The sequence below is a fragment of the Myotis nattereri genome (assembly GCF_964212035.1).
Source record: "Myotis nattereri genome assembly, chromosome: 9".
In the NCBI taxonomy this organism is placed as follows: Eukaryota; Metazoa; Chordata; class Mammalia; order Chiroptera; family Vespertilionidae; genus Myotis; species Myotis nattereri.
In genome coordinates this window covers 18,443,474-18,567,448 of record NC_138084.1, presented here as the reverse complement: position 1 = coordinate 18,567,448, position 123,975 = coordinate 18,443,474, and the positions used below count along the sequence as shown (strand labels likewise).

Here is a 123,975-nt window from a genome sequence, read left to right as displayed (position 1 = left end):
ACAGCAAGGATGGACTGGCTCCCGGCACTAATTACTAAGATCGTTAGTAATACTGCGAATGTAATTCTCTATTTGCACAATTGTTTGATTTTCATAGAGCTGACAGTTGTCTTTACTTTTATCGTTGTGTCCACTTTCCCCAGAACTTTCACTGAACTATACAGGACCTTCTGTAGAGACAAACTGCTGGATGACCTATAATAGGCACACTTTTGCCCCGGAGGCTTCTATCTTACTCTTGGATTTTGCACGGTTGCTTTCTAGATCAGTTGCTGAGCTGTTATCTGGAGACAGTGATTGCTATCATTGGTTTAAAATGTTTATTCACTGAACTTATGTTGATCACTGGGCAATATATTAGAACTGGAGATTCAACAATAAACAAGACAAAAAAGTCCTCCATTAAACTTTAGGAGGGACGGAGTCAGATAGCAAACAGAATATCTCATCCATAATACTTTTAACAATAAAGATAAATTAAGAAAGGAATGTCTCAGGTATGGGTAAATGCCTTGGAAAGAGTAAGACAAGTCAATATGGAAGATGGTAACTGGCCACATCAGAAGCAAAGGTCATGCTAATGGGTCAGCTTCAATGGATGGGAAAGGACTCTTGGAGAAAGTGACATTTGAATTGCAGTCTAGATAAACAGCATAAGGCAATCATAACCAAAGTCTTTGGGAATTGTAACCAGGAGAATCAAAGTTTTAGGCATGAAGCCTGGCACGGTGGAATAACAAAAAGAAAGGCCATGAGCTTAATAAATGGGAGAAACAACCGGTGATGCGGATGCCAGAAAATCAAACATGGGAGGCATGGTAGAAACAATAAATTAAATCTAGTCTTTCATATATTTAACATATATTTGTTGATTATTGTCTATATGAAGCACTGTTGTTGTCACTGGCAGCTACCAGTGTCTCACATTCCATGTGTTTTTCTTCTGGAAACTAATCATTTGTATTTAGTATTATTTATTTAAGTATCCCATCAATCTGCAAACTTCTTTAGGGGACAGATATGTTATTCATATTTGTATTCTGGGGAGTAAACAGCATTGAACTTTGCACTGAGAACATTTTTAGTGTGAATTAGTTAAAGGACAACCAATGTAGTAAATAAGTTGGAGAACTTGAAATGATGAAGACAATGACCTGAATTCAGTTTCATGAGTTATGTCCCCAAAGTATTATAAATTTGTTTTTCATTATTGTCTTAAATATTGCCCTACTACTGAGCAGACAAATGGTCTAAACATCAATGAATTATAAAATACAGAATTAAAAAATCTTGAATTGAGAAAGTGTAGTACTACCAATTACTATTTCTCCCCATGAGAATGCTCTTCATTGGGATTTCATTTTTAATTGTTTCTTAAAACAGTTGGGGATTCTCCTGAGATAAATGCTGATGTCAATAAGTTGGGTATAAATCCTATAGCACTGGCAAGAATTTGACCTTTGTGGTCACTAAGAAGACACACACATTTTTACAGGTAGGAGAGGAAATGTGTTTACATATTAGTTTTCAATATCTAGCAATTTATGGACTTGCTTCACTAGATTGCATACTTTTTAGATATTGATGTGTTGAAATAGGCAATTTCACAGGAAATTTGCAAAGACAATGCATATTCTATGAGAAAAAATCTATAGGGTGGTTGCTCGACCCTGTCTTTCTCTATCTTACCATTGTTTTTGCATCATCCTGGTAGAATTTCATACTATGGATCTCCAACAGATGTTTCGATAAGATTAGTTTCAAACAACATTCTTTATCTGTTTTTCATTTTCCTAATTTCTGGGTATCTTCTGCCATCAATTTCCACAAGAAAAAGATAATTAGAAAATTTAGATCCATGAAGTTTATTAATAGTTTAAAATTTTTCTGACTTCTCAGAATTAAAGTATATGCTCATAAAGGCATTTTCTTGTGAGCGTTAAACATATGGAGAAGTTAGCTTCAGTATATGCAGCTTTGAGGTTTAGACTAGAAGATCTCTAAGTCCTTTATGGTTCTCTTACTTAAAAGGTTCTAGATTCTTTTCCAATGTCCTGTTTCTGTCTAAGATCTGTTTTTTGTTTTGTTTTGTTTTCACAAGCCATGCTTTTACTCCAGAGAAACTCCCCCCACCTCGAATTTTTTTTCAACCAATATACTTGAACTATGAATCAGTCTGATAATAATAAAAAAACTAAATTGGGTCAAAGATCTTACAACAATAAGCTGATGAAGAGTATTCTGATCCTTCTTTTGCCAGGTGCCACATGCAGCTACTTGACTCATCCAGGTTTCTAACTGCATATGAGTGTCTGCTGTGTTTCTTGATGCTTAGCTGCAGTCTGACAGATCTCCCATGAGCTATATCTTTATATTAGTTGTCTCTGCCATAGCCCCACAATTCTAGAATTAAAATGTGGTTAGTTATAATTTTTTCTACTAAAATATGATGTTTGCCTATAGCCAGTGAGATCTAAGCAAACTTGCAAAGATCTTAGACACAAGTCAGTACTATAATCTAGATAATGACTGGAAAAGTTGCTCATTGGGCATAGAGTTCAAAGAAGAGCTCTTGGTTTCCTTTTTACCAATTGAATCACAGTGCCTAGGCACTATCCTAGGTTCTTGGAGCAAATTTCCTCCTAGTTTTAAGTTAGGGCACTGATACCTTGGCTGCCTGTCTTTCTTCCTTTCTTCTCACTCTTCCATCTCTTACCTTTGTTAGAATGTCTGGTTTGTCCCTATCATCTATACCTAAAAAAGAAAGAAAGAAAAAAAAGAAGCCAGTTCTATTTCAAGATCCTATTTTATTCATATATATTTTTCGTGGTAGCTTACAGTGCAATCATTGGTGCAGAATAAGAAGCAATGAAGTTTGTTAACTTTGTATCCCCACCTGTTGCCTGTGGAAGTGGGGTTCTTGCATGGGAGGATGAGTGAACTCTATTTTGTGGAATTTAACCCCTGAGTTTCCACTGCCCCATTTCCCTCTGTTCCGCCATAGAAAAAGTTCAATCTTGTCTTCAGCAAGGCAAGAATTAAGGCCACTGCCCAGAGTCTCCACTCCATAATAAAGCACAGTGCAGTCCAGCATCCTGTGTGTGGACTCCGCATGGCCCTGGGCCAAGCAGCTACTTAAGACCACATGGCAGGCAAATGCAAGGGGCGACTGCAGGTCACAAAGCAAGGGGATGCAAGGGCAAGAACAAAACAAGAGAGAGAGAACACTTTGCCTTGGGGATCTTACCGTTCCAAGAATATGCGTGCTTGCAGTGGCTTCACCCTTCTAGCCAATTCATTGTTTTCCAGGCTAGACTGACTGGCAAGCACTTCCCTATGTGACCCCAACTTCACTGCGCATGCACCTATATCCCTCTTTGTTTGCTCCCTTCCCCCAGTGATCTGCAGGGAATGGATTGGTGGTTCCCTGGGAGCCTGAAGCTGTAGCTTCCTGGTGAAGCTGTCCGGATGACTATGCTGACACTGCTGGCTTCCCCTTTGCTCTGTTCCTATTATTAATATTAATAAATTAACTAATTATAATGATAAAAATTGAATTTAACATTTTTGGCAAAAGTTATTATCTTTCTCCAAGCAGTCCATTCAACTGAGAGGAAGTGATAAGCTTTCCTGAGGAAATAGCATGTTACAGAGGAAGAACACTAACCTGGGAACTATATCTTATTCCTCTCCTCCTGGTTCTTCCATTTCTGAGCTGCGAGCCAGAATTACTTGCTATAAGCATGCATACATAAATGGCTTACAAGGTTTTTATAAAGTGTCTTAAAGTGTTTTATGACTTATAGAATTTAATGTTAGTAAAATGGGTATAGTTATTGAAATACCTCATGATATTTAATAGCTATGAGGATAAGATTTGAAACCAAAAGGTCCAAGAAATCATCTGTGTTTCTTAAATGCAAAATGGTCTGATATAGTATCTATTCCACAGGACATTTAGAATAAAATAAAATAATAAATGGAGAGTACTTTAATATGGTGCATGGAGTATAAGAACCCAACAATTATTATTATTGTTGCTGCATTGTTACAACTTTAAGCAGCAAATTAATAAGATTTTTTAGTTTCACTTATATTCTAGGGCATGTGAAAAATGAAGTACTGTCACATCAATATTCTGATTCTGTTCAGAGAATATCACAAGTTTTACACAGTCTTTGACAAATTATCTGATAATGACATTTGCTAAAGTCAAAATTGCCCCACAGAATAGAATATTTACAAACAAACTTCAATTTATGCAATTGCTAGCTATAAAATTTTGTTTGTTAATTTGTACTAGGTGAGATAGATAATACATCAGTAAATCACCAAACTGGGAAATATGAGATGAAGGTCTGATGGGTTATCTCATCTCCCTACAATTCAGTTTCTCAGTATTCAGAATGATCTGTACCTGTGTTATCTTCAAAGTGATTGCTAACCTTCTATGTATCTATGTGTATATATGAAAGAATGCAGACAGGAACTCAAAGCATTTCTAAATTTATATTATAATATTTTCTTTGACAGATAACTTATTTAGATTTAAAAAATTTTTCAAAGTATTGAGATACTTAAATTTATAATTTTATCTTTAGGCTCCAACTTAACTGCACAGTGTGATTACAGATACAACCTGAATGAAAATCATTCTGCTGAAAACTTTTAGACTTGCTTTAGAGTATATCTGCTCATCTCTAATTATGGAAATGCTACTGAGATAACATAACTAAGGCCTTTTGGATCTTTTTACAATATTTAACCTGATAGCCCTAGCCGGCTTTGCTCAGTGGATAGAGCGTTGGCCTGCAGACCAAAGGGTCCCAGGTTTGATTCCTGTCAAGGGCACGGACCTCAGTTGCAGGCTTCTCCCCAGCCTGGGCCCTGAATGGGGCGCGTGCAGGAGGCCACTAATTGATGTGTTTCTCTCACATCGATATTTCTCTCTGTCTTCGCCTCTCTCTTCCACTCTCTCTAAAAATCAATGGAAAAATATCATTAGGCAAGGATTAAAAAAACAAAACAAACAATATTTAACTTGATACAATATTCAGTGGTTAAAAAATTCCTTTATATCTCTCATTAGATAAACTAATGCCTCTCCTATGAGACATAGAAATGTCCAGAAGAAACTACACTGAAGTGACAGAATTTATTCTCTTGGGCCTAACAAGTCATCCAGGGTTGCAAGTTGCTTTTTTTGTGCTGTTCCTCATGGTCTACATGGTCACTGTGATAGGAAATGTGGGCATGATTGTTTTAATCAAAATTGATTCTCGACTCCACACTCCCATGTACTTCTTCCTCTCAAGCCTGTCTGTTCTAGATCTGTGTTTCTCCACAAATGTCACCCCCAAAATGCTAGAAAATTTCTTATCAGAGAAGAAGACCATCTCATATGCAGGTTGCTTGGTGCAGTGCTATATCGTCATTGCTGTGGTCCTCACAGAGCACTGCATGTTGGCTGTCATGGCATATGACCGCTACATGGCTATCTGTAATCCACTGCTCTACAGTAGCAGGATGTCCAAGAGTGTCTGTGTCCGCCTGGTCATCGTCCCTTATGTCTATGGCTTCCTCCTTAGCGTGATGGAGACCTTGAGGACCTACAACCTCACTTTCTGTGGTGCTAATGAAATTAATCATTTCTACTGTGCTGATCCTCCTCTTATCAAACTGGCATGTTCTGACACCTACAGCAAAGAGCTATCGATGTACATAGTCGCTGGCTACAGCAACGTCCAGTCCCTCCTGATCATTCTCACATCCTACATGTTCATCCTTGTTGCCATCCTTAGAAGCCGTTCTGCAGAAGGAAGAAAAAAAGCTTTCTCCACATGTGGCTCCCACCTGACAGTGGTCACAATCTTCTATGGAACCCTCTTCTGCATGCATTTGAGACGTCCCACAGAGGAGTCGGTGGAACAGGGCAAAATGGTGGCTGTGTTTTACACCACAGTGATCCCCATGCTGAACCCCATGATCTATGGCCTCAGGAACAAGGATGTGAAAGAGGCATTGAGAAAAGCAATCTGGAGACAAAAATTGGGGAAATAAAAGTGCTCAACTGTCATTAAAAATATTTCTAGACATAGCTAGATATGATATTATTGGGTTAGACATCTCTTTTTTTAAATATATTTTATTGATTTTTTTACAGAGAAGAAGGGAGAGGGATAGAGAGTTGGAAACATCAATGAGAGAGAAACATTGATTAGCTGCCTCCTGCACACTCCCTACTGGGGATGTGCCCATAACCAAGGTACATGCCCTTGACCGGAATCGAACCTGGGACCCTTGAATTCCTCAGGCTGAAGCTCTATCCATTGAGCCAAACTGGTTAGGGCTAGACATCTCTTTTTAAGAGAGTTTTACACAATACATTTCTCACATTTTGTGTCAGGCAGCTGATGAGGTTAAAATTCCCTGAACAAGTGCTTGAAAATGGGAAGAATAAGAGGTAACATTTAGGCAATTCATACACATTCCTATATGGGCTAGTGTCATTTCTTACAGGAAAAAAAATAGTGGTTTAAACAAATCTAAATTTTCACTTTATTTTGTTTTTCTGTCAGGTAAAAAAAAAATCTGGAAGTAAGCAGTCTCCTATTTGTATGCCAGCTTTATTAGATTTGGTCTCTGAGTCCTTTACAGCTTGTTTTTTTGTTTTGTTTGTTTTTTGTTTTGTTTTGTTTTGTTTTAAAGATGGCTTGCATTCCTACAGTCACTTTATGATGCACAATGGCTGCTCTGCAGCCAGCCCACATGAGCAAATGATTCAAATGCTCTAAATGTTCTATACAACATGTTTTATCAGATCTTTGGGGCCAACTTAATCATATTCTCTAACCTCCCTGCAAGAGAGTTCAGGAAACTTTTATTCCAGGATACCATGTCAGGCTAAAACATAGGGTTCTACCATCGCCTCTTTGATGAATAGCAATCTACACCACCCCGCTTTTAAAAAATACCTCACTTTAAAATTTTACTCATTTAAGTAATGATTACCTAACCCACTTCCAATGACTCCCAATACTTGAATTGAGTAACACTTTATTTCACAGGTGATGGGAGGATCTTAGATACCTGAAAACATCTCCACCAATGTTCTTGAGTGAAATCCCTTTTAAAATATTTTGTCACATAAAACTTTTTTCTCAGAGTCTCAATATTACAACTAAATAAGCTTTTGTTTTCATTTTGCAAAATCATAAAAATGCCTTCATGGATGTGCTTTCTAAATGCATTTGGCTGTTGTAGAAATCAAGATTTTATAAAAGATTGTGTTTTCTTTATGTAGGCTAATGATACTAATTAATTCAATAAACTTTATTTATATGTGAGCATACTTAGTATCCTATGATATCCATGTAAGATCCTATTTGTGTCTTACCTTATAATGACTATTAGTAGGTGATAATACAATCTTGTTGGTGTTTTGGAACACATTTAGAGTGTGTGTCCATAAATATATTTAATCAAGTTATCTTTAGAAACTTTGGAGGAGATGTGAAGATATATTCACTCTTTTTCCCTCCTCAAGTCCATAAAGACTATGATATAATAAAACACATACACTAGTCATACAGTGAAAATGAAACTCCTTTTGGGTCAGAAATTGAAATTTTTGGTCTGCTCTGTTAATAGTTGTTGGGCAATAGAGTGAGGTAATTAACAGTATAACTGGAATCAAATTCTGGAATCAGGAATCTATTTTTCAATTCATTGAGTGTGACCTTGAGTAAGGTACCATTTTCTAAGATTTGTTTTGGGTTTTCGTGTTTTGTTTTGTTTTCTATAAAATGGCAATAATACAATTACCTAAGAAGATAATTATGAGAATTAGATTAAATTAAATTAGCAGTGTCTGGCATGTGTTAACTTTAATAAATGCTGTATTGTTGCTATGATTAAGTTTCTAGTTTGCCTTGCTTATAAACTGAGTAAGTAGAAGCATATATATTTTTCCTGCTTCCAGAAGCTACAATTTTAATTATAAGGAATAATATCATTCCCTCTTTCTCTGGAAAAGCCAAGTGGCATAGACTCTGAGTACAGAACATAAGATGACCTTATTCAAATTGAGTAACACCATCACCAGAGTTAGTGTGATGCAAACCCAAAACAAATATTGTTATTTGATCCTAGACACATCCAAAACAACTTGAGATGGAGGGGAAATAAAATTGTGCAAATCTGTTATTGAAAACACAAAACTCAACAGTCAACTCTTCCTCTAGAGATGTACTTCCTCCAGAGTCATTTCTAGGGGAAGCTTCTTAATTGTTTCTTTTTTTTTTTTTTTTTTTTTTTTTTTTTACTAAGGAAAAGATTTAAAGGAAATGTCTCTATGGACCTCCAGTTTCCCTTTTGCCTGGTATATATAAGTTGTTTTCCATCTCTTACACAGCATTCACTTTTCAACTCTGCATCCTAACTGGAGATATTTCTCTTCATTCTCAGGTTGGTATAAAAATGAATGTGCCTAGAACTGCCAGATGAAGGTTGTATATTGGATTTTTTAAATTAATTAACATCAATTATTTCATATATGTTATCTGTGTGTATAGGTGTGTTATTTGTATATGTGAAAGAGAGAGAAATGAGGGAGAGAGAATTTTTCTATAGAGATTTGATTATTACAAACTATTAATGGAAGCTATAATTTTCAGGAGTTTATTTAATAACAATTGTCCTTTGTATATTTATTGTGTGTTACTGTATAATATATCTTTCATGCTCATAAGTACGCAATGAAATGAATATTATTATTGCTGTTACATCATATTAAGGCATAGAGAAACTAAAAACAAACAAAAAATAAAACCTTCCCTATGTCATGGAGCTAGAATTCAACCAGACAATAGAAACATAATTTTTTAACTTTATACTTAATATTTTTCTCATTCTTGGTCCTTTGGGGGAAAATCTATATCTATTGGAAACTTAATTTAAAAAACAGAGTGTTACAATATAGAAAATTTGTGTATATATTTTTCCTTTAAATGGTGAAGAAAATACTGTCAGTGCTTCTAAGATCCCAAATTCTCTATTTCTTTCCAGACTTTGTACTCTGTAAGATAAGACCTAACTACTCCATTTTTCCCTGTCAGTTCATCATAGCTGTTACCCGGTGAACCACCACTCAGGCTTTCATGTATTTAGCTTTTGCAAAATACCAACACCCCCATCTTTTATACCTCCTTTGTGATGAAACATCTGTGGTACTATGCAATCAGATCTGACTTTCCAAATAAAAATTTCTCTCTTGCTAATCTTTAAAAAATGCAGAAAGGTGAGCAGCTCCTTATTTTACTTTTGAGTCTCCAAACATAACAGTGGATGACACCTAGTAGATTATAATTACATGTTAGATATGCCAAAGAGTCCGTATGCAGGGGATATGTATAATGTATGAATATGGATGAATGTGTATAGTGGTTCACCCTTTTCACTCGGTTTTGATGATGACTGTGGTTAGTTTGTCCCACTTCAGTTTAAGTTAAGTACAAATATGAGGTTAGATACAAAATATATTTTTATCTGACATTTAGGAATGAGTTATTTGTTTAAATGGCTTTCATTTCTAATCCTGGAGAATATACTTAAAATAAGAAAAGATGACATAAAAATTTATTTTTGACTTGTGGTTAAAAGAGAAGTATAACTCTTCATAAATATCTTAAAAATGTGAAACTATCAAATGAGCCAGGATTAGAAATGAAGGATGGAAATTTGGCTAACCACAATATTTAGTACTAGCATGTTTCAATCATAATATTTTATATAATTGTTATGTTAATGAACCTGAGAACTTATTATTCTTAGTGACCTGAAGAGATTCTGTTGCATAGCAACTGTTCATAAAAGATTTACTGAAAATAATGACAAAACGCAGTCATAGCTATGTAATAAAGAAAATATGAAACAGACATGAATAAAAGTATAAATTAATAAATAATCAATACCTGATTTTTAAATTTATTTCCTTTTTGTTGTCACAGAGATTTGTAATTAACATTCACCTAGAAGTGAGAAAATGCTTAATTTCACCGATGTGAAAGAGTTTATTCTTTTGGGACTAACTAGTCATCGGGAATGGCAAGTTCTCTTCTTTATCATTTTTCTTGTGGTCTATATTATCACGTTAGTGGGCAATATTGGCATGATCATGTTAATCAAGGTCAGTCCACAGCTCAATAGCCCCATGTACTTTTTTCTCAGTCATTTGTCATTCGTTGACGTGTGGTTTTCTTCCAATGTCACCCCTAAAATGTTGGAAAACCTGTTATCAGAGACAAAAACTATTTCTTACACTGGCTGCCTGGTACAGTGTTTCTTCTTCATTGCCCTTGTCCATGTAGAAATTTTTATCCTTGCTGTGATGGCCTTTGATAGATACATGGCAATTGGGAAACCTCTGCTCTATGGCAGCAGAATGTCAAGGGTTGTCTGTATTCGACTGATCTCTTTCCCTTACATATATGGTTTTCTGACTAGTCTGGCAGCAACATTATGGACTTATGGCTTGTACTTCTGTGGAAAAATTGAGATCAACCACTTCTACTGTGCAGACCCTCCTCTTATCAAAATGGCTTGTGCTGGGACCTTTGTCAAAGAATATACCATGATCATTCTTGCAGGCATTAACTTCACCTATTCCCTGACTGTGGTTATCATTTCCTACCTGTTCATTCTCATTGCCATCCTACGGATGCACTCAGCAGAAGGGAGGAGGAAGGCATTTTCCACCTGTGGGTCCCACTTGACCGTGGTCACCATATTTTATGGGACTCTTATTTTCATGTATCTCAGACGTCCCACAGAGGAGTCCGTGGAGCAGGGGAAAATGGTGGCTGTGTTTTACACCACAGTGATCCCCATGTTGAACCCCATGATCTACAGTTTGAGGAACAAGGATGTTAAAGAAGCCACGAGTAAAGTGATGAGCAGAATATGTGTAACTGAATAAAATAAAATTGAGTTAATCTTGTCTTCTATGTTTCATAATTATTTGTTTGTCAGCAGGTAATGGCTCAGGACAAAGCTAAAGACCTTTTTACAAAAGCTAAAGACTGTGCATTAAAAAGAAAAAAAACAGAGAAAGACTCAAATTCAGAGAAAAGTAGATTGACCCATTCCTGTTGATGTAAGTAGAGAAGATAACAAAATTTTGTTAATTATCTAATAAAAAGGTTATTTGAGCCAAAGTGCAGAAGTATACTAACTGAAATTTTTCTAATACTTAGCTAGAATAAACAGATTTCTTCTTATTTAAAATGCAGTAGATAAATTTTGGGAAATACCAATTTGCTTAGTTGGAGAGTAAATTGGGGCAGAAAAATATTTAATTTAATTTTCTAGAACGAAGTCATAAAATGGTCTTGCTAGAAGTTGTGATATTTTGTGATATTTCATGCCTTTTTAAAAAAGTGTGAGGCAGGTTTGTTCAGTGACAACTACTTTGAAAATAGCAATTCTATTGCATTTAATCCTTTTCAATTTTTGTTTTTTGTTTTTAAGAGACACAGCATGATTCCAATAACTACTATAATTTAAGCAAAAGTTGCCAGACACCAGACTGCACTTTCATGTGCCCCTGCCAACAGTCTTCAGTCTGAATAAAGTAGGTAGAATTAGTGGATGGATGTGCCATTTTGAAAGCACAATACTCCAGATTCTTCTTAACAAATTAAAGTGATATTCATGTGTAATATTTTGCACATCTGTGATGCTTTAGTACTTAAATATTTAAAAATAATTTTTGTATCTGTAAGAAATAAAATATTTAGGGTGGTTTCTTTTTTGTTAACAATACCGTGTCCTGCCATGATAATCTATACTAATAAAAGGGTAATATGCTAATTAGACCGGATAGACTGGACGTCTTCTGGATGTCATTCCAGACATCCTTTTTGACAAAGCCAGGGCCTGAGCGAAGCCGCTGGGGGACCCAGGTGCCTGCAGCCAGCCAGAGGGAGGAAAGCCTGGGTCCTGGGTGCCTGCAGCTGGCCAGAGGGAGGGAAGCCTGGGTTTTGGTTGCCTGCCAGTGGCCACAGGAGGGAAGCCTGGGTCCTGGGTGCCGGAGGAAAGCCAGTGCTGGCAGCTGGGAGAAGGAAGGCCTACTCTTGCGCGAATTTTTGCATTGGGCCTCTAGTCTAATCTAATAATAGACAAACATGGTAATTGACTGTACCTTCGCTATGCCTCCCATTGGCTAATCAGTGTGATATGCAAATTAGCTGCCAACAAAGATGGCAGCTAATTTGCATACTGCAGGCAGGGCGGGCCAGTACGAGACGCCATCTGGGCCCCCATGTGCCACCTAAGCCCCGCCCCCAGCTGGGACCCCTGTGTGCAGCTCTGGGTGGAGGGGTTTGGAGGAGTGAACAGCCACCTAAGCCCCACCCCCAGCCAGGACCCCCATGTGCAGCCCTGGGCGGGCGGGACCCCCATCTGCGGCCTTGGGCAGAGGGGCTTGGTGGCGCAATCAGCCCGAGGAAGCCCTATTCTTGCAGGAATCCTCCTGCAACGGGATTCTAGTATTAACATAATTTGGCATCTCTCTTATACCTCAAGTCACAAAGTACAAGCATGAGGCAAAGAATTTACAAATTGACTTCCTTAAAGGTTCTTTATCTTCAGATAAATAAGTAAATAAATAAATAAATAAATAAATAACTGGATGTTTTGATGTGGACAATATATAACTATAGAAATGTAAGTCACAGATTTAAGCTACACATTTAAGTAGCTATAAATTTATCTGCAAATATCCTATATAATAAAAGAGAAACATGGTAATTAGCCATAACTTTGCTACCCTTCCCATTGGCTAATCAGCAAGATATGCAAATTAACAGCCAACTAAGATGGCGGCTGGCAGCCAGGCTACTGACACGAACAGGAGGCTTGCTTACTCTAGTGATGGAGGAAGCCAAGTTCCCTGCCTGCCATTGCTGGGCTCTGATCTGAGCTGCAACTCTAAGAAACATTGTTACAAATATAGAAGCTAAACAAAACCCCAGAAACCTGCTTTCAGTCAGCCGGGATCTCAGAGCTGGAGTCGCAACAAAGTTTCAAATACAGAAGGTAAACAAAGCCAGAAACCTGCTTTCAGCAGCTGAGGTCTGAGCAAAAGCCAGCTCTCAGCTCCAGTGACAGCCATAGAAGGTAAATAAATCCAAGAATTAAAAAAAAAAGGAAAAAAGGAGTGGTTGGGAGCTTCAGTCACCCGCCAGCTTGAAAACAGTCCTCAGCCCCTCACCCAGACTGGCCAGGCACCCCAGTGGGGACCCCCACCCTGAAGGGGGGTGTGACCAGATGCAAACAGCCATCATCCCCTCACCCAGACTGGCCAGGCACCCCAGTGGGGACCCCCACCCTGATCCAGGACACCCTTCAGGGCAAACCAGCCAGCACCCACCCATGCACCAGGCCTCTATCCTACATAGTAAAAGGGTAATATACCTCCCAGCACCGGGATTAGCGGAGCAGCGAGGCCTCCTGGCCCCTGGAGCAGTGTGACAGGGGGCAGCGCCCAAACCCCCTGATTGCCCTGCGGCTCTGTGTGTGACAGGGGGTGGGGCCACAACCTCCCTATCCGCCCTGCTTTGTTCATGACAGGGGAAGGCTCTGCCCAATCCCCTGATCGGCCCTGCTCTGTGCCTGATAGGGGGGAGCTCCCCAAACCCCTGATCGGCCCTGCCCTGTGTGTGACAGGGTGCGGCGCCCCAACCCCCAATGGGCCCTGCTCTGTGTGTCACAGGGTGGAGCCCCAACCTCCCCATCGACCCTGCCTTGAGTGTGACAGGAGGCGGTGCCCCAACTCCCCAATTGGCCCTACCCTGAGCATTACAGGGGGAGCTCCCCAACCCCCTGATTGGCCCTGCTCTGTGAGTGACAGGGTGTAGCACCCCAAACCCCCAATCGGCTGGCTCTGTACGTGCTAGGGGTGACACCACAACCCCCTGATCCGCCCTGCTCTGTGCGTGACAGGAGGGTCAGCACCCCAACCCCCCAATCGGCCCTGCTCTGAGCCTGACCAGGGGCTGCACCTAGGGATTGGGCCTGCCCTCTGCCACCTGGAGCAGGCCTAACCCAGCAGGTCGTTAACTCCCGAGGGGTCCCAGACTGTGAGAGGGCACAGGTGGGGCTGAGGGACACCCCCCCACCACCAGTGCACAAATTTTTGTGCACCGGGCCTCTAGTGTAAATATAAAATGAGATCCATGCAATATGAGAACAAATGTTTTTCCTTGTCTGTTTTTGAATTTTCTTACCCCTAAGTGAAACCAAAAATGCATATGAATTCATTTTCAGATAAACACACACATATCATGGGCAACACATTAAAACTATTCACATATAAACAAATTGCTATTTTAGATTAAAATGTAGTATTACTGTGTCTCTAATAACAAAACTTAAACTCCCTAAAGAATTTAAGATGTAATTTACCTTACTTAATGTTACTTTGGAGTGAGATTAAAACCATTTATTGGAGAACTCTTGATAGAGCATGTTATATATTTCATAATATGATTTTGAAGCATTTTAATACTTTGTAATCTGTTAGCATGTGGTTATGTATGAGCTTTGTAACCTCTTTTTTTTTCAAAGGTGAAATGCTTTGTCAACTGATTTCTGGAGAGTTACTTTAGTTTTACATGAAGAATGATGAGGCCATGGTCAATGGTTAAATCATGTTCCTGGTCTGAGTTTCCAAATTTTAAATAAATTTGTGGGTGACCTTGGAAAATTCAACTTTTATTATTCCTCTAGTTAATTTTTAGGATGTAGTCTTTGATTTCCAAGGCCTATTCTGGTTCATAATTTCCATGAGTTGGCAGAACTTAAATTTGCCATTAGCTGAAAATTCAGGATTTTTCTGTAAAATACTTTTTGAAATAGATTTGTATTGTTACATGTATTTCTACATCTATTTACTTCATTATATCTAATCATCTCCTACACAAAGTGTATTTGTCTCTGCCACTCTTTTTCTTTCTATAACACACACACACACACACACCCACACACACACACGCACACACACACACACACACTTCCTTCTTTTCAAAACTACATTTTCATGAAAGAGTGTATATCGCATCATAATAGCCTGGTGCCCAAAAGTGCATCTGATGTATTTTATCCATAATAAATTAGAAAGAATTCAGGATTTCTGGGCACTTGGGCACTGAAGAATTCAGAATAAAACGTTGCCTGAGCACAATTATGTCGGTAACTGTACAGAGGGAAAACTGCATAAATCATTTCAAAATTTTTTTTAGTGTGTCATATGAGGCAGGCATTATGCCGAGAGCTATCCCTATGTCATCTGAGATCGTCAAGTCACTGTAATCTAGTAGTTACCCCATCCTACAGGTGAGTACTGAGGCTTTTGTTACTTTTCCCAGGTCACATGGTTACAGTGGCTAGAGCCAAGGTATGCTTCCTGACCTGTCTGACTTCAAAGTTGATGCTCTGACTCCCAGAATAGTTTAAACTCCATGAGTCAAATTGCTCTACTGAAATTGACGCTTCACCAAGGCCTTTACTTGTACCCAGTCTCCCTAAATGTTTCCAAGTGGCCTATAGTTTTGATGAATCTGACACCTATAAAAAACAAACAAACAAACAAACAAAGAAAAACAAGGTGCTGTGATCATATATCCTGACAGATGGAATTTATTAGACTTGTAACACAACAGAAAAGAAAGTGACTGACCGAAATTTTACATGATGCAAACCAAGAATGTTTTTCTGACAAGCATAATTGCTAAGTGTGGATAAAAGAGGGCAGAACACATGGGAACGTGAGACAGATTATATCATGATATCAAAATGTTTGATTTCTTAACTAAAAGAATTATTCTTCCAATTAACAGCTCTTAGCTTCTCCTACCCTTGAGATGTTTCTAGAATTGGAATCATTATTCCTTTCATAATTACCTGGGTAGTTCCTTGGGGAGATGCTCTCAATGTTCCAAATTCTATTATAAATAATGAAAAAGTATCATCTGCTATTCTCCTCTGCTGAAGGTAGGTCTGCAAATTGTATTTTATACAATACAGATGAATGCAGTAAAATATATTATCTTTATCCCTATTATTAAGAGAAGACTGAAACCTTATTTGTAGACTTACTTGTTATTGCTGTGTTTAATTTTGTAAAATTATACTACTGGCAAATATTTTTATTTCTATTCAGATTTTATTCATAACTTCATAAGAATGATCTTGTTACAATGGGGATTTACAATTTTTTATTGCTCATTTAAAAAAATAGGTTTTTAGAGAGAGAAAGGGTGAGGAAGTGTGAGATAGAAACATCAATGATGAGATAGAATCATTGATCAGCTGCCTCCCTGCACGCCCCCACTAGGGATCTAGCCCACAACCCAGGCAGGTGCCCTGACAAGGAGTTGAGCTGTGATCTCCTGGTTCATAGGTCGAACCTCAACCACTGAGCTACACCAGCTAGGTTATTCCTCACTTTTTCACCTATTCATTCTTCTCTACAAATTTCATTGATTTGCACATTGTTGTCTTAAAATATATGTAAGTGATGTTTGAGGATATTGTGTCCTTGAGGATGATTGCACCAGTAATTTTTCTTCATGAAAAATTCCTAAAAAGTTAATAAAAGATCATTTGTTTTTTTATTTGTAAATTGCACATCCTATACTCACAATTGTTTTTATAGATGAAGCACACTTGTGTAATAAGTTGACTCTATCTCAGAAATGACGCTCATCTGCTCCTAGGTTATGGGATCCCCTAACGATGGAAAGGTAGAGAGAAGAAGTGGTCTATCTTTGTAGCTCAGCCTGCTCTAGGGTCATACAAAGCTCTGTCCATCAAGGATAAGTTATTAAAAGGATAAATTTGTTCATGCTTAGAGGGTAATCAAACCAAATTTTAAATATGTAGAAATAGAATAATAAGTTATCAAAGAGGTGGCAATATAAGGTTATTAAGGGTACCATGCTGCAGTTAAATTAATTGGTTTGTACCCCAAGTCTGGTCAATGAGCAGACGTCTGACTCATGAAGACTTTCCTAGCCTGTCAGTGCACTAGTTTCCTCATTTGTAAAGTGACAATTCTAATGTTTCATAACCTTTGCATGCAAAGGGTTTCATAAGCATTCAATAAAAGTTGATTATTCTTATTAATATTCTAAAGTTGAGATGATTGTCACTAGAAAAATCTATCTTAGGGAGTTTTAATAATATTAGACTATAGTAATATATGAAGCTTATTTAGAGATTGGATGCTTTCTAAATAAATTATATATGTGAATATTTCTGAATATCTGATCTATGTAACATCCAGCCTAGGCATTTTAAAGGGTTCCAAGATGAATGAGGCAAATGCTGCTACCACAGAGCTAGTGATTATATGTAGAGGAAGAGAAATATACACATCACACAGGGACTGAAACAAAATTAGTAGCATTAGTTTATGATTTTAGATACTTTGATGCTTTTCATATATTTTATACTTAAAACAATATAGCAGTAGTGTTAACTCAAGTGAAAATCTGTTCATTAGAGAATTTGGGTTCATGGAGTGGGGTCAGGAGTCTTTATATAAGAAAATCCCTGACCTTAGCTCTATTTCCCAAACACGGTCTGCAGCGCTCGTCTGGGTGAGTATTTCCGTACTTAAAAGGAGCCAAAACAGATGAGCTGCACTATGGAGCTCTCTAGGAAAAGGAAACTTAGATCAGAACTAAAACTGCAGTGCCTATTCGGTTATGTGCCTAATTCATTTTAAAGATGATGTATTTAACTTATGTATTAAACATTTTAGGGGTAAGAAAATAGTTCATAGAAATTAATTAACTTCTCAAATGTGCCCTGCTACTAATTGGAGGTACTATGATCTATATACATAAAAGCCAAGTGATCAGAATGCTGGAATGACTGGAACGACCAGTTGCTTTGACACACACTGTGGCCCTGATCGCCCCTGCCACCCCAATCAGGGGCTGGGCCAGCCGGCCAACCTCTCGCATCCCCTGCCCCCCAGCTGGCCCGGCCCTGATTGGCCCCAATTGGGGTAGGTCAGCAGGACCACACCTATGCACAGATTTGTGCACCAGGCCTCTAGTATAATCATAAAGTTCATGCACTTTTTCATATATAAAGGAATGCTTCTAGTAACACTCTTTTTCAATATGCCAAGCTAATCTTGGCTTTTCAGAGCTTTTGAATTGGCACTCACTTCTTCCTTCATATTTTTACACAGCTGGCTATTTCTCACTGACTCAGAATTCACTTCCTCAGAGAGGTCATTTTGATCATGCTATCTGCACTCTGCCTCCTCTTATTTCTTATTTCTTAGTGTGCTGTACTTTTGTCACAGCAATTCCACTCCTTAATTGATCTCATTTGCATATTTATCTATTGCTAATTCATTTATTACTAATTCCTTTTCAACAACAATAAAGGATAATGCAAGCCAGAATCTTGAATATTTTGCTCACCCTCAGATTTTCAGAATTTAGATTATCTCTAGATGTAACAAACACATCTGACATGTAATTGGCTTTGGTGTTTATAAAATTAATTAATGTCAGCAATTACAAAGACCCATTTATAATTCAGTAATATACCCTTTAAACATTATTATTATTGAGACTTTAAATTCCCAAGTTTGTGCTAATCCTACAATTAGGTTCTTGAAAACTCACGGTAAGTTTTTAGTTCTTGGAAGAAGTCAACTGGAGAAGTGCAGTAAAACAGGAAAATATTGTTTGGGAACCTTTCCCTTGCAGTGATGCCAAGTTTGAATGTGAATCATAAGCATGGAATTGATAAGTTCTGAAACCAGAATCTGAAATGAGACATACTCGTTACTAAACGATGTTACCTGATCTTTACGTCTTGTTATTTATCTATTGACATAATTTTGATAGTGGGTGCTAGGTGATTAAACCACTTGCAGTTTACTCTTCTGAAATAATTGTTCAACTGACAGAGTTTATGCTGTTAAGTTTCTCTCACCTCACCCCTGCAAGTAGTAGCAGCCAGACAAGCATAATGTTGGCTAAACAAAATAACATACAACCAGAAATGTCATATGATGAAAGCATATATCATATGCTGGCATAACATAGGACATATATGTCAATAACTAGATTATAATACCAATATATTGAGAAATTGGTTGAAGTTTCTGAATACAATTTTATTTTCAAAAATCAATGTACATATGAAGCATATAGAACATTTTTTGGTAAATCAGTCCATGTGGGATTGGATTTAACCATTCTTTGACAGCTCTCAGTCTAACTTTAGTCACATTTATTCCCTATGATTTTAACATTAGTGTCATAATCTACAAATGTCTAATCTACATAGTGTCATAAAATACAAATGTCTAATTTTAATAATATGTATTAACAATGAATGTAATTTTCTCTCTTACAGATAAGAAACTGATAAATATTGATAGTAACCACTTATAAGACCTATTAAAGAAAACAATTATGCCCATATATTCTTGGACATTATGCAAAATCCTCATTGATTTTTAAAATTATTTTAATTGACTCAAAAGTTTAAGAATAAAACAAATCCATTCATTTAAAAAAATTTCTCCATAGGCCATACAGACTGGGTCTATGTAAAGACAATGCCAAATTTCACAGATGTGACAGAATTTATCCTTCTAGGGTTGACCAGTCACCAGGATCTTCAAGTTCTCTTGTTTGGGGTGTTCCTAGTAGTTTACATAATAACTCTATTAGGGAATATTGGTATGATCATATTGATCAGTGTCACCCCCCAGCTTCAGAGCCCTATGTACTTTTTCTTGAGTCATCTGTCTTTTGTGGATGTGTGGTTTTCATCCAATGTCACCCCCAAAATGCTGGAAAACTTATTATCAGAGACAAAAACCATTTCTTATGTGGGGTGTTTGGTGCAGTGTTACTTTTTCATTGCTCTTGTCCATGTGGAAGTCTATATCTTGGCAGTGATGGCCTTTGATCGCTACATGGCCATCTGCAACCCTTTGCTTTATGGCAGTAAAATGTCCAGGACTGTCTGTGTTCGGCTCATTTCTGTGCCTTATGTCTATGGATTCTCTGTTAGTCTAATATGCACACTATGGACATATGGCTTGTACTTCTGTGGAAACTTTAAAATCAACCACTTCTACTGTGCAGACCCTCCTCTCATCAAGATTGCCTGTGGCGGGGTCTACATCAAAGAATCCACAATGATCGTGATTGCTGGAATTAACTTTACCTACTCCCTCTCAGTGGTCCTCATCTCCTATACCCTCATTGTAGTAGCTGTGCTACGCATGCACTCTGCTGATGGGAGGAAGAAGGCCTTCTCCACATGTGGGTCCCACTTGACAGCTGTTACCATGTTTTATGGGACTCTCATATTCATGTATCTCAGGCGGCCCACTGAAGAGTCTGTGGAGCAGGGGAAGATGGTGGCTGTGTTTTATACCACTGTGATCCCCATGTTGAACCCCATGATCTACAGTTTGAGGAACAAGGATGTGAAAGAGGCAGTCAATAAAGCAATCATCAAGGCCAACTTGGGTCAGTGAAACTACCACAGATGTTTTTGTGGTGTATTGCTATCTATACATATAAAACCCTAATATGCAAATAGACCAAATGCTGGAAAAACCGAACTGAACAACCAGTCGCTATGACATGTGCTGACCACCAGGGGGTGCACATGGTACATGGCGGGAGTCAGCAGCAGTCAGCAGAGCGCGGAACATGGCGAGTTTCGGCCATGGTGGGATGGTGAAGCAGGTGATCCAGGTGCCAGACCAAGGCGGGGTGCCAGTCACTGTCATTGGGGCAAGCCCCTGGTAGTTATTAAAAATTCTTTGCTCCCAAGTGTGGCAGTCCTGCCCGGCACTTGCACCTGCTGCTGTCGCTGGCCCCGCTCACAACTGCTGCCAGCACCAGAGCCACCGCCCATACTTACTGTCAGCACCTGGCACCTGCCCCTATCTCTTGGCACCATTAGCGGGTATGGGCGGTGGCTGCTGGCCCTGATCACCCCTGAGGGCTTCTCCACCCCCCCCCCTGTTCCTGGGGGGTGATTGGGGCAGCAGCCTCTGCTCACACCCACTGACTGCGCCAGTCCCACTCGCACCTGCTGCTGGTTTTGCCCCAATTGCTCTGTGCCATCAGCGGGTGCGAGCAGGGCTAGCTACATCAGCAGGTGGGAACAGTGGCTGTGGAAGTGAGGCTGCTGGAAGACAGGGAACCGGGGGCCATAGCAGGAGGAGTGGGCAGGGGAGCAGGGGATGGACTGAGACCCGCCCTTGTGCCCACTGCAGCCTCACGGCCCACGATTCCTTTCAAGGTGCACAAATTCATGCACTGGACCCCTAGTCTATTATAAATGTACAGGCATAAAAGTCCTAGCTCAAAAGAGACGTTCTGATGACAACTCTTACATACAATAAGAGGTCCAATCTAATATGGTGATGCTTTATCCCATGAATGGACTCTAATGATGAAGCTTGCTTTATCCTGTATATGCAACCATATTATTGAATCTGAAACACTAGTGTCATTCACAGTGTATATAAAATTGTGCTAAGTGTAGTCACTGGAAGAACTCATGGATAAGTTTAGATAGATACATGTTAATTTGGAGGTACCCTTGTTGAAATCAAACATGACTTCTTAGGATATATTTTATATACACATACTCCTCTGCCTAGTTTCAAATGAATATATAATATTATAAGAAAAATAAGTAAGAATTCATCTTTTTTCTCTGACTACAAGATGTTGATGGAGCCTGGTTTACCAAAAAAAGTATTCTGTAGTGTTTATGTACATATGGATTCTAAAAATGAAATTTTATTTGAAATCTTCAACTAGTATCTCAATATAATCATAAGATTTGTCCTCAGTATGCATTGTTTTATAGTCAACATTATTTGTGTTTCAATAATCTGTTTAATTACTCTTACTCTTTGCTTTGGATTGTAGTATAAATTTATTGGTTTTAAAAGGGTTAATTATTTATGACCCTTTAAATAATTATTTAAAAGGGTTGTCCTAACTGGTTTGGCTCAGCGGATAGAGCGTTGGCCTGTGGACTCAAGGGTCCCAGGTTTGATTCTGGTCAAGGGCATGTACCTTGGTTGCAGGCACATCCCCAGTGGGGAGTGTGCAGGGGGCAGCTGATCGATGTTTCTCTCTCATCGATGTTTCTAACTCCCTATCCCTCTCCCCTCCTCTCTGTAAAAAATCAATAAAATATATTAAAAAAATAAAAGGGTTATTATTTATAAAGATTTTCCTACCCTCATCATAATAAAAAAATAAACCAGTATGAATTTTCTGGTACTTAAATCTGACCTTTGTCCTATTAAACCTTTGATTGATATGTTTCAAAATATCACTTATTCCAGTTCTTCCTACTAATATTAAATGTTTTGGTTCTGTATCAAGCTTTTAGTGCCTAGAGTGAATCAACCACATAAGAAGCACTGTTCAACTAAATTATATTGCTCTAGGCATGAATTCAAATTTAAGTAATACAGGTCAAAATGGTATCCTTTTTTGGGGCTGGTTAAAAGTCTTCAAAAGCTCACTGCTTAATTTATCTAGATTGGTGCATATACAGTCCGCTTTATCTACATTCCATTCTTGCTAAATGTAGAATACAAATTTGTCTACCTTTGATGACTGTTGCTAACTTACCAGTATAGAGGTAAATGGAAGTAAAGTAGAAGTGATTTCTGATTTGTGAGTTTATCCTGTTGTAAGTGGTAATCTAATTAAAAGGGGTACACAATTGAGTATGTGCAGGAGGACTCTGAGAAGCAGCACAAAATTGTAGTAATACTGCAAGTAAGATGGATTAATTCAGAAACAATATTGGTACTTAGACTAATATACTCATTAAACACGGGCCACTTCCATCCCTTTAGAATGGATCTGAGGAAAGGCAGATGATGAAGGGAGGGGAATTTTTCATTCATAACTGAGTAGGGGGAAAGAGTACTGTTTACTGATATTGGAAGCTATGTTAACACAGATTTTTTAAAAATGTTTTTAAACCACTCATATTTGCTTCTAAAGAGTTAGTATCAAGTCTGAAAAGTAAGGCTGCTCAAGGAACAACTACTTTCACAGAGACTGACCTTATAACCTGTCATTCCAAGACCATATTCCAAGGTCTAGTGGTTTTGACCTTGGCCACTCAAACAGGTTGCCACTGAAATGATTGGCCTAGACCCAAACATGAAAGCTACATACTGAAGATTTAATTGCCTTACCCTAGCCCCCAACTCATACTGTTGCCCGAGAAAGAAATGCAATCCTCCTTTATTGAGGGACTCACTGTATTTTTAGGGGATCACTAGTTATAGCACTTAGCCAGTATCCTAATTTTCCTTTCAAGTGTTCTTAAAATATGTTCCAAAAATATGATCCTTGTCATCTCACCTCTACTTCCTAGGGAAAGTTTTGCTTTGAGGATGGTTAAATCTCCTCAGATACTTGCCTATTTTCCTGGTATTGAATAAAGTAAATCCGGTCCTCTCTCTTAACCAGAAGGGGTTACAAACCCAACCCTCAGGTCATAGATTTGGGTTATAAATCTTTTGTCTCCCTGCTTGAGGAGTGCTGAACTTGTCATGGCCTCTGATTGTCCCAACTTCTGGGCCACTTCTCTCCACTAGCATGTTCAGATACTTACAAGCTTCTTTCTTGGCCTCAGGAATACTCAGCCAACTTGCCCCCCACCCCCCCTCACCCCCCGCCTGGCACATACACACACTGTTTGTAGGTATGGACTAAACGAGCTTCCATGTTAGCCAACACACATTTTTAGCTATTGTTACTATGGGTTGAATTGTGTCTTCCAAAAAGATGTGTTGAAGTCCTAAGCCCAATGAACTCAGAATGACATGATTTGGAAAGAGAGTCATTGCAGATACAATTAGTTAAGATGAAGTCATATTGGACCAGCAGCCCTTCCCCAGTCCTACTTCTCACTGGTCCTCATGATGTGGTGAACAGAGCACCTGGAAAGGTGACCTTGTCTTTGAGCATACCACTAGCATTTGTCTCCACTGTCCCAGCCTCCATATCCCTCTGAGCCCCCAGGTCCTGATCTGTTAAGTAGTAATAGTTTTGAAGTGTCAAAAAAGGCATGCAGTGCAGGATTAAGAATTATTAGAAACATTTTGATCAGGAACTATGAGAAGCGGTTTTATGTTATGCCTAACCTTGTAAACCCTCCCCAAAGGAGATAGACAATAGACTAGCCATCAAAGCTCCACAGAGATTCCTGCTTCTGGAAGCTCTTGGTTGGGCTCATCATCAAACGTATCCCACATTCTCTGATGCCTTGCAAACACAAAGCCTTACAAGTTCCCATGGGTAATAAAAACAAGTTGGAGAAAACAAAATCTGTTTATTTACATCCAACAGAAAGAAAATAAAATGGGAAAATTGTAACATGATGGAGAACAAGTGTTGATTTCCACCCCACAGCCAGGCCTGATGAGTTGTAGCTCCCTGAGACCTGGCTATTAATTGTGTAGCTTTTGGCTCATTATTAAAGAAAATGGATTTTTAACACATTTCCTAACTAAACTACTTTTAAGTCCAAGTGTTTTATACTCTTAATGATGATTTCCATTTTAAGAAGTTTTCAACTTCTGACTTAATTTCTTTTCTCAAAGAGGGGGTAATGCTCATTTGCCACAGTTCCTAGATGAAAGGGTGACTATGAGTGTGGATGAGATAACCGTGAGAAAAGGCTTTTGAATATCTGGACCTGCTATAACTGAGATACCTTGGACCCTGGACCCTGGGTAGTGACAGGTGCTGAATATGTCAGTACAATAAGTGTACTTTTAGTAGCTTTGTGACTTCACAGCAACCATTTGAATCCAGTATGGTACTCAGAGGAAGGCCACAAATTCCTTCATGATACACCAATCTATAAATCCTACTCACATTGTCAATCTCAGGTTGAGCCCTTACTGCTTGTGGTCAGAACATGGCTCGTCATTATGAGTTCTTGCCCACTCTCCACTTTACTGCATTAGCTTTGCACAATTCTCTTAGATTTTTAATGTTAACCTTTGGGATAACAAAACAAGCAAAAAGCAAAACAAAACAAAACAAAACAAAAAACCCCACAAACAAACACAGCAAAGATATTCTCCTTTCTTGAGTGCTTATTCTTGACAACTGATGGTGCACACTCCCCAAAGGAAATTAATTTAAGAGGGGAACATTAAAGGGAGAAAAAAAGAGGAGACATATGTAATGCTATTTGTAATACTTTAAGCAATAAAACAAAACTTAAAAAAAGAGCTTAAAATCATAATTGTAATTCAATATTTTCTCTCCAAAATTTATAACATTTGCATTCACTTAGAACACCTTATTACTGCTTTAATAATACTATTGCAGTTGAGTGAGACAGATGTAAAAATAATTTTAAAAAAATAGTTTAACATGATAGTATTTATATCTTCCCATAAATCTAACATCTAAACTTAACCATTAAATCTAATATAACAGAATGATTTAATTTATTATGAACTTCTGAGTAGCTCTTATACTATAATTTCTTTTGCCAGTATTTCCCAAAATATAATATTATGAGATAATTTTATATACACACAGACATTTGGTTATTTTAAATGTTTGAATATTTGTAATTTTTGTTACTTTTTCTTTATGGTGATTGGCACAAATCTTTCTCATTTGTAGTGATTATATACAGTTTGGTTTCCAGATTTATTTAAATAAAGTATGAGTTAACTTAAAAAATACATTAAGCAAAAAATAAATGTAATATTCCACTGTAGGAGAAATCATATTAAAGGCATGACAGTAACCAAAAATCAGAAAACAACATAAATTTATGACAAGTCACAACAATCACACACACGCGCGCACACACACACACACACATCTGCCTATCATATATATGCATAAATAGCTTATGTGGTTACAGTATATATTACACAATGTTATATCGGTACAGTGACTCTGAATATCAGGCACTACTTCCAATGGGTTTTAAATATACCTAACTACTTTAATTTTTAAAGTTCAATAATTTCTGCAATGTTTAAGACTATGAAGTGGTTCTAGCAAGACAAAATCCAGTAAGTCTGTTGTGAAAGTCTCTGTTGTTATAGCATTGGTTACTTTTAGTCATATAATACTGAAAACAGAATTGGAGGGAACTTGGGTATCCAAGTGCTTCCCACATTGTTTAATGAAATGTACCTCTAGGACAGAGCCAGCTTTGCATTCCTGCGCTTTATAAGCACCACTTACTCAGAACTCAATAATGTTAAAGCAACTTTTCATATTTTCCTATCACTAAGACTTGGTTTTGAAGAGCCTGATTGATAGAAGCCAGAGATGTCACCCAGTGTCACTGAGCTAGAAGTGGTAAAACTTAGGTTTGACCCCAAGACCATGAGATTCCAAGAGCAAACTTCCTATTTTACTGAGATGCCATAGCTCGAATGCAGAAAGATTTTGATTCCTGTTCATGCCTGGATTTGAATCATGAGCCTTTGGAGAGATGAAAGCAGGAATGGCAGAATAAAAAGGGGAATACTGTTTTTTAGGTATCTCACTCCCTCAGCCCTCGACACTTTCGCAGAGGTGACCTGTGAGAACACAGGGGCTAGATTATCTGGGCCCAAATTCTGTCTCTGCCATCATGTGCCATCACAGTACTTGGTCACATAACATCCAGTGTCTTGTTTCCACCATCCACAGTAACTGCCTCAAGTGCTTCTTTGAAAAGTAAATGAATTGAAGTGTGCAAAGATCTGGAATCATGACTGGACTATCATAAGTGCTAGCAAGCATTAACTACTGTCATTACTGCCTCCTTTTCTTGATTCCCTTTTCCCACTCTGTATCATTTACATTTGTATTTTACTTGCTTAGTTTGTTTGTTGCCTCTGTTATTATGTGGGTAGAGGTTTTAGTCTTTTTATAGCAGCTTTATCTGTTGACAATCCAGACACAAACTGGGGACTCAGCAAATCATTGTTGAGCAATAAATGAATCTTTCCAGCAGCTTTTGGCAATTTAACTCCAAACAGTACTACATGAGCTTGCATTTTTCTGCAGTAACTTTAATAAATATATATGTTTTACTTGGCTTAGCTCATTCTTTAAAATCGGTGTTTTCTTTTATATGCATATTTGAATAGTCATTAGTAAAATGTATATTATTAGTAAAATGTATATTTACCAATGATTAAAAATACACATAAATTTATGTATATATACATGCATGTAATATATATATATAATATATATATATACATATATATTATATATATATATACATATTATATATATATATATATATATATATATATATATATATATATATATACACACACATATAATTTACATGCATAAAAGAGAAAACCATTCTAAAATACAGAACTTGGCACTGTTGGGAGTCCAATTGACAAGATTCATTTATTGTTCAATAATGATTTGCTGAGTCCCCAGTTTGTGTCAGGAACCACAGATAAAGTGGCTAAAGAGAAACTTCTATTTAGTTATTTTTCCTTTTATTTTGCAGTTCTGACTCAATTTACATAAGGCTTTTTTTCTTTATTTAATTTTTGGTGTTTAATTCCTATGTCTACGAATGAAAAATGCTCTGCATATGCCTTCATTCGTATTCCTTTAAATACACACATATACACATTATTTTCTTGATACTTTTAAGTTATAAATTTGATTTATTCCTTCAAGCATTTATTTCATTTGTTTTTCATGGAATGAATTGCTTTGATATCTTTTAATATAATTTTGTATTGTGAAGAGGTTTTGTGTCCTATCCTATTTCTAGAAAATGAGCAAACCACAGTCAGAGGCATTTTATCATAGTTCAGTTCATAATCTGTATTCTGAAGGTTTTCAGAAACCAATACTTTGCCTAATTGATGCAAATCACAAACCTACACCTCCGTGCAAACTGCACACATGCCACCTTTTATTGTTAGGATGCATAACTGGTATTTGATATTTCTATCCTATTTGCATTTGAGTAGGACTTATACCTAGTTTATTCCTTAAAACTTCAATGTTCAGGGAAGAGTTAAACATGCATTAGAATTCTAGAAAGGCCTTAGGGTCATAGCATATGTAAAAACTAGCAGTTTGGCACTGTATTTGAAAAAAAAATTAATCAGTGTCTTTATTCCCAAATTATTTTGTACTAGGTAATATGTAGTATCTTGTCACAGAATTTAGAAGTTCCTGAATGCCAACTGCTTTCCTATACTATATAATATGAAAGCTAAAAGGTCATTGTTTCCTTTCCTAGCCAGGCTGCAAAAGTTGGCTATCTGGGAAAATTAAGAAAAGTGTCATTTCTAGTAGCCACCATTCTTTATCTGTTGATTTTAATTAAATCAAATGCTGATCATTAAGTATAGAGAAACTGAAGTCAGAGTTTGCTAAGTATTGATGATGAAACTGTCTCTCTGGGTCTTATTATAAAACTCGGTGTTGCAAACAAAATTCCCTACTGTAATTGCTAAAAGTGGGTTTACTTGTTAATCAGTTTCAAGGGGCCTTATTAAAATGATGTTTCTCAGTTTCTTCATTGGGACATATTAACTGAAACCAATTTCAACAGACATAAAGTTTCAACTTAAGACTAATGAATTTGCAGTTTAGTTTGAGTATATTGAGATAATTAACTGATTCCTCAGGGATGGCTGTTTCCTCTGCTTCAAAGCACCTTCCTTTGGGAGACAAGATAGTGTAGTGTGAAGAGAAGAAGTTTTGAAGCCAGATATAGGTATGTACTCTGGCTTTTCTACCATCTACCCATATCCTCCTTGGAAAGTTATAAACTCTGAGCCTCAACTAATAAATAAAAAATACTACTTATAGCCCTGGACAACTTTGAGTAAATCTATAATGGATGTTACAACATTTTTCAAACTGCAAATTGATGATACTGTAATGATTATGAGTAGAATGATAATGAAAACAATAATAATAACAGTTACTCAAACTTATTGGGTGATTGTTGTATGCCAAGCTAGGTACTAAAAAGGTCTATGTACATTAGATCATTATTCTATACAAAACACTATGGTGTAAAATAATTGTTCTCACCTTTTATATAAGAGAGGCTCAGAGAATTTAAATAATTTGCCTCAAGTCACACCTGATAAATGTGCTAGCTAGAATGGAGATTCAAGGAGAATATATATGTAAGAAATGATGTATAGGTATTTGAATACAAGAAATTATATTGAGATTGGAGGGTGGCAGCAGAGATTCAAAGAAAAGCAAGGAAAATGACAATATCTAAAATGTAAAATAGGTACAAAACCTGGAAAGGAATATAAAAAGTTTAAAGATGAATATTATTATTTGATCTACATAGTAGAAGGGATAGTAGTAATATTCATCAAGATAAAGCACACAGGATGAAAATCAGATTTGAGAATCTGGTCTGGCATGCAGAAATTGAGGTGCTTTAAGACATCCAACTTAAATCAATTATAGATATGTGGATATAAAACTCAAGCTTTAAGGAGATGTCTAAGATAGAAAAATAAATTTGAGGTTCATTGATAACTGATGTTGTGAGCACGAAAAAGGGTTTAATAGAGGAGGAACTAGAAGAAATAACAGTAGAAAAGTAGAGGCAAAAAGTGAAATCAGTGTGGTAGGAGAAACAAAGAAAATGTGATTGCTACCAAAATCCCAATGGCATTTTTTACAACCTTAAAATTCACATGGAATCATGAAAGACCCCAAATGGCTAAAGAAATCTTGAGAAAGAATAAAGGTCAAGGCATCAAAATTCTTCATTTCAAAATATATGACAAAGATTCAGAAATTAAAATAGTATAATATTGGCATAAAAACTGACATAAAGATCAATAAAACAGAATAGAGCACCCAAAAGTCAACCTATAAATATATAGTCAAGCAATTTTAGATAAGGTCATCTAGATAAATAATGGAAAGGGATAGTATCTTTAACAAATGGTGCTGGGAAAACTGGATATCCACATGCAAAAGAATGAAATTGAATCCTTATCTAACACCCTACACAGAAATCAACTCAAAGTGAATTAAAGACTTAAATGTAAATCTTGGAACTGCACCCTGGAAAAGTATACAGAGGGAAATCATGTTATTGGGTTTGGCAGTTATTTCTTGGATATAGTACAAGAAACAAAAGCAATTTAGACACGTGTAACTACATTAAACTATAAAGCTTCTGCATGCAAATGAAACTATCAATAGAGTGAAAGAGATAACCTACAGAATGGAAGAATATATGTTTAAACTATATATCTGATACATGGTTAACATCTAAAATATATGAGACTCCTATAACTGAGCAATAAAAGAACCCCAGTAAACTGATTAAAGACATTTCTCCAAAGACTGGAAAGGGCAATTAGTTATATGAAAATATGTTCAATATCACTAATTATAAGGGAAATGCAAGTCAAAACCACAGTGAGATATCTCCTTACACCAGTTAGTGTGGCTGTTATTAAAACATGCTAAATGATAGTGAGGATGTAGAGAAATTTAAATTCTTGTACAGTGTCAGTGGGACTATAAATTGGCACAGCCATTATAGAAAACAGTATGTAGGTTTCTCAAAACATTAAAATTAGAACTATCATATTATTCATTGTTCTACTATCCATTTTTGAATATATATATATCCAAAGACTTGAAATCAGGATCTAAAAGAGATAGCTGCACTCCCACGTTCATTGCATCATTATTCATAACAGCCACGATGTGGAAACAACTTAAATGTCCATGGATAGGTGACACAGAGTAGAATGGTGGTTGCCAGGGATGGGGGGAGGGGAAAGTGAGACTTGTTCAATGGACAAAAAGGGTCAGGTATATAAGATGAATTAGTTCTAGAGAGCTGCTATACAGCATGTTGTCAATAGTTAACAATACTTTATTGTGTACTTAAAATTTTGTTAAGAGGGTATGTCTCACATTAAAGGTTCTTACCAGCTTAAAAAACAACAAAGAAAATGTAATATCACAACAGAGGAGACAAGGTGCATTTCCAAATTTCAGAGAAGATCTAAAAATTTTAAAAAATATATTTGTATTGATATTAGAGAGGAAGGGAGAGGAAGAGAGAGGTAGAAACATCAATGATGAGATAGAATCATTGATCAGCTGCTTCCTGCAGGGATTGAGCCTGCAACCCGGGCATGTGCCCCGACCAGGAATCAAACCGTGACTTCCTAGTTCATAGGTCGATGCTCAACCACTGAACCTCACCAGCAGGGCTAAAATTTTTTAAATGTTCATTGTATTTATCAATAGCGTAATAATCAGACAAACTATACAGAACTGGAGGGAAAAGCAAGATTGGAAAGAGAAAAAGGCTGTGAAATATTGGAAGCAATAGACAATTTTTAAAAGATTTGGTTACTTCTATGAATTTTATTCACTACACATATACCTACTATATGTGCTATATGTTATATTTTAAAAATGGTTTTTTAGTCTGAAATTTAATGAGAAACTGAATTTTACCATTAATAAACACACAGTTCATTTTTTATATACACTCACCCAAACAGAGTCTAAAACTATGGTAGAAGCAGGTTTATTTTTCAGGTAGGTTTTTGGAGTACCTTGGCTTTATTTATGTTTCTGATTCATCTTACTTTTTAAAGCAAATGTATATCTTTTGAACATTTACTATTTACCGTGGAGTTTACAGAGTTCTTCACATCTAATAATTCATTCAATATTCACAAAAAACATAAAAGGTGCATCATTTTTACTTGATTTTACAGTTGAGGAAATTGAGGCTTTAACAGAGTGTGGGTGTTGCCCAAGGCCTCATAAGTAAGCTGCTCAGGATTTAAGTGCTAATCTTATTCTTTCACAAAACTTGAGTTCTTATTTAAATGAATGTGGCCTTTTTTTTATGTTGTTTTCACTAGTATAGTTTACCTTTGCCTTCATGAAAATAGTCTTATTGATATCCTTGAAGTATGGTTCCTTCAGAAATAGAGATAATTAAAAGATGTTTTTTAATCCTCAATATAATTTGTCTAGCTCATCAAACTTTGAGAAAAACAGGAAAGGAAACATTACAGCTTTCAGATATCTCTAGAGGTTCAATTTTAGACCCAAAGGAAGCCAGGAACTAATATATCACCCCAACAACTACAGAATGAGCTCACAGAGAGCCAGAATTATGGCGAAGCAGGTGAGTCATAAGCAGTTTGCATGCAGAGTTTGTACACGGAGAGAACTGCCAACCTCCCACCCTAACCTAGCTGAGCTGTGGTATTAAATGGAATCAGTCTGCTTTAGCGATAATACCATTAATATCTTAACTGCAATTTTCACTCTCATACTCTCTGCTTTTTAGTACTTTATAAAGGATATCTATTTGTACTTTTACTACTTCTTCAATCTTCAATTCTCTCAATTTCTGATGAACTGTTTTAGCTTATAGACCATAAAGTACTTTACCTAGGTAAGTGGGAATGGGATATAGGAAAATGAATAAGTCATACTAGATTATTTTGATATATTTTAGAGCTGTGAAACATGCACAAAATTGAAACACAAGGAAATAATCTAGCTTCATTTATGAATTACACATTTTTGTGCTGCCATACTTATATGTGCATAAAACAGATACTGGCAACAGAAACACTGAGTATTAGTGTTAGTTGCCTCAAGATATTTTTTTCAGATAATATTTAACTTTTAATCAACATCCTCCCTTACTTCCTAAAATTACAAAGCAAAAAGAGCTGTTAAGAAGACTATTTTGAGAGTAAAAGATTCCTCTACCTGGGGCAAGTATTGCGTGTCATTAGAGAGCTAAGGTGCACCTTTTTGCCCACAAGATGACATGATTCAAGGTGAGAAAACATCAGTGATCACTTTTCCCCAACACTGGCAGGGCCATGAAAAGTGTCATTTTCATTCTTCAACTTGCAACAGAATCTGCCAGAATAAATGGCTGACGTTAACATCACTCATGTTACTGAATTTATTCTCAAGGGAATTACGGGCCGGCCAGAGCTGCAGGCCCCATGCTTTGTGGTGTTTTTGGTCATCTATCTGGTCACAGTGCTAGGTAACCTTGGATTGATAACCTTAATCAGGATTGATGCTCGACTCCACACCCCTATGTATTATTTCCTCAGTCACTTGGCCTTTGTTGACCTTTGTTACTCGTCTGCTATCACGCCGAAGATGATGGTGAACTTCGTTGTGGAATATAACACTATTCCTTTCCACGCCTGTGCAATACAACTGGGCTGTTTTCTCACCTTCATGATCACCGAGTGTTTCCTTTTAGCTTCCATGGCCTATGATCGCTACGTAGCCATCTGTAGTCCCCTGCATTATTCAACCGTGATGTCAAAAAGAGTGTGTGTTCAACTGGTGGCAGTTCCATACATATACAGCTTTCTGGTTGCTCTGTTCCACACCATTATCACCTTCCGGCTAACTTACTGTGGCCCCAATGTCATTAACCATTTCTACTGTGATGACATCCCCCTCTTGGCTCTGTCCTGCTCAGACACACACGTGAAGGAGATTCTGATCTTCGCCTTTGCTGGCTTTGACATGATCTGTTCTTCTTCCATTGTCCTCACCTCCTACATCTTTATCGTCGTCGCCATCCTAAGGATCCGCTCTACCCAGGGGCGACGCAAGGCCATTTCTACCTGCGGCTCCCACATGGTGGCTGTTACTATTTTCTATGGCACCCTCATCTTTATGTACCTGCAGCCCAAATCAAACCACTCCCTGGACACAGACAAAATGGCTTCTGTATTTTACACAGTGGTGATCCCCATGTTGAACCCCCTCATCTATAGTCTAAGGAACAAAGAGGTGAAAGATGCCTCCAAAAAAGCCTTGGATAAAGGGTGTGAAACCTTAAAGATATTAAAATCAAGAAAATAATACTACTAAATGCATTACTAAGTACAAAAAGAGAAATAAACCAAGCTTTCTCTTGCTGATATTTCATGGAATTCTTTCCCAATCAGCTGAAAATGTGACTATTACTTCGACAGACCTTGACATTGTATGTAAGGACCCAGGCCAGTACTGGACAGTCAGTATGAGTCAGAGTCCCACTCAGCCTTTAGAGACCACTGAAATTATCTTCAAACACAAACACGCTGGCAAACACACACATGTGTATCCCAAGCAAAGACAGTGGCCTCCTTTTGTTAGAACAGCTCTGGAACCAAGACTCCCTGAGTTTGAATTCTATCTCCTTCCTTTATTATCTGTGCAACCTTGGACAATTGGCCTGAACTCTGTGACTCTCTTCCCAATTTTAGAAAATAATAGGGCCCTACTCATTCGTTTCTTTTGAAGACTAAACAAGTTAATATTTATGAGATGCTTAGAAAAATATCCTGTGCTAATAAGTGCTAAATAAATGCTTGTTATATAAATGTGTGTTATATGTAATTAAAGATTAATTCATTGAGCGCTCAAAAGTTTATTGGTCTTTAAGTAAAGACAAATCTGGTTAGTTTTCTACTACCTGCCAGGCACTTAATCAAGCAGTCTTGCTTAATAAAATTAAACAAACATAGAAGTGTGTGAGGTTTTACCTCTGGGCTTTGATTATGTATAAATTACCTAAGGTCACATAACTAGTTATATGAAAATTCTAAGTGCAAATTCAAGACTATCTGAATTTTGTTTTCCTAATACTGTGGGTGTTAAGAATAAGGTGTATTATAATATAGATTATCTAGATTTAAGTCTGATAATCAATATCAGATTTTAAAATATAATTTGAAGGACATGGTTTATAATAAATTGTACTTTTAAATGAATAAATTCAATGTATTTGCATTTTTGTTCAAGTAGAAATAATTTTAGGAGCCTGCTATTGATTCAATTACCCTTATAGGACAATGGCATGAAATTTAAAAATCAATGATTTGATGTACTTTTATTTTGACATTTCATAAAAAATAATTATATTAGTGATTTATTTATTTTTATTATTTTACCATTGTAGAAGGAGGTTGTGATAGTTGCAGTCATTGTACAGAGGGCAGTTTGAGGTTTGCGACACTAGCTAATTATTTCCTCTTCTGAGCTTATTTTGTAAATAACTCAAATGTGCTGCTGGAAGGTACTTTTAGAACCTTTGCATAAATTCTCTGGTTTTTAAAGCAATTTTGACAGAAACATGATGTTTCTATTCACCACAGTTTGCCTTCTGACTATATAGTTATATAGACTAATAAACATGTCTATTCTCACCTATCACATATGAGACAAATAGAAGCATCATAGACAGTCTCTCTCTTTTTACAGGTAAAGAAATTCACACCTGCAGGATCTTGGTGCCTTGCCTGAAAAACACAGGCCTTCTGGAGTTTTCTGCACCTTTCTGCTTCATAAAATGATTAATAACAGCAATGCTCAGACACTAATTAAATTGAAGTTTTCATGTTTTTACCCAATTTTAATCCCTTACTATCAGCAATCACTTCTAAGGTAAACCTGGCTTTTCTCAGGGACCAAGAAATCCAGGTGTACTTGATAGACATGTTATTCATTCTTCCTGGACAGGGACACACAGTTTTGAGCAGCCTCCAGGACTGGACTCCAGCCATTGTTTCAGGTGGTAGGGCTCATCTCTTGAGACACCAGTCCCTCAGTCAAAATATCAAAAGCAACATTCTTCCTTTTGTCTCTAGGTGTATTGAAATAAAATGTTTGTATTTTTATCCTTCTTTTTGTGATCTCCAAAATGTTTTTTGTGTCTGGATATGGAATCAAGAGACTGATAAAAAAAATAGTGGGAAATGGATTCATCCTTGGCAGTGTCCAAGGTTAGTGAAGAACATGACAGATTTCAGAAAGTTTGCCCCAAAATTGAGGTTTGTTCCTCCTGGTTTTGTGGCATATAAAGCTTCAATTATTTGTAAAATAAGGAAAATTCTCACCTCACAAACTGGTGTATAAACATTTAGGTAGAAATATATGTAAGGACCAAGACACAATCAACCTAATATAGGATTGTTGAATATCAGCTTTATTATCATTATTGTCAGTGACATGGATCATCTTGAAGACATTTTTCTGTAAATAGGATTGGATTTTTTGTACCTACAACTAATCTGTGGTCTACTTTGAATAGAAATCCAAGCAATTATTCTTTTTTTGTTGTTGTAGCTGTTATATATATATATATATATATATATATATATATATGTATTGCTTAAAGTATTACAAAGAGTATTACATATGTCTCCTTTTATTTTCCCTGCCCTTGACAATCCTCTGGCCTCCCCTACCCCCCAGTGTCTTATGTCCATTGGTTATGCTTATATGCATGCATACAAGTCCTTCAGTTGATCTCTTACCACCTCCCGCCTGCCCCCCCCCCACCCTCCCCGGCCTTCCTTAAGCAATTATTCTTGCATATTGATACTAATAGCTTCAGACTTTATATTATATTTTCTTTGATTTAGTTTCTCTTCAATTCTTGTCCACTTGTTAAGTGAAGACTGAATTGTTATTAAAAGAACAGGACACTTTCTGTATAACTTGTTTTTAAATATTTTATTTGAATAAAAGACCAGAACCCAAGCAGTCTGGAAGAGGTTAATGGAGGAAAAGGAGGACCTATGTAATACTTTCAACAATAAAGATTAAAAAAAAAGAGACCATCAGCCAATATTTCTGCACTACTATTAACAATAAAGGAAAGAAGAAAAGTAGGTGAGATTTGTTGAGTATTTGCTATTGTTTAGCCTAATTGTAAATTTTTAGCATTTATTAACTCATTTAGTCCTCATCAATACTAACAAGTCACACACATCAAGTTTAATATGTAAAAATCAGGACTTTGAAAAAGGATAATTTAAAAATGCATATAATTAAAATTCCTTGAAAACATGCTTTAATTTAATATAAAAATTGTTTTAGAAGTATAAGATTTAAAAAATATCTAGAATGTAAGTATTCTAATAAATTTAATTTATACTTTTTGTATGCCTACTTATAATTCCCTCATGTTCTCTCAGTTATATTTCTCATTTATGTATTAGTTCAGAGAAGCCCATATTTTTCCTACATATTTTGACCTTATCAAGTAAATTAGAGTGTAATCTGTGAAGAACCACTAGTGATCATATGTAGAGACCTCTTTTTTCTCTCTCAGACTTTCTTGGTACTTAATTTAGTCATAAGTAAAACACAACTCAAAGTCCTCTGATTCCTCCTTGTCCAATAATATTTCAGTTATTTAATAGCCAAGCACAACTTTTCTTTAATTCTTTTCAATGAGTTTTTTTTACCTCCTGGTTTCTCAAGCTATAGATGAATGGGTTGTGGGAATCACTACCACATGAAACACCAAAACAAATTTATGTGTTCACAGAATGGCTTGACTTGGGAAGTAGGTACATAAAAATGATTGTCTCATAAAATATTGTGATGGAGGTCCGATGGGAAGCACAGGTAGGAAAAGCTTTCTGTCTTCCTTCAGCAGAATGGATCCTTAGTATGGCAAAGATGATGAAGGAATAAGAAATGATCACAATCAGTAGCGAGCAAAGGGCATTGAACCTAGAAATGATTCCCAACAGCAGTTCTTTGACTTGAGTACCACACAGGCCAGAGCAATCAAGGGAACATCATCACAGTAGAAGTGGTTGACCATATTGAAGTCACAAAAGGCAAGTGGAATGTCACCACTGTCTGTATTCATAAATGTATGTGCTAGCAATGATTCAATTACAGTTTTCTAGGCATAAGAATGACATAAAGGGTTGCAGATGGCAATATACTGATCATATGCCATGATTGAGGGCAGATACTGTTCACACATTATAAATGTGGTTAAGCAGCACACCTGAATGGCACATGCATAAAATGTTATACCTTTCACTTCACACAGGAAATTCACCAAGGTGTTTGGGGTGAGAGACGAAGTAAAAGAAAAATCAACAAAAGCCAGGTGGCTGAGGGAAAAAAATGTGTGGGTGTGTGAAGCTGAGGACTGGTTTGAATTAGCACAATCAAGCCAAGATTACTCAGGAAAATAGCTATATAGATTACTAGAAATATGCCAAAAAAAATGGCTTGACGGTATGGATTATCTGTGAGTCCTGAGGAGATAAACTCTGACACTGCTGAATAATTGCCTTTGGCCATGGAATAGAATTAAAAATTATTATTATTATGTTTTTGACATTTTAAAACCCTCCAGAGCACACATTCTGAGCATTCTTTTCTCCATTGGCAATAATCAAGCAGATGTTAGGAACTGATACTGACCTTCTATAATTGTACTCTATGAAGAATCTTCATATTAGTTCTGGTTGCAGAATGAAGTGATTTGTTCTAGGCAGAAATTCCAAAACATAAAACTGTGGAGGTTTATAAAGACATAAAGAGGGCCTTGCCATCCTTTCTGTGCCCATCACACTATTAAACATGCAAATATTAGCTCGTTGTTTCTCATTGACCTTAGAATAGAGGCCACACTTCTTAACGTGGTTAACCCAACCTTTGATAAGCAAATCCTACTTTGCAGTCTACTATCACCTCTTGTGGCATTCTTCATGTGAACTCCATGCTTCAGTCCTGTTGCATGTTACAAATTTCTCAGATGTTACACAGATTGTGTACATAGTTTGGCCAGCATACACTTACCTGTATCTTTACCTCTCTACTTGGCTACTAAAATTCTATTATTTCTCAGATTACAGGTGAAATTTTACTTCATTCTAGAGGTGTTTCAGTATCTCTTAGCATGTTAGATCCAACTATTCATTCACCTATTAATTTGTCTGTAACCTACTCAAAATTTCAAAAACTTGGTAAGCAGAGATAGTTCTACTTTTCCCATTTTTTAACAATATCTAATAGGACTCAGTAATTAGTAGTGGCTCCAAATACATTACTAGAATAATGGAACAAATGAATCCGAAGTTTGTGTTACTCTAATCCAGTGATGGCAAACCTCAGAGGTGACACGCGAACTCATTTTTTTGGTTGATTTTTCTTTGTTAAATGGCATTTAAATATATAAAATAAATATCAAAAATATAAGTCTTTGTTTTACTATGGTTGCAAATATCGAAAAATTTCTATATGTGACACAGCACCAGAGTTAAGTTAGGGTTTTTCAAAATGCTGACATGCCGAGCTCAAAAGGTTTGTGATCACTGCTCTAAACCATTCTTACTACCTTGTGACAGTGATAACTCATCTGATTATAGAATGATATATTGTATGAATTTAAAATGTGAATTGTAATAGAATGTAAACCTGAAAATTGTGGAGTGCTTTAAGATTGAGTAAAATCTGACAAGCCGCAATTAGCATGCTGGCCACACACTCCACAGGGCAGTCCCTGTAAGCGCACTCACAGTCTGTTCCCTTTAGACAAGACCTGGACTGCCATGGGCAGTGTAAACAGACTGCCTATAAAAAGAGGACCTGAAACCCATACAAGTTATCCTGGGGAATCCTGAACTCCCCATGCTCAATCCTTGGATGGAAGACACCACGCTGCCATATCGTGACGCTTGCAGAAGGCTAATTGTCCATGGAGTTCGCTCATCGCTGAGGTGTCTCGAGTCTGACGACTGCTGCTGCCCCATTGAGCTGCTACTCGCAGAGGACTCCCAGAGGCACCACTGAGCTCCTGTCACACCTGTTCCAGAATCAGAGCTGTTCCAGACGCATCCAGAGAAGCACGCCAGACAACATCAGCATCCGGGTCCCCTAAGTCAGTGCCCACAACACCAGGAGATTTTTAAGTTCTCTGTGAGTATAATAAACCGTGTGATGCACAACTGCATTAATGTCTCTGTAGTATATTTCCTCCAGTAGTTCTTGTAATGTTAAGTGGAAAGTAATAAATAAACCTTTACCTTAGTGAACCATAGAGTAGTCTCAACGATGCAAGACTACTTGAAGTTCCACAATTGACTTACTCCTGTACATGTTAATAATAACATTTATATTGATGATATAGCTGACCTACACTAATTGGGACAGGTCCAGACTCTGGATGGTAGCAAAATGGTCCCTGTCCTCAAGGAAGGGCATTCCCTGTGAGTGAGGCAGAAAGCTGGCCCTCAGGGCACGGCAACCAGTAAGTGACTCTGGTGGGGGCAGGTCGGTGCTCCCTGAATGGAACGATATTTCAGGGGCTTAACACAGCATTTTCCCTGATGTCAGAGCCCACTGGTAGGGCTGGCAGGGTCGCAAAACAGTCCAGTGTGAGATGCCCCCATGGTGAGGACGATGTGGGGTTCCTAGGCTCATGGACACCCACGGCTGTCTAAAAGGGGGGCTGGCATCCCCCATCTTGCCGATCTCCCCACTGAGTGGAAGGCACCTTGTGACCCGAAGTTGATCTGGGGCTGTGGGTGTTAGGCACTGAACCCAACTTCAAGAGACTGGGAAGTCACCCGTCTGCGTGAGGAACAAAGCAGCCCAGCTAGTGTGGCTCAGTGGTCAGGTGAACAAGGGGCCGGGGTCTAGGGAACAAGTGGGAAGGGCCCAGGTCACCAGCAGGGAGTGTTCAACTGAACAAGGGCCAGGTGAAGAGCCAGAAGCCATCAAGTGGATGAGGTGGTGGGGCCAGTGCAATGCGAAGGAGAGTCCCAAGAGGATGCAAATGCCCCACTTTCCTGTGGTCCAGACTCTGGATGGCAGCAAGAAGGTCCCTGTCCTTAAGGAAGGGTGTTCCCTGTGAATGAAGCAGAAAACTGGCCCTCAGGGCCCGGTGAACAGTAAGTGACACTGGTGGGGGCAGAACAGTGCTCCCTGAATGGAACGGGGTTTCAGGGGCTTAACACAGCTCTTTCCCTTTTATCAGATCCCACTGGCAGTGCTGTGAGGGTCGCAGGACAGTCCAGTGTGAGATGCCCCCATGGTGGAGACATTGTGGGGTCCCTCGGCTCATGGACACCCATTGCTATCTTAAAGGGGAGCTGGAATCCTTCTTCTTGCTGCCCTTCCCTCTGATTGGAAGGCAGCCTGTGACCAGAATTTGATCTGGGGCTGTGGGTGTTAGGCACTTAACCCAATTTAGGATTAGGATGTCCACTCCTCTGTGTGAGAGCAAAGCAGCACGGCCAGTGTGGCTCAGCAGTCAGGTGAACAATGGGCCAGGGTCTCAGTATCAAGGGTGAGGGCCAGGTGACCAGCTGGAAGTGGTCACATGAACAAGGGGTGGAGCCTGGTCACCAGCTGGAAGTGGTCAAGTCAACAGCGGGGAGGACCCTGGTGACCAACCGGAAGTGGTCACGTGAACAAGGGCCAGGTGAACAGCCGGGAAGTGGTCAAGTGGATGAGGAGGTGGGGCCAGGGGAATGTGGAGGAGGGTTCCAAGGGGACGCAAATGCCCCACTTTCTTGTGATCTTGTTCCAGTCAATGTAGGTCAGCTAAATCATCAATATTAATATTTTTATTATCATGTACATGAGTGAGTCCATTGTGGGACTTCAAGTAGTCTTGCACCATTAAGACTACTCTAAGGCTCGAGCGTTTATTAATTATTTTCCACTTAACATTATAAGAATCATTGGAGGAAATATACACTACAGTGACATTTAAGCAGTTGCAAATCACTCGGTTTATTGTACTCACACAGGGAACTTACAAATCTATTGGTGTTGTGGGTGCTGGTTTAGAGGATCCGAATGCTGATGTTGTTGGGCGTGTGTCTCTGGATGCGGCTGGAACAGCTCTGGTTCTGGAATGGGCTGTGACAGCAGCTCAGTAGTGCCTCTAGGAGGCCTCTGCGAGGAGTGGCTCAACCGGGCAGCAGCAGGCGTCAGACTCGAGAGACCTCCACGAGGAGTGAACTCCATTGAGCATTAACCTTCCATGAGCAGTACGGTATGACAGCACAGTGTCTTTGATCTAAGAGTTGCTTAGGATTCCCAAGGATAATTTGTATGGGTTTCAGGTCCTCTTTCTATAGCCAGTTGGTTTACATTGCCCATGGCAGTCCAGGTCTTGTCTAAGGGGTACAGACTGTGACTATGCCCTGTGAAGTGTGTGGCCAGCATACTGATTTCGGCCTGTCAGACTTTAATCAAGCTTAAAGTGCTTCTCAATTTTCAGGTTTACATTCTGTTACAATTCACTCTTTAAATTCATACAATATATCACTCTATAATCAGATGAATTATCACTGTTACATACCTCAACTATTTTGATTCTCCCCCCACCATGATGGGGAAAATAAGACATTGGGGGGGGGGGGGGGGGGCTAGCAATCTGAATCTGTGCCAGTACACTAATGTACATTTTTGATAGCCTATAATTAAGTTACTGCCCCTTTCTCCACAATATAATCTTGCAAGACTGGTTTACCTAAATACTCACATTTTACAGAGGCCATAAACCATGAACAATACACAACCCTCTGGCACCAGGCCAGGACTTTAGGTGTGGTCTCACTGCCCCCATCCTAACACACAGGGCTTTTTGCAAAACCTGCGAAAGGTCCAGGAGTCCCATCCATATTTGGGGGACAAAGAAACCAAAATGTATAAAGGGAGAGCTTCCTCAATATTGACTCACTTAGGATTTGGAGGACTGACCCCTGAGTCACTGTACTAGTACATGTAAAACATCTGAAAGTAAATGTGTTTTTCCTGTATCTACGGGTACACCTGCATATTTTTCGGTCACCTGGTAAATTCTGTAATACCCCATTACATACTCTCTTTGAATAATCCACAACACAACCAGAGTCCTATAGATATGGAGGCAAAAACTGTGAATTCCAACAATACTTAACATTATTTAAGTACTAGAGGCTCAGCACGCAAAATCGTGTGGGACCCCAGACCTGCGGCACCCGCAGGACCCATCAATGCACCTCCTGTTGAACAGTCGTTTGGTTGTTACGGTGACACAGCCACTGGCTTTTTATAATATAGATTGTATGTTTTGTACTATTTGTTGTTTCCTCTAGAACATTTTCCTTGTATTACATCACTTTGAACATGTCTGAAGAAAAAAAATGCAATGAGGTCTTACAAACATGAGAAATTATATTATGGTTAATCTTTTGGAATCCAATTTGCTTAACAGGTAAGGAACATTCACTTGAAATTTTACATCTGTATACTGAAAATAAGCATAATAAAGAATTAATAACTAAAAACAAAGAGTTCTTTAAACTCATATGAAACAACTTACAAAATGTTTAACTACATTTTATGCTTTAGTCTAAAGTTCATTAAATTTTGGATTTAGTAAGAGGTCATGGTATGTATGCATTATATTGAAGTGAGTTAACTTGCTGTTGTATTTTGCAGCCTACAAGTAATGATTTAGATTGCACCAAAAACCTCAGATGTGGCTTAGGAGTTGAGCATAGACCTATGAACCAAGAGGTCGCTGGCTTGATTCCTGTTCTGGGCACATGCCTGGGTTGTAGGCTCAATTCCTAGTAGGGGGCATGTAGGAAGCAGCTGATTGATATTTCTCATCAATGTTTTTATCTCTTTATTGCTGTCTCTTCCTCTCTCTCTCAAATCAATAAAAATCATATTTTAAAAAAATCAGCCTTAGCTGGTTTGGCTCAGTGGATAGAGCGTCGACCTGTAGACTGAAGGGTCCCAGGTTTGTTTCTGGCCAAGGGAACATACCTTGATTTCAGGCTCCTCCTTGGCCAGGGCCAAGTCAGGGCTTGTGAAGGAGTCAACCAATCGAAGTGTTCCTCTCACATTGATATTTCTCTGTTTTTCCCTCTCTCTCCCACTCTCTCTAAAATCAATTGAAAAATATCCTCAGGTGAGGATGAAAAGATAAATGGTTACCAGGGCTGGGGGTAGTAAGGGAAAGATGAATAAACATAACACAGAGGATTTTTAGGGCAGTAAAAATACTCTGTATAATATTACAGTGATGGATATAAGTAACTATACATTTTTTTCAAACCCATAGAATGTATGACATGAGTGAACCTTTAGGTAAACTGGGAATTATGATATGTAAATACAGTTTTATCAATTGCAACAAATATACCATACTCTGGCTAACAATGTTGATAATGGGGAGACTATGCATGTATGGCAACAGGGGTATATGACACATCTCTGTACCTCCCCCTCAATTTTGCTGTAAATCAAAGCAACTCTAAAAAGTAAAGGCTTTAAAAAATGTTCAGCCATACCAATAGGGACATTGTAAAGTGAAAAGTAAGGTCACTTTCCTGGCATTTTAAAATCAAAATCCTCACCCAAACGCCTTGTTATGTTTCCCCTGTTCAACTACGGAAGAAAATCTTACCTGCATAGTTCATGTCTGTCAAGACAACCTAAAATTCTCAATACCACAGTGAAATAAGAGAAAGTTATGATTTTAAGGTGCTTAAATCTTCCTCTCCATTGTTGAAACAACTCATAATCAAAAGGTACAGACACTTTTTATCCCTTTTTTACAATTCAACAGCTAAACATACAAACATTGATGAAATATCTACCATGTGCAAGCAAAACCAACAAAATACTATTTTTCATGAAAATAGAGATCAGGAAACTAAGTCCCAGAAGACAAAGGCTCCTGTGTTTCATGGCACTGTACCACTGTATAAGCCTTTATTTAAAATTTTTTTACTCCATATCCAGCACTTCTTTAGTAACAACATAATTCATTATTAATTACTAGAATATACCTTTTCAATAATTTTTTTCAAAGCATTTTTTACCTCTTGATTCCTCAAGCTGTAGATCAATGGATTTAGCATGGGAATCACTATTGCATAGAATACTGAAGCAAATTTGTCTTTATCTAGTGAGTGGCTTGACTTGGGCTGAAGGTACATAAAACTGAGGGTCCCATAATACATAGTAATAGAAAACAGGTGAGAAGCACAGGTAGAAAGGGCTTTCTGCCTTCCTGCAGCAGAACGAATCCTTAAGATGGCAAAGACAATGAATACATAGGATACCAGAACAATGATAAGAGAACAAAAAACATTGAATCCAGCAATGATTAACAACATCAGCTCTTTGACTTGGGTATCGGAACAGGCCAGAGCAATCAAGGGAACGTCATCACAGTAAAATTGATTGACCACATTAGAGTCACAGAAAGACATGTGGAATGTTGCCACTGCCTATATGAGTCCCACAGTGAATCCGTAAATATAAGAGCTAGTGACCATTTGAATGCAGAGTTTTCTAGGCATGAGAACTACATAAAGTAGAGGGTTGCAGATGGCCACATACCGATCATACGCCATGACAGAGAGCATTAATAATTCCCAAACGGAAAATGTGATAAAGCAACACACTTGAGTGGCACATGCATAAAATGACATACTTTTAATTTCACGAAATGAGTTCACGAGGGTGTTTGGTGTGATGGCGGAGGTACCATAGAAATCAACAAAAGCCAGATGACAGAGGAAAAAATACATGGGTATGTGAAGCTGAGGACTGACCTGAATTAGCACAATCAAACCCAGATTACCCAAGGCAGTAACTAAGTAAATCAGAAGGAATACACAAAAGAGAACGGCTTGAAGCTGTGGGTTATCTGTTAGGCCCAAGAGGATGAACTCAGTGACTGCTGAATGATTGCCCTTTGCCATGAAATAAACAATTCTGCAATGAACTCTCCCAGAGCACACACTGAATAATCTTGACTCAGTGAGATAAAATCAATTAAATGTGAGAAGATCCCTGGATCACCAGGAGGTTATGTTAACTTCAGTCTAAGTAGATCTCTGACAGAACCTGTGAATTATGAGTGGGTTTTACTTATGCTTTCACTGTGAAAGGATTTGGTCCAGGCAGAAATTCCAACATAGAAAATCCACTGTAAAGAAAAAGAATAAAAGTACTTTGATTAAAGTTTTACAATTAATACAATTGCAATGTCTGTGTTGCACTTTTTTTGAAATATAAAGGAAAAAAAGTAACATTAAAAATGTAAGTGATTATGACAGCCTATATAAAAATGATTTCTTAAATTGTACATTTATCTCACAAAATAATCATTTCATCATTTCATAAGAACATTAAAAATTACCGAAAATAGGTGTGAAAGATATAAAATGGAAGTAATAGCAAACAGCTCCAACAAGGGGTAAATATCCAAAATATATAAAGAATTCTTACAACTCAACACTAAACAAGCAAACAATTTAGTTAAAAAATGAGCAGAGGACCTGAAGAGACACTTCTCCCAAGAAGACATACAAATGGGCAACAGATATATGAAAAGATGCTCAACTTTACTAGCTACTAGGGAAATGCAAATAAAATCTACAATGAGATATCACCTCACACCTACAAGAGAGGCACTAAGGAGTATTGGAGGGGATGTGGAGAAAAAGGAACCCTCATTCACTGCTGGTGGGAATGCAAACTGATACAGCCACTATGGAAACATTGTGGAGGTTCCTCAGAAAGTTAAAAATCAAGTTACCATATGAACTAGTAAGCCCTCTTCCAAAAACTTTGAAAAAATTTATTTGCCAAGATATATGCACCCTTTGTTAATAGTAGAATTATTCACAGTGGCCAAGACATGGGAACAGCTGAAGTGTCCTTTTATAGATGATTGGATAAAGAAGATATGGTACATATACAATGGAGTAGTACTCAGCCATAAGAAAGGATGAAATACTACAATTTATGACACCATGGTTGGATCTTGAAAATGTCATGCTAAAAGAAACAAGTCAGACAGAAAAAGTAAAAAAACCATATGATTTCACTTATATGTGGGATATAAAACTGAAAGAAATGAACAAACAAGAAAGATAAATACACAAAGACTTATAGACAAGGACAAGAGTATGGTGGTTGCCAGGGAAAAATAAGATTGTGAATTTTCTGGCTGTCTTTTGGCAGAATACACAGCAGTGAACAATTTTTCATATTATAAAACAGCTTTTAATTATAAAGAGACATTGCTTTAGTATCTATCTCCAAGTCAGTAAATGATCAAAAGTGAGTAACATTTGGGCAACATGGTTCTCAACCTTCCTAATGCTGGGACCCTTTAATACAGTTCCTCATGTTGTGGTGACCCCCAACCATAACATTATTTTCGTTGCTACTTCACAATTGTAATTTAGCTACTGTTATGAATTGTAATGTAAATATCTGATATGCAGGATGTATTTTCATTGTTACAAATTCAACATAATTAAAGCACAGTGATTAATCACAAAAACAATATGTAATTATATATGTGTTTTCTGATGGCCTTAGGCGACCCCTGTGAAAGGATTGTTCGATACATAAAGGGTCGCGACCCACAGGTTGAGAACCACTGATTTAGAAGAACTAAATTTCACAGGGCATTTTTATGAACTCAAGCTTGATTATGAATGCTTAAAAGCTTGTGGAATTGAAATTATGCTTTCCTTTCCTAAACAGAAAAGAAGATGTTAATTTGATTTTCCTTTATCGCGACATTGTCTCAGGTAGCCTAATATGCACCTTCTACATGGTCAGATAAAACATAATAAAATATAAAAAGCATCACCCTTACATTTATTTTCTCCTTGGAAACTTTATCTTGATTACTACTTTATCTTTTTTTCCCTTTCACCACTTTTGAACCAACCATCTCATAACAGACATCTACCCTCAGTTTCTCAATCATATTTATATCTTAACCACGTATAACCCACTTTCTTTTCCCATTTAACCAAGAAATGCCCTCACCAAGTTTACTATCACTTGTTTATTCCAAAATCCAATGAAGCCTTTTTCTTTGGCAGCTCTTCAACACTGAACTCTATTGAATATAACTTTAATTTCCAGAACAAAGCAATCTCTGAGTTTATTACTTGTCCATTTAATTCTTTATATTAAAGGCTCTGCTTTTATTATCCATGCATTAGACATGTTCTTCAAACTCTTTCCAAAGCCCCTACTGTTTCTTCCTTACACCTTCAGGTTCGATCTTTCTAATCCTATGTCCTCTGGAGGCATCTGTGTGCCATATATATATATATATATATATATATATATATATATATATATATGATGGCGGCAATAAAAATAGAAAACACAAAGTTGTTTTATAATCACAAAAAATAAGAGAAAGAAATACTTGTCTGATTGAAAACAAATATCCTCAAAAAGGTCAAAACTATTGTATAAAATCATCATCAAATTTAAGTAAAAATCATGACAATTTTTTTCTGTTACATTAATAGTTCCATAGCAAGTCTCTTCAGTTTTAACCTGAAATTTTTAAACGTTATTTTGAATAGTTTTCCAAATGTTCAATATTTTAAGATTAGGCTTAATAAATATAAAAACTATCAATTTAAAAACTCTTTTACTCTTAAATATTTTCGACAGGAGGTTGTAAATTCTCTTGATTTAATGATAAAATTTTGTTACATAAAATACAGACTCAAAATCTGCTACAGGAGCCTTGTGAGCAAACAGAGAACCACTGAAATCTTCAAGTGGGAGGTAAATGTATCTAAATAGAAGATGAGGAAAGAAACATTGAGAACTGTGGATTAGACTAACCCTGTGTCTCTGTGATACATCAAAATGTATAATAAAATCAAAGTGGACTCTGACCTAAGAATTTTTTAAGAAATATTTTTATTTTAATGTAATCTCTCTCTAGGCATTAATAGCATATTTCTAGTATTTTGTCATTAGCATTCAAATGACTCTAAGATAAAAAATTATTAAATGGTATGAATGATTCACAAACTCAAAGCCATTTTCTGTATACTTGAAAATTGTAAAATTATCATTGCATTAATTTGAAAAATATACTCCAATATTTATGTCTATGACTTTATCTATATTACAGTGTATAGTAATTCTCATTTATCAATTGCTCCCTCAAATTCATTAGGAGAGTTGGGATGATAATTTAGGTCTTTAGGCTCATAGAAAGAAAAAAATGATATGCAAGTGCTTACAATTTACTATTAGCCTTTTCCATATTGTTTAATCTTTAAAAAGACTCCAAATTTAGTAACAACATTACTTAATTGATAAACTTGGAGAGCTTGCACATACTACAGAGCCATTCTTTAACAATAGCATGTGTTCTTATACATTGCCTGCTGTGTTCATTGTGTTATAAGCTATAACATAATCAATAGTAACCAACTTACCCAAGGTTTGCTTAGTATAACTGCAAATGATCCTTGTTATTGCCAAAATGGCATATATGTTTCAATTATTTTGAATTTATTTGTTTAGAATGTATGATGCCCCTCTGGGATTCTATCCTTGAGTTAGATTATTATTTTTTAAAGATAACTGGAAAAAATATAATGAGGTCTCCTAGGCATAAAAAAAAAAGCAGTTCTCTCAGAGTCTTTTGAGACCAAACCAGATTTCCAGGTAAGTGGAAAGCCATGTTAAAGTAATGATATAAAGTTAGGGTGCAGTACTATTCTCTTTAATAAAGACAAATTGTTAAATATATAAAATGAAAATGTTTTATATTTTCTTAAATTTTCTCAAGATATTAGCAAATCAGGGAACAATTATTTAGACTATGCATCTTTGCCTTTCATGTGAGAGATTGTTAATGCAACCAGAGAATCTTGAACTGGGGATTTTGGAGGAGTGGGGAGTCTTAACTTTAGTCTCTGTTCTACTTATAACTAGCTATATATTCAGGTATTAGCTTTTTATGCATTCTTTTATTTGAGAAATGGGGAAATTGTTTACAATCTTATGAACCAAAGAATTAATCATTTTTAATATGTTTTCTATTTGAAAAATGAGATAAATGGTGGTTAATTCTTATGGTTATTTTTACTTTCAGAAATTTGATCCTAAATGAACATCTTTAGAAAAATTTATTATTCATTGAGCACCTATTTAGAAATCTCATATTGAGACCAGACATGGACATGGAAACAACCCAAGACAGAAAAAGTTAAGAACCATATGATTTCACTCATATGTGGGATATAAAACTGAAAGGAACAAATGAACAAACAAAGAAAAACAAGTAAAAACTCACAGACACAGACAGCAGTATGTTGATTACCAGAGGGAAGGAGGTAGGGATTTGTAAAGTGTAAAGGGGGTCGAATAGATGCTGACAGAAGAAGATTTGACTTTGGATGGTGGGCACACAATGCAATATATAGATCATGTATCATAGAATTGTACACTTGAAACTTACATAATCTTATTGACTAATGTTGCCCTCTTATTAAAAAAAAGATTAGGCATTCTGATAGTTTTTTAAGAGAGAAAAAACAATCAGGCCATAAAGAAAATACTTTTTATTTGCTTAAGTCACTTTCTTAATTTAATGAACAGAAAAGTCTGGTTTCTATTGACGATGACCTTCTTCAGGGCGTCTTTCACCTCCTTGTTCCTGAGACTGTAGATCAAGGGGTTCAGCATGGGAATGATCACTGTGTAGAAGACAGAGGCTGTCTTATCTGTGTCGAGGGAATGGTTAGAGCTTGGCTGCAAGTACATGAAGATCAGGGTCCCATAGAATATGGTGACTGCCAGCATGTGGGAGCCACATGTGGAGAAGGCCTTGCGTCTTCCCTCAGCTGAGCGCATCCCCAGGATTGTAGAAATGATGTATGCGTAGGAGACAAAGACAACCAGAAGGGAAGATATGAACATGATGCCAGCACAGGCGAAGATCCACAGCTGTTTGGAGTGTGTGTCTGAGCAAGTTAGCCTGAGGAGAGGCATGTCATCGCAATAGAAATGGTTGATGACATTGGAGTGGCAATAGGAGAGGCGAAAGGTGAGGAAGGTATGAAACAGTGCAACCAGGAAGCTATAGCTGTAGGGGACAGCCACAAGCTGAATGCAGATTCCTGGGGACATCACAACCATGTAGAGGAGAGGGTTACAAATGGCCACATATCGGTCATAGGCCATGGAAGCCAGAAGCAAGCATTCGGCTGTCATGAAGGCCAGGAAACAGCCTAACTGAGCAGCACAGGCATTGAAGGAGATAACATTTTGTTTGTATAAGAAATTCCCAAGCATTTTGGGGGTAATGACAGAAGTATAACAGAAATCAACAAAAGCCAGGTTGCTAAGGAAGAAGTACATTGGCGTGTTGAGTCTTGCATCTGTCTTAATGACTAGGACCAACCCCAGGTTGCCTACCACTGTGAAGAGGTAGATGGTTAAGAAAACCACAAAGAGAGGCATCTTTAAGTCCTGACGATCTGTGAGGCCCATGAGAATAAACTCCTTTACCTGGGTACAATTGATGTGGGCCATGGACCTTCAGTGTGTCTGGATGGAGAGAGGAGAATTAAATCCATATTAATTAAATTAACCTTAAAACTCTAAAATGTGTTTTTATTACTTAACGTCCTGAAAATCAGTTTTATTGATAATATGAAAGTGTTAATATTAAAATGTTTAGTGGTATACTTGGAATCTGGGATGGAACGAAGAGTAAAAGTAAATATTTTGGAGGAAATTCTTATTTCTTTCACCCAATTCAATTGCATTTTAAAAATAAGAGTGGTATGGTAGTAAGCAGTACATATTGGCTCTCTGTTCGAAGCTGTTGTGTACTATATTATTTACAATTAAATATTAATTTTTCAAAACTCAAAAATATTATTGGTATTGAAAAAAGTTAACATGAATCACACAAAGGAAAATGAATGTTCTGTAGTAACATAACTCTTCAAACCTGTTAGTAAATTTATAATGTCATGTGACATATTTATCTTTCTTTCACTTTATCCATACAAAAATTAAAAATAATTTTGAGGAAACTAATAAATTGCTTTGTTTCACAGTGGACATGACTTGGCATATTGGACAGATAAAGTTACTAATATTTCCTGTCTTTTCCGTGACTAATGGCTTTTATATACTACAACTTTTGCTCAGGTAATGTCAAAAAGTTTTCATCCAATCTACTGAATAAGAGAAAATATTTATAAATCATATTATAATAAGCGGGTGGTATCCAAAATATATAAAGAATTCACACAACTCAATAGCAAGAAACCCCACACAAAACACAAAAAAACTCCTCCCAAAATAGAAATAATCAGATTAACAGGTGGGCAGAAGATCTAAATACTAAACATTTTCCCAAAGACGTACAAATGGCCAATAGGCTCATGAATAGATGCTTAACCTCATTATTCACCAGGGAAATGCAAATAAGACCCACAATGATCTACCAACTCATGCTTGTTATAAAAAAGAAAAAAACACCAACACATGCTAGTAAGAGATAACAAGGATTGGCAAGAATGTGGAAAAAAGGGAACCCGTGTACACTTTTGATGAGAATGTAAATTTGTACAGACACGGTGGAAATCAATATGGGGGTTTGTCAAAAATAAAAAATTGAACTACCATAGGATCTGACAATTCCACTTCTGGGTATTTATCTGAAGAAAATGAATACACTAAAGATTACTACAGCCAATAACCATCATGATATGGGTAAGACAATTAAAGTTTTAAAACCCTAGTCTGTGGCCCCACAAATATATAAAATCCATTTTGAAACAAATAAGCAACTTATGATAGAAAATTTGGTTTCCAAGTCCCAAGATACCAGCTAAGTCTTCATGGTTTTGTACCTGTAAGACCTTCAGTATGTCATCTCATCTTATTTTGATGCATATATAGGCAAACATTTTTGAAAGCATATTTTATAAGACCTTTTACCATCTAACCCAAATATTTATAATGTTTTAAAAATTAGAAAATATTGAATATAATATATTATATTCAAATTATACTCACATCCCTTCTATCACAACCAACACACAGTAATCTAATCATAACATTTATTTTGTGGTCTTTAATTACTACATGCCTTTACATGCTTCTCTACTTTTATATATGCTTTTTTCTGTCTCATCTCTACCAGGTTTATAAGATAAAGAGTTGAAGGGAGAACTTCTAATTATCTTTCAAGGCCTACCAAAATCCTACCTCTTCTACAAAGACTCCTTGATTTCTAATGTCCATGATCTGATACCCAAGTTTCCCTCTTTGTGATGGAGAAACATTTTACACATAGTTCATTTATATGACATTTAACATTTATGGCAGCCATCTACTTCCACATTTTTCTCTTGATAAATTGTGGACTTCATGCGTAAAATTAATGATTTTTCATACATTCTCTACTCTAGTCTTTTCTAGATCCTTGGTGTGGAGAATTAAAGATTAATATTTGTTCCCGGCCAGCATGCTTCCGTGGTTGAGCATTGACCTATGAACCAGCAGGTCACAGTTCGATTCCCGGTCAGGGCACATGCCCGGGTTGAGGGCTTGATCCCCAGTATGGGGTATGCAGGAGGCAGCCAATCAATTATTTTTTTCACATCATTTATGTTTCTATCTCTCTCAATAAAAAATATGTTAAAAAGATTAATTTTTGTAATAATATTTCAATATTCATTCCCCTTGCTCATAAATAATGTCCTTAGGGCATTATGAGACATATTGATGACTTGATTTCAACACTTTCACTTCTCATCATAGGTACAATTATTAGCTTTTGCAAAAATGAGAAGAGTTTTGACAGAGATTACAGTCTAGCCAGTTAAGTGCCTGACTTATTCAAATGGTATAATAGATTCTATTTTGGAGACCTCAAATCTTATTTTCATTTCAAACTAATAAGAACTATATTATATGTAATATCAGAAATATATACAGAAATAAAATTAGAGAGAACACTCTACCCTATTTTCAGGAAATGCCACCTAAATTTTTTTAAGAACATTCTATTTTCTTCTGCTTAATTTAAAAATGACTATCTTGATCCCAATTTTAAAATGCAGCCGTTGAATCTACCTGATTAGAGGGTATTCCTATTTCTTCTGCAAGTGGGTTTGGGCAGCAACAAACTGCTGGGTTTTGTCAGTGACTCTAACCCAAGGGATCTTACGTAAGAGTATGATGCAAGTAAGACCATCAGCAAAATTACAGTCCAAACTCCATAGGGATCCCAAGGCAGGCTGGAGATCAATTAACATTACCTCTGGTTCTGAGGAAACAACCCTCTATGACTCTCCCTTTAGTCTGACATTATTGCCCTAATACTTGTCTAGATGACAATGGTTTAGGGCAGACTTTCTCAACGTTGGCACTATTACCATTTGGGGATGGATAATTTTTGTGTGAGAGACTCCTTTGTGCTTTGTAGATTATTCAGCTCATCCCCAGCCTCAACACTCTAGGCCAGTGATGGCGAACCTATAACACGCGTGTCAGAGGTGACAGGCGAACTCATTTTTTTGGTTGATTTTTCTTTGTTAAATGGCATTTAAATATATAAAATAAATATCAAAAATATAAGTCTTTGTTTTACTATGGTTGCAAATATCAAAAAATTTCTATATGTGACACGGCACCAGAGTTAAGTTAGGTTTTTTCAAAATGCTGACACGCCGAGCTCAAAAGGTTCGCGATCACTGCTCTAGACAACAATAGTATTCCTTTACACCCCCTTGTCATGATGAAAATCAATAATATTTGCAGACATTGAAAAATCTCCCCAGGGGAAAGAAAATCATGCCTGATTGACACCACTAGTTTGCAGTGGTCTCTTGGCACTTAATTTGAAAGATATTATTAAAGCACTTATAAGTATGTTAAAATGCTCTTATAATCCTAAACTAGGCATTCAGAGTGCCTTCACTTTTGTTTATTTTTGGCCAATAACTAGTTATGTAACTAGCAAATGAGATAATGGAATTTCAAAAATTCACATTTTTTCATTTCAGAAATAACATAATGTAAATTCTTATGGTAGTTGCTCCACATAAATTATAATTTTAAGCCTAACTTGCATACAAAGAATTGAGAGAATGATTTCATTTTACAGTGAACAAATCTTTATTCAGAACCAAGTAAGATCAAGACACTCAATTGCCTTTATTATGATAGGGGGGAAAAGCTCATTAAGGACAGGTCACTTTTGTTCAGTCAAATCATTTTTCAAATTTCAGGAACCCAGAAGCCTGGTTTCTATTGATAGTGACTTTCTTCAAGGCGTCTTTCACATCCTTGTTCCTGAGACTGTAGATCAAGGGGTTCAGCATGGGAATGATCACTGTGTAAAGACAGAGGCCGTCTTATCTGTGTCGAGGGAATGGTTAGAGCTTGGCTGCAAGTACATGAAGATCAGGGTCCCATAGAATATGGTGACTGCCAGCATGTGGGAGCCACATGTGGAGAAAGCCTTGCGTCTTCCCTCAGCTGAGCGCATCCTCAGGATGGCCAAAATAATAAACATGTAGGAGACAAAGACAATGAGAACAGAGGAAATGAACGTGATACCAGCACAGGCGAAGATCCACAGCTGTTTGGAGTGTGTGTCTGAGGAAGTTAGCCTGAGGAGAGGCATGTCATCGCAATAGAAATGGTTGATGACATTAGAGTGGCAATAGGAGAGGCGAAAGGTGAGGATGGTATGCAACAGTGCCATCAGGAAGCTATAGCTGTAAGGGACAGCCACAAGCTGAATGCAGATTCCTGGGGACATCACAACCATGTAGAGGAAAGGGTTACAAATGGCCACATATCGGTCATAGGCCATGGAAGCGAGTAGCAAACACTCAGATACCATGAAAGTGAGGAAACAGCCTAACTGAGCAGCACAGGCATTGAAGGAGATAACATTTTGTTTGTATAAGAAATTCCCAAGCATTTTGGGGGTAATGACAGAAGTGTAACAGAAATCAACAAAAGCCAGGTTGCTAAGAAAGAAGTACATTGGTGTGTTGAGTTTTGCATCTGTTTTAATAACTAGGATCAAACCTAGATTGCCTACTACTGTGAAGAGATAGATGGTTAAGAAAATCACAAAAAGAGGCATCTTCCACTCCTTTTGATTCGCGAGGCCCATAAAAATAAACTCCTGTACTTGGGTGCAATTAATATGGGCCATATCTCTTCAAGGCATCTGCATGAGGAAGTAGAGAAAAGAGGAAAATTCAAGTTGCCATTCCCACAAGTGGTGATTTACTTTAGTGTCTTGTAAAGAGGTTTCGTTGCTAATAGAGGCTGCTAGCATACTGGGATATTGGGAACAGGATGGATGGCAGACAGAGATATATGTGGGACAAGCATATGTCTCCTCCCCCTAACCCATTATATATACAAAGATGGGTGCTATGCAATAGTCCACCTTGCCTTGGTTTCTATTCAAAGGTCTTATCCATTAAGCTATTTAACACTATAAGCTGACTTGTTAAAATTGATTTTTTATTGAAAATATGTTGACATAAATAGCATAAAAGAAAACAAATCTGCAGTGACACCACTGTGACAGATGTCATTGTACCTGTGCTGACACAGCTCTGCATTGTCCTAACACTTTCAGAAACATTATATATATAATTGTGTGTATATATATAAATATATACACACAATTATATATATAGTTGTAATGATTTATCACTTTAAGGTTACTACAGTCTGAAAAATAATATTTATAGTCATGCTAATAATGCAAATACTAAAACGGGTAAGTACAGAAGGTGCAATAAGGCAATTATTTACATCATTTTATCCCACAGAACTTAAAGTGGAAACCACATTATTATGCCCATTGTACAGATGAGGAAGAGGAGATTGGAAAAGAAACACCCAAAATAAAATCGATGGCTGCTGTAAATACAGTTAGTTGGGTTTCAAATCCATATGTTTCTGACTCAACGTCCACACCTCATTACTATACTGTCAATATTGCATATCTTATTTATTCTGTTATTAGAAACTTAAATTATTTCTAGGTTTTGATTGCTATAGTATTGAACAAACATCTTTATCTCTAAAAGATAAACTTACATGATCAAAGAATAAATCCTCATATATTTTATGATATATTGTAATTTAGAATAAAATTGATGTTTTCTTTCTAAGAAATTCAGAAATGTATTTCTCTTTAAAAGCTGATTTATAAACTTTTTGTGCTCTGTGGCAAAAACAGAGTCTGAAAGCACAGAACTCATAATACATCCATAATAATACTCTCATTACCTGGCATGCACTTTTCTTGCATGTTCTTTTGTACTCTACTGCAATCTGCTCTATTTTATTTAAATAAAATAATTCTGATCAAGATTCTAAAAACCGAGCTCATGATCTACTAGTAGTGACAAACACAGTTTCAAAAGCGAAACTTTATCAACAGAAGACCATCACCATTTTCACCAACATAAAAGTAGATTCACAATTTATCTATGAACATCTCCAAGAGACACTTCCCACCCTGATCTGCATATTCTGTCTTTATCCTATGTCTTGATGATGTCTAATTGTCACTTCTTTTGGCATCTATTTCAATCCACTCATTCCCTCATTTAATAATATATGTTGGGAACTACTAATTTCCAGACACTTGAGTCTGAAGATAGAGCATTGAAAAAACAGACAATATAGTAGACTACAAAGAATGAGAGCTTTATCCAAATTTTCTTTATTTTTCTGGTCTCTTTTCCTCTCATTTTTTTTCCTACTTTCAGAACAAAAAGACAAAAATAAAACTCTGACATTTGTACATACAAACCATTTTACTTCATAAAAAATAAAATATGAATTACATTTGAAAAGCATATGTGACCTTTTAGGGACAATCTTGTCCCTAAAAATTTTTATAATCCCAACTCCACTCAACTGTGCTAACATCTGTGGACATCCATTGGTATCATTAATATAACCAGTCTTCATTTGTCAATAACAATATTCCCTCCATGCTTTTCTACTTTTTTTCCTTGCCATTCCTAGTCCCCTTCCCTACAAACAAAAAGGATAATTGAAGGGAAAATTCTATTTATCCTTCAAAACCTGTGGAAACATCGCCTCTTCATTGAAAAGCCATTTCCCATAGTGAGTTACCATATTTCATATTTGTGTTCTAGAATCACTTTAGACATACTTCCCTTATATTTCTTCTCACATTTATAACAACCATCTGTTTGATACCTCTTCCCCTGATATACATAGACATTTATGATTGAGAGCCATGCTGCCTCTTTGTTTTTTTCCCATTTACTGTTACAGCATCTTCTAAATGGTAGTTAATATGGAATAAAATATTAATTATTTATTAATGTAAGATTACTATAATAATAATTATAATAATAATTATGTTTGAATATTTCTTCCCCTTATTCTTAAGTTATATTTTTTGTTTTGGAAACTATCTCTAGGAACATCTTGGTGACCTTTGTCTAATATCGTTATCTAATATATATATATATATATATATATATATATATATATATATATAGTGTCTAACATCTATTAGGTGAAGAGGTATAGAAACAGATAGTTGTTATATTGGTGATATATATATATATATATATATATATATATATATATATATCAGTATATAATTTTGCAATTTTTTGTGAATTAAAAAATCTTAATTGATTGCCTATTATGTATTATATATCTTTCTGGGTCTTGAGGTCATAACAAATAATGGTCAGAGTTATCCATCAGGAAGCATAGAGTATAAAATCAGAAAGATGGAAATCAAGCAGATTGAGAATAGTGAGTTAAAATAATCTAATAGAATTAAGTGCTGGATACAAAATAACATATGAGAGGAGGCCCTGTTACTTGAAAACTTTAAGGGAGGGTAGTGGAGGTAATGTTTCCCTGGGTAAATATAAAAAACAATAAGGAAATAGTTAAGGAAAAGATGGTTTTTAGCAGAGAACATACAAAGAAAATGGAGTGTAAGTACATGTAGGATTTCCACAAATCCTAAATGTATGAATGCGTAATGCTTATTCAACCTTACCTTCCAGACCTGGTTCTGACTTTAATTACCTACATGAGTTTGGGAAAATCACTTGAACATATTGAAACTCAACTTACTCATCTAAATATGTAAAAAAAGTGCTTCAACTAGGTTTTCTGTTCACTTCCTTCTAGTCCTTCAGTTGTTCTTGTCCATTTCAAACCTAGATGATCTTGATACTTCCATCAAAATGAATACAATCAGAGAATAACATTATTTATCTTTAATTTACAAAATGTATTTCAAACTTTTTTATTCTAGTCCATTGTATTTAGCCTTTAATTTTTATCTTGAGCTACTGTAGCAATGTCATTACACATCAAGGAGTCAAAGACACAATTTTAAAATATAATTGCTAACCTACCTGGATTAGATGGTCCTATTATTTATCCTTGCAAATAGGGTCTGGGTAGCAGATGATTGCATGGTTTTGTCAGTTCCTCTGTCCCAAAGGATCTTAACTCAAAGCATGATGCAAGCAAATTATAAGAAAAATTACAGTCCATGCTCACCTGGGATGCCGAGGAGGGATGAAGCATTGTTAATGTGATTTCTCGTTTTTGAAGAACTGTGTATCTATGGCTCTGCCTTTAGTATAATATTATTGATCTAAAGTCCTAACTCTTAAAATGCTATACTTGTTTTTAAACATTATTTTTTTCCATAGATTATTAGTGTCAGTCTTCAAATTTCGCTTTTAAAAGCCGGTAGGAATTGCCTTTAAAATTTTTTGACAAATACTTTTCAGTAAACTGTGTATCCAATTCCTCCAAGGACCGTGCCCTCTCAATACTGTATGCACAAGGCATTTGGTAAATGTTTTGTTTCTTAGCTGGTATCCTAATTGCTCTGAACTAGATGATGAATAAGAAATATATCATCAAAGTAGTGTGTGTGGGGGGGAGGGGTGTATTTGTGTTTTTATATACTACTATGAATTTTAAATTTGCCCTTAGTTTTCAATTACACAAATATTTCATTATAATAATGAACTCTTTGTCTCAAAACAGTGGTCATAGTAGATGATATAAAACTTTTTCATTCTTAGCTTTTCTTACTATCTTTCTATTTTAGGAATTGTGATGACATTTGACTCCAGTTTAGAAATTGTTTCGACTTTGTTTTCTCATGGATCATAATCTTATTCTTTTTTAGTTGAATTTACTGGGGTGACATTGGTTCACAAAACTATACAGGTCTCAAGTGTACAACTCAGCAAAATATCATCTGCACACTGCAACATGCATCAATCTCTCCAAGCAACGTTTCTTTCCTTCCACGTTTCCCCCACCTTTTGTCCACCTTCACCAATCCCCCTAATACCTTTTCCCTCTGGATATCACACACTGTTCCGTATATATAATTTATATATAGTTTGTTTATTTGTTTAACCCTTTCACCTTCTTTCATCCAGCCATGCCCAAGCCCCTTCCCCTCTGACAAATGTCAGTCTGTTCCATGATTCATGCCTCTGTTTCTCTTTTGTTCATTGGTTTATTTTGTTCATCAGATTCCACATATAAGTGAGATCACATGGTTTTTGTCTTTCTCTGAATGGTTTGCTTCACTTAGCATAATAATCTCCAGGTCCATAAACTCACCAGTGGTTTATATTGTTTTATTCAAATGATATTAAGAAAGAGTTAAGAAGTTTTATTTTAGATATACTTGTTAGTTTAATTTTGTTAACTTAGTTAGTAAAAGGATTTTAGCCATCTTTCATTACAATTCTTCAAGATGAAACAATCTGTTATACCCAAAGATATCCAGGAATTAAAAAAAAAAACACAAAAAAAAATAAGAAAGATTGAATGACTTACTTATCTAATTGCTCAGTTTTAACTTATTTATTTTCTTATTTTTCTCCTGACTCCCAGAAATATTTATTTCAATCTACATACCTGCATAATCCTTAGCAAAGTTAGTGAATAACACCTAGCCTCTGTATTAACCACATAACAATAAGACCTTTAGTTTATTTTTTAACTCCTAAATCTTGGCCACTTTTAACTCCAAGGATTACTTGGAAACCTGTGAGTCAGCCACCTGACCTTTACTTTATCTGACACAGTGGCAGCCTATCTTGCCCCTCTCTTCACTCACCTACAGAGCTCTAAAATCACATGGATTTAAAAGAACAGAACACATTTGTCAGCAATCTCTTTAAGGCAGCCTTCACGTCCTTATTCCTCAGGCTATAGATCATGGGATTCAGCATGGGGATCACAAGTGTGTAAAACACAGAAGCCACTTTATCAGTGTTTAGTGAATGGCTAGTTCGAGGCTGCAAATACATGGATAGTAGTGTCCCATAGAAAACTGTGATGGCTGTCATATGGGAAGCACATGTGGAAAAGGCTTTTTTCCTTCCTTCTGATGAACGTATCCTTAAAATGGATAGAACAATGTTGAAATATGAAACGAGAACTATAGTCATGGAACAAACCAAATTTGTAGCTGCAGATACAAAAATGACTGTTTCTGGGAAGTAAGTATCAGAGCAGGACAAGGCTAACAGAGGGACAGTATCACAGTAAAAGTGATTGATCACATTGGAATAGCAGTAAGACATAGAGAATACAGAAGATGACGTCACAATAGCTGTGGAAAAGCTATAGGCATAAGTGAGTGATACCAGCAGAAGGCAGATCTGGCGAGATAAAACCACCATGTAGAGCAGGGGATTACAAATGGCGACATAGCGGTCGTAGGCCATCACGGCTAACATGGAAACCTCAGCTACAATGAAAACCAAAAACCCTCCCAGTTGGGTGGCACATTCATAGTAGGAGATGGTTTTCTTTCTTACTAAAAAGTTGATCAGCATTTTAGGGGCAATGACAGTAGAGTTGCCAAGATTGATGATAGCCAAGTGCCGGAGGAAAAAGTACATGGGGGTCTGAAGTCGAGAGTCAATACTGGTGAGAGTGATGATGCTCAGGTTCCCAGCCAAGGTCAGCCCATAGATGGCCAGGAAAACAAAGAAGAGTGGAATCTGGAGGTCTGGACTGCCCGAGACACCTGTGAGGATAAACTCAGTGACCCAGGTGAAATTCTCAGGAGCCATGAATGAGTTTGGGAATTCATCTGTTTGAGGAAAAAAGAAGTGGTTAGAAAGGTTAAGGGACTACCATTATGGCAAAGGCAATTTCTTAGGTGAGATTTCCTGTAATCATGTGTGATTCTAACACAGTTATTAAAGTTTCTAGATCTAATAAATAAACATTTCAATCATTTGAGAGAGAGAAAAAGCAAGTACAGCAATTTAAACAGATGATCCAGCAGTATACATTTTTGAGGATTTACTCCCTACAATCTTATTAAATTATGAGGATGTTATGACTTTGCAAACAAACATTTGAAGCCATGATTCATCTGATGTCTCTTGTATTGAATGGAAGAAAGGCTAGAGAAATAGTATGTCCCCAATTAATTGAAAAAGTCTTCTTATGATTTCTTCACCCAAGACTTCTTGCTTTTTTCCCCTTCGAAATAGGTGATTCTAACCACTATTCTGCCCCATTTTTTATTCTATCTTCTATAACTTCTACTAGTTAGCACTTTGAACTTGCATATTCTACCATCCATACCTGTTAACTGATTTTCTTACTTCTTAATAACTCAGTCAGAAATACATAAAGGTATGTCCACAGATCTATTTTTCAGGTTACTGATTATCTTTTTAGCTTAAAAACATTATATCTGTAAAAATTTTATGGCTTTTGTAATTCAATCCACTTTGCTTTACTGGACACAACTTCCTTTTTTCTCTTTCATGACTCTTTTCCTTCTTGCCCCTCAAGTTTATGCAAATCCTCATATTCCTTCCACTGTTTTATTATAACCTGTAATTTTATTTATATAATTTTATAACATTATTTTAAGATTTTATAAAGCATATCCCACCTAAATTTTTATTTTTAACGTTCTCTTGTAGGTCAGTAGATTTGAGGGCAACCCTGTAAATGAACATTTTTTTCCTTGGTTTCATTCTTTCCTTGAGAATATTATAAAGTTTCTGTCCTATCTGTGCTGAGCCAGCACAGCCAAGGGTTCGGTGAGCCTGATAGGTGAAAGGGCGAGGACTACGCCCTCCATCTTACCCTGGGTCCTCCATTTTTGGGCAGAGCCATGTGCTCAGCAAGGCTTCTTCCCGGAAGCCCAAGCCTCTGCTAGCCACACCCAGGATTTCTCTGCACTAACCAATGATAATCAAGAGAAGTGCACGCCATCAATATGACCACATCCTGTGTAACGAGACACCGACTTGTGCCTGGCCAATCAGCAGGACCCACAGTCACTTCTCCACCCCTTATTCCACTCCCCTATAAAACTCCTCTTCCCATTGGGCTAGCCCTCTCTCTGCCACTGGGCTTACCGTTGCATCGGTGAGTGTGGTCGGGGAGCCGAACTAGTTCGAAATAAAGGACTCTTTGCTTTTTCATCGGACTCGCTGGCTCCCTGATGGGCTCTTGGGAATCTTGAAATCTGGGCATAACAATAGGGGGCCAGCGAAGGATGTAGAAAAGACAGACAGAGAGAATAAGCTGGGTCTAGGTGGATCTTCCTGTGCCTGGCTGAGGCCACAGAGGCAAGCTGAGCCTTTATTTTATAGCCAGAGGTAAATAAGGTAGTGGTCACCGTAGTTACAATGTTCTTGTGAATTTCACTTGTTTTGGCAGCACTTGCTGCATCTCCCTCAGCCCATTAGCTACCCAGATAAGATCTAGGGAGCATCATAAAGTCAAGCTTAATTATATTAAGAGGGCTGTGCCCTCTAAACTGGGACTTGTTTGTGGCTTTGCCAACAGGTCAGTCTGAGGCTTAACCCTATACCCGCTCCCTACACTATCAAACCAGGAATCAAGCCTTGCTCCTGCTTATGCAGTGTCTCTCCTCAAATAGGAGCCCTTCTTTTTGAGGTCTCCTCAACTAAAACCTTTGCAGACTTTTTTTACTATCAGATAAATGGCTTATCACTTCATTGATGACATTTTATGTTTCCGTACATATATTTCCTGTATGTTAGCAGATTGCATAGAAAAATTTTTGAGAGAACTTGTGATGGATGGTTACATTCTAAAAAAGGATTATCATTTGGAGTTTAGGTAGTTGTACGGTATAAACAGTTTTCTCTCACATCCTATGAAACATGCAGTTTTCACTTTAGCTAATAATGCAGAAACAAAACTTTGATATAAATCACCTCAGTGAGCAAAATTCCATTTCTTCAGTAGTGATATAATTTAAGTACATAAGATGTAATAATGTTAGCTTTCATTTGGAAACATAAATAGCTGGATGATATTTAAAGCCTTGTATTCTAAACATGTTGTAAATATTGGAAACAAGCCTTACTTTTAATAATGTATTATTTGATTGTATACAACGTCCAGTTCTTTCAAAAATGAAAGTTGAGTGGATCAGTTTGAGGAATAGTTGGGATCTCTTAAAGGCCATTATAGAAAAATAAGATACATATTTTCTACCCACCTGTAATGGAGAGTCTGTGTCAGCTTCAAGTGAGAATCTCTGTGTGGCTGTGGCAGTAGGAGTTTACAGGCTGTATAAACCTTTGAGACCCCAACCCTGAGGCACTGATGACTCTAGGATCCCCGAGCGGCCTTTTACATCTTTGGGGAAGATGCCACCTGGGATGGTTCCTTAACTAGATCTCCCTTTAGGAGTTCAATCAGATGCTCCTTGAATCTCCTCTGTGGCAGTCTGGACTTACTTTAATGAACTTACTCATGTATTATTGCCATTTTGAAGGTTTATCATCACACAATGAAAAAGATAAGTCAGTAAATGTTAGTATCCTTTCTTGGAAAATTGAAAAAAAGAAAAAAATACTACATGGAAAAAAGGTTTCAATGCTTAGCCTTTTCTCAGTATTTTTTTTTTTCAAATTACTATGCACAATAATGAAACATTTATTAGGATGTGAAAAATCCCTATTGTTTATTTTAGAAATGAAAAGCAATACTATATCCTGTTATATGTAGAAGGCTACTTATTACAGCATTTTTCAGAGTGGCAAAAGAAATAAAAACATACAAACAAAAAAATTTCCAACAAAGAATGCCCAAATACAATGTGACTGACCTGCACTCCACAATAGTATGCTGATATTAAAAAAATAAAAATAAAGCAATAAAATAATGCTTTTTGGCCAAGAAATATGCTGCTGATGAATTCTCAAGTAAGAAAGTTTCAGGGAACATGATGTATTACAATTTTTTTTTGAATCACAGAATTTAATTTGCTTGCTGTTACCAATTTGTTCAAATCTGGCCCCCTTGCTTCCAGAGAGAGCATGAATGCAGACCTTGAGTTCCACAGTTACACTGTGAAGAATTGTCTAAATCCATGAACATCTAAATCTTGAATCAATCAGTCATAGAATATTTAGTACAAAATAATCCAAATGCCATTCAGTTTTGTGAATTTTGCCAAAATGAGAAATCTTGTAGTATCTCATTTTTTCCCAGGTTTAAAGGTGTATTTTTTTCAAGTGAAATCACACAGTAGTTGCCCTTTTGTGCCTGGCTTATTACACTTAGCCTAATATCCTACAGGTTAATTCATTCTGTAGCATGTGTCAGATTTTCTTTCCTTTTCAAGGCTGAATAATATTCTATATTATGTATGCACCACATTTTATCCATCAATAGACATAAGATGCTTCCACCTTTTGGCTACTGTGAATAATGCTGCCATAAATATGAATGTACAAATATCTCTGGAATTCTTGCTTTCAAGTCTTTTGGGTAAAATACCCAGAAATTGAATTTGGGGTCATATGATAAATCTATTTTTAATTTTTTGAGGAATAGCCATTCTGTTTCACAGCAGCTACACCATTTTACACTCCCACCAACAGTGCACAAGGGTTCCAATTCTTTCTCATTCTGGCCAATACTAGTTCTTTACTATCTTATCTAATAAAGAGGGGATATGCAAAATTGACTGTCATGCCGTAACTGTCAAGATGGCTACAACCACAGTGGAGGCAGGGATTACATAACACAAGATGGCTGCACCCATAGTGGAGGCCAAATTCCTGTAATGAGCCTTAACATGCAATCAGCAGGGACCTGTGGCTGCATGGTGCTGGGCTGGGGCAGGGGACCTGAGGCTGCGCCCCAACCCAGCGGGGCTTGACAAGGGTGGGGCCAGCCAGGTCTGGATCTCGCCCAATGGGGGTGGGGCCAGCTGGGTCTGTGTCTTGTGTGATTTTGAGGAGCCATGGGTGTGCGGGGACTTGACTCTGGGTCCTGCAGCACACCCCAGACTCTGACAGGAGAAAGATTTTTATATACGTTTTACTAATTTTTCTTTTATCTCTGACACTTCTATTATAGAGAAAGGCAAATAGCAATATTAAAATATTTCCTCTAATTAATCCCCTTTAAAGGGCATGAATTTCATGCACTGGGCCCCTAATTTTTATGAAAATAGACACCTTGATGGGGGTGAAGTGGTATCTCATTGTGATTTTGATTTATATTTTTGTATTAATTAGTGATATTGAGCTTCTTTCATGTGCTAATTGGTATATGTCCATCTTCTTCAGAGAAATATCTATTCAAGTCCTTTGCCCATATTTTTTAATTGGAGTGTTCTCTGTTACTGAGTTGTTGGGTTTATTTAAATATTCTGGATGTTATAATTCCTCATCAAATACATAATTTAAAAATATCATTTTTTTCCTATTCTGTGGGTTGCCTTTTCACTCTGTTAGTAGTGTTCTTTGATGTACAAGAGTTTTAAATTTTGATTAAGTCAAATTTATCCATTTCTTATTTGTTGCTTCTGCATATGGTTTCATATCCAGAATTCACTGCCAAATCCATTGTCATGAAAGGTTTTCCTATATTATCTTCTAAGCGTTTTATAATTTTAGCTCTTATATTTAAGCTTTGACTCCCTTTGAATTAATTTTTGTAAATGGTTTAAGGTAGTAGTCCAACTTCATTCTTTTGCAGGTGGACATCTGGTTTCCCCAGCATCTTTGTTGAAAATACTGTCCTTTCCTGTACTGTCTTGGCATCCTTGTTGAAAATCATTTGACCGTATATGTGAGGATTTACTTCTGAGTTCTGGGTTCTATTTTTTTTATTGTTTAAAGTATTACAAATAGTAGTATGTACTAGTATGTCTCCTTTTTTCCCCATTGACCTCCCCCCTGCCTCCCCTGCCCCCCTGGCACATGCCCTCACCCCTCTAGTGTCTGTGTCCTTTGGTTATGCTTATATGCATGCATACAAGTCCTGTGGTTGATCTCTTACCCTCCCCTACCCTCCCCTGCCTTCCAGCTGAAGTTTGACAGTCTGTTCGATGCTTCTTTGTCTCTGTATCTATTTTTGTTCATCAATTTATGAAATTCATTATATTCCAAAAATGAGTGAGGTCATGTGATATTTATCTTTCTCAGACTGGCTTATTTCGCTTAGCATAATGCTCTCCAGTTCCATTCATGTTGTTGCAAATGGTAAGAATTCCTTCTTTTTTTACAGCAGCATAGTTTTCCATTGTGTAGATGTACCATAAGTTTTTAATCCACTCATCTGCTGATGGGCACTTAGGCTGTTTCCAAATTTTAGCTATGGTGAATTGTGCTGTTATGAACATAGGGGTGCATATATCCTTTCTGATTGGTGTTTCTGTTTTCTTGGGATATACTAGTAGTCCTAGAAGTGGAATTATTGGGTCAAATGGAAGTTTCATTTTTAATTTTTTGAGGAAATGCCTTACTGTTTTCCTCAGTGACTACAACAGTCTGCATTCCCACCAGCAATGCAAGAGCGTTCCTTTTTCTCTGCATCCTCTCCAGCCCTTGTCGTTTGTTGATTTGTTGATGATAGCCATTCTGACAGGTGTGAGATAGTTCCTCATTGTTGTTTTGATCTGGGTTCTATTTCATTGGTCTATATGTTTTTCTTTATGCCAGAACCACACCATTTTGATTACTGTACTTTTTAGCAAGTAGATTGGTTTGGGTGGTATGCACATTTTAAGAATAAATCTTCCAGTTAATGAAAAAGGATGTCTTTCCACTTATTTGTGTCTCCTTTAATTTCCTTTAGCAATATTTTATGGTTTTAAATGTACAAGTCTTCCACCTTCTTGGTTAATTTTACTCTCAAGTATTTTATTATTTTTGATGCTATTATAGAGGGAATTGTTTTTGTAATTTTCTTTTCATATTGTTCATTGTTAGTATATAGAAATGCACTGATTTCTGAATGTTGACTTTGTATCCTTCAACTTTACAGAATTTGTTTATTAATTCTAACAGATTTTTTTGTACAACACAGTTAACCTGCTATTTAAAAACACTTTTTAAATACCAATTAAAAATTATACAATAAATATATTCTCATTGATACAAATTCAAGCAAGCCAGAATAATATAGATTAAAAAGTGAATGTGTACCCTTCACATCCACTATTCCTCCCTCCCAACCAATTGCACTCTGCTCCCCAAAGGTAACTGCCATTAACAGTTTGGTATTTGCTCTTCCATGTTTAGTTCTTTAGTATTACATTTTTAAAATTCCGTCCTATATGGATGATACTGGAGAATGCTATTAATATTATTTAACTTTACTCATAGATTGTGTAAAGTAATGGAAGTAATAGAATTTGACAAAAAATATATATGACCAAGTTTTTGAAGTATAGTATAAAAATGTTGGTCAAGAAAATAAAATTCATTCATAACAATAAATGTGCTTAGGGACAGGATCTGAAGCTAACATGGTAAATACAACTGATATGATTAGATGATGCAATTTTGTATTTCTTTTAGTTTGTTCAGTTTGTTTTATTCCATTTTTTAAAAAAGTTGAAAAATTCAAGTTTTATTGAGATTACAATTGATAACAATTATATTTATTTTGGGTGTACAATTTAATATTTTGATATACAAATATATATTATGAAATTATTACAACAATCAAGCTCATTACCATATTCATCATCCAAACTTGTTTATCATTTATTTTGTGGCAAGAACACTTAAGATCAACTCTTAATAAAATAAATTCCAGTACATTCCAAAAAGGGGGAAATAAATAAAATGCATGGATTTGAAATAAAGAGACCTTGGTTCATGTACTGGTTAATGTCCTCACAACTATTACTTGGAATATGACAATAGATTGAAAAAAGCATGATTGAGGTAATGTATATATTTTTAAAAATCTAAATAATGCTATTTGAACAACAAGGAGAATACTAAGATGTGACTAAGTGGGACACAATGTGAATGAAGCCTAGTGTTTCCTGAGTCCATGCAAAATATTGTCTCTGTGCACACGAGCTCATGAAGGAGATAAAATAGACATGACTGAAAATGCATTTCACCTTGGGTTCTACCAGTTATCTTTCATCTTTGTTGCTACTGCTATAGATTGTTCAACGATATTGAAGTCATTCCAACAGGTGGCCAGTTAATTCATTTATCTTGAGTTTTCTAATCCAAAGTGAGCTTGGGTACCAGGAGGCTTCAATAAGCCAAAGTTAGCCACAGTGTGAGGACCTGTCAATGGTGACTTTTTTCTTTTTTGTGGTCCCTAGTGAAAAAAAATCTTCCCATATACCCACTGTATCTTTGAGATAAAAGTTATTAACTCAATCTGGTTTGAAAATGTTATTCTGAGGTGGCGTGCTTTATATCCTATATAGCCTAGGTTCTTTTAAAAATTAAAGTTATTGGGGTGATAATGGTTAATAAACCTAGATTCCTGAAACAGTTTGTTCATGCTGTGTTATCATCATTCACACATTTGCTTACTTTCTTGCCTCCTGTCTTCACTGCACATTCTTCTTGGTTTAATCTTATTTATCTTTAATATACAGTGACTACTATAAAATATATATTACTATTTTTTCTGGTTAATTTTACACCATTTTAAATATTTAGGACTTTTTTATGTTTACCTCTGTAAGTCTAAATTCAAACAAAAATTTTATGTGATTTTCCTTATTTCTAAGTAATTTCAACTCTCACCTTGAAAAATAACTCAGAACTTCGATTATCTGGCTACAATATATATCTTATTGAAGTGAAGAAGACTACAGGGAGATATCAGAGAAAAATGTTTCATCCAGAAGAGGAAGAAAACATAACCTGGTAAAACATTTCTAACTTTTGATGCTGTAATTGGACTGACAGAACATTAAGCAAAGTCCCACCTTTGCCACTGAATATTAAGATTTTAAGTAGGGATTTTGCACTGATTAGTCAAAGTTCTTTTCAGCGCATCTTTTACTTCTTTGTTCCTTAGGCTGTAGATCAATGGATTCAGCATTGGAATCACCAGGGTGTAAAACACAGAGGCCATTTTGTCAATATCAAAGGTATGGCTGGATTTGGGTTGCAGGTAAATAAACAATAAGGTCCCATAGAACACGACCACCACCGTCAGATGGGAGCTGCAGGTGGAGAAGGCTTTGTACCTCCCCTCAGGTGACCTCATTCGGAGAATAGCCACAAGAATAAACATGTAGGATACAAGAACAATCAAGAGGGAGGAGAGCAAGTTACAGCCTGAAAAGATCAAAATGATCAGTTCTAGTTCATGTGTGTCAGAACATAGCAGGGATATTAGAGGGAGACAGTCACAGTAAAAATAACTGATGATGTTAGAGCCACAGAAGGACAGTCTAAATAACTTAATTGTGAGGAATAGCGACACAAATGTACTGTAGAGATAGGGCATGAGTACCAGCACCCATCGCACTTTCTCTGCCATGATGACCACATAGAGAAGAGGTTTGCAGATGGCAACATAACGATCATAGGCCATTGCTGATAGAATAAACAGTTCAGTGATAATGAAAATCTCAAACAGTGCCAGCTGGGTGGCACACCAATTGTAGGAAATTGTATTTTTGTGCACCACAAAGTTTGCCATCATTTTGGGGCCAATGACAGTGGAGTAACCGAGATCAGTAATGGACAAATGTCTAAGAAAAAAGTACATGGGAGTATGTAGCTTGGAGTCCAAATGGGTCAAGATAACCATGCCCAGATTGCCCAACACTGTGATCAAGTATATGACCAGGAAGAATCCGAAGAGAGGTGCCTGCAGCCCAGGGTTGTCTGTGATCCCCATGAGAATAAATTCAGTCACCTTGCTCACTGCAGTATGATTGTGTTTCTCCATATGGTTCTTCTAGTTAACCTGTGTAAGGTATAAAATCAATACAACTATCATTGGAGATGCTATCTTCTATGAGAATTGAATACATAATGTATGAGATACAAAGACATATTCTTGGTCTTAAATTATAAATAGAGACTCCTCTTCCCATCTGGCCAAAGCTTTGCATATCTACATTCACATTGATAATTAGCTCTTTTGATTGTACCGTAAGTTTCTGACAATAATTTTTTGATTGATAACATATCCATTTCAATGGCATCCATCTCGAATAAATGTATTGCAGCTGCACAATTAGAGAAAGAGACAGGCTGCCTCACCTCTAAAGTTCCCATTTACAAAGCCCTGGGTGACCTAGGTAACTTACTGCTTGAATAACCCTGCTTTTGCCTTCTTGCATTTTGTCTCAGTGTTGGCTCTGGTAGGAAATACCTGAGGCTTGTCCAAATAGTAAGGCCCAGGTGTGTGCCCGCAAGCATCCCTCGCTGATAACATCACTATTGATAGTCTGAGACTGATACAATGCACACAGTCATTGAAACTTTGGTAAAGTATGCTTTAAAGGGGCAAGATACTTTGAAGTGGTTGTTTTGATATACTAGTAGCTATTATGACCTCCTTTTTTGATCCAAAGTCATCTGAAGTACAGTATGTCAAAAGACCTACCTACTCTATTTCAGCTTTTTCAATATTTGAAGTAATTTGTAAACAAACATAAGCACCTGAATCATAATCTTTGCATTATTGACAATCACCATGTCTCTTTAAAGTAACAAGACAAAAGGCTTTCTAAACAGTTGGTGGAGTGATTGAGAAAAATCTGAAAAAAAATATATATATATTAATACTTTTCATTATAAGTTCAGCTTATTTACCAAATACAAAATCTAAGGCCATGATATGTAAATTTTAGTATTTTGTTATTGCTATCTTAGTCCTTATTTGGCACATCTGTTGTTCTTGCTTATGGAGACACTTCTAATGATTTTCCAGTCATATATTCCTCTTTGCATACAAATGACTTGATCATTCTGATTATTCATGAACTCTTAGTGAAGAGGCATGGAAAGAAGAATACAAATGACTATCAAGCACCAATAAAGGACGCATTGTGTGCTAAGCACCGTTCTGAGCACTTTACATATATTAACTCTTATGGCCCACACAATAACTGTAGGGAGTGAACAGTACTATAACCATATCAATTTGAGAGTCAAGGAAAATGAGGCACAGGGAGGGAAATAAATTAACCTCGGTCACTCAGATAATAGATGGTGAAGTCAGGATTCAAATAAAGCCATGATGTCTTTGGAATATATTTTTATAAGCACAATGCTTCCTTTATGTTAAGGTCACCCTGAAGAGATAGGAAATGAAAAGCGGGACAGAAAGGACATTTCATAAATAAAAATAGACAAAAACCCTTGTTACTATCGATGACTGAAGCAGTACGTCCATTGGAAAACTAAGATGGTGTAAATATATAGGGCAGAGTGTCAGGTCTGTCCTGCCCATTACTCCTATTGATGGCAGATATGTATCGTGCAAAGAAAAAAGACAGTTTTGCAGAGCATAATGCTCTTCAAGATCTTTGGTGATAATTCAGTTTAAGCTGTTTGCTTAAATTTTCAAACCAGAGTTTTCTACTCACCTGAGTGGAGAATCTGCTTTGACTTCCTACTGTTTTAATCATCAGTTGTTGGAGAACATATTTAAATGTTTTTCTACTCTCCTGACACTCATTTTGTTCAAGTTTTAATCTGGTAAAAGGGTTGCAAGTAATTACCCGAGGGAGAGAGCACCTGGATTTCTGTTAATTATTCTCAGAATATCCCATTAGGAAAAGTAAAAAATATTTCTTACCTGGGTCTAACTAAAAAAAATAAATATGCAATATCACTAAACACCATAATTATTCATATGCCTTTGTCAGTATCTTGTACATTATACACACATACACACAATATGTGAGTAAATGAATTGACTTCTTAAGAAAATGATTCAACATTTGATTGTCATGAAACAATGTCTTTTGACTTGTATCTGCCAATAAATCAGTAATAAATCTTTTCTTCAGCTGATTACAAAGTATCTTTCATCTTTATCTGTTTTTAAGGATTTTTCTTTATCACTGCTTTTCAAGTTTAATTGTGATGTGCTTCGGTTTAATTTCCTTTTTGTTTATATTGCTTAGAATTGTCTTAGCTCCTTATATCTTTAGGAGTATAGTTTTTTTAATGAAAATAAATTGGGAAGAAATTTTTTTCAAATATATTTTTATTATTTCAGAGAGGAATGGAGAGGGAGAGAGAGACAGAAACATCAATGATGAAAGAGAATCATTGATCAGCTGCCTCCTGCTCTCTACCTTTGGAGATTGAGCCCACAACCAGGGCATGTGACCCCCTGGTTCATACGCCCACGTTCAACCACTGAGCAACATCAACTGGCTGGAAGAAATTTGGCCACTTCTATTCCAATGGTTTCTCTGCCCCACGTGGTTCATTTTTTTCAACTTGGACCCACATTTAAATGTACAGTATGTAGCTTGTCATTGTTCTACAGATCACTGAGACTATTTTCATGGTGTTTATTTAGTATTTTGCTTTCTCTCTGGCTTCATTTGGGTAGTGTATATTGTAATATGTTTAAGTGTAGTTATCATTTCTTTTTCAGTGTATAATCTTCTATTATTCTCATTCAAAAATATTTGTTCATATTTGATATTACATTTTAACCACTAGAAATCCTGTTTGATTACTTTTTAATATTTTATTTGTCTCCTCAAAAGGTTAGTGTTGTTATTAAATCATTCAATTATATTGAACCTTGTTTTGTACTGATCTCAGCCTATCAATATTCAATGTTGTGGATGGACCAGCCCTTGTAGTTTCCATGGTCGCGAGATGCCCTTTGTCAATAACCAACAGGAAACTTTAAAGAGATACAGGTTTATTAATTACAAGACCTGAAATTACACAGCACATCTGGGCCAAACATCAAGAAGCCTCAATGAGGGGATGCAGCCTGGCTACTTATCTAATTGTGTGGCTGGCAATGTGTTTATTCAAGAGAGCAGTCTTTTTACCCAGCCCTCCAAACCTTCTCCCCACTGGCAACCATCAGTCTGATCTCTCTATGAGCCTGTTTTTATTTTGTTTGTTCATTTATTTTGCTCTTTAAATTCTACATACAAGTGCAATAATATGGTGTTTGTCTTTGTCTGACTTATTTTACTTAGCATGACACCCTCTAGGTCCATCCATGCTGTTGTAAATGGTAAGATTTTATTTTTTTTAGGGCTGAATGGTATCCCATCTATATATATAAAAGGCTAATATGCTAAGTGTCCCTCCTACCGTCCAAACAGCCACTATGATGTGCACTGACCACCAGGGGGAAGATGCTTAATGCAGGAACTGCCATACTGCAGTAACTTGGGTGATGCACCCCAAAACCAGAGAGGAGGGATCCCAATTCCTTACAGGGCTACATGATTCCACCTTTGGCCATGGGTTATGTTGTTGCTGGGGCACTGTTAGCCCTGAATCTGGTTTACTGCACGCTTGCATTTGTGTTCCACACCCTGTATGACAGCAACTTTGCAGAGTGCCCTCTCGCTCTACAGGACCCCTCTGGGGGAAGTCAGAAAGTGGGTTTTGGCCTGATTTCTGCAGGCCAGGCCGATGGACCCCACCTGCCAGAGGACCCTGCTCACTCTGCAGATGCCCTTTGAGCCGTGGAGCCACCCAGGTGTGGCCGGCCAGGGAGGAACCATGGGAGGTTGGCACCAGGTCTTGTCCAGCCCATCTCGCCCAGTCCTGCCCCACTGGCCATCTTCTAATTAATTTCCTTTCAATATGCATGAATCTGTCCACTGGGTCACTAGTTGTATATACAAAGTAGCCAGATTATTATGACCGGCCAGATTATTATGACGTCCCCATCAGTACTTCATTGACACTTCCAAAAATACTGAATATTGAAAACTTCCTAAGCAAATACTCTCAAGGTTTTATTATTATTATTACTTGCATAACTAATTCACTTCATTGTACTGATGGGGTGGTCATAATAATCTGGCCACTCAGTATATATGCACCACCCCTTTTTTTATCTCTTTATCTACTGATGGGCACTTGAGTGGCTTCCATAGCTTGGTTATTGTAAGTAACCCTGCAATGAACATAGAGGTGCATTTTTTTTAACTTGTTTTTGGATTACTTTGGATATATACCCAGAAGTGGAATTGCTGGGTCATAAAGCAGTTCCAGTTTTACATTTTTGAGGAATCTCAATACTGTTTTCCATAGTGATAGGCTTTGAAGTGGATGCCTCTTTGAAATTGATATCGGGGCATCCAAAACCTAAGTCAGTAACTTGCATAACAAAAATAAGATTGAAAACAAACACAAATATCAGGGCTTACACTACAAACATATACATGTTTTAAAGTCTTTGCCTGAAAATTCCACCATCACTGTTATTTCAAGATCTATGTTAATCATCTCCTGAGTAAGATGATGTGTTCCATATAGCTAGTATTTGTGATTGGATTGTGACTTTTGTGAAGTTTATGTTAATGACTGCTGTAATGTTTTTGTGTCTTCCTAGAAATCTTCAATTTTTTAAACAAGGATCAGAAAACTCTTTTTGAAGCTTATTTTCAAACTATATGAGTAGCAGTCTTAAGTAACTTTTATTTCTGAGATCTTTACATGTATTATTAATTCTATATTATAACAAATAACATATTATTTCACTTATATGTAGAATCTAAAGAGCAAAATAGATGATAGAGAGATTAGACTGATGGTGGCCAGAGGGAAGGAGGTTTGGGGGGCTGGGTAAGAAGACTGCTGTCTTTAATAAACACATTTCCAGACACACAATTAGATAAACAGCCAGGTTGTGTCCTCTTATTGAGGCTTCCTACCTGTGTGACCTCTGGAGTTTTCCAGCTTACAGTTCTCTGAACATTCTTTTAACAGCCTTATGGACTTTCACTGTAGGCATGCCCAATATAGGGTTCATCCACAAACTCAAGATCTTATTATAGAAGAAAGGATGATCAATAAGAGAAAGAGACGATGTATGGGAAACAGAGAGCAACATGCCAGAAGTATGCCATCATTATCTGTAGTTACTTTAAATGTAAATGAGTTAAATTCTCCAAAGAAGAAGTTTAAACAAAATCATTATCCATCTATATGTTGTCTGCAAGAAACTTACTTTATTTACACTGCTGTAATAAGTTAAGAAAACAGAATAAAAACAAAATTGAAAAGGTCCCTAACTGAAAAATAATGACAATAAAAACACAGAAAGAAACACATAGTTTACTGAGGTAGAATTTAGTAGGTGTTTCAACTGAGAGAAATATCAACTCCTATGGTATTACTAAAAGAAACCTTAAATCAAAAGCAAGAGCCGGGCTGGTCTGGCTCAGTGGTTGAGCTTCAACCTATGAATCAGGAGGTCTCAGATCACTTCCCAGTCAGGGCACATGCCCTCAGTAGAGGGTATGTAGGAGACAGTTGATCAATGATTCTTTCTCACCATTGATGTTTCTATCTCTCTTTCTCTCTGCTTTTCTCTCTCTGGAATCAAGAAATGCTAAGGAGGAAGTATCATTTAAGATCTAAAATATGAGGATTAACTTGGCTGAATATTAGGGAAACAATCTATTTGTACATTATAATTAGTTTTGCTCTGAATTAAAACAAAGAATGCAATTATATATATTAGAAATAGTGACATTTGCCTTTATCAAAGTTATTAGGACAATATTCCATATTGAATATTAAATACAAAGTTTACATGGATTCCTAAAGACCCTGTGGAAGGCATTTTTTACCTCTTTGTTCCTTAAACTGTATATCAAGGGATTAAGCATAGGGATCACTAAAGTGTAAAACACAGAGGCCATTTTATCAGTATCAAAGGAGTGAGTGGATTTGGGCTGTGTGTACATAAATAGTAGCGACCCATAGAATACAACCACCATTGTCAGATGAGAACCACATGTGGAGAAAGCTTTTTTCCTGCCCTCTGCAGAATGCATTCGAAATATGGCAATCAGAATGAGAATGTAAGATACCAAAACTACCAGCAGGGAAGAGAGCAAATTAAGTGCTGAAAATAATATGATCAGCAATTCTATTTCTTGTGCATTTGAACAGAGCAAAAGTACCAAGGGCACATCATCACAGTAGAAATGATTGATGACATTAGAGCCACAAAAGTCCAATGTAAAAATCTTAATAGTGAACAGTAGAGCCTGAAAGATACTGTACAGGTATGGAATACCCACCAGCACATGACAGCGTCTCTGGGACATAATAACATTGTAGAGCAAAGGGTTACAGATGGCCGAATAGCGGTCATAGGCCATGGCTGATAAGATGAAAAATTCACTGATAATAAACATAAGGAAGAAAGCCAATTGGGTGGCACATGCATAATATGAAATGACATTTTGATCCATAACAAAATTCACCAGCATCTTGGGACAAATGACAGTGGAATTGCCAAGATCAATGAAAGCCAGCTGTTTGATAAAAAAATACATAGGTGTGTGTAGGCGGGAGTCCACCTGGGTCAAGATGATCATGCCCAGGTTGCCTACCACTGTGATTGTGTAGATGATGAGGAAGGCCATGAAAAGTGGAACCTGTAGCTCAGGCTGCTTTGTGACTCCCATGAGAATGAATTCAGTCAGTGATGTTAGATTCTGTTGGCTCATTGTGTCCAGATAGCTCTGCAAAGAAAAAAGAGGTTATTAGCTTTCAATGCAGTGTCACCTAAACATAATTATAATCTTTGCAGGCAGATTGAAAAAAAATCCTATATAATAAAAGCCTAATATGCTAAGTGTCCGACCATCTGTATGACTGTTTGACCAGTTGCTATGACACACACTGACCACCAGGGGGCAGACGCTCCAACTGGTAGGTTAGTTTGCTGTTGGGGTCCTGCCAGTCTGGACTGGGTGAGCCAGACTGGACACACCCTGGGGCCCTCCTTCGGTCCCTCCCTGGCCACAATCATGCACCAGTGGGGTTCCTCAGCTTGGCCTGCACCCTCTCTCAATCCAGAACCCCTCAGGGGATGCCAGAAAGCTGGTTTTGGCCCAATCCTGCAGGCTAGGCCAAGGGACCCCACCGGTGCATGATTCTGTGCACCAGGCCTCTAGTTTTTCATAATAAGGGATAGAAATAATTCCCACATCTAGTTTTAAAATTAAGTGATAGAATCTTTTACTTTCTTAGAGAAATGATGCACATGAAACACACACTGTTATGACAGATTAAACTCTAACTAGAGTCAACAATGTTTGGAACATATCCATTGACTTTTTAAAAAGCCATGTACATATTAGAAATATTTATTTCACCTATACAATGGTATCACAATTTTTCTTTAGTACACTTAAATTTCTGTCTGAGAAGTCTTGTAGAATTTTGATTTTCTAAAAGAGAGACAGAGATAATGTGAAGTTAATGATGTTTAAGATTTTAGGCCCCTCATTTGAACTTTTAAAGATCTAGGTGGAGCCCTAACAATACAGTCACAAAGTGATGTATTTAAAAGTTGCAAATGTAAGATATTTTAAGCTGAATCAAGCACACTTTTTCTTTCCATTCCAACTTTGACTCCATCATAGTCAACTAATATCATAGTGCATTGGCGAGTGCACAAATATTTGTGGGGTCCAACTAAGGAGAGACTGAGTTAATAATACCTTATTTGATATTTAGTGGGTGTATTTATGAAAGCCAAATTTATCATTAATAATGCTATCTATTCTGGTGTTGGAATGACTTCTAAGAACTCTCTTACTACCCAATATGCTGAGATATATCTAAAATTTCACTAATAAAACTACTACATTTATACTTTTGTAATATTTGTGAGTACTTGCTCATTGACAACTGAAATTTAAATTTTTTTTTCCATTCTAAATAAATATTCACATTAATGCCATCATTTACATGTGTAACCTTTTTTCTTTTTTAAAAAGAAAATCTTCAAACTTGTATAAGCTTCAAAAGACATAAAATCTGGATCCATTTCTGCTAAAATAGTTAATATCAATATTTAGGCATTTTAAATATTTAATTTTATATGCTTTCTTTCCTCTAATATGATATTTATATGCATTAATTTATTCCTCCCTTGTAAATATGATAAAAAAGCACATTAATATTTATATGAGTAATTATTGAATCTCATATTACTGTCACTTTATTTCTTGAATTGTACAATGGAGTTATATAGAGTATAACGCTGTGATTTTCAAATGTTTCAATGGTAAGCCCTGTCTTCTTCATTTCATAAAATTTACGTGGGAAGTCAGGAAAACGAAGTGGAACTGCTCTGATTGAAGACAGTGAAGCTGCGTTAGCTCAACCCACTCGTGTTTACTTCCTCTTGCACTGAGTTTCTCTTCAGTGAAAATCTGGAACTCTGCAAGCATGATTTTCAATTGGAGTTCAAAATATTCAGCCAGTTAAAACACAAAATAGAGTTATGTAATGTAATGCTCAGCTTTAGACTGGCCAGCTATCAGGTAGAAACTCCTGGGAGCTTGGCACAAGGTCCAAACCGACAGTTAAGAGCAGCTGAGGCAGGAGTCACCCTATGGCTGTTGGCAGAATTCTAGGAATCTATCGTTTTTTTGGTATCCATTTAGCCTGTCTGATCCAAGGATTAGTGAATGGGATGGGCAGCGGGAGGCAAATGTGGAAATTCGTGAGCCACTTCTGTTCCGCTTTCCTAGATCAGGTTGTCTGCTGTTCCCGCCTTGATCTCACTCTGTTTTGGGGATCTTTCCTCTTTCACAAATAAGAACATTTGTTGCAGGGCCTGCTATTGTGGGCTTTCCTATAGAATAGGAGATGCACTGGATTCAGCAAAGGAATTCTGAATTCCAGCACCAATCCCCACAAGCTGAAGTCTTCAGTGCTTTGCTAAGAATTATTCTGGTGTTATTTGAGTTTAGCTCCATTGTTAGTGCCAGTTATTCCTCTCTCAGAAGATATCTAGATTCTTTCGCCCTGCTCATTTTTTTTGATATTTATGCTTTAATTTTATTGTGATAAGAATACTTAATATGAAATATACCCTGTTGAAGATAAATACAGTCAGTGTGTAAAAACAAACTGAGTAGTAAGCAGCCAGTAGAGGAAAAAAGCAAACAACTAAATAAACATACAAGTTTATCATTGGAGTTTCTCCTTACATATAAAAAATGTATATCTTATAGTAAACGTATTTGTAGTATATAAAGCATTGCATGGGTAATACATGTATAAAATACATTTTCCCCACAATTACATTGAATATTTTTATATAAAATAATATTTATCAAATATTACATAACATTAAAAGTTTTTGTTGTTTATCTGTAATGCAAATGTAATTGGGAATCCTATATTTTATCTGGAAAGCTTAACTTCTTCTTTACTTGCAATATCTAAATGCCACTATCGACTTACATAAGTCAAACGAATCTATGATATTTAGTTAAGTCATAGGATTTAAGGCCCTAAAAATACCATTCTGTGCCAGGGAACCCCAGCTCACAAAGGAGATAATGAGTTTTTGTGGCATTTTAGAATCAGCTGTGAGTAACCATAAGTGTGTCCATACTCAGAAGCCAAGAGTAATGGGAAATTACCAACACCATGGTGATAACCAAAGCACAATTCCAATCTACTCGCCTCTAATGAAGAATTGGATTTCCGTCTCCTAAGTTACTCTTACCTTTTCTTTAAGTGGGGAGAATTTAGGCTTGTCCTTTTTTGAGATGCTCCCTGAAGAAGTCACATATAATTGATGCTCAAATAATTTGAGAGACTTTTAAAATTCTACCTCGTGGTGCCTGCTAATGACCCAGAGCACCCTGTGCATTCCCTAGTGAGAAAATGTAAGGGGCAATGCCAGGGAGGAAACTGAAAACAGCAGAGATTACCTAAACAGTCCCTGGAGGCCTGCATGATGTAAAGGTACTCACTCACAGAGTCAATGATTAAAGTAACTATGGAAAATACTTTGGCATAACTTTATCCCAATAAAACCAGCACTGTTCCAAAAAATTGTGATAAACTTATAAATGACATTGCATAGGATTTTTCTTTGAATTAATTAATGAAATAAAAATATGGGGTAACTACTAGATTAAAAATATATCACTGGTATATTCAGGGGACATCAAGCTCAGATAAACCATGTAATTTGCCCTAAGTCACATGATTCATAACTAGGAGATTGAAATGAAAGCCTTATCTTTAAATGAGTGATATATATGCCTTTTGCTTTCATGTGACAAACCTGTAACAATAATTGTAATGTAATGTATTACTATAATGATTGCCTTGACTGTAGCGTTCCCTGACTTGAGATCTCAACACTCTTGGATAATGTTCAGTATAACCTCACTGAGAGCAAAATCTAATACAAGATAGTATAATTCATCTCTCATAAATGTCACTCATGCCCTCCTCCTCTATGACTTCCATATGTGTGAGAATTGAGAATTTGCATACAGTTAAACATATCCAAGTCATAGAAGTGTAGCTCCTTAACTATATCCCCAGCATTCTATGGTTTCTTAGCTGCGACCCTTACTGCCTTTACAGACTTCCTAGTGATCAATGGTCAGTTGCATCTCCTATGAACCCAATAGCATCTATTCAGGTGACCATGGAAATATGGGAAAGCTTTTTAAAACTTTCTTTTTGCATATATTTTCTTTACTTCCCTTCTTTATAGGTTTCATTTTTTAAAAAAATTGCTAATAACAGCAATTTTTCCTGTACGAGGCAGAAACTGAGTTGGCCATGCTTGATGTCAAAATCAGGGGTGATAAAATAGATAATAATGCTGCCAGGAGAACTGGGGGAGAGAGGAGAAAAATAAACAAGTAAACATTGTTATCGAACCCAAGTTTGTATGCCAAACGCTATGTGAAGCTAGCTAACAAAGCATTGAATATGCAGCAAGGCAAGAGTTTATTTAATGAGGCAGACAAACAGAAGCTGAGCAGGAAACCCAAATAAGCCTCCCTGAACAAGGCTTGAAGCAAATTTAAAGAGGAAGATGAGGAGGGGCTATACAAATTCTTTAATTCTAAGTCAGCGATCTGGTTGGATGGTCTTGGGACTAAGCTATCTAGAAGTAAGAGATGCAAAAGAGGGCCGGAGAGAACAAAGTGACTTCAATCTAACAGAGTTTGATTGGTCAGTCCTACACGTTTCCACATTTGGTCTGGGTATCTGATCTTCCATACTGGTGGACCTCTCACTTTCTGGTGGGCTCAGATGGCAAAGAGTAGCACCTCTTGTTACTTGAGTTCCATGGTTCCACTCTGCTTACTAGGAGGTTCATTTGGCTGCTATCTGCACAGACTCAGGTTTCATAGGTGTTTGCTGGTGTTGGGTACTTGAGGAGGGGTGGAGAGCTGCTTCCTGTTTTCTGTAGGATAATGGAGGCTTCAACATGGCTACCTCCAAATAGTTACTTATTGTGACTGAATCCTCCTGCAACCATAGGCTACATTTGTTTCCCATAGGAAAGCACAGCTTCTTTTTAACTAGCTAGGTTTTTACACAGGTATTCATATTCACTCATTCATTCATTCACTCATTCATTCATTTATTCTTCCTGATCCCTTGATTAGACCATTGTCAATCAATTAGCCTAGAGCCTTTGTCTTTTTGGTAAAGGATTCATCTATTCTTTTCCCCCTTTTGACTTTTATTTTAAAAAGCATTTTAAATGTATTTATTGCTTTCTATAGTTTTGATTATGGAGATGTTCTTTCTGATTATGTTTTAAAATTGGATAGTAAATTCATCTTTAGCAGGACCTTTTCTGTGACAGTCCTGAAAGGTCACTCTGGTAGCCACATTGTGATCAACTCAGACCACTGTATGTAAATATATATATACTAGAGGCCTGTGGCATGAAAAGATTCGTGCAATAGGCCTTCCCTTCCCCTGGCTGCTGGCACTGGTTGTCCTCGGGACAACTGCTGGCACCCGGGACCCAGGCCTCTGCTCCAGCCAGAGCCGCCTTCAGTCTTCGCTCCACCGCTTCGCACCTATGTATGCAAATTAACTGCCATCTTTGTTGGCGGTTAATTTGCATATCTTGCTGGTTAGCCAATGGGAGGTGTAGTGAAGGTATGGTCAATTACCATTTTTGTCTATTATTAGATAGGAGTAGAGGCCTGGTGCATGAAATTTGTGCACTGGGGGTGTCCCTCAGCCCAGCCTACATCCTCTCCAATCTGGGACCCCTTGGAGGATGTCTGACTGCCGGTTTAGACTCAATCCCTGTGTGATCAGGCCTAAATCGGAAGCTCGACATCCCTCACACAATCAGGGACTGCTGGCTCCTAACCACTTGCTTGCCTGCCTGCCTAATTGCCCCTAACTGCTTCTGTCTGCCAGCCTGATCACCTCCTAACCACTCTCCTGCTGGCCTCATTGACGCCTAACTGCTCCCTTGCTGGCCTGGTCACCCCCAACTGCCCTCCCCTGCTGGCCTGTTCACCCCCAACTGCCCTCCCCTGCTGGCCTGGTCACCTCCAACTACCCTCCTCTGCTGGCCTGTTCACCCCCAACTGTCCTCCTCTGCTGGCCTGGTCACCCCCAAATGCCCTCCTCTGCTGGCCTGATCACCCACAACTGCCATCCCCTGCCAGCCATCTTGTGACAACGTGGGGGCAGCCATCTTGTGATGACATGAGGGCGGTAAGGCCACCTAGGCTTTTATTAGTATATCTGTATATTTGTTTATTTAATTTTTAAAAAATTGACTTTAGCCTTAGCCAGTTTGGCTTGGTGGATAGAGTGTCGTTCTGCAGACTAAAGGGTCCCAGGTTCGATTCCGGTAAAGGGCACATGCCCAGGTTGCGGGCTTGATCCTCAGTGGGGGCTGTACAGGAGGCAGCCAATCAATGATTCTCTCTCATCATTGATGTTTCTATCTCTCCACCTTCCTTCCTCTCTGAAATCAATAAAAATATATTTTTTTTTAAAAAAAATGGCTTCAGAGAGGGAGAGAGAGAGAGAGAAAGATAGAAACATCAATGATTGGCTGTCTCCTGAACACCCCACACTGGGGATTGAGCCCACAACCCAGCATGTGCCTTGACCAGGAATTGAGCCTCAACCACTGAGCAACGCTAGCCGGGCGATGTATATAAATGTTTCAGCTCAAAGCTTCCTCACTTGTGCAGACAGCAAAATCCAAAGTTCAACCACATGAGGAAAGATTGTGGCTACTGATTCCCAGATAAGACTTCTTTTTTTTCTTTCTTTTTTCCCCCTCTAACAAGTTGCCAGATCATGTTGAGCAAGTTAACTTAAGATGTTTTCTAATAAGCAGATTTATTTAATTAGGTTTTATTTTTTATTTTTTTAATATATATTTTATTGATTTTTTACAGAGAGGAAGGGAAAGGGATAGAGAGTTAGAAACATCGATAAGTGAGAAACATCAATCAGCTGCCTCCTGCATACCTCCTACTAGGGATGTGCCCGCAACCAAGGTACATGCCCTTGACCGGAATCGAGCCTGGGACCCTGCAGTCCGCAGGCCGACATTTTATCCACTGAGCCAAACCAGTTAGTGCTAGGTTTTATTTTTTTTAAGGCTTTACCCATGGATATGTTTTATTGATTCTTTAGAGCGAGAGGAAGGGGAAGAGGGGGAGGGAGGGAAAGAGAAAGAGAAAAACGTGGATCAGTGACCTGGGATAGAACCCCCAACCTAGGTAGGTGCCCTGACTGGGAACAGTCTTTTGGTGTACTAGATTTATATGTGAGGAATTCTGTGTTGCTCCTGGACCTAAAAACTTAGCAGTTTTTTGAATAATTTGAAACTCAGTAATAAAATTTTGCAAATTGCCGGGGTCCAACCCCAGCGCGTCCAGGAGTCCCCAAAGGTGTGGACGGAGTCGGCGAAGAAGGAATGACATGGAGACAGCGTTCAGTTGATCAGCAGCCTAGCCAGGATCTATAGCCAGGATCTGATCAGAATCTCCAGCGAAGTTCTGGTTAGGATCTCCAGCCAGGTTCTGTGTCCATGTTGTCTTGCTAGGTTCTCCAGCCAGGTTCTCCAGGTTCTCCAGCCAGGTTCTGTAGCCAAGTTCCCTCGCTAGGTTCTCCAACCAGGTTCTGTCCAGGTTCTCCAGCCAGGTTCAGTCACCAGGTTCTAGTCAGGTTCTCTTGCCAATTTCTGTAGTCAGGTTCAGTCCAGGATCTTTTGCCATGTTCTCTCCAGCGAAGTTCTTCTGTCTCTAGAGAACGTTCTGTGTAGGTTCTGTGCCTAGGTTCTGTCTCTCTCTGTTTTGTTACATCTGTATTTATACCAGTTGATTCAATCCTATCAATCTCTATTCCAAAGGTTAGGGCGTTTCTTATCTCCATTCCAGGGAGTAAAGATTATGTAGCTTAAGCATGATTGTTCATAGTTAAAGTGATTAATTACCCGCCTGGCACTTAGTTAAGAGGTTTTATTCCCTCCCTAACTTCAGGGGAAAATCCCTGCCTGGGGAAACAACCTTTCTCAGAGACCTTGGTTAAAACACATAGTGCCAAGAAGGTGAGCAAACATATTAAGATCAGTATGCCATATATGCCAGGTCCCTTGAAACAGCAAGCATGGACCGGCTCCCGGCAAATTCCCCCTTTTTTATTTTTTAAAAGCCAGGCATTAAAAAGAAAAACCCGAAATGCTCTCTTGTATCCATTTTAAGAGTAGGATTGGCGCTTTCCACTATTGCCTGAGTCCTGATCTATCACCCCAGGGAGAGCTTGCCAATCCTGCACTTTCCCGGGGTGGAAAGGCTGCAGTGGGGTTAAGGATAAGGCTCCTTGGGCCTACCTCCTCCCATGCCTTTACATTTACCTTTCCTTCCTCAGAAAAGCATGGACATACTTCTTGTATAAAACGTTCTGTCTGACTGGGAGTAACCTTAATTCCTCTGCTAGCAAGCATATGTGTTAAAAGATCAATACAGAGTCTTATTTCTTTAGACTCAGTATGGCACATCTTCTTAATCTAAAGATCAATACAGAGTCTTCTTTCTTTAGACTCAGTATGGCACATCTTCTTAATCTAAAGATCAATACAGAGTCTTCTTTCTTTGGACTCAGTATGGCACATCTTCTCAATCTAAGTTCTATACTATCCACCTTCTTACCCGACTTATCCTCTATAGGGGGGTCTGAAGTACCCTGGTGGAGTCCTATCCATCCCGAATGTGGGGGTTCTCAATGGGGGGGGGGCTTACCTAGGGGAATCCTGTTCCAGGGGTTCCCAAAGGTGTGGACGGAGTCAGCGAAGAAGGAATGACACAGAGACAGCGTTCAGTTGATCAGCAGCCTAGCCAGGATCTCTAGCCAAGATCTGGTCAGGATCTCCAGCGAAGTTCTGGTTAGGATCTCCAGCCAGGTTCTGTGTCCATGTTGTCTTGCTAGGTTCTCCAGCCAGGTTCTCCAGGTTCTCCAGCCAGGTTCTGTCCAGGTTCTCCAGCCAGGTTCAGTCACCAGGTTCTAGTCAGGTTCTCTTGTCAATTTCTATAGTCAGGTTCAGTCCAGGATCTTTTGCCATGTTCTCTCGCTAGGTTCTGTCTCTAGGTTCTGAGGCCAGTTTCTGTCCAGGATCTTTTGCCATGTTCTCTCCAGTGAAGTTCTTCTGTCTCTAGAGAACGTTCTGTGTAGGTTCTGTGCCTAGGTTCTGTCTCTCTCTGTCTTGTTACATCTGTATTTATACCAGTTGATTCAATCCTATCAATCTCTATTCCAAAGGTTAGGGCGTTTCTTATCTCCATTCCAGGGAGTAAAGATTATGTAGCTTAAGCATGATTGTTCATAGTTAAAGTAATTAATTACCCGACTGGCACTTAGTTAAGAGGTTTTTATTCCCTCCCTAACTTCAGGGGAAAATCCCTACCTGGGGAAACAACCTTTCTCAGAGACCTTAGTTAAAACACATAGTGCCAAGAAGGTGAGCAAACATATTAAGAACAGTATGCCATATATGCCAGGTCCCTTGAAACAGCAAGCATGGACCGGCTCCCGGCAGCAAATGCCCCTAGGAGAGTCATGGTGTCAGTGTCCATATTTTTTTCTTTTTTTTCTTTTGAGAACAGTAACAATTCTATTTATTTATTTTTTATTTATGTGTTACTACAATTGCTATAGTATGTGCCTGGACTGGGCCAGAGATCCACCCTGCAATTGAGGTATGTGCCCTTGATGGGGAATGGAACCGGAGACCCTCATTCCATGGGCCACAGCACTATCCACTGAGCTGAACGGTCAGGGCTTGTTTGTTTGTTTTTGAAATCCTTCTCTTTCCAGTGCAGAACACAATGTCTAGCTTGTCCTTATTCTCTAAGAAGTATTCATTAAATAAATGAGAATATTAGAGCTAAACATAATAGCTGATAGGAGTAATGCATGGCCATTCTACCAGTTAGATAGAATGCAGAATTGCAATCTAAATAGAAGTGTGTAGAAGTGGTGGTAGGGTTGTTACTCTCCAACTTTTTAGAAATAATAGCCATTATCAAGTTGGATTCCACTTAACCCATTTTTTGCCTTACAAGCTCAGGCCAAGTTCACATTATATCTTAATAAGATACTTTCCAATTTATATAAATTTTTTACAATCAATATTTCTACTGTTTTCTCACCCTTATCTGTATGTTGCCTTCTATTTTTTGAAACATTTTTTTATGTAACAGATCTTAGGGAAACCAGTTCCACTGAGATACTTTAAGGGAGTCTCTTGAGAAACCAGAATGCAATCCAGAGTGTAATTTTTGCCGTTGTTGTTGCTTTAGCGTAATTAATGTCTGAACAATGGGAATTCTGGTCTCATTAGAATAAAAACAAACCATATATATAAATATATACTTGTTTCTTCTTTCAGTTTTGTCCTCATTGAAGAAAGAATTATAGATGTAACACCATTGTTACATTGTTTATTTTTTAAAATTATGTTTGTTTTGTGTTGTTTTACTTGATATATATATATATATATATATATATATATATATATATATATAACCTGAGTGGTTCAGTTATCTGCCATTAAAATATTAATTACCTTTAATATCAGAAAGTATATTAACTAGTTTTATTTCTAAGAAGAGAGTAAGAAAACTTGGAGATGGATATGAGCATTCTAAATAAACTAATTTTCTAAATTTTAAAGTATCTTTGGTAAGTTAAATTCATTATTTTTAATGCCTTACTACTTATTTTGATTTTATATTTATCATTCATTCAACAAATAATTGAAAATTTTAAGTTTGATAGAATCTTATCAGTGTTTTGATTCTTAAAGTTCATGGAATTTAAGTTTATATCTGTTTATATAATTCAGTTTACAGTGTTGCCATCAAATTTTGTTGCTAAAGTTACTAGTTTTATATTTTGGTGTTAATTTAATTTATAATACCTTTTAAAAATACTATTTCCTTAATTATAGTTTACAATAAAATTCATATCTATAAGTGATGTTTTATTAACTGAAAATTTTCAGTTAAGTCTTTAAGAGTAGTTGAAGGAGCACGTGTTAGATCTATGAATAAAAGATGCAGTTTTGAATATTGTGGGATGTGTTCTTCCATATTGTCAAATATGTTGGTAATCTATAAATAGCATGTAAGATATCGTGAAAAAATATAGATTTTTAGAAATATGACATTTAACAAGGCTAGTTTGTAATTGATAACTTGAGATATCCATTTGATTACAAAAATAAACAAAAAAATAAAAATAAACAGTGCTTATGTATTGCAGGAATGCTCCAGAAAAAAGAAATAGTTCAATTACAATGGTTTAAAAGTTTGAAGCTGATCACCTTGTACCAAAAGATATCACACACTAAATATATATCAATATTCTATCTAGCTATTTTTAAGATATTTATGCAACTTTCTATCTAGTTTGCTAAGTAATGAATTTATGCTCAAAGAACAGTAAATCCTAACTGGAGTTGTTATATTCAATTCTCTCAGCAATTTTGGAGAAGTAAATATAATTATAACCTGAATCTGGGAAGTTAAATAATTTGTTCAATGTAGTCAAACCAATTGTTGTCAACAATGGGATTTGATCCAGGATCAATGAATTCCTAACTTCTTGTCATTGTGGCAATTGAAATGCTTTAATTAAAATAGATAAATGGTATAAATTATAGATATACCAATATCATCACAATTTGTTTATTGTAATTTCTAAAGTGACACTCTAACTTAATAGAGAAACATATTCTGAAGCTACAAATAGCTTTGAATATAAAATATAAGTATCCAACCATCCAATGGAAATTGCAATTTTAGAAAGACTTAAATTGTTTAAAATATGTATTATAGGATGAAAAATAGGAAGAAGTATCACAAAAATTTTGTGAATATATATATCTATATATATTCATATTCTAAATTAGTATGCTTTTAAATTTTTCTAAAATTATTTGAGATCTCAGGAAACGCCTCCATAATGCTCCAGATATTCAAGATGTGGGATTCTGTGTCCTAGGTCTCAGTCAGTGACCACCCAGGGCTGGTCTTTTACCAGGAACATGAGGAAAATTGTCCTGGAGAAAGAATCCTGGATACTTTTAGTAGGTATCATGCAAGATACAGGCTTTTGTTTCATGAGTTTCAGGATGAGGTGTTGGCACCCAATATCTCCTATGGTCACAAAAGCCAGAATCCTTGGCATTTTAAATGTCATCGCTCTAGGTACTGAGCCTCTTACTTCATGATGTGGCTGTCCAAGATAATGACCCTGTACATCAATGCCATATATAACTTCAAAATAAATATAATTTTACGGGCCCTTCTCGTTAAATAATTTTCTACTTAAAAACAAACAAATAATTCAGAAGAAAATATCATAGAATAACTATCTATTTAATCTACTTATATAAAAACCCCAGGTGGTGTTCATTATGACCAGAACCGAGACCAAGCGGAAGGAAGTCAGTCCTGCAGGGGTTGTCTTGGCAATGGCTGCGCCCTCCCCAGAGCTATTTCCCAGAGCTGTTTCCTGTAAGGGCGGGGTTTGAGGCAGGAACCCACCCTGGGAGTGTGGAGGCATATCTTTATAAAGTGTGCTGCGCCAGCACAGCCAAGGGTGAACCTGAGTGGGGGCAGCTGAAAGGCTTAGAAAAGACAGACAAGAGAATGAAAGCCAGGTCTCGGTTGGATGCTGCTTCTCTGAGACACAGCAACCACACCAACAGCCATGTCTTTATTTTATAGCAGATGCCACGAGGCAAAGTAAGGGCGTGACCAAGATGTTTACAACATTCTCCTGAGTTTCAATCCCACTCAACTACATGCACCTGAACTCTATCAAGCCTACGTCACTCAGGCAGGTGGGGCCACGTGTTCAGACCATAGGTTCACGCTTACAACTACAGCTGTTGGCTATAATTGTCCTGGGAGGGCCCTGTCCTCCAAGCTGGGACTTGCACTTGGCAATGAGAGGACTGTGCCCTCTCATCAGTCCAAGGCTTGAACCTGTCCAAAACACTGTAGCGGCTCTCCACAATAAAGTTTTAATTCTGTTTCTTTGTTACTAATGTTGTGGCCCCACCCCATAACAAAGAAACAATTTCCAGATGATGAGGCCCAGGAATCAGGATTTTAAAAAGATTTCCAGGTGATTCGAATGTGTAGCCAAGGTTGAGAACCACTGCTATAGATAATATTAAAAATATATCTAAACATGCAATTCTTTGTCCAAAAAATGAGCATGTTCAAAAATTAAATGAAGAAAATTTGGATATACTCAATGGAAATTTTCACACATATTTGAGTGATGATTCCATTGATTCCACAGATGATGCTGAAAAGGAAAATTTTCCCATCGAATTTCTTAATAGTATTACTCCTTCGGGAATGCCGTGTCTTAAATTAAAATTGAAAGTGGGTGCAATCATCATGCTATTGAGAAACCTCAATAGTAAATGGGATCTTTGTAATGGTACCAGATTTGTTATCAAAAGATTACAACCTAACATTATCGAAGCTAAAGTATTAACAGGATCTGCAGAGGGAGAGGCTGTTCTGATTCCAACAATTAATTTGTCCCCATCTGACACTGGCCTCCCATTTAAATTGATTCGATGGTTTCCCGTGATGCCAGCATTTGTGATGACTATTAATAAATCACAAGGACAAACTCTAGACAGAGTAGACATGTTCCTACCTGAACCCATTTTTGCACATGGTCAGTTATATGTTGCTTTTTCTCAAGTTTGAAGAGTATGTGATGTTACAGTTAAAGTTCTAAGTACTTCATCACAAAGGAAATTAGTCAAGCACTCTGAAAGTGTTTTCACTCTTAATGTGGTGTACAGGGAGATATTGGAATAAGTTTAATCACTTTATCAGTCATTGTTTGCATCACTGTTGTTTTCATATCATGTTTTTGTTGTTTTCATATCATGTTTTTGTTATATCATGCCTCTGTTGTTGCTATAGTCGGGCCTTGACTTATGAGTTTAATTCTTTCTGAGACCGAGCTCATTAACTCAAATTACTCTGTCAACTCAAAGCAAAAAATCGGCCGAGAGACAGCTGGTATCTCAAAAAACTTGTTAGTCGGGACACTTGTAAGTCAAGGCCCCACTGTATATCCTTTTGTTATTGTTTATTTATTAATAAATTTATATATTATTTTCATATACATTTTACTAATTTCCTTTCATCTCTCACACTTCCATTATAGAGAAAGGGCAAATAGCAATATTAAAATATCTCTGCTAATTACTCCCTTTTTTAAAAAAATATATTATATTGATTTTTTACAGAGAGGAAGGGAGAGGGATAGAGAGTTAGAAACATCAATGAGAGAGAAACATCAATCAGCTGCCTTCTGCACACTCCCCACTGGGGATGTGCCCACAACCAAGGTACATGCCTTTGATTGGAATCGAACCTGGGACCCTTGAGTCCGCAGGCCAATGCTCTATCCACTGAGCCAAACTGGTTAGGGTGATTAATTCCCATTTAATGTGCACAAATTTTGTGCACCGGGCTACTAGTGATATATATTATACATGCTATTAATTTCAATCGTCATTAGTGTCTGCTGAGTGGATATTTTAGAGATAGACTGAAGCTGTTAGAGACAAACTGTTTTTCACATTTTGGTTTCTATGGAATATAATCATACAAAACAACGTCATTGGAATGAAATGAAAGATCATTTAGTCCTCTTCCTACTTTTATTGATGGAAAAATCTCAGATTCAAAGAAGGGATATTTTTTATCCAAAGCCTGACATCAGCAATTGTTGTGTTTGTTTTGTTTGTTTTTATACACACAAAATTTCCTTAATAAGTTATAATCGCTGTATCTCTTTCCATAACAGATCTTGTGAAAAGAAACAAATGACTGAAAAGAATTTTACGGTTGTGACTGAGTTTATTCTTTTGGGATTGACAGACCAAGCTCAACTGAAAATTGTACTTTTTGTGTTGTTCCTGGTGATTTATGTCACCACCTTGGTGGGGAATCTAGGCATGATCTTCTTAATCCGAGTCACTCCCAAGCTCCACACACCTATGTACTTTTTCCTCAGCTGCCTTTCTTTTGTAGATGCCTGCTATGCATCCACCATTGCACCCAAAATGCTGATAAGCCTCCTGCTTGCGAGGGCAACCATCTCTTTTTTTGCTTGCATGGTACAGCATTTGTGTTTTGGGGGGTTTGTCACCACAGAAGGTTGCTTGCTGTCAGTAATGGCCTATGATCGTTATGTGGCTATTGCAAATCCTTTGCTTTACGGTGTGGCCATGTCTAAGAGGAAGTGTGTAGGGCTGGTCATCGGGTCATGTATGTGTGGAATAATTAACTCATTGATACACACAATAAGCTTGGGCAGACTGTCCTTCTGTAGGTTGAATGTTGTCAGCCACTTCTTCTGTGATATTCCCTCACTCCTAAAGCTGTCGTGTTCTGAAACCTCCACGAATGAGTTGCTACTCTTAACCTTCTCTGGCATCATTGCCATGGGCACCTTCCTGATTGTGATAATTTCCTACATGTTCATTGTTCTTGCTATCTTGAGGATTCACTCAGCAGCAGGCAGGCAGAAAGCCTTCTCCACCTGTGCCTCTCACCTGACTGCTGTCACCATATTCTATGGAACCTTAAGCTTTAGTTATATTCAGCCAAGCTCCCAGTATTCTGTAGAACAGGAGAAGGTAGTTTCTGTGTTCTACACACTAGTGATTCCCATGTTAAACCCACTGATTTACAGCCTGAGGAACAAAGAGGTAAAGGATGCTGGGAAAAGGGCCTTAGAAAGGAAACATTTCCCCTGTTAGGGTTAAGTCATTGTAAATCCTACCAGTCGGTTCTCACTTTCAATGTTTCAGTAAATGTAAAGCTTCTAAAGATGTACAGATTTTTTTTTTCTTTTTCTTTTCTTTTTAAAATTTTTTTCAACCGCAGTTTACATTCAATATCATTCCACACCAGTTTCAAATGTACAGCAAAATACCTGGAAAACCATACAATCTACAGACTGGTCCCCCCGCTCCCCCAAGCAGCCACCTTAAGAATTTTTCATTCTATACTCTTATTTGTCATGTAAGGAGGTGGCCAGAAAGGGAAAGTTGTTTAATTCATGTAGCTGCATCACAAAAACAATAGCCTATCACATATGTCTTCTGATATTCTAGGTTGTTATTTTCTAAATCAATAACAAAATCCGCTATTACATTTATATTTTTCCTTTATTTGGAGAAAACAATTGCATAATAAAACTTGCATTTAAGGACATAAAAACAGGGCACTTACAAAGAAAGAAGTAATTGGTTCTCAGGTTTCAAAGAATACAGATATTCTATTGAACATGCTTTCATTGACTTATGTTTTAACTAGTCTAAAGACTGGTTATGATATTGCAATTTATAATAAGAAACATATATTTGGTCTTAATTCTGATTTGTGGCATAGCTCCGAAAACCCTTTTATCACCCAAAATTCTTAGAAAGCTCCTGGTGTGAAGGGAAACATCTCTTTTGTCTTTCTGTCTGTCTTTTATTTTTATTTTTTTTTGTTTGCATGGTACAGCATTTGTGTTTTGGGGAGCTTATTTCCACAGAAGGCTTCTTGCTGTCAGTAATGGCCTATGACTGTTATGTTGCTACTGCCACTCCTTTGCTTCACAGTGTAGCCATGTCTAAGAGGAAGTGTGTAGAAATGGTCACTGGGTCATGTATCTGTGGAATAATTAATACACACAATAAACTTGAGCAGACTTTCCTGATTGTTGATTCATTTTCTTTGATATTCTTTATGATATACTGGTAACCCAATGAATAAACTTTTTTAAAATTTATATTTATTTCATGTTTTTTTTTTGTTTTAGAATAATAAATTATATCCTATATAATAAAAGCATAATATGCTAATTAGACTGGAATTCCTTCTGGGCATCCTTCAGATGACTTTCTAGGTGAAGCCGGGCCTGCGAGGGAGGCCTGGGTCCTGGGTGCCAGAGGGAAGCCAGTCCGGCAGCGGGGGAAGGAAGGCCTATTCTTGCACAAATTTTGTGCATCGGGCCTCTACTATTTATATAAACTTTCAATTGTATATTGCTTATGTACTGAAATGCAATGGAATTCTGTGTGTTGGCTGTGCATACTGTGATATTGTTATATTTAATTATTAGTTACAGTAACTTTTGCAGATTCATGTTCTACATAAACAATCATGTCATCTTCAAATATAGACTATTTTATTTATTTTAAAATTTTACATCTTTTATTTATTCCTCTGATCTTATTGCACAGGCTGGGGACGCCATCATGATATATGATAGTTGTGGTCATAAAAAATAGCCTTCTCCTTGTCCAGTGTTGGTGAGAAGACAATCATCCTTTCATGATTATATATAGAGTTCTCTGTAAGTTTTATTGTAGGTGTTTTTTAATCAATTTTTAGGACGTTTCTTTCCATTTTGAGATTGCTGAGAGTTTAATTTTATGCTATAAATGGATACAGAATTTTATTAAATGCTCTTTCTATATCAATTGAGAAATTCATAGTTTTCTTTTTTAATTCTGTTGATATGATAAATTACATTAATATATTTCAATGCTGAACTGGGCTTGTATACTAAAATAAACCTCATAGATGGTTTGTGAATTATCTATAAGTTGTTATAAAATAAAAATTAGCCACAAGGGAAAATCAATTTATGTGACTGTCACTGGATCTGAAATCAAGAGGTTAATCTAAGTATAATCATCTCTGCAAGAGATAGAGACTACATTTATTCAATAGGTATGAAATTCTTTATGACTGCACAAAATTTAATGACTGTAAAAAAAACAAAGCCTTGAAAAAAATCTGTGTTATACTACTTCTAAATCATTGAAAAAAATAACTCCATAATTTCTATAGAATTAAATTTAACTGTAATCAAATATGACACAGGAAGGATGGGAGAAACACCAGATGGCTTTGTGAAGGGCATGGCCCTCACTGTTCCAGGGTGTGCTGCTCACATACTAGACATTAGAGCTCTTCCTGACTTCTGAGACCTCTCTACCTCATAGCATCTGTTTTCAGCTCTCCAGTGGTTATAATTTCTCCAGGGAACCCATAGGTAGCCATAGATGATATTGATATTGATATTGATAGATATAGCTACAGGTAGATTATAGATATAGATATAGATATAGATATAGATATAGATATAGATATATAGATGATATAGATACAGATAGATATAGTCTCCAGGGAATGCAATGCTTTCTTTCTTCAATAAGAAATCATACACAGATGAAATTTGACACTTGGGAATATTATGATTATTGTGAATCATTAAAAATTTAATGAATCACAGATCTTTTCTTGTTTTAAACATAATAATATTTAACTTCATATTCTTACTTTTCAATTAGCATTCTCACTCTCTTTCATATTTCAGGAGCTCTTTCAATGACAAACTATATATGTTGATTAATGATGTTTCCCCTCATAGGTTTGATACATATTCCCAAGAGGTATGTTCTTCCCTTTATCAGTCTAATCACCATGATGGGCAGTTGTTGCATGTGTACATGAATCAGGACAATCCTATATAATAAAAGCCTAATATGCAAATTGTCCCTTTGACTGGGAGTTTAATCAGGAGTTTGATCACTCGCTATGACGTGCGCTGACCACCAGGGGAAAGCGCAGAACATGGCGGGCGTTGGTGATGAGGCACTGGCAGTAGGTGGCAGTGGAGGTGCTGCAGGCCCCAGTGGGCTTCCAGGTGAGCTGGGTCACAGCTGCCGGGACCACAGGGGCCAGTAGGGCTCCCTGTGGGTTCACACAAGAGCCAGTCTGCAAGACTAGCTGGGAGAAAGTGTGCTGCCCACCAGGCTTCTAGGCAGCACTGCTGGGCGGTCCAGAGTCCCATGCTGTGCCCCAGCTCATGGCATCTAGCCACGCTAACCGCATCTCTGCATGGGGACTCGGGTGCCGTGACTCAGGCAGAGGGGGTTGTGCTGGGGCCTGGAGGCCCAGGGCCCAGAAGTCAGCTGGGACCTGCCCTTCCACACCAGATGCTTACACTTTGATTGCCTGCCAGGCCTAGGGACCACACTTGTGCATGAATTTCATGCAACAGGCCTCTAGTATTCTATAAATTGTGTATCTTTGGGGAGAGTTTTTTCACATCTTCGTCCATATGAACGGCACACCCTAAAGTAACATGGTGCCCAACCTTCACAACTGCGTGTGGTACTCCACCATTTTCATTGTATCATTTAGGAATGTTTTTCCCATGCATGTAATAGGTTATGAAACAAACACTGGCTCAAGGAAGAGGGCTTAATTTAAAATAAAAATGATCACATGTTGGGCCTCATGGCATTTATTCGTTCAATAGCTTAACAATATGTGAGTCAATATATTCTATTACTCATAAATTAAACTTCCCAAATGGATGAAATGCTCATAGAAATGTTCTTCAAAATATGAGAAGCAGAAGGTAATGGAGAATAAGTATTCCCCTCACAGACCTCCCTTGTTTTGGGAAAGAACATTTATCTCTTATATTGTTCCTGGAAGAATTCTTTCTATAAATAATTAGCAATAGGCTTGTGGCTTTTTAGGAATTCTGCTTCTCCTTATCTTCATTTCTCAGACTATGTCCTGCCTTCACTTTGTTTTGGCTTTCTATTTGAACAAAATCACTCATTTAAAAATAATTACATGATTAATTTATATGTATGTGAGTTAACTTATTTACTTATAATTGAATAATTATATCTCTCTTGAATTAATTTCCTGTGCCAGCCATGGCTTTCACTGTTTCGTTTTGGTCCTCGGAGGGCAGGGGCTGCTTGTGACCCTCGGGTCTTTATGACTTGGGGGCTCTGACCACAGGGCGCGCCTGTGTGACCCTTGTTTTGTTTTTAAATCTTTCTCTTATTTCTCCTGTTCTAATTCTACGTCTGCCAAAGTGAAGTTTTACTCCCTGTTATCTCTGGGATGATATCAATGAAGCATAAAAATTATATTAAGAGACAACTTAGGACCTTTTTAAGAGAATAAAGTTGAACATGAACTTGATTACCTGGTTTGAAGTCTGGTTCTAACACCTAATATCTTGGTGGACTTGGACAATACTTAGCTTCTCTGAATCACCTTTTTCTAATCTAAAAAATTAAAATTTCAATAAGACCTATCTCACAGAGTTGTTTGTGATAATCAAATTCATCAAGACATGTAGAATGCTCGAAAGTTTCAGATATTATTACTTGGTAGTAATAATGATTATCTTCAAGATTCCTTTTAACTGCATTAACAATTTTATATTTATCTTCACATGACACCATATCATGTACTTTTTTATATTGTGAGACTTTATTTTTTAGAGAAGTTTTACGTTCACAGAAAAATTGAGAAGGCATGGAGAATTCTCATATATTCCATTCCCTGACCCACAAATGCTAGCTTCACCCATCCCATTAGCAACAGGCCTTAACAAAGTAGTACATTTGTTAAAATCCATGAACCTACATTGGCACATCATTTTCATCTAAACTCCATAGTTTACATTGGGTTCACTGTTGGTGTTTATTGTACATGCCATTGGTCTGAACAAATATTTAATGACTTGTATACACAATTATAATTTCATATAAAGTATTTTCACTACCCTAAGTATCCTCCAAACTCCTCTTGTTCATCTTTCCCTATACCCTAAACCCTGGCAACTTTTCTAATGTCTTCTTTTCCTGAATGTCACATAATTGGAACCATACAGTACATTGTCTTTTCAGATTAGCTTTTTTCCACATAGTTACATGCATTTAAGGTTTCACCGCATCTTTTCCTGGCTTGGTAGCTCACTTCTTTCTAGTGCCAAATAAAATACCATTACCTGGATGTGCTATAGTTTATTTGCCCCTCCACCTACTGAAAGACATTTTGGTTGCTTTGTATATATACTTTTTAAATGTTATTCCAATGAAATATTTTTATTAAATGTTCATTAGCTAAAACACCTAATTTTAATAGCATGATAGTGAACACAGTAAATATTGTAGACAAGTAGTTTTAATAAAATCGCAGAGATATTAAGAAGAATAAAAGTAAACAAAAGGAAAATAAAATTAAGCACATGGGAAAATGTGGAGACTGACATGTAACAACTATGTACAAAAGGCAAGATAATTATGTCTGGTCACGTATCAGGCTTCACTTACATTAGAAATAGGACATCGTGCAAACAACAGGAACCTTTTCCTTTGCTTCCCACAATTAAGATAATCGATGCAGTTAAAGAATAAAGTCAGTTAAAACACAGTGCTTAGTCAATATGATTAAAACTGGGAAAGAGCCTGAGAAAGAAAGGCAGCACAATGAATTTATCATAGGATAGTCTTCTTACCCAAGGATATAAAAGTAACTTTTAAAATTGGAAAATTACGTTTTTTCAAAGAGATAAGGAACGATAATCTCAAAAACCAAACAGCCAGTTATTAAGCAAGAACAACTAGTTGGAAAAAAATAAAAAAGAACAACTGGTTGGGGGGAAACAGTTCAAAACTAGGAGCTTCTCTGTGGGGCCTCGGAAATTTACCTCAATTTGAGTATCATCTGACATCAACAAAAGGAACTAATAAAGACAAAATTAGGTGCCAATCAGAACCTCTGGACTGCCAAATTACAATATATGTTCAGTTAATAGACTCAGGTATGGAAGAGAGGCAATGAGGAGGAAACAGTGGGATCCCAGTGTTTGGAAGGGGTATTTAAGGAAAGCAATGTGACTCATACTTCAAATCATCAGATATCACATTCACAGCCATTAGTAAGTACCATTCTAAAACATATCAGGGAAAGGCATTAAGGTTAAATCCAAAGGAAAGGAAAGGAAAGGAAAGGAAAGGAAAGGAAAGGAAAGGAAAGGAAAGGAAAGGAAAGGAAAGGAAAGGAAAGGAAAGGAAAGGAAAGGAAAGGAAAGGAAAGGACACACCCACATACACACAGTCACACATACAGATGCTATGATTTTATTCTCATAAAGATGAAACACCAGAATCCTTGACAGCTCTTTTTCTATATTCACCTAACACATTCTACTACACCTCTAGTTTAGGAATATAATCCATCTTTCCCCTCAAGAAAGGCAAATATTTTTACTATCTTGTTCATTAATCTATTTATAAGAATTAGAAGTGTCTAGCATTAGTAAGACAGTAATTCATGTTAAACTCATCTCTGCTTCTTATTTCTTTAGGAGGAATATACAGCAAAATTTCAAGTTCAGAACCTAGTTTATAGGAATTATACTGTATGTAAACCCTTAAGAAAAAGTATTACATAGTTTTTTCCACACCCTTTGTAGTGCACATTTTACATCTTTGTTCCTCAAGCTATAGATCAAGGGATTCAACATGGGGATAACGAGAGTGTAAAATAAGGAAGCCACTTTATCACTGTCAAAGGAATGACTGGACTTCGGTTGCACATACATAAATAGCAAAGTCCCATAGAACACTATGACCACCGTCAGGTGGGAGCCACAGGTAGAAAAAGCCTTGTACCGACCCTCAGCAGAATTCATCCTGAGGATGGATTCAAGAATGAGGAGGTAAGACACAAGAACTACCAGAAGGGATGAAATCAAATCAAAAGCAGCTAAACTCAGAATAATCATTTCAATTTCATGTGTATTTGAGCAGAGCAATGATAACAAGGGGAGACTGTCACAGTAGAAGTGATGGACAACATTGTAGCCACAGAAAGGTAAATTGAAAATCTTTATGGTGACTAGGAGAGAAACAAATGTACTATAGAGATAGGGAATCACCACCAGCAGCTGACATAGCCTTTGTGACATGATGACTTGGTAAAGCAGAGGGTTACAGATGGCCACATAACGGTCGTAGGACATTGCGGATAGAATAAAAATTTCACTAACAATAAACACAAGAAAAAAGGCTAGTTGTATAGCACAAAAATAATAGGAGATTGTGTTTTGACCCACAACAAAATTTACTAACATTTTGGGTCCCACAGTTGTTGAATAACCAAGATCAGTGAAAGCCAGGTGTCTGAGAAAGAAGTACATGGGTGTTTGGAGCCTGGAGTCCACCTTGGTGAGGATGATCATGCCCAAGTTGCCCACCACGGAGATCACATAGATAATCAAGAAGAGTCCAAATAATGGAGCCTGCAGCTCAGGGCGGTCTGTGATCCCCGTGAGAATGAATTCATTTAACACTGTTAGATTTTGTATTTCCATGCAGGTTTTTTGGGAAACCTATTCTGGAAAGACATATCAGCATAGTCAAAAGATTTCACGTATTATACCTGGAAGATTTTTAGTATTCAAAGCTAGTATAAAGAAGATGCATCCAGTTTATTATAAACTTTCCAGTTTATAATATATAAAAATAAACCTGTCTCACAAAAAATAATATTTGCAAATAGAGCTAGAGACAAATGGAGGTGAGTGATATCGGCCAAAACAGTCAATACAATTGACAGAAATTAGGTGTATAAATAAGAAAACTATAATAGATTAAAATGAGAATTATTTGTCTTTACATGGTAAAAGATTACAGATATATATATATATATATATATATATATATATATATATATTCTCAGTTATATCCTCATTTAAGGTATGTACAAAACTTTAGTTACAATTTTGACTCTTCATTAAAATTCTTCATTATCATATACAAACCCAATATTTTGGATCATTTAATCTCCATTTATCTCTACCAACAACTCTATGAGGAAGCATTGGCATTGGTTTCATATAACAAGATTTACAAAAATTTTCTTTGGATAAAGAGATACTGTACTCTTTAATGTAAGTTTAAAAGTGTGCACATTGAATATAATAAAGTCACTATGTTACACAGTACTAGAAAGATAAAATAAAACACACTGAAGATGAGGTATCCATGAATTCTTAGGTATTACTTTAAATTCTTCTACACCTTAAGCCCAAGGAATGCCTTCAAAATATGAGAAAATACAAAACACAGATAAACAGCCCTTACCGGTTTGGCTCAGTGGATAGAGCATCGGCCTGCAGACTCAAGGGTCCTGGGTTCGATTCTGGTCTAGGGCATGTACCTTGGTTGCAGGCATATCCCCAGTAAAGAGTGTGCAAGAGGCAGCTGATGGATGTTTCTCTCTCATCGATGTTTCTATCTCTCTATTCTTCTCCCTTCCTCTCTGTAAAAAAAACAATAAAATATATTTAAAAAAACACACCGATAAACATTTAATATAATGAAACAAAAATGTATACAAATGCCCCTAATAATGCACAGATTAAGGATATACCAGAGTAAATGGTGAGTGGCAGATTAGGTAAAATATTTATTAAATTTAAAATATTGTGTGTGAGTGCTGCCTTTAAAAAGTAGCAATAATACTGGTTACAATAAAAGTTACAGTGATAGCAGTCTCTGAGTGGTCTAAAGAAAAATAAAATCATAATTTCATAACATTAACTATAAAGTAATTACATTGAATGTGAATTTAAATCACTTTCCAAATATTAAAATATTGCTTATAAGTTTGTGACCTCTAATTGTCTACCCTGCTTTGATGAACATACTTTTCTCATATCAAAAATGTAGAAATGTGCATCAAAAGATAGTAATTTTAGCAACATATCTTCAGTAAATTTAATAAGAAGTGTATGAATCTTGTTTTTGTGTGTTTTGTTTTGCAAATATGAAAGACTGAGAAAAATCATACTTAGTAAGTTTCAATTTTCTAGGTGGTAAGGAAACACAAAAGTGTTTGTGTGTTTTTTCTCACAAGCCTTAGTGTGAATGGTAAGAATCAAATTGCTTTTTCATAGTTTAACATTTTTGTTAAATACTGACTTGGGCTTATTTAAAAAGCTAAACTCTTTGAAATAATTATATCTTCTTTCTGTTAGATTCCACTTGACATTAAAAAGCATGCTGAATATTTTGCTCTTATAAAACTGAGTACATGAAGTCTGCTAATATCCACATAATGCCTTTCACATCTCAATGTGAGGTGGAAAGAATCCTACTTATACATTTATTCAAGTAATTATTACATATTAAATTATATTGAGAGTGTCACAAAAAGAGCCTAGAACCACTAAATAACTAAAAGTTTGAAATGACATCAAAATTATAGATTAAAAAAATGATAGATTGAATACCTGTAGCTTCATAATTTTGCCCATTTTTTAAAAAATTCCTGTTTCTTTAGTTACTCTTCATTTGTACTCAGTTTTTGCTGCATCACAGATATAATCATTCATGTAAAACAAATATGTGATAAGCAATAGCATGATGATATTTCAAAGAGGCTTCTGGACATTTAGTCTACCAACTCAAGTGAAAATTCTCAAAAACATTAATATGATGAGATAAGGAGAGGGGCCTACTCCTTCTAGGCATTATGGAGTAGTAGGAGCAAAAAGAACTAAATCAGAAGTAGAAGCATTTTGCTAGAGCTTTGCCATTTAATTACACTGAAACTTTGCATATGTCACTGAAACGTTGTCAGTATTGGTAACGGGAGACACCACATGAAATGCTCTCTTTTTACCTGTACTGAAGCCTCGCTCTTGACTCCCTCATGTGTTTCTTACATGGCTCAGTGAGAACAATTTATGGATTTTTTTTTTACCTTTTGAGACCGTCCCTGCGGAGATACCAAGCAATTTGTTGATTGTCCCTATAGTATTTTATAGCACAATTAAATGCCTAGAGGATGTCATTTAATTGCCATGGACAACTTTTATCTTTCCTTCCTTCCTTCCTTCCTTCCTTCCTTCCTTCCTTCCTTCCTTCCTTCCTTCCTTCCTTCTTTTTATTTTTCACTCTTGGTTAACTTTCCTTTTGTAGAGCATAGGACTCTTGACTATATGCCCACCAAGAGCCTGCATTTACACAGTGATTTCCTCGAATGAGTGCCGGTGTACAAATGTTTAAATACTGTCCTACTATTTTAAAACTTTTAGGAAATTAAAATGATACATTGCTTTCTTGATTTGTTGCTCATGTTGTTACTGCTCCAAAGTCCATGTGTCAGACACTTCAAAAGGCCAAAACTCAAACATCAGAGTTTGGAGTAAAGAAAGTTTTCTTGATTGAGTACGTGCCAACTGAGAAGATAGTAGCCCTAATCCTCAGGTCCATTTTAAGAAGTACAGGGTTCAGGCTTCTTTCATGACAAGGGAAGAGAAAATGGGAGGGCCTGTTTTTGGAAAACTTAAGCTTCAAACAGGATTCCTCTAATGATGATTAAATTTATATGCAAGACAAAGCAGGAGCTATTAGCCTGAAGGCCACAGGAACAAAGCAGACTTGAATAACATTAAGTCAGAGAGACTGACCATTTCACTCTGGTATAATGTAGTTTTTTTTTCCTCAGGGACAGAAATTAGTTACTGTTACTTTTCATTTCATTGTGAGTTTTCATCATCTGTTCAACACTTCTCTTTTGCCTTATTTTTCTTTTACAACGCATTGCACCATTTTAGTTACAGTGAGGCCTTGACTTACGAGTTTAATTCGAAGCTCATAACTCAAATTACTCATATGCCAAATCACTGTGACGTCCGCTGCGCCAACTAGCGGTGGAGTATCTGAAGTTGGCTCGTAACCCGAATTTTTTTGAGCTTGCAACTCAAAGCAAAAAATCGGCCGAGAGACAGCTGTATCTCAAAAAAACTCATTAGTTGGGACACTTGTAAGTCAAGGCCCCACTGTATTCTATTCTGTACAAACATACTCCATACAGATCTATTCTATTACCACAAAGTTCCCTTTGGCTACCCCTTTATAGTCACACTAGAGCCCAGTGCACGAATTTGTGCATGGGGTGGGGGAGACTGCAGGAGGTTGGCCACCGGCTCCAAGGAAGGAGCTGGCCCTCTGCCCTTCCTAGGAAAGGGGTCATGTCCACCGCCACCCACCCCCGGCTCTCAGTCCCAACCCGGGGCCTGAAGGCCCCAGTGGGGTTGGGGGAGGAGGTGATGGTCACCAGGCCGGGTGTGGGAGAAACAGTGGATGCTGATGCCAACCCGCCACTGCACGGTCCCCCACCTCCCCCGCTGCATGACCCCTGTAAAATACTGGGGGGAAGGGACTGGACAATGGGAAGATAGACTATAGTTGGGGTGGCATAGGAAAGGTACTTTTCTGTCAGTCACACCAGGTAACAAATTCATTGGTCAGAATGCACTGTAAGCATGGGAAGATTTGGGATGTCTAATCCCATGAACAAAGGAATTCACTCTCCAGTGCTTTCAGGACTCTTGGGACTCTTGTTGCCTGGGGTGTGCTCTTCTGCATTCTCCTGTGTGGCTAGGACTGTGTGGACTCCCACACACAATGGACCACAGCTAGCCTGATGCTATATTGGACCTGGCTGCAACATGCAATGGAAATTCTGTATGCTGAGTCTGCTTATAGCTGTATTAAAACCCCAGCTACACTTCTTCTATAACTGGACTAAGGGAAATGGGACTTTAGAAACTCAGGGATTTAATTCCATGCAAATGAAAACCACTATTCTCCCATGCATGTCTCAGAAAATTCTTTTTCTCATTATTCTACCTTCTGACAGTATAGATTATTTATATCTGAAAGGGTTAAAGAAATTAAAATGGGGCAGAGAAAGTCTTGTTGTGTTTAGCAGATATCTTGCAGAAAGCTTGCAGCCTTGAGCACAGCATAGCTCAGATAACCAGAAGACACCTGGCATGGGAGGAACCAAAGACGGACCAGACCCTTATGTCAGCAGAGCCACTTGCAGCCAGCAAGGATTAATAAAAACCTATCTCTCCCTGCTCTCTTCACTGATGCCTTTCACAGTCTCAGCCCACCTGCACCCAGGTGCCTGGGATAAAAATCTCTTTTGATACATTATGGCCTCATGTCATAGGTGTGCCACCCCATCCCACTCCAAACCTTTCAGGATCTATTTTTCTTACTTTACATACATAAAATCCTAACCTGCCATATTTTTGTGTCTGGATTAATTTCCCTTAAAATATTTCTATAAGTAGTTCTAGATTGTACTTTTCTTATTCTGTGTAGAATTCAATTTTATAAATATACCACAGATTAGTTATCCATTGTTCTATGTATTGTTGAATGTTTTCATTGGTTCCAATTTAGAGGTTTTATGAATAGCGACATTGTCAACATCCTATTCCATTTTATGTTTAGAAACTAAAGCAATTTTTTATTATAAAATAATAAAAATTAGAATTTGTCATGTATTTATTAAATAATCATTGTTTAGAGAAAAATATGCACAAAAATTCCTGATACTGGTAATTAAAACCAGCTATTCTCATTCCCCCTTAAATCCACACCAATACTCAATCTATATGAGCTTAATCTTGAATATATTTCTACTCAGATATATTCTTTACACTGACATTGCTGAGTCATAGAATATGTGCCGGGAGCCAGTCCATCCTTGCTGTTTCAAGGGACCTGGCATATATGGCATACTGTTCTTAATATGTTTGCTCACCTTCTTGGCACTATGTGTTTTAACCAAGGTCACCTCTCTAAGAAAGGTTGTTTCCCCAGGTAGGGATTTTCCCCTGAAGTTAGGGAGGGAATAAAACCCCTTAACTAAGTGCCAGGCGGGTAATTAATCACTTTAACTACGAACAATCATGCTTAAGCTACATAATCTTTACTCCCTGGAATGGAGATAAGAAACGCCCTAACCTTTGGAATAGAGATTGATAGGATTGGAATCAACTGGTATAAATACAGATATAACAAGACAACAGAACACAGAACCTAGAGACAGTACCTAGACACAGAACCTAGCGAGAGAACCTGGCTGAAGAACCTAGAGACAGAACCTGGCTACAGAACCTGGATAGAACATGGCAAGAGAACCTGACTAGAACCTGGTGACTGAACCTGGCAAAAGAACCTGGACAGAACCTGGCTGGAGAACCTGGCTGGAGAACCTAGCAAGAGAACATGGACACAGAACTTGGCTGGAGATTGTGGCTAGAGATCCTGGCAAGGCTGCTGATCAACTGAACGCTGTCTCCGTGTCATTCCTTCTTCGCCGACTCTGTCCACACCTTTGGGGACCCCTGGACCTGCTGGGTCGGACCCCAGTAAATATGCATATTCAGTAAATGCTGACAAATGAATTTCCAGAGTGATTATGCAGTGGCAGAGGGGTTCTCCTCCCTCACCCAGGATAGAAATCAAGAGAAGAGGCCAAATTGATTCAAAAGAGAAGTTTACTAAAAACTGGGTGAGAGGAAAATAGAAGGAGTGAGCTTGACCTATCAAGGGAGCACACACTGACAGAGTATGGCTTCCAGAACTGCTGCTGTGGTCTGGCTTTTATAGAGCTGGCTTTTCAGATCTTTTTGTTCTTCAGATTCCCAACCTGGACTGGCATTGACTGGCACAGGTGCAGACACATTGGTTTGGGGAGTGAGTATCTGAAGGGAAACTTTAATCTTATCTAGGAGAGGGTCAATAAGTAACTGAAAGATTCATTTAAGAGTGATTCAGCCTATCTCAGTTACATCAATGCATGTTCCCACCAGCAGTGCAAATGTAACCCACCCACCACTCCATTAAGGTTGTTTTTGTAAATGATGACCTGTTAACTAATATGTAACTGTTTGCTTAAAAATTCTAGGAACTAACTTCAAAAGAAGCAGACTTCAATTTCCAGACATTTCAGCTCCAGGTGGTTTGCTGACCTTCAATCATTTAAAAAAGCACACACAAAAAACAGGATGATGCAAACCAAACCATGGCTTGACCTGTTATCAGAACAGACTGTGCTGATTTGTACATAGTCCCCTCAACAGACAACTCTCAAACCTCTCCTTTGTAATGTTTATTTTCTTCTCCCGCCCTTTTTATAAAAACCCCTGCCTGAGTCCAGTTGTTGATGGTCTTTGAAACGTTAGTCTGCCACCTTCTCAAACTGCCTACTCTTGAGCAAACCTCTTTCCTTTCACCAAACCTTGTCTCTCTGTTGTTGGTTCTCGAGCTGCAGGCAGTTGAACCTGGGTTGGGTATCACAAATAGTTATGATCAATCCATATCCTTGTCAAGATTTAATACTTTCCACTGTTTTCTTCATAACCACTCTGGATTATGTGGCTGGATATCATAGTGATTTTAATCTGCATTTTCCTGATGCTGAATGAAATTGAAAATCTTTCCATATGTTTAATGGCTGGATTTATATTTTATTTGAAAAGTGTTTGTTCATATCTTTTGTCATCTTTATATTGTATTTCATGTCAACTATTTCTTCAGGTGTAAGAATTATTTTTATAGTTTTCATGTGAGGTCAGATATATACATCTGATTATGTAATTCTGATAAAATATTTTCTTTCATTATGAGTTTCCCTTTTCACACTATAAATTTTGATGAACAGATTTTTCTAAAGAAGCTCAATCCATCTTTTTAATTCTTATATTGTTATCAGTTTGTGTGCAGTGAAAGGTTCGGAGTGGTACAGGGTCGCACACCTATGACATGAGGCCATAATGTATCAAAAAAGATTTTATTCTGACCACCGGGGTGCAGGTGGACTGAGACTGAGAAAGGCATCAGTGAAGAGAGCAGGGAGAGATAGGTTTTTATTAATCCTTGTGGGCTGCAAGCCGCTTTGCTGACATAAAGGTCTGGTCCGTCCTTGGTTCCTCCCATGCCAGGTGTCTTCTGGTTATCTGAGCTATGCTGTGCTCAAGGCTGCAAGCTTTCTGCAAATATCTGCTAAGCACATATGTCTTTCTCTGCCCTGCTTTATTCTCTTTAACCCTTTCATGCAGTATGCATTATTTGAACATGCCATTATATGATCAACCAAAATTGATTTTAGACTGTAATAAGGAATAAAAGCATGTATTTGTGCATCCTAGGAGACACAGATTCAGGGAGAAACCTATATTGTCCAGAGAAGTCACATTTTATAGAGAATTTTCTCACCCATAGTTCTTACTTTGTTCTCCTGTAAATGAGGTTTTTAAATTATATAGTTTTAATTGGTCCACATGAATGCAAATGAGGATATAATTTATGTAGTTCTGATTAAACCAGGCATGTCTCAAGCTATTGGTCAAAAGGCAAAACCAGGGCTTCCCTTCAGTGATGGACCCAGATGGCATAAAAAAGCAGGACATAGTGTGGGAAGCCAAGAGTTTATTCTGAGGTTGTTCTTGGTATACTGAGTACTTGGGCATCTCCTATTGGAAATGGCTGCTAGACTCTTATTATTCATAAAATGTAAGCCCTCAGTTGACCATGGGGAGTCCAACTCAGCAGATAAACTGTTATTAGGGTTCATATCAAAGGAATCTTTCTTTTCAAGGCCCATGATATATTTACCCCAAGCATCTGGATTTTTAAAATTTAACATCTATAATAATAACCTCTGCCAAAACATGCTATTACTTATCCTCTAGTAGGCATGATTACTCAGTAATAAAATTATTGAGAATATACATATTAAACTTTAGTTTTCACAGCCTTATTTTTCCACAGTGTTTATAGCAATTTAGTCTCTCAAAGTAAAATCATCCTAGTTTCTTCACATTCTAATCAACATTTGGTACTATTGTTCAAACTTTTGAATTTTAGCCATCCTGAAGGGTAGGTAGTGATATCACAGTATAGTCATACTTGCATTTGTCTAATGATTAATGATCTTGTCTGTTGTTGATTTGTTGATGATAGTCATTCTGACAGGTGTGAGATAGTACCTCGTTGTTCTGATTTGCATCTCTTGGATGATTAGTGACTTTGAGCATGTTTTCATATGTCTCTTGGCCTTGTGCATATCTTCTTGTGAAAAGTGTCTATTTAGGTCCTTAGCCCATTTTTTGATTGTTTGTTTATCTTCCTTTTGTTAAATTGTATGAGTTTCCTATAAATTTTGGAGAAGCCATAGGCAGCAAAATAGCAGACATTTGTCGTAGCAATATCTTTACTGATACAGCTCCTAAGGCAATGGAAACTAAGGAGAAAATAAACAAATGGGATTACATTAAAAAAAAAAAAAAGCTTCTGCACAGCAAAAAAAAAAAAAAAAATCAACAAAACAACAAGAAAGCCCACTGCATGGGAGAACATATTTGCCAATGTTATCTCCGATAACAGTTTAATCTCCCAAATTACAAGTTTTAATTTTATTTAGAATGCTATTTATCTATTTTAGCATTATTATATTTTGTACCCTCTTTATGAAATCTTTGCAAGGTATTATTTCAATTTTTTTAAAGAAATGTCATGGTTTTAGTTTTCACATGCATATTCATAATATATCTCAATTAATTTTTACACATGATACAAGCAAATGACTAAGGTTCGTGTGTTACATAGGGAACCTATTTACTAAGAAGCTCTCCTTTATTTTTTCTACATTGCAGTGCAGCTTTTGTTTAAATCAAGTGAAGTTACAAATGTGAGTCTATTTTTACACTTTATTTTTATTCATTTTATTGGTCTTTCTATTCATATGTGCAATTTTTTAAAAATCTACTTTTTTCTTTATTGATTAAGGTATTAAAATGGGTTAAATCTGAAAAATAATCGAGTTTTATTTAAAGTATTGGTATCTTTTATTGGAATTTCCTTATATTCTTTTTTCTAACATATTGCCTGGTTATTCTAGAACACTTGCATTCTCACAACATACATTTGATATCAACTCAAGTATTAAAAAATACTGAAATTTTGATTGTTACTGCATTAACCTATGGGAAAATTTAGGGAGCACTGTATTAACCTCATCACATTTATTTCTGAGACCCAGTGGACATGACATATTGCCACACTTATGTTTTCTTTAATAACTCGGTAATGTTTTTGTAGTTTCTAGCAATAAAGCCATGCAAAGCATTCATTAGATTTTTTTCTTTTAAGATTTTACAGATATTTCTATGTAATTGACAGTTTAAAACAATTTTACTTGTGTTTATTAGTAGATAGAAAATTAATTTGTTTTTATGCTAATATCATGCTATTTTGATAACTATGGCCTTGTTATAATTTCATATTATGTAGCCTAATTCTTCCAACTTTGTTCTTTCCCAAAAATCACTGTGTTATTCAGGGTCTTTAGTGGTTCCATATAAATTTTTGGAATATTTGTTCTAGTTCTGTGAAATACACCATTGATGTCTTGATAGGAATTGTGTTGAATCTGTAGATTGGGTATTATGGATATTTTAATTATGTTAACTCCTCCTACCTATGAACACAGTATATGCTTCCACTTATTTGCATGTTCTTAAATTACTTTCTTCAGTGCCTTATAATTTTTAGAATACAGGTCTCTTTGCATCACTGGTTAAATTTATTCCTAGGTATTTTGTTCTATTTGAAGCAATTGTAAATGGAATTATTTTTTAGTTTCCCTTTCTGATAGTTCATAATTGGTATATAAAAATGCAATTGATTTCTGGATATTTATTTTGTATCCTGCTACTTTACTAAATTCACTTATCAGTTCTAGTAGGTTTTTGGTGGAATCTTTAGGGTTCTGTATATATGGTATCATGTCATATGCAGATAATGACAATTTTACTTCTTTCCAACTTAAATGCCTTTTATTTCTTCTTGTCTGATTGCTGTGGCTAGGACTTCCAGTAATGAGTTGAATAAGATTGGTAAAAGTGGACATTCCTGTCTTGTCCCTGATCTGAAAGGAAATGCTTGTACCTTTTGCCCAATGAATATGATGTTGGCTATGGTTTCTCATATATGGCCTTTATTTAGTTGAGATATCTTCACTCTATCCTGAGTTTGCTGAGAGTGTTTATCATACATGGGTGCTGGATTTTATCAAATACTTTTTTCTACATCTATTGATATGATCATGTGATTTTTATCCTTCATTTTATTTACATAGTGTGTCATATTTATTGATTTGCAGATATTGTACCAACCAGCAGCTGATATGAGAACAATTATTATTAGGTGAACATTTACAAGTTGATAACAAGAAAGCATTTCTAGTTTCCCAGGCCTATTAAATATCACTGCGTTCTAAGGCTTATCATATATCATAAACAGCTTCTATAACCTAATTTATGGTATATACATTTGATATTGAACCTCACCTTGGGTGCTTGCTAAGGATTTTCCATAGGCTATACAGGGCACCTTTCACTTCTTTGTTTCTCAGGCTGTAGATCAAGGGGTTCAGCATGGGTATGATCAAAGTGTAAAACACAGAGGCCATTTTATCACTGTCAAAGGAATGACTGGACTTGGGCTGCATATACATGAAGGATAGAGTTGCATAGAATACAACCACCACTGTCAGGTGAGATCCACAGGTGGAGAAGGCCTTGTGCCTGCCCTCTGCAGACTGCATCTTGAGGATGGCCAGGAGGATCAGTATGTAGGACACAAGGACCACCAGAAGAGATGAAACCAAATTAAACACTGAAAAGATCAGTATTATTAACTCAATGTCATGTGTGCTTGAGCATATCAGTGTCAACAAGGGAAGATTGTCACAGTAGAAATGATTAATGATATTATGGCCACAGAAAGATGAAATAAAAATCTTTATGGTGATTATTAGAGAGAGAACAGCACTGTAGAGATAGGGGACTGCTACCAGTGCCCAGCATACCCTTGGTGACATGATGACTGTGTAGAGCAGAGGGTTACAGATGGCCACATAGCGGTCATAGGCCATTGCTGACAGAATGAAAAGTTCACTAATGATGAACAAGATGAAGAATGATAGCTGGGATGCACAGCAAATGTAGGAAATAGTCTTTTGTTTAGTTACAATGTTAGCCAACATTTTTGGTCCCACAGCTGTTGAATAACCAAGATCAGTGAAAGCCAGGTGTCTGAGAAAGAAGTACATGGGTGTCTGAAGCCTGGAGTCCATCTTGGTGAGGATGATCATGCCCACGTTGCCCACCACGGAGACTGCATAGACAATGAGGAACACCCCAAAGAAGGTGGCCTGCAGCTCAGGGTTGTCTGTGATTCCCATTAAAATGAATTCTGTTAGCACTGTTAGGTTTTGTTGGTCCATGCAGGTTTATCAGAAAACCTATTCTGGATAGAGACATTCACATATTCAATAGTTTTTATGTAGTAACATCTAGCAATTTTTAAAAAAATATATTTTATTGATTTTTTACAGAGAGAAAGGAAGAAGGAAGAAGAATATAGAGTCAGAAACATCAATGAGAGAGAAATATCTATCAGCTGCCTTCTGCACACCTCGTACTGGGGATGTGCCCGCAATCAAGGTACATGCCCTTGACCGGAATTGAACCCAGGACTTTTCAGTCCACAGGCTGACACTCTATTCAATGAGCCAAACCAGTTAGGGCAAGCAATTTTTTTTTTGTATACAATGTTGGTATAAATAAAATAAATCCTAATATACCAGTTAGGCTATATTAAAATAATCCACTTCCCACAAATAAAAACAGAGACAAGAATAGAGCTGGAGATAGAATTTTGTGTTTTTCACTGGGGGTAATTTGTCCTCCTCTAACATTTGATAATATTGGAAGCATTTTGGTTGTCACAACTGAAGGAGCTGTGCCTCTGGTATACGTGGTTGGCGTCTAGTAAGGTTGCTAATTATCCTACTGTGTTAGTGTGTACCCCCCACAAAGAATTTTACAGCCCCAAATGCCAGTAAGTCCAATGGTGGCAAACCCTGTTATAGGTAACCATATAGATATAAACATAGAAAAAGGCAGTTAATGTAAAAAATGTTGAAAACTGTAGTCATTAGGTTTGTAGTTCACTGTTAAGCTTTTCTGTTGTCTTTTATGCAATGACAATTCCATAATTGCACTTACTAAATTATAATCACACAATGTGACATGAACCTATGTTAATTACATAATAGCATTTTAAAATCCAAATTCCAATTATGTGTAGAAACATTTAGAATCCCCTCATTTAAAACATATTCCTTTAATTTAATTTACTAAAATTCACATTGATTTGTCATGTTAAGGTATCGCCTACAAGAATTTCAGATGCCATTTATTAAGTTTTATGTTTCATAATCATATATTCATATATTTATAAGTATTCTGTAATATAGACATTGCAATTTTGTTTGTAATGCACAAATATTAATTTTAAAATTGTTCAATAAATATTATTACATTTTATGGTATAATTAAAAAAATAAAACATATTCCTTTTAAAGCCATTATGTCTACAGTTGATGCAGGATGACAAATTTAGCACACGACCAATATTGGACAAATGTGTATCTTATGGAAACTCCTAAAGATCATAGTAGATATTATGCGTATAGGAAAATATACATAGGTAGATATAGTCTCTGTTATACTTACATTTGTTGGATATACTAAGGAGTACTTAGGGCTAATGATGTAAGTTTTCTTAATTTCTATACACAACAATAAAATCAATTGTTCTTCATAATATGGTTGGGAAGATATAAAAATGAAATGTTTCATTGTATATATGGTACCTAGAAATATCCCTTTAATAGTAAATACATGTCATTTTTATTTTGTGTGTCTGCTTTTATTTTTTAAGTGTAGACAGTATGTTCCTGAAATAGATTACCTTTACATATGTCTACATACATTCTTTTTATGTGACATAACTTCTTTGTCTGGAGTATGCTGATAAAGAGCCCGATTAATCTGTTATCCAGGTAACTGTTCCTGGTGCATGCTTGCATCTTTCCACCAGGATCCACTCCATGACCATAAGTGGAACATAAATGCGCTGTTATTGTGAATAATTGATCTTCTTCCTTACTTAAAATATTTAATACAAATTCACATAAAACGTAACATATCTCCTTTTCTCTGAGTGCATTATAACTATCATACATTATGTTGTTTGTAACATAAAATATATATTTTATCATAGTGGAACCTAAGCTGGTATGAAGAAACTGAGAAAACTGAGAGACAGGAAGATCACTGGAATTGGTTTTATGTAATGAAATTTTGTAAACATTCCCTTTGAATAAAGAAATTTTCTACTAAAAAAAATGGTGTAAAATAATTTCATTACACAACAGTATATTGTCAAGATAAAGTTCAAAGGTATAAATATGGATTCCATGATGTTAAAGTCTGGCCACAGAGGACTCCTCCTAGAATAAAAAAGCTTTTAATGTAGACATAAATAATTATAATAAAACAAAAATGTATAGAAATATCCCTGACATGCCACTAGTTTAAAAAATTACTAGAGTAATGCCAAAGTAAAATGAGAATGGCTTCTAAGATCAAATAAATAATGGATAAAAAATGTTATATACATTTTCTTTAAAAAAATGAAAACAATACAATTGATTCTGTCTATAAGGAAAATATAAACAGGAGCCACTGAATTTGGTATAAGAAAGCATATAGAAAAATACAAAATATAAAGCATTACATTTTAAATGTGTTTATGGGAAATCCACATTTTTTTTTCACATAAAACAATGCTGCTACTGGTGTGAGCTTCTGATATACTATCCTGTTCCCAAGTACCTACCATTTTAAGTAAGAGATACTGAAATTCTTTAAGAAAAATTTAAATGAATGGAATAAGCAAGAAGCAATATAATTTTTTTTTATGTGCAAGGAAAGTCTAAAGAAAAAATTACATCAGTAGGTGATGGTTTTCCTGTAAGATAAGGGAAGGGAGAAGGGCTTTGTCTCACCGGCTGTAGACTTCTATAGACAGCATCAAATTAGGTTTGTATAGTTTACTATCTGTGTCGACTATCAGATTATTATTGTTAAAGATATACTCGGTGAGAAATTATATGTGATTTCTGACAGATTTCACTGGAAATTGAACACAGTGTACATTGTACCATCACCATAAAACGTAAAAATCTTCTACCCTCCAAAAATGGCTTTTCACATCTGAATGTAAGGAGAAAACACCCTTTTTGCCCATCAAGTTTATCAGAAAAAATTCACATTCATACATTGATTTAAATATTCAATAATTATTGCAATATTTTTTAGAAGAAGAGCCTAGCGGCACTAAATGACTCAGGGTTTGGAAGGACATAACACTGGAAACTGAATACTTTCAGGTTGATAATTCTGTCAGAATTTTCCGTTTTCCATTCCTGACTCTTTTGTTTGGCTTTCCTGTCTCTTGGTTTTGTCTTCTTTTATTCATATGATTAAGCATTTTTATGATACATAAATTTCACATGAGCAATATGACACTAGCATTGCAAAGACGCTTTTTAGCATTTGGGAAAACATTTGAACAATTAATCTGAATTGAAAGGAGAGCAGCTCTATTTTTCTCATGCTTCATCAGTAGCATACTATGCACTGAAGCCAAGGAGAAGTCCTGCTATTTTGGTTTGGTTTCCCATAGAAACAGTTGTTATCTTGCAAATGTCGCCAAAACTATCTGGATATCGGTATAATACAGCATCACATAAAATATCTATCTGCTTACCTGTGATGAAGCCTCTCTCTTGCTTTCCCTGGTGTGCTTTATGACATGAAATAGTGAGAACAATTTAAAGATTATTTCCACTGTCTGATACACTCCCTGAAGATATGCCAAGCAATTTCTTAATTGTCCCTGAAGAATTTCAAAGTTTAACAAAATACAAGGAGGGGAATTTGTTAATTGTATTCATCACTGAGTTAGATTTGTTTGTTTGTTTGGTATTACATTCTTGCCTTTTACTCTGGATTAACTTTCTCTCCTTTTTTTCTGCTTTGATGATTACTTTTTATGTCTAATGGCTAGGTTATGGTGGCCAGTTCATTGGTCAAAAATCAGTCTAGGGTTGCTGCGAAGATTTTCTTTAGATGTGATTAACACTTAAATCAATACAATTTGAGTATAGCCAATTACCCTCCAGAATGTGGGTGGGTCTCATTCAATCAGCTGAAGGTCTTTAAATAGTTAAGCCTGATGTTTATATGTTGTCTATGTGTGTGTGTGCATATATATACTGCTATATATCTATCATATGTGTGTGTGTATATATATGTATATATATGCATATATATGTATATATATGTATATATATGTATATATATATATATCCTTTCAGATGTTGCTTTTATAACTTTTTTAAATCAGAAAACAATATTCAGTTTAGGTTAATTATTCTCCTCTACCGGAGTAAGACCTTCTTGTGTATTCTACATAAAACCCCATAATTCTACTCTATGTAACAAATAGTTACAGTTCCTGCCTCTGTTTGAGTTCTGAGACTGCTGTCATTAATTTTTTCATATTGAAATGGGAATTTTAGGGAGATATAGGCAGGTTTTGGGGAATTGTAACAATTGGGGTTCATGAAAAAAAATATAGGGCTGCAGATTGGGAGAGTGTACATTTCCATAACACAAGAGAGCCAGGTGCAGTTATATTTCCATAAGACAAAGGAGCAGCAATAGGTATATATCCATAAGACAAGGGAACTGAGAGTAGCCAAAAAAGGTCTATATTTACAAAATAAAGAAGGAAGAACTCCCAGAAGGAATAGGAGGACAATGAGGGAGGCGGCCTCAGGAATCACTGTAGAAACCAATTCCAAAGGGAAAATTGACCAATCAGAGGGTATATCAAGGCACCAAGGTCTGCAGCCTTTATAAGCCTTAGAGAAAAGGAACTCAGGGGGACCCTTTTCCCCTTCCAAGTTGGGAGTCCATTCTGTGGGACTCTTTCCCTTTCCCCACATGGGAGTCTGTACTTGTTCTTCAATAAATCTCCACCTTTCCTATACTACCCCCTGTCCATGGATTCATTCTTAGACTCCAGCGGACAAAGAATCGGGGTTCCAGTCCAAAAATTCCGTATCAATGTGATTCTTTAGCCTTGGGTGGTTTCCACTTGCATGTGCTGAACAGTCATCCCTTGAATAATTGAGAAGAATTATCTGCAGATGCTCACGTTCCTATGTCTGTGAAGCCCCTTGTCTGTAGTATTCTGTCTTGTGAACTCTAGCTGCCTGGTCTTACTGGACTCTCAACTCTGCCTCATCAGCTGATGTATTCTTCTAGGTTTTGACCTCTTGGCAGGGTGGCCTAGAAACTCTTAAGAAAGGAAAGATGGCTAATTATAGTTCATCTCCCTTATTCTTCATCTCTCAGGGAAACTGTTTTGTTGCCTAATATCATTGTTTTGAAAACTATTGTTTCTTACATCTTGTGTTTGTTCTTGTTTTAATAGAAAGGCAAGTCCAATTTCTATTCTTCCACATTAGTTGGAAACAGAAAAGAGTATTCAGCATATCTTAGGTGAGCTCTGAAACCAGTCTTTCCATTCTTTAAAAATAATTAATATTTTTCAAGCCTCTAACAAACCCCATCAATATGAAGTGTGCCGAGCCAGCTCAGCCAAGGGTTCGAAAACCTGAGTGAGGGCGGCAAATGGAAAAATGACAGACAAAGAGAATAAGCTGGGTCTAAGTTAATCTTCCTGTCCCTGGCTGAGGCCACAGAGGGAGATCCAGAGGCACGCTGAGCCTTTATTTTACAGCCAGAGGTAAACAAGTTAGTGGTCACCATAGTTACACTGTTCTTGTGAGTTTCACTTGTTTTGGCAGCACTTGCTACATCTCCCTCAGCCCATTAGCTTCCCAGATAAGATCTAGGGAGCTTCACAAGGTCAAGCCTAATTATACTAAAAGGACTGTGCCCTCTAAGCTGGGACTTGTTTGTGGCTTTGCCAACAGGTCAGTCCGAGGCTTAATCCTATAGCTGCGCCCTACAATGAAGAAACATTATTGACCTTTTCTTAAAAAATGTGTTAAGAATCTACTCATTTCTTATCCTTTGACTCTTTATGCCCTGGTTTAAGTTTCTGTCCTTTCCCAATTATCACAACTAAATGAACTCCCTCAGCATTTCCTACTTCCTTTGTTAGTATCTACAATCTATTATTTGTACAGAGTTCTAACTTGTCATTTAATATAAAATTAATTTAATCATTGGATCAAAATTCTCAGGGTCCTTTTATCAATCAGAAGAAAGGGCAAGTTTTACAATGGTCTCTTAGTGGTTTTCAACCTTCTAGCTAGCCCTTTAAATGCAGTTCCTCATGTTGTGACCCATGAGGAACTGCATTTAATGTAGTTCGTTGCTACTTCCTAATTGTAATGTTGCTACTGTTGTGAATCATAATGTAAATATCTGATACGCAGAATGGTCTTAGGCGACCCCTGTGAAAGGGTCGTTCGACTACCAAAGGGGTCGCGACCATGTAATTTTGAATAAAATATAGAGGCTAGTTTCATAAAAATAAATATTTAATGGAAGCAAAAAAAAAAAAAAAGCTACATGTGAGAACATATAGGAATGGCACCTAATCTGACTTTGAATATTTATAGGTTAATATCTGAAATATAAGCAAAAAGTAGTCATTTATTAGTTATATATTTTGTTTGAAAATAATAAATGCTTTTCTTATTTCTATGCCTATCACACATTGATTCTTGTCCATTTCATGAAAGTAACAATGCAAGATTAAAGCAATGACACTTAGTGTACATTGGCTAATACATAAGTTATTGCTACCATATCTTACAGTGAATTTTCAACAGAATGTTTGCACACATGTTCCAGGTTCTAGTTAGGGCATTTTTCACCTCCTTGTTCCTCAAACTGTAAATCAAGGGATTCAGCATGGGTATGACCAAAGTGTAAAATAAAGAGGCCATTTTGTCAGTATCAAATGAATGACTGGACTTGGGCTGCACATACATAAAGAATAGGGTACCATAGAATATGACTATGACCGTCAGGTGAGATCCACAGGTAGAGAAAGCCTTGTGCCTGCCCTCTGCAGAATTCATCCTGAGGATGGCAACCAGGATCAGAATGTAGGACACAAGGACTATCAGAAGAGATGAAACTAGATTAAAAGCTGCAAAACTCAGAATGATCAATTTGATTTCATGTGTGTCTGAGCAGAGCAAAGATATCAATGGCAGACTATCACAGTAGAAATGCCTGATGACATTATAGCCACAAAAGGATGAAATAAAAATTTTAAGGACAGCCAGCAAAGACAAAAAGACACTGTATAGATAGGGTATTGCCACCAGCAAGTGACATAATCTTTGTGACATGGTGACTGTGTAGAGTAGAGGGTTACAGATGGCCACATAGCGGTCATAGGCCATTGCTGACAGAATAAAAACTTCACTGGTGATAAACATACTGAAGAAAGTGAGTTGGGTAGCACACCAATTATAAGAGATTGTATGTTGATTGGCAGCTAAATTTGCTAGCATTTTAGGTCCTACAGTTGTTGAGTAACCAAGATCAGTGAAAGCCAAGTGTCTCAGGAAAAAGTACATGGGTGTTTGTAGCCTGGAGTCTATCTTGGTGAGGATAATCAAGCCCAGGTTACCCACTAAGGAGACTGTGTAAACAATGAGGAAGAGCCCAAATAATGGAGCCTGCAGCCCTGGGAGGTCCGTGATCCCCATTAGAATGAATTCATTTAACATTGTTAGATTGTGATTGTCCATCCAGGCCATTCAGGAAACCTATAATGGGAATAAATACACAGCTAATCAATAAATGTCATGAACTTTGACTAGAGATTTCCACTGTAATAAGTAATTACAGGTTTCATTATTTCATTTATGGGGTGTTGCTTTAATATGCTACTCTAACACTTGACTGCTCAATTATCTCTCTCCCAGGTCAAGGAAGCTCTTGACTGGTTTCTTAGATTTGACACAAAAGCATAAGCAACAAAAGTAAAAATACAGAAATTAGTGCTTTATCAAAATTATAAAACAGACTTTTGTGCACTGAAGGACATTATCAAATAATTAAAATGTGACCCACACAAAGTAAAAAAATGCATGTAATATATCTGTGAAGATTCTAGTATATACAATATACAAAGCACTTGTACAAGTCAACAACAAAATAGTAAACAACGCACATATTTTTTAAAAAGGCAAAAGACCTGAGCAGACATTTATAACTGAAAACATACAAGTGACCAACGCGTATATGAAAAGTGGCTTAACAACATTAGTCATTAGGAAAATACCAGTTAAAACTCCACTGAGGTACTGTTTTACACCCTCTGGGATGGTTATTTAAGAAACACACACACAGAAAATTACAAATGCTGGCAACAGTGTGGAGATATTAGAACCTTTGAACAGTTTTTTAAGTCATTTAAAATGTAATAGCCATTATGAAAACATTTTGATGGTTCCTCAATAAGCTAATCATAGAATTATCTTTATGACCCAAGAATTCCACTTTTAGATATATACCCAGAAATTAGGAAAACCTTTGTTAAGTTTACACAAATACTTACAGGACTATGCCTAACAGTCAAAAATAGATATAAACCAAAAGTCTATCACCTTAAAAAAGGATATAGCCAGTATGGTATATCCAAAAAGGAAATATATTAATAATTCATAAAAGAAAAAATATTGATACATGCTACTACATGAATGGGCCTTTAAGACATTATGCAAAGGGAAAGAAGCCAACCATAAAAGGTCACATATTGTACAATTGCATTATATAAAATATCCAGAATAAGGAGATTGATAGAGACAGAAACCAGAATATTTGTGGCTTATTAAGGAACACTGAATTAATTCTTGAGAGACAATACACTTAGTGTATTTTGTGGATATAAATAGCATTATAAGTCTCATGAGATAAAGGAGAGTTTAAAAACTGGACACTTTTCTAAATCTATCCTAGTAAATACCAGTTTCTTTATATCTGAGAAAATATATGACACACTAACCTCTTTTTTCACTGGATCTCTATTTATATTTAGATTATTTTATATGATAATTAAAGATGACCTTGTTCTGACCTCTTAAATTTGTTTTTACTCAATACCCTCAAAATATGTAACAAATGCAATGGGAAGAGCTTGGCATTGGACCTTCACTATAAAATTGCAGTAAGAGTTCAGATCAGTTAAACTATTCCCCAGCTCTGTCTCCCTTCCTCTGCCAGATACTGCTTTCAGCTCTAAAATAAGTGGCAATAAATGAATTCTACAATGAGAGATCAATAAAATATCCATAATGTACATATTTCAACACCCAAATCATTTTTGAGTGAGAATATAGAGAAATTTAGAAAGAGCTACTAAATAAATAGCATGGAGCCTGGCTGGCATGGCTCAGTGGTTGAACATCAACCTATGAACCAGGAGGTCACAGTTCGATTCTAGGTCAGGGCACATGCCAGGTTTCAGGCTCAATCCCAAGTGTGGGGCATGCAGGAGGCAGCCCATCTATGATTCTCTCTCATCACTGATGTTTCTATGTCTGTCTCCCTCTCCCTTCCTTTCTGAAATTAGTAAAAATATATTTTAAAAAATAGAGTGGAGCCGAGGCCGGTTTGGCTCAGTGGACAGAGCGTCGGCTTGCGGACTGAAGGGTCCCAGGTTCGATTCCGGTCGGGGGCATGTGCCTGGGTTGCGGGCGCATCCCCAGTGGGAGATGTGCAGGAGGCAGCTGATCGATGTTTCTCTCTCATCGATGTTTCTATCTATCTCTCTCCCTTCCTCTCTGTAGAAAATCAATAAAATATATTTAAAAAAAAATAGAGTGGAAAAGAAACCTTAATTTTAGGCATAATGCATATTCCTGCTTTATAATTTTGCAAAGATTGTTCTTTTCTTAAGTCTGTATTTGTGTATATTTTAAATTTATTCCCAATTTCTGTTAGATGTGCATTTAGTTATAAAAGATACAATTTAGTGGCATTTCAAAGACCCTTCCAAGGCTTGCACTTGAGAGGGAGGGGACGTCCTCTTAGCAGACATGGTGGGACGGAGGTGCAGTGCCACTTATGCTGTAATATTTTGCTTTGGCCTCACCTCCCACTAACAGTGATGACTTTCAAATAACATTGATCCTTTCAATGATATTTGTAAAGTTTGGATTAATGTGAAAAATTTTAAACAGAGAAATGACATAGTTTATAAAAATATTGATAAAATCCTTTTAATTTAGAGGTAACTGGAAAACATTATGAATTTACCTTACTATTTGAGGTTAATAACTCTGAAACACATCGAATTAACTATAAATAACAATATCATGTTTGACATCTTGATTAAAAGTCCAAGTTAAAACAAATCTTAAGATACTGGGGGTAGAGACTTTAATGCTTCCTCGCTCTTCAGAGGTCTCATCAATGTAAATGTCTAGCTTTCATCAAAAATCATAATAAAGTATCTGTTGAAACTTCATTTATTTATTTATTTTATTTTTTAAATATATATTTTACTGATTTTTTACAGAGAGGAAGGGAGAGGGATAGTTAGAAACATTGATAAGAGAGATACATCGATTCAGCTGCCTCCTGCACACTCTCTACTGGCGATGTGCCTGCAACCAAGGTACATGACCTTGACCAGAATTGAACCTGGGACCCTTCAATCCACAGGCCAATGCTCCATCCACAGAGCCATACAGGTTAGGGCGAAACTTCATTTATTAAAGCAGTTTGTTAAAGCTATGGCTAAATCACTGAGTTGCAGTATTAAAGACTAACATTTAAATGGAGATGGGCCATGAAGTGTCCTTGGACCTCAAACAGGTCACAGAAGCAGGTACAGTCTACTCACCTCCAAGGAGGACTCTCACTGTGCTTCTGCATGATGTGTTCCTGAGATAACCCAATAAGAAGAATTTACGGGTTTCTTTGGTCCTTGGAGATCCTCCCTGAGGGAAAATTTACAATTTGTTAATTGTGCTTAAAGTATTTGAAAGCTTCAAACAAAGCCGATGGGATGTCTGCTAATTGGGCAGGACATCTTTCTAGTCCCACACAAATACAGTTATGTTAGGTACCTTTCCTTGGTTTCTCTTGGTTATTGTTTCTTTAGGAGAAGCATTTTAGGTTTTTATGCAAGCCTTAATTGTCTCCTCTAAAAGGAGTGTCTGCTTATGATTTTATCGCTGAGGACACAATGGAGAAATGTTTTCACAATGTTTTTCATTGTGTTAAAATTCATAAGGGAAAATAGATATGTGTAGCTATTTTCCCCTTATTTGTGGTGTATTTAATTTATCCATTTATATATAAAAAGCCAGTGCCCTAACCAGTTTGGCTCAGTGGATAGAGTGTCAGCCTGCGGACTCAGGGGTCCCAGGTTTGATTCTGGTCAAGGGCATGTACCTTGGTTTCGAGCACATCCCCAGTAGGGAGTGTAGGGAGGCAGCTGATCGATGTTTCTCTCTCATCGATGTTTCTGACTCTCTATCCCTCTCCCTTCCTCTCTGTGAAAAATCAATAAAATATATTTTTTTAAAAAGCCAGTGTCCATGACTACCAGGACAACCAAATGTCACCATGAGGTGCATTGAGCACCTCTCTGTCCCTCCCCCACGCCCCACAGTAAGGCGGGAGGCAGGTGGGCAGGGCAGCAAGCGTGGGGATCAGTGGTAGGTGGATGGTGGGTGCTGTGAGCCTGGCTGAGCAGCGGGCAGTTGGGCCGGGCTGCAAAC

General features: G+C 36.9%; 12 protein-coding genes across 12 annotated transcripts; 5 read left to right on the top strand and 7 right to left on the bottom strand.

Annotated features, from left to right (window-relative positions):
- Nucleotides 1-5,121: 5,121 nt before the first annotated feature.
- LOC308525215 (olfactory receptor 5M5-like) lies at nt 5,122-6,060 on the top strand (the record flags this gene model as incomplete). The annotated part of the gene is made up of 1 exon (XM_081100004.1): nt 5,122-6,060. One exon carries the CDS (start codon nt 5,122-5,124, stop codon nt 6,058-6,060), a length of 939 nt encoding a protein of 312 aa, XP_080956130.1.
- Nucleotides 6,061-10,042: 3,982 nt separating this feature from the next.
- LOC308525226 (olfactory receptor 5M3) lies at nt 10,043-10,975 on the top strand (the record flags this gene model as incomplete). Its single annotated transcript, XM_081100015.1, has 1 exon — nt 10,043-10,975. The coding sequence occupies one exon, from the start codon at nt 10,043-10,045 to the stop codon at nt 10,973-10,975; it is 933 nt and encodes a 310-aa protein (XP_080956141.1).
- Nucleotides 10,976-19,651: 8,676 nt separating this feature from the next.
- Nucleotides 19,652-20,584, top strand: OR5M9 (olfactory receptor family 5 subfamily M member 9; the record flags this gene model as incomplete). Its single annotated transcript, XM_081100013.1, has 1 exon — nt 19,652-20,584. The coding sequence occupies one exon, from the start codon at nt 19,652-19,654 to the stop codon at nt 20,582-20,584; it is 933 nt and encodes a 310-aa protein (XP_080956139.1).
- Nucleotides 20,585-33,029: 12,445 nt separating this feature from the next.
- On the top strand, nt 33,030-33,989 carry OR8U3 (olfactory receptor family 8 subfamily U member 3; the record flags this gene model as incomplete). Its single annotated transcript, XM_081099970.1, has 1 exon — nt 33,030-33,989. The coding sequence occupies one exon, from the start codon at nt 33,030-33,032 to the stop codon at nt 33,987-33,989; it is 960 nt and encodes a 319-aa protein (XP_080956096.1).
- Nucleotides 33,990-44,704: 10,715 nt separating this feature from the next.
- Nucleotides 44,705-45,643, bottom strand: LOC308525212 (olfactory receptor 5AL1-like; the record flags this gene model as incomplete). Its single annotated transcript, XM_081099999.1, is given in 2 exon segments — nt 44,705-45,166; nt 45,170-45,643. Coding segments are annotated over 2 exon segments (936 nt in total).
- Nucleotides 45,644-50,303: 4,660 nt separating this feature from the next.
- On the bottom strand, nt 50,304-51,263 carry LOC308525184 (olfactory receptor 8U9; the record flags this gene model as incomplete). The annotated part of the gene is made up of 1 exon (XM_081099971.1): nt 50,304-51,263. The coding sequence occupies one exon, from the start codon at nt 51,261-51,263 to the stop codon at nt 50,304-50,306; it is 960 nt and encodes a 319-aa protein (XP_080956097.1).
- Nucleotides 51,264-54,964: 3,701 nt separating this feature from the next.
- On the bottom strand, nt 54,965-55,923 carry LOC308525186 (olfactory receptor 8U1-like; the record flags this gene model as incomplete). Its single annotated transcript, XM_081099973.1, is given in 2 exon segments — nt 54,965-55,095; nt 55,098-55,923. Coding segments are annotated over 2 exon segments (957 nt in total).
- A 4,984-nt stretch (nt 55,924-60,907) lies between these two features.
- On the bottom strand, nt 60,908-61,911 carry LOC308525260 (olfactory receptor 8J1-like; the record flags this gene model as incomplete). Its single annotated transcript, XM_081100047.1, has 1 exon — nt 60,908-61,911. Exon 1 carries the CDS (start codon nt 61,853-61,855, stop codon nt 60,908-60,910), a length of 948 nt encoding a protein of 315 aa, XP_080956173.1. The 5' UTR covers nt 61,856-61,911.
- An 8,102-nt stretch (nt 61,912-70,013) lies between these two features.
- On the bottom strand, nt 70,014-70,964 carry OR8K1 (olfactory receptor family 8 subfamily K member 1; the record flags this gene model as incomplete). Its single annotated transcript, XM_081099981.1, has 1 exon — nt 70,014-70,964. The coding sequence occupies one exon, from the start codon at nt 70,962-70,964 to the stop codon at nt 70,014-70,016; it is 951 nt and encodes a 316-aa protein (XP_080956107.1).
- A 5,800-nt stretch (nt 70,965-76,764) lies between these two features.
- Nucleotides 76,765-77,706, bottom strand: OR8K5 (olfactory receptor family 8 subfamily K member 5; the record flags this gene model as incomplete). The annotated part of the gene is made up of 1 exon (XM_081099993.1): nt 76,765-77,706. The coding sequence occupies one exon, from the start codon at nt 77,704-77,706 to the stop codon at nt 76,765-76,767; it is 942 nt and encodes a 313-aa protein (XP_080956119.1).
- A 14,690-nt stretch (nt 77,707-92,396) lies between these two features.
- On the top strand, nt 92,397-93,335 carry OR5J2 (olfactory receptor family 5 subfamily J member 2; the record flags this gene model as incomplete). The annotated part of the gene is made up of 1 exon (XM_081100005.1): nt 92,397-93,335. One exon carries the CDS (start codon nt 92,397-92,399, stop codon nt 93,333-93,335), a length of 939 nt encoding a protein of 312 aa, XP_080956131.1.
- A 6,491-nt stretch (nt 93,336-99,826) lies between these two features.
- Nucleotides 99,827-120,000, bottom strand: LOC308524764 (uncharacterized protein; the record flags this gene model as incomplete). Its single annotated transcript, XM_081099312.1, has 3 exons — nt 99,827-100,786; nt 112,141-112,535; nt 119,043-120,000. The coding sequence occupies 3 exons, from the start codon at nt 119,998-120,000 to the stop codon at nt 99,827-99,829; spliced, it is 2,313 nt and encodes a 770-aa protein (XP_080955438.1).
- Nucleotides 120,001-123,975: the final 3,975 nt, after the last annotated feature.